General features: G+C 37.8%; 14 protein-coding genes across 32 annotated transcripts; 5 read left to right on the top strand and 9 right to left on the bottom strand.

The window, feature by feature from the left end:
* Nucleotides 1-29,855: 29,855 nt before the first annotated feature.
* On the bottom strand, nt 29,856-35,354 carry LOC124215470 (sperm-tail PG-rich repeat-containing protein 2). The gene is made up of 8 exons (XM_046618901.2): nt 35,204-35,354; nt 34,900-35,124; nt 34,651-34,767; nt 34,281-34,425; nt 33,977-34,215; nt 30,720-30,873; nt 30,194-30,315; nt 29,856-30,058 (listed from the first exon to the last, which is right to left on the bottom strand). Exons 1-8 carry the CDS (start codon nt 35,330-35,332, stop codon nt 29,864-29,866), a joined length of 1,326 nt encoding a protein of 441 aa, XP_046474857.1. The 5' UTR covers nt 35,333-35,354; the 3' UTR covers nt 29,856-29,863.
* A 5,080-nt stretch (nt 35,355-40,434) lies between these two features.
* On the top strand, nt 40,435-49,233 carry LOC124211974 (serine-rich adhesin for platelets-like). 3 transcript variants are annotated; one of them, XM_046611594.1, is made up of 18 exons: nt 40,435-40,575; nt 41,717-41,970; nt 42,070-42,129; nt 42,215-42,529; nt 42,759-42,893; nt 43,076-43,172; nt 43,439-43,554; nt 43,630-43,798; nt 43,941-44,141; nt 44,212-44,541; nt 44,628-44,924; nt 45,105-45,454; nt 45,826-46,292; nt 46,374-46,568; nt 46,664-46,741; nt 47,277-47,324; nt 47,758-47,913; nt 48,981-49,233. In XM_046611594.1, the coding sequence occupies exons 1-18, from the start codon at nt 40,503-40,505 to the stop codon at nt 49,057-49,059; spliced, it is 3,420 nt and encodes a 1,139-aa protein (XP_046467550.1). In that variant the 5' UTR covers nt 40,435-40,502; the 3' UTR covers nt 49,060-49,233. The 3 variants fall into 3 exon arrangements, with proteins under 3 accessions (XP_046467550.1, XP_046467560.1, XP_046467569.1); XM_046611604.1 differs by lacking the exon at nt 47,758-47,913; XM_046611613.1 differs by lacking the exons at nt 47,277-47,324; nt 47,758-47,913.
* A 1,970-nt stretch (nt 49,234-51,203) lies between these two features.
* On the top strand, nt 51,204-57,425 carry LOC124212001 (uncharacterized). Of its 2 annotated transcripts, none has more exons than XM_046611671.2 (5): nt 51,204-51,441; nt 52,998-53,336; nt 54,125-54,688; nt 55,557-55,881; nt 56,109-57,425. In XM_046611671.2, exons 2-5 carry the CDS (start codon nt 53,136-53,138, stop codon nt 56,231-56,233), a joined length of 1,215 nt encoding a protein of 404 aa, XP_046467627.1. In that variant the 5' UTR covers nt 51,204-51,441; nt 52,998-53,135; the 3' UTR covers nt 56,234-57,425. The 2 variants fall into 2 exon arrangements, with proteins under 2 accessions (XP_046467627.1, XP_046467617.1); XM_046611661.2 differs by having other exon boundaries at nt 51,204-51,578.
* Nucleotides 57,426-57,662: 237 nt separating this feature from the next.
* LOC124211985 (bone morphogenetic protein receptor type-1B-like) lies at nt 57,663-60,688 on the bottom strand. The gene is made up of 4 exons (XM_046611627.2): nt 60,553-60,688; nt 59,117-60,122; nt 58,213-58,537; nt 57,663-58,048 (listed from the first exon to the last, which is right to left on the bottom strand). The coding sequence occupies exons 1-4, from the start codon at nt 60,593-60,595 to the stop codon at nt 57,914-57,916; spliced, it is 1,509 nt and encodes a 502-aa protein (XP_046467583.1). The 5' UTR covers nt 60,596-60,688; the 3' UTR covers nt 57,663-57,913.
* Nucleotides 60,689-63,672: 2,984 nt separating this feature from the next.
* On the bottom strand, nt 63,673-65,879 carry LOC124211991 (uncharacterized). 2 transcript variants are annotated; one of them, XM_046611646.2, is made up of 2 exons: nt 65,597-65,879; nt 63,673-64,939 (listed from the first exon to the last, which is right to left on the bottom strand). In XM_046611646.2, the coding sequence occupies exons 1-2, from the start codon at nt 65,657-65,659 to the stop codon at nt 63,773-63,775; spliced, it is 1,230 nt and encodes a 409-aa protein (XP_046467602.1). In that variant the 5' UTR covers nt 65,660-65,879; the 3' UTR covers nt 63,673-63,772. The 2 variants fall into 2 exon arrangements, with proteins under 2 accessions (XP_046467602.1, XP_046467595.1); XM_046611639.2 differs by having other exon boundaries at nt 63,673-65,017; nt 65,597-65,878.
* A 340-nt stretch (nt 65,880-66,219) lies between these two features.
* Nucleotides 66,220-68,760, bottom strand: LOC124212008 (uncharacterized). The gene is made up of 2 exons (XM_046611684.2): nt 68,204-68,760; nt 66,220-68,118 (listed from the first exon to the last, which is right to left on the bottom strand). Exons 1-2 carry the CDS (start codon nt 68,517-68,519, stop codon nt 67,487-67,489), a joined length of 948 nt encoding a protein of 315 aa, XP_046467640.1. The 5' UTR covers nt 68,520-68,760; the 3' UTR covers nt 66,220-67,486.
* A 3,739-nt stretch (nt 68,761-72,499) lies between these two features.
* On the bottom strand, nt 72,500-74,545 carry LOC124212018 (bone morphogenetic protein receptor type-1B-like). Its single transcript, XM_069138170.1, has 4 exons — nt 74,410-74,545; nt 73,392-73,979; nt 73,180-73,210; nt 72,500-72,779 (listed from the first exon to the last, which is right to left on the bottom strand). The coding sequence occupies exons 1-4, from the start codon at nt 74,450-74,452 to the stop codon at nt 72,500-72,502; spliced, it is 942 nt and encodes a 313-aa protein (XP_068994271.1). The 5' UTR covers nt 74,453-74,545.
* Nucleotides 74,546-77,504: 2,959 nt separating this feature from the next.
* LOC124222005 (uncharacterized) lies at nt 77,505-79,732 on the bottom strand. Its single transcript, XM_046632534.2, has 2 exons — nt 79,454-79,732; nt 77,505-78,874 (listed from the first exon to the last, which is right to left on the bottom strand). Exons 1-2 carry the CDS (start codon nt 79,514-79,516, stop codon nt 77,630-77,632), a joined length of 1,308 nt encoding a protein of 435 aa, XP_046488490.1. The 5' UTR covers nt 79,517-79,732; the 3' UTR covers nt 77,505-77,629.
* Nucleotides 79,733-80,133: 401 nt separating this feature from the next.
* LOC124222238 (uncharacterized) lies at nt 80,134-82,615 on the bottom strand. Its single transcript, XM_046633013.2, has 2 exons — nt 82,061-82,615; nt 80,134-81,975 (listed from the first exon to the last, which is right to left on the bottom strand). The coding sequence occupies exons 1-2, from the start codon at nt 82,374-82,376 to the stop codon at nt 81,344-81,346; spliced, it is 948 nt and encodes a 315-aa protein (XP_046488969.1). The 5' UTR covers nt 82,377-82,615; the 3' UTR covers nt 80,134-81,343.
* Nucleotides 82,616-88,560: 5,945 nt separating this feature from the next.
* On the top strand, nt 88,561-93,324 carry LOC124221400 (DNA repair and recombination protein RAD54-like okr). The gene is made up of 11 exons (XM_046631368.2): nt 88,561-88,684; nt 89,370-89,552; nt 89,705-89,895; nt 90,236-90,438; nt 90,520-90,703; nt 90,911-91,169; nt 91,360-91,621; nt 91,777-91,942; nt 92,035-92,440; nt 92,529-92,692; nt 92,823-93,324. Exons 1-11 carry the CDS (start codon nt 88,682-88,684, stop codon nt 93,022-93,024), a joined length of 2,223 nt encoding a protein of 740 aa, XP_046487324.1. The 5' UTR covers nt 88,561-88,681; the 3' UTR covers nt 93,025-93,324.
* Nucleotides 93,325-105,761: 12,437 nt separating this feature from the next.
* Nucleotides 105,762-111,975, top strand: Caf1-55 (chromatin assembly factor 1 p55 subunit). The gene is made up of 5 exons (XM_046611769.2): nt 105,762-105,900; nt 108,868-109,366; nt 109,444-109,701; nt 110,365-110,692; nt 110,923-111,975. The coding sequence occupies exons 1-5, from the start codon at nt 105,882-105,884 to the stop codon at nt 111,100-111,102; spliced, it is 1,284 nt and encodes a 427-aa protein (XP_046467725.1). The 5' UTR covers nt 105,762-105,881; the 3' UTR covers nt 111,103-111,975.
* On the bottom strand, nt 111,563-125,097 carry Slob (Slowpoke binding protein). Of its 13 annotated transcripts, none has more exons than XM_046610778.2 (10): nt 124,860-125,095; nt 124,329-124,555; nt 120,015-120,379; nt 115,078-115,250; nt 114,728-114,993; nt 113,843-114,137; nt 113,635-113,726; nt 113,351-113,476; nt 113,062-113,135; nt 111,563-112,664 (listed from the first exon to the last, which is right to left on the bottom strand). In XM_046610778.2, exons 2-10 carry the CDS (start codon nt 124,329-124,331, stop codon nt 112,538-112,540), a joined length of 1,521 nt encoding a protein of 506 aa, XP_046466734.1. In that variant the 5' UTR covers nt 124,332-124,555; nt 124,860-125,095; the 3' UTR covers nt 111,563-112,537. The 13 variants fall into 13 exon arrangements, with proteins under 13 accessions (XP_046466734.1, XP_046466564.1, XP_046466649.1 ...); XM_046611207.2 differs by lacking the exon at nt 124,329-124,555 and adding an exon at nt 112,729-112,782 and having other exon boundaries at nt 112,524-112,664; nt 124,860-125,097; XM_046611380.2 differs by lacking the exon at nt 124,329-124,555 and adding an exon at nt 112,729-112,779 and having other exon boundaries at nt 112,524-112,664; nt 124,860-125,097.
* A 980-nt stretch (nt 125,098-126,077) lies between these two features.
* LOC124212103 (non-structural maintenance of chromosomes element 3 homolog) lies at nt 126,078-128,624 on the bottom strand. Of its 3 annotated transcripts, XM_046611973.2 has the most exons (7): nt 128,470-128,612; nt 127,846-127,890; nt 127,386-127,765; nt 127,123-127,291; nt 126,909-127,003; nt 126,541-126,672; nt 126,078-126,364 (listed from the first exon to the last, which is right to left on the bottom strand). In XM_046611973.2, the coding sequence occupies exons 3-7, from the start codon at nt 127,761-127,763 to the stop codon at nt 126,269-126,271; spliced, it is 870 nt and encodes a 289-aa protein (XP_046467929.1). In that variant the 5' UTR covers nt 127,764-127,765; nt 127,846-127,890; nt 128,470-128,612; the 3' UTR covers nt 126,078-126,268. The 3 variants fall into 3 exon arrangements, with proteins under 3 accessions (XP_046467929.1, XP_046467852.1, XP_046468015.1); XM_046611896.2 differs by lacking the exon at nt 127,846-127,890 and having other exon boundaries at nt 128,470-128,624; XM_046612059.2 differs by lacking the exon at nt 127,846-127,890 and having other exon boundaries at nt 126,909-126,958; nt 128,470-128,624.
* A 277-nt stretch (nt 128,625-128,901) lies between these two features.
* On the top strand, nt 128,902-130,923 carry Tpx-3 (thioredoxin peroxidase 3). The gene is made up of 3 exons (XM_046612136.2): nt 128,902-129,279; nt 129,626-129,834; nt 130,040-130,923. The coding sequence occupies exons 1-3, from the start codon at nt 129,232-129,234 to the stop codon at nt 130,494-130,496; spliced, it is 714 nt and encodes a 237-aa protein (XP_046468092.1). The 5' UTR covers nt 128,902-129,231; the 3' UTR covers nt 130,497-130,923.
* Nucleotides 130,924-142,845: the final 11,922 nt, after the last annotated feature.

The following is a 142,845-nucleotide window of genomic DNA, read 5'->3' as shown; positions in this document are numbered from 1 at the left end:
CTCATTAGTCTTCGGGCTTCCAAGGTCTGAAGTAGCCATCAACCTTCGACACGGGTTTTTCATTAAATCGCCAGGACAGTACCCGGGAAGCCGCCTCTCGCCAAAAGCTGTGGAAGAACTGGAGAACCCTTAATCACTGGCTCGAAGTGCTGCTTTATTTTTCATTGCATCCCAGGACTAAGATTAATCGTCCTTATTTCGCGACAAGAATATAAATATATACAACTACTTACGCAGCTCCCTGCACTCTCTGCTTTTGCCGTTGCTGTTGATTTGATTTTAATCAGACGATATTATTCCCTCCCTCTGCTCAAAGCTCAATAATTTATCTCTTCGAAGGCTGGAAAATTTCACAGGACTAAATAAAAAGAACTCGATAATGCGAAAACGTTCGATTCGACATCCATCGGTTTTTAGAAGCAGTAGCAAAATCACAGAACAGTTTTGGTGAGAATTGCCACCTCTGTGTGGTTTTCCGCAACAATTATTCACCAGCACACACTCAGCGAACCAAAGTCTTTTTACGATCCCTTTCGGCGTAAATTAGTGTAAGGCAGGAGTCTTTGTGAACAGCGTTAATTATAACAGAAGCTATAAATTACCCGAAGCAAGCTGCAGTAAACCATAGAAGTCACAGAACAGTTTATGTAGTTACAATATGAAAGTTCTTCGGCGAGCTGCTGCAGTTTTAAGACCGCTTTACACGGGCAATAATTGTCAGGAATTGCATTATATCACGAGACCCTGCACCCACTTACACATTCTCCGCTATTCTGACATAAATTACTAAATTTTTACGCGACTTTAGAACGCGTCGAAAAATTTCGGTTGCACTCGGCAAAAAACGTTGATTCTTCTAACTGTTACAATTACGTATTCAAATGGTGAAAACTGAGGTCAAACTGAGGCAACAGAAACACAGCCAATCACATGAAACTGTCATGATCATGTTTTTCAAATTTGGATTGAACTATGATTGTTGCATTTTATATCCGAAAGACTCGATTATATCATCAGTATTCAAATTCGACTAATTGGAATAATAATGTGGTATCTTTAAAGGGTTAATCGCCCGTATGGTCTAAATAAAATCCCACAGGAGTTCATATCACAATAAATAATGTTTATCAGACCAAATTAAACCAATATTTATACCCGGGGTTTTTTTGGGTCTCTGATTTTATTTCGTAACTTATTTTTTGACTTCACCACCCCCTAAGGGTGAAAATAAGGGTGACTCAGCGTAAGTTTTCAGTTTGAGTATGAGTTTTGTTCTTATATTTAAATTCGAAATTTAATGTACCTGTAGGAGTTTTTGGGATCTTCAATTCCATTGCAACAGTTATTCCTTGATTCTTTCACCCCCTGAGGGTGAAAATTGGGGTGAGTTGGGGTAAATGTTTAGTTTTATTATGAATTTTTCTTGTTACATTCAAGTTTCAAATTTGGTGTACCTATAGGGTTTTCAGGTATTGCCGTCGCCAATTTGAATCCTCCATTTTGCAATCCTTCTATTCTGATAACGGATTCGTCATCAACGACCCCAAAAACCACCGATTGATAAGTTTCAAAAGACTTATTCCACTTCTTGAATTTTTGGTACAAAGGTGTTGAGACCCAAATGTAATTACCGGTATTTGAAGCCGCCATTTTGAATCCCTCATATCAAATGTTTCAATTCTGCTTCCAAATTCGGATTCAGTGACCCCCAAATCGGTAGTGTAACAATTTTCGTCGAAATCCATCGAAAGATAGTAGAGTTATTAAAAAACGTACATACATGCATCATTATCAGTCAACCGGTTGGTGAATAAACCGGCATTTACATTTTTTTATATCAGGCGTCTCATCGCGAACTAACGCCAATTGATGTCAGCCATAGAAAACCGGTGATACAGAGAAGACGTCTAATGCACGTATGTGTCTAACCTGTCCATCGGACCTTGGCCTAACTATTTTGTATTCAGGTTACAACGATAATCGAACGGAAAAACTTCCGAGACAATCGACGGTAAAATTTTTCACTCGCGCATTAATTCGCCCGTTATACCTACGTATAACTTATTTTCCTCCGTCACTTAGGTTAACTAACTCAGATCAGCCGACGTGGAGTAGAGCGGTAAGAGAAGACTCCGATCCATCAGGACCCCGCACACCCGCCGTGTCCTATCAATCAATGCTCGTGCGGACCAACTTTACCATCGGCCGGTCATCTCCCCCTTACAGAGCCGGCTCTCTGCCTCTATCTCTCGAAAAGTTGGATTTCTTTTCCCTCTTCCCGTCTCCCTCCCTCCGATTTTTCTCCTTGTCTCTCTCTCTCTCTCTCTCTCTCTCTGCCCTATCGCCTCTTAATTGATTCCATCCGACTGGTTTACTTTGGGGGGTCCCGCTGTTTTTGTTTTTCGCGTCTCCGTTCCGCCTTTCCATGTAGGTACATACATATATAATACTATATACACTCATACCAAGATGGAAGATTGGAAGTAGCCCGGTGTTAGACGTAGAGGCGAGAAAAAGGCTCGTTAGTTTTCATTTGCCCCCACCGAGAAAGGAATTAATTTCCTTTACCCCTGCAGTCGGTCTTCCCTGCAAGCCGTACATTATATTCTCTCAGACAGGACAGGCTACAAATTTTCAAGTCCGATGAATTGCGTTACATATTTCCTACTCTCATAAGTGATCAAAACAATGTGTAAGACGATGGAAATCCATTACAAAAAACGTTCTACCGAATGTATAACTTGGGAGAAAAATTTCGTTTCACTATCCGGATGACCAAATTTTGTTCAATGTGATAAGAATTAGGTAGAGTGTATTGTTCAGTTCTCAAGACACCAATTTCTACACAACAAAAAGAAAAATACCGAATACTAAAAAATCGTTTTTCGACAATGTCAGTAATATACTGTACCAAACGAATTCTGAAGGTGTGAATTGGAACATTTTGAAAAAAAGTGACGAGTGGGTAGGTTTAATTTAAACGGCAAAGCTCGTCGAATCCCTGACCGCATTGGAATAAGCTTATGACCCCGTAATAGGGGCTCAGATCTATTGTGCCTCGATCCTGGATCCTCGCGGTGTACAGCAAGATCCTGAAGCAGGTCGAAGGAGCGATCCGCGTTAGTATATCTGAATGCAGGATTTCGCTAGGAGAACCAATATCGAATCGGCTTACTGTCCCCGTGTGGAATTGGCGCCCATCTTCGAAACTCCCTTCGCACCCTTTTGCTGCTTGGACGCAACGGCAATATCAGAGGGCGATTGAAATTGTCCAGACGTTGCGAAATATGAGGACTCGGTCGTCTTCGCTTTCATAGAGGGGAAGGACTTTAGAATTGTTGTATAATATTCCTGGAGGTAATCACACTTGTAAGATTTAAAGGGTAGTGAAAAATGGTAGGAGGAAATTGGCCCGCCCTTACATTTCCTGCCTGCAACACGGATTAAGGCTAATTGGCAAACCGAGCAGGACTCGAATAATTCAGACCCTTGTACTCGATAATTCCTTGTGCGGCTCGCATACACTTTTCTATCCCAGAATACTGCAGTAGCAGCGTTGTGCGATCGTTACCTCCGGATCTTGACGTTATTACAGTCATGTTACGTCGCCTCCATAAAGATGCCGGGTGGCTGTCACCGTTGGAAAACGAGGTCCTGGTAGTAGTGTCAATTCTACGAGCCTGCAGCTTCGACGTCACGTGCTGTGAACAAGTGAGGCAAACTCTTGACGTGGGGGGAAATTATTTTCAAAATGACATTTCCTTCGAGCTGCTCGCCGAGGAGACACCAGAAACACCTTTTAATGCTCTCGAGAGGTTTCAACTTCGATGATCTTAACACGGGAAATTCATCGACTGTACATTTGAGAGGAGAATTTGCTTTTTGACGAGTGAATGTTTCTACTTGGACAGATTTGCTTGATTCGATGAATAATTTTTTATTTCGAATGAGACGCACCTAAATTTAGATATATTCATGGAATGTAACGGGCTGTTTAATTGATTTTTATTTTTTCATTTCTACAAACAAGCAAGTATAATCTTAAGAACTATTTTAATAATCAAGGCTCTTTAAGTCTCCAAAATATTCAGTTGATTTGTGTAAATTTTACTAGAATGTTGGCAAATTTACTCAGAACAAGAAAATATTATTCTAATTAAATGAACATTTTGGAAGTTTAAAAACGCTTCATTTCAATATTTGAATAGTCCTTAGACCATATTTACTTGCTGTTAAGATGATGAAAATTGTTTATACATGCAGTTTCAAGTACGGCATATTCAAACCAGATAAATTAATTAGTAGCTGAACCAATTCAGAGCAAACAAGGAAATTTATTAGCTTAAAAAAAGTAAATATTTCTCTGTGTGTAAAATACAATTTTTTCATAACAAAATTCATCTAACATCTTATTGTCCAAATTCGTTATACGATCATGTAGCTTGTACCTTTTTGTCTTTTTGCAGTAAATACTAGAGGGTAGAAAAAAAGTTGAATCGTTCGAGTCTCCAAAGTAATGTGATTAATTTTCGAATTGATTAAAATTTCAAAACAGTTTACAATTGGATCTGTGTGCAATATTTTTCAAGCCGTAAAATTAAAAAATGCAAATCGTTTCACTCTTGTAAAAATTCATCACACCTAACTTGCGTGATCCGTAACAATTGACGAGTATTTTCTTTCCGAACAACTGTTATGTCAAAGGTAAAATCTAAACATTATTCATTTAGATTAGGTTAAGGTATTTTCATGACGAGCTTAATATCGTCAGCACTAGACACTTTCTGATGTAACTTCGTCGTTAAATGCTGGCAGCATAATTATCAAAACTTTTGTCACGTCGTTTACGCATCTAATTGCGAGACTTAGGGATGACACGATTGTTGGCCAAGTAAACTCAGCACCACGTTATATGCTTGAAGCAATACATGCGCAATGCATATACATATGTCGCGTTGTATAAGTGAGTAATAATTTGTGGCGATTAATTTGCGTCGCGCGAAACGCGATTATAAACGCCTCAATCAGAAGTTTGTCCGTCTTGGGAATACCGTCTGGTCTGAGATCCGAGGGGGTTTATTCTTTGATAAGTTTGGGCACTCGGCGAAGTTGGGCATTGCTTCTAATTAGAGTTTGAAACAGGTTTATGGAAACAAGGCTTGATTGTGCCAATATTCGGCAATTGTTGTCTGCTGTTTACGTCAACGAGCCGTTAAACGATTCCCAGAAGATATTTCTCCGCGTCCCGTGAATCGAATTCTCATCGTTATTTTTTTCCTCCGTTTCTTTCCCACCTTTAACGCGATAGCAATCCCCATTATTTTACTTTTTTATGTTTCGTCTTTTTCCTCAAATCGCTTCTTCTCTCAAACCCCTGTAATATTACTGCAAGCGTATAAACAGAGGGGTATAAAAACGTCGTCGTCGAGAAAAACTTTCGGTGAAAACTTTTCGGGCGGTATAAAATCATTACCTCGAGTCGCGTATATATCCGGCTGCACGTTCTCCCGAAAACTCGCTTCGCGCACAGAATCCGCACAATCAATTTGCATATATTTGAAAACACTCGGAATCTCATCATTCGCATAATTTCGAGGTCGAAAACTTTTCACAATGCGTACAACATTATCCTTTTTCTCTGAAAAAAATACATTTCTCATAATTACCAGTACGATCGGTTCCGTTTATTCAATACCGGTTTGAGTATTGTTGAAATTATAAGAAAATAGTGGCAGAAATAACTACACTTAATGTGATCGTAGTTGTCAATATTATATTTTTTAGGAATTCCAACATTAAATCGGTTTCTTTAATTATCTACATTTCTTAACATCGAATCATCGCAACAATTAAATAAAAAATGCCACCGCATACTAGATTTTCTACTTACGGATGCAAAACACATTTTCATTTTGTACACTCAAAGAAAACTTTTTGCTTATTCAAAAAAATCAATTTTTAGATGCATTTTGTCGAAAATTTTCTGTTGCCACACTCTTACAGTCACTTTATACCCTGTATTCTATGCAACTAGCCAGTCCCTTGCATCCTTCCCCCCATACATACACACTGTCAAGTCATCTTTCATTCGGCCAACATCTAAATTCACTTCTCTCCCCTTTTTTCTCCTCCACATCTTCTCAATGCACTCTCCATATCTTTGACAATGAATCAGTTGTATACTCAAACATTCAACTCCTCGATGCAAGTTCCTGTCATTTCCACTTATCTTTCGTACGTGCGCGTGATTCGACGGGTTAGGAACCCGAAATAGTTCGTAATAACACCATGGCTTGAATGCATTAAGTTATCGATATCCGCTCGTCGTGATCTCAATTATCCGCCCCGTAACAGTGGGAAGACAATGTTTTGTTATAAATACTAAAATTAATGAAATAATTATTTCAAATTTGTAAAAAAGTTTTACTGAATAAGATGTATACTTATGTCAAACACGAAGTCTCGACTTTAATTTGATCAGTTTAATGAAAAAATACTTTTTTTATAGTATTATAAATACGCTCTGGTAGATTTAACTAAATAGCTTCGTACAGTTCACTAAACCTAGAATTCGGTGGATGAAGATTAGTAGAGTTTACGAAATCGTGAGAGCTACTAATTGATTACCGCTATCAAATAATATGTTCAAACATCGTAAGTTTATAAAATTTTTCGTTGCAGTGGCAAAATACTCTCTATAACGCATTAAAAATCCTTTCTCGTTAAAGAAGTAAGATGAACAGTTATTAGGAGAGACTACCGATGTTCGGTATAAACAGCAGAACTAAATCATTTGTGATCTAATGCCATTGAATCAACCTATCAGTTTATAACGAAATACTCGTATTTCTTTATCATTGTTGGATGTGGTACTAGATTCATGTAGCAAAAATTATAACCAAACAAATTTTTTTTTTCAGTAACAATAATTAAACAATCATTTTTCAATCCTTACAAAATGATCTACGATCTATGAACAGAATCTTTCGGAATGTGATCCCAAACCTTTTCTTAAACATTAATTAAAACATTTTGTTTTCTGCGGACTATAAAATCAACTAAACTTTTTGATCGTGCGAAAATAACGTTTACTCGGATATATACATATAAACCCTGAAATTTCGTTACTAACACAAAATTTTGGTCATTACAATGACATTTTTTTTCTGAGCATAGGTACCCAAAATTATATTCTTTGGTTATGGTTATAATAAAAAATTTAAATCTATCCTAAGGACTGAGTATACAAGTTACCAGAACTATAAATTTCTGTCACAATCAGTCAGTGTATAAAATTAGATATTAATCCTCCGTAAAACATATCTCGTAGCCTGTAAGACACGTGACGCTCGTCCCACGTCACCCAATTTTTTGCTCCTTCCGAAATTAATTAGCCCCTTAGTATGCTGGAAAGCAATTAATTATGTCTCGTTTGAGCATAATGGAATGGAACTGAACTCAGATCTAGACATAAGACGTACAACACACGCTGAGGCAAGGTGGAGTAGTCGGCTGCTGGCAATGTGCGCGTTGCCCTATCGGCAAGCCAGTCGATCAAACAATTACAACACCCTTAACCGAGGGGTGGGAAACCCCGAACCCGAGTTTCGCAAGCCCCCAGAAGCCGTACGCAGGTTAATGCAACTATTTGATACGTGCGGCGTGATATTTGTGGCGTAAAGCTGTGTTGCGCAGAGCCAACTCGTATCGTGAACACGTCAAAAGCACGGCATCGCGTTTTGAGGAGCCAGACCTGACTCACCCCACAATTTCCATCCTCCCCGAAACCAATAACTACGCAACAAATTCACCGTTGCGTTACTTGAAGCTTATAATGTATGGTTCCGAACCAAAAATTCTAGCTTGTTGAAACTAACAGAGCTTGTGGCATTTTTTTGGTGAAAAATCTATACCTTTTTATTCATTTCATTACGAAATAGTCGTACATTAGGTATAATTGATCGAATTGTTAGATTTACAAGGTGCAAAAATCTCTTCTGAAATGCAGAGTTAAAATTTTATGGAATTATAAATAAAAGGGTGTTTCATTTCGAATCACTTAAAAATTGTTAACAATCTTCTACATTTCTTCAATTTCCCTCCGCGACGGTTCATTTTATTCGGCAGACTGACTTATGCAAGATCACCGACTGTAAAACAAATTTTTCTTTTCTATCAACAATTATCCATTCAATACTGCCAAATGTTGATAATACTCAATATTGGGTGCAATGTTGCAAAAATATATATTCAACGATGTCAACGTGATGTAAAAAAAGTTTCCAGTGAATTTGTAGAAAATATATTTATCTGAATAAAATGAACCGTCGCAAATTGAAGTCGAACGAACAATCTAGATTTTCAATCATTTCAAAGCAGTTGGAAAACAGACATCGATATATGTATAAAAATTTGTTTGTAATTCCAGTATTTTCTTCCTTCGTATCTGTAAGAGATATTCGTAGCTTACGAACATAATAATTTGATAAATACGCCATGTACGATTACCTCGTAATAATATTAATATAAAGTATCGGTTTTCAATCAACCAGCCTCCCCATCCCGAGTGAACCGATTTTAACAATCCTCTATTCTTTCTCTACACGTGATCTCCGACTGATTGTGAGGGAAAATGCATCGAGTTTTCAGTACAGAATACAATAACAGTGTTCTCACTCACAATCAGCTGCAGCCTGCAGTGACGCAAAGCACAGAAGCAAACAAGATATATCGAATCGTGGTATGTTACGTAGGAATTTCATATAATCCCTATTCGCGAGCGTGCGGTTGCCTAAGATTCGATTTATGGTGTAATCAATGTAAACGTCGCTTCGGCATATGGGATTCTGCCAAGCTAGTACCAGAACGTCAAACCAGCCGCAGATACCGAGTGAAAAGTTATTACAGCATGGAAATCAGTTCAACTGAACCATAAAAAGCGTTGTTATCGATGCCGTCGATAAATTGTTCGATTAAAATAAGACTTGCGAAATGCTGGATAATAAATAATGTATAAAAGTTGGAATTGCGAAAGAATTCGGTGATATATTTAAATATAACATAAATCCCAAAATCAAACTGACAATCTGAGAAAGTGGCATTAGAATCGATGAGCAAAGTTTCTCGAATCTCTTCTACATTGACCAATCGTGAACGAAGTCGTAGTGAGTGGATGGACAAAAGTCTTGCGATACGTTCCGCGATTAGAAAACACTAGATAAAAAAATGGGAGGAAAGAAAAACGTCATCTAAGACGACGTGGGTCTTGTCGGAAGGAGCCGAGCAAACAAGGAGCAGAAAGAGGAAAAGAAACTCGGAGAATTCAACTGGCATTTCTAGTTTTGGAAACTTTTTAACAAGTCTTTTCTTTCTCCATTGCAAAACTGCTAAATTTTTCTTAGTTTCTTTCTGTGAACTTGAAGTTTCTGCGACGCAAGCGAATCCTGGCAATCTACTTTATCTGCTGACTAAACCTGACCTCTGGCCCAGCTCCTTGACTTTCTGATAGTCTAGACTTCTCTCGCTGGGCACATCCGACCAGAAAAAGGTGAGAAAATACCGTCCGAATTTTTTTTATCCTTGGATCTTACGGTTCGTCAAAAACGAAATTTTATCGTCAAGCATATAGCGTCGAGGGTACACGGAGAAAAAAATTTCATATTTTATGTCAGGTACTCTAAAAACTTCTATTCGAATGGATAGTACGGTTGCAATTTTGCTGGAATTACAAAACAATCTGACGAAAATAACCATTTAGATTCATTTTAATTGTCAGTGCTACATCTTCTGATCACTGCAACATTAAATATGTTTGTTCAGTTACACCAATGTGAAAATATGCCGTAGTCAACGCAATTCTACATGCAATGTCAAATAAAAATATCCAAAAAGGGTTTTATTTTACGCGCCAGTAATGCCGAGAAGTGTATTCCTGTGATCTAATTACCACGTATCGTAGAAATACATGATCCGGTCTCATTCTTACTCGAATAAAAAAGTTCTTCAGTATTTTTTCATGTAGGCCTTAATGGTATTCAAAACGAGTGAAATTTCACTCGGTCGGTAAAGATGAACGTGTAGCATCCTCTTAAGGAGCTTGCAAGTGCATCTCCCGGGTTTCGGACTGCAGTCAGATCCCGTCTGCGAGACAACGGATCGTGTGAAATGCGACAAGGCGTAGGTAGGTGCGCGTACAAAGAGGATCACAGATCAACGTAATCCTTTGATAGCAGGAGCGGGTATTTGTCGTGCTAATGTGAGAGGGTCGATGGTTGCCGTAACGGAGTTTCGGGCCCGGCCCGGAAAGCAGGGGTCGAAAAGAGGGCCGAGGATATGTCGACCCTTTGTTTGCGCTCTGTCACGTGCGATACATTTTCTGTTCCATGCGAAGGGATGGCAGGGCACCGCTATGATGTACGGACCTTCTACTACGATTCAGCACGAGCAGAACACCGCGAATAACTCTGTGTATAATATGAGAGCTCCAATTGTTCCTCGGGACGCAAACGAGACCCTGGATAGGAGCATCTCGCACTGTTCTACACGCTTCCATAAGCGTTGATGAACACGCTCGTATTAAGAGTCCCTCTCTCCGTGAAGCCCCATCGGAATGGGACACCATATTTCACAGTGAAGTGATTTCGTTCACTGGGTATGGGGCATTCCGTGCCAACTCAACCTGGGTCTGACCCTCAAGTTTTCGGATTTGATCAGCGATTTTTCATACGACTGTTTTGAATCGCGAAAGTACTCGGGTTTTTTTCGAAACTGTCTGAATCGATTTTAGTTATCTACAATTTTTAGAAACTAACATACGGGTCAACACAATTTCCAAATTTGGATTAATTTTGAAAAATCCTGTCTTATATACATACAAAAAATTTCAAGCTCTTGAACTTGATTGGACTGACTTTTCCTTGTAATTTGAATTTCTTTTTAACAACTTGGCAAAAATGAAAAGGGAATTCAGGCTCAAGGTTTGAAAATTTGTATAAACCTATTACACACCATTTTTCACAATTATTTCAGTTCTTCAAATTGTGTCGATCAATGTGTTGGTTGTCAACAATTGTAGATAATTCAAATCGATTCGAAAGAATTCAAAAAAAAAATAAATAAGGCGAATGTCATTGAGGGTCAAAACAATCCTTACAAAAATCGTGAATTAAATCAGAGAAGTCAAGGGTGAGACCCAAGACGAGTTGACGTGGAATATAATTGCTACATTGAACGCTGAATATTGGAAAAAAAGTAAAAATTAAAATTATTAATTGATCAAAAAATTTATAAAAAAATTACCGTTTTACCTGCCCGCTTAGATTTTGATTGGGATATTTTTGATTTTGGCTGCACAATTACCGAAATTTTTTTCATGATTTTCCAAAATGTCGCAATAACTCTCAAAATATTATCATTTGTAGAGCTCTGGGGGCGTCAGGGGGGTTTGAAAAATCTGAAAAAAATTCGTAATGCTTTTTAAATTTGGAACAATTATATAAAAAATAGTAGATCAAATCCTAGGGCCAGAATCTAGTCGAATCGACGTGAAATACCCCATATGTACATACGTACTACCTACATTGGGCCACCGTGACCTTTCACTCCCGTTTGGATGTCCGTTTTTGCAAATTACAATACCGAGGATTGATGCGATAAAGTCTCGCGGTCCGCCGAGAGATTGAACGGCGCTTAACGTTCACCCCGTTTTCGAGTTACTTTTTTTTCTATCGATTTCCTCGCCGTGCCAATTTTTCACCGCCTCTCTCTCTCTCTCTCTCTCTCTCTCTCTCTCTCTCTCTCTCTCTCTCTCTGTTTTTCCTGCTCGGTTTTTGTTTTTATTGTTCCTTTGTTTTTTTATTTGTTTACTTTTTTTCTATTCAACAATCGGTGTAATCCGTTTGCAATTGTGATATTTACGGCCTGGTCACATATCCCTCCTGCAGGCTGACCAGACCCCGATATTTCAAAAGCTGACGATACCGCGACGTGACGTGACGCAATCTCTCTTCCGCAGATTTGCAATTTGCACGGTAAACCAAAAATGCTGTTGTATCAGTTCACATCTGCAGATCGCTCAATTCTGCAGTCTGTTTTACTTTTTGCGCTCAATCCTTGTATTCTGAACCGGGTTCACACAGTTATAAATATTGTAATTTGTTTGCACTTACGCACTGTCTGAATTTTTTTGCTACATATTTCGCATTGGAACTATGGTTAGAAATTCGTTTCTTTTGCTTTGTGTGTGTTTTTTAAAAAATTGGCATCGTTCAAACAAGCAATGTTATTTTCTGCATACGGAATATGGATTTTACATTTTCTCGTACGTGAAGCTTTGTCGAAGCGATTAAATTTGTTGAAAAGTGGTCCAAATCGCATAAAACACTTGGACGTTGAAAGACGGTATAAAAATTGTTTCATACTTGCTTTACAATTGTCAATGCTCGTGAAAATTTATAACTTACATCTATGGTAACGTTTTAGGTTGGGGCGATATTTATTTTCTGTTGAAACATGGTGCAAACGTTATTCGCCGAACCAGAATAAGATCCTGCCGAAATATAAATTGTTTAACTCAAGTCAAATAGGTTCCCATTCAAATAACTCATTCCAGTTTCATCAAAGAATTCTTCAAATTAATCGTGTATTACGAGATTAACAGTCGAAGTGGCATAGTTCTAATATAAATAATAACATACCTCTGTTTTCGTAGACCTTGAAAGGTCTCGTTCAGTTCACTATTTTGGATACGAGGAACAATTGGTCCTGATTTGGCAATGGATGATTTTTGGTTTATCCAACGTGAAAAAAAAAATTATTATCAATTTTTAATATAATTTAACTCTCCACCTAATTATATCCATAAAAATGCACGATTATTTTGAAATATTCTGGGAATAAATTGGAATAAGTATGTTTTTATTAAAAAAAAACTAGCACCTAGACTTTATTCCAGCAAAAAACCATAAAAAATACTACCCTAGTTTGGAATTGATGAATTTTTATACGTCATTTGTATTATCTAAACGTAAAAAGGCAGATGCACCGCGCCTGCGCGAATCTATTCAATCGGTGAAATATCGTTGAAACGGCGCCGCGATTCTGCAGGAATAATGGGAAGTGACCTCGGGTCAATTGTCCTTTAATTTACGAGAACCGTGACCGTGGCGCTCTATCTCTGTCTCTCTGGCTCTCTCTCTCTCTCTCTCTCTCTCTCTCTCTCGTTCCCGTCATCCCATTGTTGTTGTTATCGTCGTTGTTCTCCCGGACGTTGTGCGGGTTTGGGTAAAACCAGTGAAACCAAGCCCCATTGAAGGGCGCTTTGCATAATCGCATAGTGGTAAATCCTAATATTGATTCATGACTTCAGAGGATGATTAACACATCTGATTACCAAATAGAAATTGTAGCTGGTGCGATTTTCCAGCGAATATCTAGGGTCCGCTATCTTGTACAACACGTGCACATTTATAGATCGCACGTACGTATATTGATAAACAAACCTTGTGCTGCAGCGTTGAATCCAAGCTGCTGATTTAACCCGACAACGTATTGAAATTTCAAATGAAACAAGTAGATATTGCGTCTATATAATGATTTATTGTTAATATGAATATCCGTATTTAAGTTAAACGAAATTTTCATTCTTCAGTAACTTGGAAGAATCAACATGCACTACAACTATAAACTAACATTACCTTCAAATGCAGGAAAAGAAGTTTAACTTCGGTAGACAAGACTAATCAATTTCAAGGAATATTCCAATAATGAAGATAACAGTATGAAACTTCAATGATAGAACCGTACAATAATGTTGCTTTTCAAAACTTCATGTACGTTGTACACAATCATACCAATATTTAATTACTTCTGTGAAGTAGGAAAGAGAGTCATAATGATTAAAATCCGGGACTGATTTCTAGTTTATCAGGTGAGATAAAACAGCGCAGGTAGAGTCTCAAACTGGTGTTCCGTTTACGCAGGTCCATTAGACAGGGATGATAATCTCGAAAGTTGGAATCGCTGGGTGATAGATAATCCAATTCGCGGATATAATATGGGCGTAATCTTCTCTTCGAATCGATCGTCGACGATAATAATCCCATCGCAATTAGGGATGTGTGATTCCACAATGACGTGAAATACGCGTAAGGTGTTTGTGCAAGCGAAGAGAGCACGTCGATGCAAACACACGAACAGTATCTTGTAAACGTGCGATATCGAACCCCTAGCTTCGCCGAGGCTTCCTTAATTTAATAGTTGGCGGATCCAGGGCTCCCTCACAACCATCTCGGTACACCCCAACTTCGGAGTTGAGGTTTCGCCCGATCACTTGATAATTTAGATCCCCCTCTGCCAAGTCCACCGAAACTTTCTTGAACTTCATAACCAAACGAAATCGATCGATCGTAGCTTGCGGGAATAAGTTATTGCCGCTCTGTTCTCCTACACTTGTATAGGTGTACTTTGGGGAAACGCGTCAATAATGCACGCGTACAATTTGTCGAGGGTAAGCCTATTGCGTAATTCAAAATTCGTTGGCTGTATTGTAAAAACAAAAACCTAGTACACAGAACTACGATTCATTGAGAAAGGAAATGTTATAGTTGTAGAAGTAGAGATTCTCTATAATTATAGAGAAAATGAAGCTGAAAACTCGCCTCACAATCAGTTAGGAAAGGATAAAAAAAATAATTATGCATTCTACAGAAAAATACATGGATAATTGGTAAGGAGTTGCGCTTCTTTCAAAAGTGAAATTGAACCCAGACCTTTGTTACATCAAATCTTTTTCTTAACTTTCTTATTCATACCACAAATACTAATTAAATTTGAAATCGTACCTGGCAGTTTCGTGGTAATGAATATCCGTATCCCAAAATTCAAAAAACCCGACTTCGTTGGGCGTTTGCGTCGTGATTTCGAAAACGAAAAAAAAAATAATACAAATGACGTCACTGCCACGGTCCTTGAACTACTAACGAAATACATATGCAAAGGATCGGGGATTAGGAATAGAGACCGGCTTGTCGATAGAGATCTTGTATCGATAAGGATCGGTAGGTATACCCATGCAGGAAAATAACTACCGCACGCAATAGACATTGTAAAATCCGTCAAACCCTTCCTGCAATTAAAACGGGACGGTGAGTATGGCTTCGGTGCCATGCGGCGGGGCCCACATGTCATATAAATCAAGGATCAATAAATTAGCAGACAGTTAAGCTCGGGGTGGTTTTATCTACGGGCTAAAATCGCTAGCCACTGGAGAGCGGAAGCCGCCTCGATAAAACACTTGCGTTCGCGCTTACGCTCGTCGTTCGTTCGTTCGTTCGTTCGTTCGTTACGCCTTCCAGTTTCGTACCCCTTTCCCGTTTTCGTCCCGTTCACCCTGTCCGTCCTAATCTGCATTTTAAATGCCCACACACTCCGATAAGAGAACCAATCTACCGCGAAGGGCAACCGTGTGGCCAAATCCAGTGCCGAGAGCGGATGACCCGGGATTTTCAACGATAGAAATTAAACTCACGGCTATCTACCGCGTGGAGAAAATTACACAAAGTGGACGCTAGGGACTGAGTGAATTTTTCGAAAATTTTACAAGACTAGTGCCACTTTTGAAGCAGCGAAATGAACCGGCTCATCGGTTGTCCTTTTTTTCCTTTTTGTGGTAAAGCGATGTTATTTAATATAGAACTTTTATTTTGCTATTTTTTTTTGTAACAGTGTAAATTTTTTAACTGTTTGATATCAGTTATCAAGACTATTCGATTTAATTCGATTATAGTGAATTAGCTTTCTTGGAGTCTATGAAGAGATGTCAGTTTCACACGTTCCTTTCGTTATTATCATTCCGTTCCACACTAACAGACAAATTGCAACAGAAATCTATGATTATTCACTTCTGATTCTCGGAAACACGTGTATTTGTTTAACTTTTACTTAAATAAATCGCAATTACAAATTGAAAATACACGATACATTTTTTACATCGATGCTTTTATCTGATTCGGTAAAGCCACGTTTGGGTAATAATTAAGTTTTCTAAGAACTTTGTTCTTGCCCAGTTTAACCTATGCGATGCACCTCCTGTGTATAACACTGGTATCATATCGGGGTCGCTGGAGACCCCACATCAAATATCACTGCATAGAAACGAAGGTATCGATTCTAATAACTTGAAAAAATTCTCGAATACTCTTGAATTATTTCGTTTCAAGGCAAATTAGTTATTTTAAGCAAAATTAAATTTTGAATATGAAAAAAGAAATCATAAAACATGTGAAAAACAAGAGCGTAAGAGGACGGTAAACATATCGTGGGGTCGTGTTGACCCCGGTGTGCAGCGTAAGGGTTAAAGAATATCCAGTTAGCAGTTAAAAGAATGTATAATCAGGCAACCTTATTTTATTTACTTAATTCAATCAAGCATCATAATCAGTTAAAGTAAAGCTTACTTTGAATATAACAGATTCGTATAAAGATATTAAGTACATTGTAGAAAATTTTATTTTAAACCAAGAAAACTACTGCATAATATGGCATGGAATAAATTTATCTCCCGACTAAACGAACGAATCTCATTGTCGTCGGCATTATTTATTCAGTCAGCAGAGAAAATTGGATCTCCACGCGTTTCGCCGTACCAACATAATTCGTCTCAGTCGGTTAAGCCAAGATTTAAGAATCTCACCCAAGCAAAGGTCAGAAAAATCCTCAACGATTACGGCTAGCAATAAATCCGGTTATAAATCTGACCAAATGAGGATTGCATAGGCGTCGGCAGGTCAACGCAACTTTCCGTGGATATTTTGTTACCGTAATATAATAATTACGTAAATCGTCATGAATGATATGCTTCGAGGGAAATTCACGGCCAAGGATCGTCGCCTCTCTGGCTCTCACCTCGCCCACACGAGAGAGTCGCTCCTCTGGTTACAACTTATGACGGAGACCCGACTCGTTAATGTAAGGCCGGTTCCAGTCGTCCGTTGTCCGATTAATTGTATCCGGTTACAATAGCGATCAGCGCTGTCAATAATTCGAGGCTTATCGAACGCGGACAAGAAGCTGCGTTCTTCGGCGGGTAGAAACCGTCTTTATCGACGGAACGACACGCAACCGATCTCGCAGCGCATGTAACGACGATAAAATATTAAAATCCAGGAGCGCAGGGCTGAACTACTGTTCCATATTTAATGTGACATTTTGCGCGAACAAAGGGAAAAAATGGAACAAGAAAAAAAAAAAAGTACCGCATTCGAGTTCTTCGGCCGTTGATAGTAATTCGAAGAAAAACAGTGGCGCTGATGCCGCTTTTCTCACGCTCCACACGGCACGCATCATAACATAGGTATATATATATAAATACATATATATTTATGATGTAGTGCGAAAGAACCTGGAAATCGCGTGTCAGTGCGCCAAGTTCCTTAAAAGTTTCACGGAACGGTACGAAAGGCCGGCGAAAAAAAGGGAAAGTAAAAAGCGAAATAAAAAAAAAAAAAAGGAATCGCAGGCGCCCTTCCGCAATTACCGCATGTGTGCCTCTGCTTTTCATTTCCCGCGCATTTCGACGCACGTTCTAACCTCTCTTCAGTTTATTTTTACACATTCCGCTCCTGCATGAGCGGTAACGTGTAACGGCCCGATCCCATAACCCCTGACATCCTCGAGAGTCCCGTAGGAGCGTTTCAGCGGATGTTGGGGAGGCCAAAGGTCACGCGGGACGGCAAAGCGTGTTTACAATTACGTGCCCACGGTGGCTTCTAATTAAGATAATTAATGTCTTCGTAATTTTCGCCACACCTTTCGTCCCTAATTTTCCTGTTTCTTCTTTTTTTCTTTTTTTTTTTTGTTCTTTTTTTGTCCCTACTTGCGATGATCCGAAAAAATTGTCCGTGGCTCTGCGACGCTCTACAGTAAGAATAACCAAAAGTAATAAATTTTCAATTAAATCGATTATTTTTTCCCGATTAATCGAACACTTCGATTACTTTTTAAAATCGATCGAACGACCGATTTCATTAATTTTCCTCACAATCAGTTCTTGCTTTTTACCCCTATGAACGATGCAATGCAATATCAATTCATGTGATTAAAGTATGAATTATTATCATTGTCTTACTTACTAAATACCTGTTTGATGTAATAAGTGACAGACAAATGAATATTTTCCCTTGAAATTGAGAAATATTTTGAATAAAACTATAAATTATCAAAAAACTTTTCCGTTATTAAGACGACATACCGAAATTTACGTAATTTTGGGTTCGTGTACACATCGGCTTAAAAAAATACGAAACAATCAATTAATTTTCAACGATTCAATCGATTCGTGTTTAATTTTTTATTTTTTTTTTCTCTTGGACTCGATTAATTGACAAATCGATTATTTTTAGCTTATTGTTAGTGGCCAACGCTACTCTCCAGGCTCAGGTTCCCGCCTAATACCGACGTGGCTCCATTTAGGGATTTCGGGAGGTTAGGCACTTGACATTCTTTTCATTGAGATTGACAGCCGTCACGTATTATATATGCTCCCGGACAGCCGGGATGCCTTCAATTGTCTCTACTTTGTTCTGGTCACGTCCGTTTCAAATGGTATCGCACAAATTACTTAATAAAAATCAATCAGCCTTTCTAAATTAAATTTGCATCGATTAGAACTGTGCGAAGCCTTCATCGCTATAATCGATGCCAAATGATCTCGAAGATTTAAAATCGTCGATTAAATGCACAACTGACTCTCAACCAAAAGTTAAACATTTCATGTCAGTCACGAGATAAAGTTACAGCAACTTTCGACTTCTAGTGCCCAAAATATCCTTCGATCTTTCTGATTTTTTTTTCTTTTTTTTTTTCTTTGTTCACTTATTTTGCGATCAGTTGTCACTAGCAAACCGTTCGCAAATTGCTCATTAAAATCCCGACGTATATTGCTTTCGAATGCGGTTAATTGTAGGTACACGTCTTGAACGCCTGCATTTGTAGCCTGGAGTTCAGGAAAGCAATTAACGTTGTACAAAGAGGTTCTCGGAGCTGACATCTTGCTTCATACCACGTCTACATGTATGCGCAGCCTATAACATATCAGAAGAATTTGCAGGGCTGGTTTTTGGTCTGCAGTTGGGGTCAGCTTCGTGACTCATGTCGCGAGGCTATCGAAATGAATGTAAGACAGTCCTCTTATACGTTTCTCTGTCTCATCCCCGAAGGATAAGATCGGCAATAAATTCGCAACTTCCACTCCAGCTAATGGCAAATATCACAATAAAATTTTTTATTATTTTTTCGTCATATATATATATATACAATTTGTCCAATATAATTCCTCCTAAAGCGGCTGCAATTGCATTACCGTCATCATTTTTATATGAGTAATACTGTGAAGAAAAATCAAAGAGAAACTTGCACGGAAAGAAAGCTAAGCCATTATTTATACCACAAAGCTCTTTCCTCCGGTTTCGCATCGGTTGGGTTTTTCGTTTGTTTTTATTCCCCCTGTTTTCAGAGTGGTGCAACCATTGCAAGACTGAAGCCTCTCTGCACCCACACGACACTGTCAATCAGTAATATTTGGTAATTAAAGAGCATGCAATCGGGGTGAACAGTTACGCAGGGCTCACTGATTGATCGTAAATACAGTAGACCGGTCGTTGCCGATTAAAATTTTCGAACCGAAGGTCTGATCGGTTCCTGTCTAGTTGAACTATCGTCTATATGCAACGTTAACGAGTAGAGATTTATATTTAAACCGTTACGTTACTCCAGCTCGCACGGCTATTCGCGTTAACGAACTCATCGTCAGGGCCCGAATAAACATTACTGAGAACGAGCCTTCTTTCTGCTCTGTAAATCTCGTCCATTCTCGGTACTAACCTGCCTGAAATTTAATTTATTAATGCTCAATGTTCAGTTAGTAACAAGTATAAGAAGGTGAAGAAAAAAGTTACTTTACTCGGTTGGCCCATTAACTCAAGCTAGCAAACTTTTTCCCATGGTACTTGCCGTCGATGTAAACGAAACTTTTTGACGAAAAGATTCGGTACGTCGATCAAGCTCCCAGCCAAAATGGGAAACAGAAGAATTTAATTTATTTTGAAAATTGGAATGCATGTAAACATGAATTTTTGCGGCAGTATCTGAATTCTAGTTGAATCCATTTATGTTGGCCGTAATTGCGTGCCACCACAAACATTTAATCAAAGTTTTTATGACCGAACAAATGAAATCAGTGAAGAATAATTGATCTAACTCTCTTTTCGATCGATTGTGTATCTAGGCTTAAAGTGTATCGCTTACATCAGTTCAAATTATCCCTGCCTTTTCTCACAGTAAAAATGAATAATCAGTTCTCACATCAAACGTATTTTCCGCTTACAAAACCATTTCAATGACTTGCGAGTTCACTTTGCAAGCCTGAGATCCAGTTTCATGAATTTAATGGATTCCTTAACCTATTATTTTCATTATTACCGTACTTCTATGAAAAAGAATCCGAGACTTGAAGAACCTTCCGCGACAAATAAAATACCGAAAGTTGAAAGGAAAGCCAATATACATGTGCATCGGCAGTGGGTCAGAGCGTCATTATTATTGGTGCAATTCTTATTCGAGAACAGGATCCCGAAGTGCAATGGCCGAAGGAGAGTTTACGACGTGACTTTTGTCGAGTCACCACCCCCAGGATCGGATATACCATACGATACTTACACCGGCGTACGATTCCCGGCACGATTCATTAACTTCCTCGCAAACGTCTGGATCTCCGCTGTCGCTCCAGAGAGGGAAGGAAGATTCCTTCGCAAGCCCCTCTCTGCAAACGATCCTGCAGGAGCAGGAGCTGCGGGATGACGTTAAGAAATAGTTGCGGCATTGAATTCAATGGGACAAGAGTTATGGGATCTCGGCTACATGTATACATTCCCCCATATCGTGGCTCGAGACGACTCTTTCTCGGCTGTTCGTCGAGGGGATATCCAAGGTCGCGAATGACTCACGAGCACCGATTTTTACTCAGGATCCATGCGCTCGCCTTAGTGTCTCAACTGGAAAAATTGCAATCCCTCGTCTTGTGTTCGTCCCTCCAGGCAATGTTTTTCAAGTTATTTTGTCTTGTCTAGAATATGTTCTGCATTTTTCCACGATTCTTCGTATATCTAATCAATTGTAGTTCACAAGCGGTTCTGGTATGAACATTTTTTCTTATAAATATTATACCTAGTACCTGATGGATTCTAGTAACTTCGCACCAAGAGATATATTTTAGTTCTATGCAGTTTCTAGAAAACTGAAATGAAATGGAGATTGTTATAATTGTGTGCAAATATTCTTCGAATGACGGCAAATCGTGCGGAACAAATTGTCTGATATAACCAATATCGGGTAGTTTATTAATTCGAGTGTATTTTTTTTCCGACTAGACGAAGTCTGACTATGATTTTATCGTATAACGTCGGGCGAGCAAAATCGTCAGGTTTACTACATTTTCTAGCCACGATTGAAATACTCACTTTTATTCAGTGCTCAACTGTGTTTTTTTTTCTAAAGTAATAAAAGACAAATGGACAAATCGAGAAATATTCAGCAGCCACAACCATCTTAAACTGAAAAATCCTAAACCAAACTACAGTGACTAGTCATTGCTACACGATATCTCAATGCTGCAAAGTAAGACGACAAGACCAAGGATGGTCTTTATCCATTGTCTGCAAGACTGCAATGGAACACAGATCGAGCTGACAGTATGAAGTGTCGTTTACGCACGATGTGCACAAAGCTATGCAGCCGGATTCGATCGCTGGTCGGGACTGGCCGAAATCCAATCGACGATTCAGACAAATCTGTTATATCAACGCGTTAACTTTTATGCGGATAGTCCACACGTGGGTTCTGGTTGTCTCGTGCCTGTAAAGCGGGAGTTTACGAGGTTTGATAACCTCGCGACAGCAGCGACAGTTTCATTGCCTCATAAAAGTCACCGTTGAGTATGTATATAAATGCACATACGTATACACGTATCTACGTATATATAGGAGATCATATGCACACATAGATAGTTTTGCCGAGTGCCGCGCGTCACCGATCCTGCTGCTTACGATGTTCTTGTGCATGTTCATGCGCATGGCTACCGACGTCAACAAAACTGTCAAACTCCTTGCGTACAACTCTATTCGCGCTCGAGGAATAAACCAATCGGTGTCACCAGCTGGCATCATCTCTCATAACGATGTGCGCTTGTGAAGAGTCAAGTTCCGTAAGCATCGGACGGTTATTCGGTGAGAAGAAGCGACAGTATTCGAGCGGTTGCGGAATCACCGCGGCCATTTTGACCGTATCGGAATGACCGCGAAGCGGCGGCTACAGCTCCTCTTAACTTCCTCTCAAGAAACCCGGAGATTCTCAGGGTTTTTTATGTACCTATGGAAAAAGAAAAAGAAGCGAGGAATAAAAAATGAAAAGTAAATGCGCCGCGCTTTGTTTCTCCACGAATGTACCGGGATGCTGTCCTCATCGCTGCGGCTTCTCGACGCCCTAACATTACCACGCAAGAAAGAACTTCCGGTTACTTTGTCGTTACTCTCCCTAGCTCTGAAAGAGCCGAAAGTACGTCCGACTCCCGGTTCCGCTGCTATTTCGTTACGCTTTTCTCTCGCTTTTCGTGCCCCTGACGGACTTATGACGTGCTTGACACCCTGTCTTGCCTAGCATGAAACGCGGAGAGTTTGCAAGTCAGGGACAATGGCGCTGCAGGGTCAAGTAAATCGGGGTCTCTTAACGCGACGAATCTACAGATATGCCGCAACATCTCTCTGAATAAACTGCGACCTTTCCCATGCAGCCTGGATGACGGGGGAGGCGCAAATCGCGATAAGGTTGTGGTACCAATTATGTTCAATGGCAGATTACGTCCTCAGCAACCCTTTTACTGCGAGTGCAGAGCTACTTGAGGTATATCTGTTTTTGTCCCTAATCGCGGGGAGGGGAATTGATCCTGAGGGATCCGGAAGCGCCTTTTGGTGCCAAAAAACTAAACTCCACCGAGTTCTTGGGGTGCAATGAAGGCATTATCGAGATGTTGGAGTAATTTCGTTGATTCTCGGCAATTTACTCGTTACAATAGAACTGTGAAAATAACCAGATAACGCCAGAGCACTTAAACTGGTCCCGGAACAAAGGCGGAAGGGATGTATTTCTCGCTGGTAAACTTGAAATGATAAACCTGGGGCGTTTTCTGAGCTCCGGTACATTGTTCGGGTCTTTAACCGTCGAATTTCAGTCGAACCTTCACCGCGATACTGCACTCTGGCAGACATGTTTGAATCGCGAACAAAGCGAGTACCGAAAGCCCCTTCGGATGGAAAGAGGTATTTCTCAATCAGAAACATTCCTATCGTACCCCCATCCCTGTCTTTCCAGAAGTCTGAGAACCGTCTGCCCGAGCAGGAATTTTACCCCCTACTGATCCTCTCTCTTCACCGGGCACTTTGACCATCGGAAAGGAGTTGTTCTCATGGTTAGTTAACGCCGGTAAAACACGGAGTGTTATCGCTGCTAGGTGAATCGAGGAGACTGCAGAGCAAGAGAAGAGAGAAAGAGAGAGAGAGAGAGAGAGAGAGAGAGAGAGAGAGACGGAGAGAGGACCATTTTCAATTTGTACCGCGTTTCGGAACCCCGTTAAAAGTCGACGCATGGTACGTACAGGAGAACAAACCGGCGCTAGTTCCATCCGTCTGTCTCTCTGTCCAAGGCAGACAATGCCGTGCGTAGGACATCGCGTACTATACGAGCCGAACTGCAGGGGCCGCCCCTTCCATGTACCCATCTCTGATTGATACCCTCGGCCCCTTGGCCCCACGTCGTGCAATTCGCGTTCTGGATACCCCGCTACCGCTATCGCGATCCTGCGAAATATAAACGACAAGCCGGGGAACAAATCTCTTCGGCAAAAACTCATACAATCGAAGACCGATTCGACCCCCTGATGAACATTTGTTTTCACATTCATTCACGCCCGTGTTTCTAAAAGTATACTATATCCAAATATTTGTTCAAACTTTCCACCAGCAGATGAAGATCTGTGGCTACTGACTTCTTCACTTTGCCCTCTTCATTATCACCGAAGACAGTTGTTTGAACTCATCGTGTACCAATTCCTGATCGAATCAATGGTTGTATGGTTCGAAGTCTACATTTTGTGCTTTGATACATCTTGAGTAGTCGAAACTTTGAATGATCAGGAATTGGGTAATTCAACTACTCAGCACTGTTATAACCAGAACGCATAGATCACTTACAAAAATCAGTGCACCTCCACGCTACTTATAATGTCGATCACATTCGTGTCCGCAGCGCATGAATAGGAACAAGCTTCCTTCTAGTTGAGGCAATTCGATTTCAAGTCGGGTTATTTCGCACTCGTGAAATAGCGAGTATTGTAATAGGAAACGGGAAGCCATACGCGAGTCCTGGGAAGTAAGATATAGTGTAGTATCACCTTCAGAATGACGTCGCTTTTTATTAGTTCTGACGACACCGAGGAAGAGACGCGCAAAGGCGATGCTTGAACGAGACAGACATCAGCCAGCCGCAAAGACTCAAACTTCGCTGGCATCCCGGGTTCGCGTATCTCCTGTCCCTTGTACCGCAGATGTCAGCCGCATCAAAGAGACATTCCAGGCTACTCAGGAATCTCAGGAATTGCTCCTTGCATGCATCAGCGCCTCCACCAACCTCCAAATTAGACGCGACGCGGTGGTGACATGGTTCAGGGCGCCTACATGAGATGTACCTCATACGTCGATACAACAAGTATTAACGATAATCAAAGACTAATTACATACATTCTGTCTTATACTCCTCGTGAAACCATTTCAATAACGATACCTTAAATGAAAAAAAGCGCGTAGTTATTTCAAACTGTTGGTGTGAGCAGTTTCAGTGTCTTGTCTCTGGAATGAACTCAGGAAGCAGCTACGGCCTCGAATCAAATGAGCAATGATTGCCAATCGGAGTTCAGAAAAAAGATGAAACCAAAAGAACCGGTTTCGGTTTTGCGGCACTTTTTGCGACAGTTTTCAAACTTTGATCCCTCTTCGAGACTCATCCCAGTCTCTTGGATATAATCGAAAACAAATCATCTTACACGCGATCCTTTTTGGTCTTGAGAGAAAATCTGCGTTCTCTGATTAAGTACTCACAATTTTGAATCACTTTCCGAACAAAGAAGTCAGACTATTTTTTTCATGCTCCATCGATCTGTGGTAACTAAATATTCACTGGCCACGTACGTACAACAGGGTACCTGACCTCACAGTGATCTTACTAATGCCAAGGCGCATCACAGGTACGCGAGGCTTGCCCTCGCAGGTATAATCAGTATGCAAATTGTGGGTTATTGGTTATAACCAACCCTGCGTCGGTCATACCTACGTGGGTATATTGTAAGCCAGTCGACCAGCCAGCCAGCCAACCACCCAACCAACTAGCTGCAGTGCACAGCCCGCAGTTTGCTTCTTTACGAGCGAATACCATACCAGACGTCTGTCGTTGCAACTTCTTCGGGGCGTAGATCATCTCTTCACATTATCCGCTATATCAACAATAGTTCTCTGCCACTAACTCGGTATCAGAGACAATTAACTATTACAACATCTCAATAAACACGCTCGGTACATCTGTCACTGACTGCCCAAGATTCTGTATAGGAAGAAAAAATGCCGGATAGCACTTACAGTCACCATATTCGATCTTGGTATTCAGAAACATGTTAGGGTTACAACTCACAATCTTAATCCCTTGAAACACGATGTATTACTTATAGAGAATGTTATCTCGATTTAATGTTTCTGTCGTTTTTTTTTTTTTTTTTTTAATCCATTTTACGATCTAGGCTTGTAATAATGTAAACTAGATGAATGACATGGGATTCACTATAGAAATCTAATTCATGTACAACAGTTTAGTAATCATAACATTGTCTTCGACATAGTGAGCTGTGTAATTAACGAAGAGTAAAAAAAAATCATGTTCAGGATTTAAACTAATTGTAAACCGAGTGTTTTTAATAGCTGTCTACGTTGAACTGTACGAACTTGACACCAGTGACAATTTTATTCTGAGGGCCTTCGGGTCCCTGATACTGAAACTAAAAAAATAATGTAGTCGTTATTGAACTTGTCATTTCCAATTCGGTCAGTATTCAACGTTCAACCTTGAATTTGAAATTAGCAACTTGAAGAATCCACGTAAAGTAAATTCCTAATTCGCCATGACTGCAGAAAAATGCAAACTGAGTCTCAAAATTGACGATACTTTCAAATAAGGCTCTATACAAACTGAAGCTCAGAAAAATCGTCATCGAGTTAATTGCGCTAATTTATCAATCTGCTTAATAAAATTACAGAGCATTCAATTACTTTTTTCCAGAGAGACGACTCTACCAACCTAAAATTCATCGAATCGCCCTACCGTACAAAAAAACCGAAGCATAGCTAAAGTAACGTAACTAATTTACTACCCTACTTAATCTGGTATGCGAACGTACGCAACTCCGGGTCAAAACTCCCATAGGAACGTGTCCAGGAATGAGAATTCACTTACGACTGCGTTTAGAGCAATTAAGGAAAGGATGTGGAACGATGTATGTACATGGGAATGAACATCTCCGTTTCACCATGAAAACACATTATCGCTAATACATGAACACATATTTTCTGTATACTGTCATCAGATCACATGTTGGTTATCACTTGAACACGACAATTCATGAACATTAGTTTCATGACTTTGCGCAAGGATAAACAGTTTTTCGTTAGGCGTGAGTAAGTTATGATTTATCCATCTTACAGCTCCGTCAAGTCCTCCATTGTGAATCTTAGACTTTAGCATCCTGCGCTAGAATGTAACTATGGCAGTGACGATAATAATAAATCGACAGTGAAGAATGCGAGATAGATTCTTTCATAGATTGAGAGCTGATTAAAATAAAAGATAACGAATCACATAAATCGAACGGAGCAGATAAAGAACCGGCTCATATTTTGGTCTAATAAATAAAGTTCGAAGAATTAATTTATTTTAATTGGGTTCACTGGACTGTGTATTTATCGTTGTTACGGCCCGCCGAAGCTCCACAGTCACGTATTCGATGCTCTGGTTTATAATTAAAGCCAATCGTCGTGTGCGCTGTATTTTTCTATATACCAAATATAGACCCATCCAACTATTCCCAATGACAAATTAGATAATTAGGAATAATACCGGTCGAATAACCTCCGATAGGTTAAATCGCGTGTTTGACCATAAGCAAGCGCCTCGCGCTACGAATAATTAACACTCGCACATATATACAGACACGTTTAATTAGTCTAATTTTGGCCCGACGGCACGTGATAGAGAGACCAATTCGAACATTTGAATAATCGCAAACAATGACGGAGTGATAATGTATAATTTGTCACGCAAGAACGAACTAATTATTCTATTCCGATAATAATGAGACCATGCTCAACACTCTCTGAAAACATATTAAAGCTGATCAGCATTATGTTCTCTCTTCACGTAGTAACGAAATTTCTTGACTATTATCTACCCCGACGATATCCACGCCTACTATCGACTTGTACCTAGAAGTCTCTGCGTGAGACAGTTCTTACTTCACGAGAGGAGGACAGTGTGCAACGAGTTTGAAATACGCCTGCAAGAGTCGAGAGTACCTCGACGAAAGTTATTGCCCACCGTTATTTTTCCAAGTGCAAAAGCAACTGCAGACTAACTATTGGTCAGTCGCCATTCCCGAGGTCAGAATGAGTTCGCAAGACTCGCAGAGATCTCTGCTGCCAGTGGACAATTAATGCCTGTAACCTCACAGTTCCAAGAATAGGAGAGGCAATTGACTATGTGCTGTTTGCCACAAATACCATGCGTCCATCACGTCGCAAGTTATTAAGTTTAGTGACGTCTGTCGAGTGGGACTCAAATATAATAGCCCAACTCTCAGCAGCACGTGCAACGTTTCTGGTAAGGAATGTAAATCTCGTCTGGTTATATTGCAATGCCAAGCAATATGGCAATCTCCGACGTGGAGAAACCTATCTGGAGGTTCAGGGCCTGTTGTAAGACTGCTGAACGCCAGGGAGACCAGCGGAACCAAGGAAGATACGAAGCAGAACGCAGATACGACGTATATGAAATCATTGCACGATTCATTACTACTACGGATGAGTGATATGAAATTTCTACGACGTTAACGTCCCCATGATCTGGCTTGTGGTTTCATGCTCGGCTGCACTCTCGTGCTTGAACTGCATTTAATCCTATGGCGGGCTAACCTTGTGCAATAAGGCGCACGAATGCACGAGTCATCCATACTTGTAGAAGACAGATGCTGAACTTTAAACACAAATCAATACCGATAAATCATCTACTGGTATTCTCTGCAATAGTTATGATGCGGGTATGTAATATATTTGGAATTTTTTCAATAACTAATACTCCTTTCTTCTTTTCAACCACGATCACGAATGTTGATGAGTGCAAATTTATAAACACTGATCGACATTGATGCTTTGAGGAAGTAATTACAGCAATCATCCGTCTGCCGCTACGGTATACTTACAATGGTCTGGAATACAAGAGAATGTACGATGCTCATCGGGGGATTCCCTGCGAGATTGCTGCTCGCAATGATTTATTGACCTCTCAGATCATTTCGATGACCTTGATTCCTCCGAATCAAGGAGCAGCACGATGTCGATAAAAACTGATATCCAAAGTAGAGTGGTGCAATACCATATTAGCTGTTTAACCCAATTACCGCCAACTGTCTAAAGCTTGCCTATTCTCGCTCGTTATGACCATCGATATATTGTTATTAGACTTACCAGGAATCTATTAAATTTTGCGGTGTCAGGGTGAAATCACGGCAGTAGGGTTAATCCTCTTTATCCTGTGGACTAGTCCCCCTTTTAATATGTGTAACAAGTATAAGGGCCGCTGGGTCTCCAACGAGCTTTTCTGTTTAATCCTTCCACCTTTCAATAATGACGCCCTCTTTCTCGCCTGAACAAATTTACGTTACATCGTATATCGAGTACACAATCGTCTGGTTGAGAAATACTGAAAAACGTTTTCGGTTAATTGCATGTTTTGTTCAACACTCACCTGTCCTTGATATTCAATATGTATTTCAGCAACGACCAGTGACGCAGCTTCAAGCCTGTGACAACCCTAGTTTAAAGTGCTATACAAAGGACACCGATTTTGATTTCAGTATGAATCGGGTTGCGGGCTAGGGTAAGTGGCAGATACTTCAACTTTTGTCCAGTATTGATCGAGTGCCTTCTTTCTTGAAGAGGCACAATGGGCATCTTCACCCGCAGGGGGGGGGGGATCGCGCCCGTACGCGCTATCACGGGGTGAATCACACCCCATATTGAGTAGCTCCTGACTGACGTTATCAGCCGTTCCTTGTCCCACACTGTCTCGTTCCCTGGTGCGTTTTTTGTTAATTAAATTGCCCCACTCGGGAGGGGGGCCTTTACTGCAGCCATAAAGTAAGAAATTTGGGGCTGTACTCGTTAGGCAATTTTTTTCTCTTTTCACTCTATCCGAAAGTTCGAGTTTTTCAAAAGTTCCGGCAATCTGGATCATCTGGCAATGCATCAAATTTTGATCAAGCGTAACAGTATAATTCTATGTCTGCAATCGATTCAAAATCAAAGTGTAGTTGTAAATTGATTTATTTTATCAACAATTGAATTATACAAATATTTCGTAATGTCATTGTTAAAAAAAGCACTTCGGCGAAAGAAAAATGTAAAAAAAGAAATGATCAAATCGTATGTGTAAAAAAAGGGAGGCACTAATGTCTGTGCGAGTTGCAAAATGCGTGGTTCTTCTCTGCAACGGCTTTGCTGAATGAACGGAGAATTTTTTTCGTCCTCAGTCGACGTACCCAGGGGATTTCGGGTGGTTGTAAATCCTTCAGCACTTTTGGCTTACCAAGAGTGACGTTAAAGTGTCTCTGCAGAATTGAAGACGCCGAATACGGATGAAGCTAAACACAGAAAATGTGGTTGGCATGTGTGGGCGACACGTGTGATGCGCATATTTATCATAACTAGAATTTAATGCGCGCTGATTGAAATAGGATAAGGAAGACAGCGGTGGAACTTTACGAATTTTGACTTACACAGTAATCCTGTGGTCCTGGACCCGTTTCCGTAACCGCCTTCCTGAATCTTCGCCCGTGGGCAATCGAACCACCCTTCACATTCTTGGATATATCTCCCCTCATGTTGGTCAAACCCGGACCTATTACTCGATACATACGGTTAAAATTTGCTCGATATCTCGATACGAGATCGTAAAAGCTACGTCAGTCAAAGGGAATCACCCTCCATCGCGTGAGTATAGATGTTAGATTCCATACAATATTTGATTATTATCAACCACACTTTTTTCATATTCGTCATATAACAGTATTCGCATGAAATTTATGCTGAAAGTGTTATAAATTTCAACCTCTTACTCCTTCTTCCGCAAAGAAAAAAGGAAAATAAGGCAAGTTATTATAATATCCCAAAAATGAAACGTTGGGTTCTCACTAAAAATGAAAAATTCGCATCTGAACGAGTCCAGAAGTTGTGCTGGCTTATTAAGAACAGCCAGATTCACCATCTATTTTTTTTCCTAATATGCGTAGATAAGTTTCTTACCAGGGACGTTTATGTCCATCCAGTTCGGTACATCCGGCATACGAGTTTGCTTCGAATTAAATGGCGCATCATCAGGACATTTCAGAAATTCGCAAGGCTTGTGACACGCATTGTACGCCGTTGCTACATCGTAAGCATTTGGTGCCACTGACTCCTGTTCATTAAAAAGATATTTAAGATATTTAACAATTCTAATTAGTACCCAAATTAAAATTATTCCTTGCAATACTATTGTAATCATGAGTATTTCAATTTTTTTTTTTTTTTTAATTTCTGCAAATAACAACCTGGAAACAGTCGATTGACTTAACACGACAGCATCTCCACGTCTTGGGCAATATACTAAATAGTCAAAGCTTGAAGATAAATATTTTTAAATGTAATCATATACTTCTGAAAAAAATGAATGTTCGGCTGAAGGAACAAGTGAACAAAGAATCTTGGAATTTTGGAACATTATTACTTGTCTCATAATCTTGAATTATATGAACGTTTTCTTTCCATTTTCAAGCTGGGAAATGAACGACGATCGTCTAGTAAAGAGTGAAAATGTGAAAGAGGCTAAGTGCCAATTGCTGGAAATATGAATATCCCCTTTCACAGATCAATTATATCAGCGATGTGACATATGAGGTAACACTTTCATAGGATAACCTAATTTTTATTTTTAAAAATTGGCACTTAGCAACTCTCTTCTCCATTAAATATTTCGGAGCGGCGCAAATATCGGCCAGCAAGTTTTTAAATATATTCTCGTGAACAAAAAATGTTTCAACCAACAAAATATTCGCGCTCACGCAAGAATCGCAGGCAATTAAGGCAAACCTATGTAATTATTATTTCAAATAATTGGCACTTAGCAATTCTCTTTTCCATTAAATATTTTAGAGCTGTGCAAATGTCAGCCAAGTTTTTAGATATACTCTCGTGAGGGAAAAATGTTTCAACCAACGAAATATTCGCGCTCACGCAAGAATCGCAGACAATTAATGCGAACCGACGAAAAGTGGGCACGATTGTTCACCGCCTTCCATTTGGCGGTTAATCGAACGCGGACAACCGCGACGCTCATAACTCAAAGTCCCGGAAATGACATTCTGTGCGTTTTCGGTTCAGCATGTGTGGGTATATATACTGTTCTACGCGCTAAGGTCATTTCCATATTCTAGTGTGAGTTTCACGTCAATATAGGTACGCGTGCAGAGAAATCACTTCCAGTTCACCGATCCGGAAATTCGAGCCAATTCTCTGTGTCGATGTCTCCCTTGCTACTCGTCTATCTCTCTCTCTCTCTCTCTCTCTCTCTCTCTCTCTTTCACTACCCTATATTCCATTCGCTCCACCTCTGTTTTTCTCTGCCTCCCTACATTCGCACGTGATTCGCACGATTCCTGCAGCCGATGGGCGAGATATTTCTCTCTGCATTGCGTATAGCAACCAGTATACTGCAGGTGAGTACCTACAAATAGTCGATCAAATATACGAGTTCAAAAATATTTTTTAAACATCTCAAAGATTTTTTTCTCTCCTAGACCCAAGATCCAACTGTGAAATCTTTACTTTTTAACAACATCGATGATCTGGTATTATTTAGAAAATATGAGTGCTGAGTACCTGAAAACACTACAGCATGGCTATAAAAATCGAAAGGAAGAAATAAAAAACATAAAAATTGGCATTGGAATAAATCGTTCAAAATTCTGACAAACCCAGATGTCACCGTTAGAAAAAGTGCAGAGGAAGCTTTTCCTTGTTTAAGATGTATCAGGTGGACGTGTATATATGTATCGATGTTCGAATACCGCGCCCTGATCCAGACAGCGAAGAAATGCGACACCGTTAATTTAACAAGACACAATTATAGTGGAATAGCCGGTTTATCGATTAGCGCTTATCGGCAGGTTTAGTTGGAACATTTATATGGGCAGGCTAGCCCAGCGATAGCCCATGGACACCGTCCGGACGATCGAATGGAGGGAAAGCCGGTGCGGCGCCCTCTCAATTAACGGCGAAATTGCATCCCGGTATCGGCTACCTCAGATAGATGCATCGCCTGACTTATTACCACTAGACTGACCCTAATTAGTCGAATATTGATGGTCTCCCTCCATGTTACGGTTATAATTATTAATCCTTAGTGAAACTCGAAGATTCGCGGAATTGTGTTGCGATTGCAAGAATTACGCACACGCTCTATACGAAACTAACTCCGGATATGAAAACCAGTCAATCCAACCATAAGACCAATTGCAAGGGACCAAGGAACTTGGTTCCACATTACTATTCAATCAGCCCATAATACAAGGTTTGTAATTGCGAAACATGGTAACATTTTTTCAATTTTTGAAAGTGGCATCTAAGAATCTAAACATAACGCATGATGTTCGGAATTGACGAAGGAGATTAACGTGAATTCAACTTTTTTGTCTTTGAAATAGTGAAGTTGGCTATACTTGGTTTTAATTTGCAAGCCATTCAAGAATATGTCAAAGAATCGACATAAGTACAAAATTTAAAATCAACTTGCAAAAACGTGTAATGCCAATACAAGCATTTCAGGATAGTGAAAATCAAGAATTTCTTCATCCCAAGAAGTTGTAAAATTTTTATAAAATCACACTTCAAGTAAATTGTCGCAATATTGCCAAAACATTGTAAATCGTCTTTGACCAATTAAAGCTGCAAAATTATTTTCAAGGGCATAACTCCGGAAATATCCCAAACTAACTGATTCCAAGCTACAACCCTTTACCGTGTAGCCGCAGAATTATTTCCGACAACATCAATTCATGTACGTGCTAAGACATATTATAAAATTCGCAAAGCATGCAGTTCTACCTCCATACCCAGCAATTAAATTGTAATTATACGTAAGTTATAAAGAGGTTTCAGCTGGTACACGTTAAGCACCCTCGCTCAGTTGGACTGTCCAAAACTTCGGTTAACTACACTCTCTTTGACTCGTGTAATTAGGGGCGCCTCGAGAGCTACTCGTGACATAGTAATTATGCACCTGTTTTTCATTTGCGCTTCCGTTTCAAAGACTACCAGACACCTGGCTTGGCTCCACGAGAACTTCTTTCCATTTTCTCGCAAGTTCTGATAAGCTACCGAGAGTCGATAACCTCGGTCTCCTCCACAAATTTATCACTCAACGCTTACTTACTGGCGATACACACTCCGTGGGAAACCAATCCCAGCATGGTAAGTTATTCAAAGTAATTTAATATGTACTAGACTCCACCTGTTTTACTGACTTTTTGTATACACTTGAACCGTTTCGTGGTTGACTTGAATACCGAGTGATGTACCGACTTTCGAGGTACTTTTCTGTCCATATCCGTTGGGTACTTGTCCGGTCCGGGACCATCCGAACCGACGAGAGCTGAGGTCCTGCTAACCGACGAGTTAAAACCCACCTTGACGTAGTTTCTCCGGCACTTTTTGCACGCTTCATAAGCCAGACCATCGTTTGGTGAAAAATATTCTCCTGGCCCTGATAAACATGAATGAAAATTTATTTCAAGAGCTAGAGAATCGCTAAAGAAACACGACTTTTACCTGGCGATAATGTGCCGTCAGCTGACTTGAAACGCGATGCCAGGGATCCAAATGGCGCGGATATTATCGAACCAGGACAGCATTTTCTTTTCATTGGATTGTACGAACCAGGGGCTGGATTCTCGTCGGTAACGTTCACGAACCTCTGCAAATGCAACGATGAGTAATTCAAGAAATTGTTTTAGATGTACGACCAGAGGATACGTGATACCAGAAGAATGACAATTGGTGATTATTCCAAGAGTGGTAGTGATTTATTGCGACAAGACTCCACCATGAACATATTCTCTTTCGCAAAACACCTCCGATTTTTAAAAACCAACCCGTTTAACGGGAAAATTTATGTTTCAGCAACTTGACTTAGGCAAACCTTGGCGCCTTGTCCAAACGGAGGTGGCTTAAAAATGTACTCTTGGCACTCGCAGGAGATTTCTTGAGTATCGAACGGGCTTTTCGGGACGGCGTATGCATTGGGTGCTGGGTAGCCCTACGGTTCAAGATGGATGAAGGTGAGTCGGTAAGTTGCCAATCTAAGGATATTCGATGTCTGATGACCTGGAAATCGATCACAGAATGATGAGATAACAATTCTAAACCAGAAGTGAAACCAATCTTTGACCTCGCGCAAGTTTTTCGTGAACACAGCTTCGATGTATCGCGTTTGTTTGCAAGTCTTCCTCCTCGACTCCCTCAGCTTTTCCGCCAGTAGTTTTCCAGGGTTTTCAGGCTTCTGCAAATCGTATGTTCCAGGTCCCGCACCACAAGAGAGTCTGGAGTTATCATCCCTACCGGTCATACGGCTCCAAAAGTTTCCCTTGTATGTCCGGGTGGTGAAATTAGGTTCCTAAATCAAACAGTATTTTACTCAAGATTCATTCATGATTAATACGACATACTGTCGACCATGAATCTCAGTCGCGTACCTCTCTGGGAATGTCGTAAAAGAGCGAAGGCTCGTTTTCATCCGGTAAATTTTTCACCAAACAACCAAAGCTGTTTACATCGTATCCGTTCGCGTCTCGATGCGTTGGTACAGACACTGCGCTTGCCATGATTGATCGTGGTGGTGGTCCCAAGTACAGCTTAAACCAGCGAAAGAACACTGAAAAACTAGTACAGGCTCCGTTTTTACCGTCCCAAGATAACTGAAATTGGTATTCACCGCTCCAGGAGCACCCCGCCATGTTCCTGGATGAGTCCGCTGCTTGGGAGGCGATCGTTTGAACACATCATCCGGCAGTCTATAGTTGCCAGGCCCAGGGCCATCCTGGGCTTGATCCTTCGACCGACTGTCGGTAAAGTCGATACTACAACCACCCTAAAGTAAGCATGGCAAATACTTTTTGTTGTCATCCCAAGTAAATTTTACAAGTAAATTTCGTTTCATGTGCCGAAGATTCGAATTGATAAACTGTTCTGTGTCCAAGCAGGATTAGATTGTATCAAATAAACGAGATATTGCGATATTATCGGATGATTTAATTGCGACGGGAATAATCTGAAAGTTAATGACGATGCACACTGAGATAAATATGTCATCAAATCGGACAAACCGTCAACCATCTCCTGACCTATCGAATATTCATTTTACAAGAATAAATACAAGGTAGAGCAATTTAGAAATACATGCTGAAATCGACCTCAGATTATTTGCTCTAGCTGAATCTACGTGAATCAGTATCACAAATATCTTGTTTGTAACGGAGCAGGTACTGATTTATTAGAATCAATGAATATTTTTCTCTCGACGCAAGATTCAGGAGAATTTAGAATTTGATCAACGTACTGGTACATGCTTCTGAAATTCTTTTACGTTATAAGCTCCTGGCCCAGGGAAGCAAATTGCGTCTTTGGTCACAGATAACGTATTTCTCGTTGCACTTGACAGAAACGCATAGATGCCTTCTGTGAAGAATCAGGTGACCTGTTCTGAAAACTTTTTATAGATTGCATGGATTGATCATTTCTACGACTAAACAAAAGCCTTGAAATCGAAACTACGGATGATTTTTGGATCCAACAACCACAGAAACACAGACTCTGGTTTCAATGTTCGGATCAAATTTCGTAATTTGCGCGTACCTGGGTCTCTCGATTTTTTGAAAAGCTCAAGAGGCTCATAAGTTCCTGGTCCAACAACGGGGGACGTTTGTCCTACAGAACTCAGGAATCTTGCACTTCTGTTGAAAGCCATTTCAGTAAAATTTAAACTGCAGAGTCGAACCTAGTCACATAACCTACAATCTCAAATTGTTATTTTAAAAATCAGCGCAATAATTGAAGTCTGCGCTGAAGTCGTGTAACGAAGTAGCGCTGGATTTCACTGAAACGTTTGACTCGGCGAGTCAATTGATCACTGAAAAAATATGTGATGATTTTTATCCAGAACATGTCAGACATTCGTAAAATATGTTAAATAGTATCTTACAATTCTTACTCTTTTTGGGAGTTGAAATCTCTTAAAACTTTTGCTTGTGATAAAGCTTATGATTGTGCTTGTAGGTTGGCTCGATAAAGTGCGAATAATTGATGAAAACACTGAACATACAACAAAATCTCACTTGCTTTAACGCGTTATTGGACGAATATTCCCAACCAAAATTGAATCTCGGTGAGAATATTGAACACAATCCCCGAAAATTCCAAAAAAATGCATAATCATTCAGAAAAATCAATGAATTCATTTTATGTGAAATAAAAAAAATTACACTAGAGATTTTTTAAACAAATTTTTGTTTAAACAATTAACTAACAACTTTTTGGCCATGTTATTATTCAAATCGAATTATCTTATCAACTGGGTTATGATTGATTTTTTTCAGATTGTTATCTCATCGCAAAGTGTTCAATATTCTCACCGCGGCTCACTTTTGGTTGGGAATATCCGTCCAATAAGATCTTAAGGTTGCAATACGCTACTAACACTTGAGTCGGATGTTGTTCGTATCTTTACATCAATTTTCGAACTTTTTTTGAGCAAATCCGCAAACACAACTGCCAATACTATTATTTCTCAAAGTTTGAACCGATTTCATTTTACTAAAGATAAATGAAGTGTAAAATACGAATTGAGCACTCCGATCCCCCCTTCACGAAACTTTGCGTTTCCGGCAATCATTTTTTTCTGATATACATTACACATTATTCTAAGTACTAAACATCATTTATTAAAGCTATCGATGCAAATCGGGCAATACTCTATTGTTGTTCTGCACATTTAAACGTCCCGAGAAATATCGAGACGGATCACCGTGTGTTAGTTAACTTGCACCGAACTTCAATCAAGAATTATCAACTCATACTCCACCTGAAATTCCAGTCTATTGAAAGTGGGGCTTTATTAATTCACCAGTCATCTGAGTTTGTAATACTGTGAATTGTTTAGTTTGAATATTAAAGCTGAAGATGAAACGATGAGCTTCGCGAAGAGCTTCACGTACAATTTTGTAACATATTCACTTCTCCTCATTGATTATTCCAAACAAAGACTGCGTTTAACTACGTTCAAAGCCTCGCGACCGTATCATAACATTCTGCAATAATAAATTCAGTTTGAAGTCTCAAGCAAGTGCTGACAACGTGGATTAGCCCGCGATCGATTATATTCTTCTCACTTACAATTAGCACTCGATGATTTAATGCATCTTATTGTAACAATACGTCTGTAGCGTCACGGCGATGTATAAATTGTCCCAATATTCTACACGTGTACAAACCCGAAAGTGAACTTCTAACTGATTCTACGCGTGAACAACCATGAAATAGCGAATCATCGCATCAATCACATGCGTGATTAATATCCGTTATTGACTGCAGATGCAAAGGATATCCATTAGAAATTAATCTATCTGTTGGAAATAAATTTATTCTCCGATAGTATATTCCAGTGGTTATCTGTAACATATTTTGCAGTGCAGACAGTTGTACGTGATATCCTTCAATTACAATATATTACGTTAAAACGCATGAGATATTCGATAGAACGTCCGTGTCTTACAATTAGCTAACGCCTTGCATGGCGTATCCTTTTTGGCCCCTTGCTTATATCAACGGTTTATTACGGTCTCGCAGACTAGCTCCAACATGCAATCTCATGCTGCAATTTGAAGAGCCCAAGAGTATAACCATACCACAAAATTCGTCTACACGTATTGTAAGTCGACTTATCGCTGTATAACAAAGAAAGTAGATACCGAACATTTGACATGTATTATACGTCACATTGATTATCCAGAATTCTGGCAGATCAATTCCCCATCTTTAAATACATCATTCATGTCGGTAGATAAAAGTCTGAATAACCTTCTTCACAATTTGACAAATTATCATTCAGACAGCAGAAAAACGAAGACACCGTTAAGTTCATATCAAGAAACCGAATATTATACAGATTGGGCTAAGTTAACTTAGAACGAGGATGATCTATGTGGGCTTGACAGTCTACGAGATAAGCTTTCTGTACAATAATCCTTACTCCTAATCTCCTCGCCACCGATGAGGCGATGCTTAGTAGGAATTTTACGACTAGCTAACTATATCCAAAAAACCATACAATAATATTTTGGCCCTTTACATTGTTGGATAATGGAATCACGACACGATAATCGAATTTTTAGTTAGACGAATGATCCCTTTTATAAAAAAGTCATGAATCCTCAAAACTTGAGGTCAGAGTGTAATTGTTGAAGCACTTTAAAAGCCACAGTGATTGACTCGTGCCGTGATCGTGAGATAAAGTACCAATGTCGTTTTTGAAGCATTGTAAAAACGTGATCGTTGGTTGTATTGGCAGAGCTGTCAGTCGTTCTGTCAGTATTCGGTGTAATCTGTTGGTAGAATATCTTTCAGCTGTCCAACGAAGCTGCACCTCTAAGAATGCACATTTCAACTTTGAACTGTGAAAATACTAAATTGAATATTGTTTGAGCTGCAAAACGAAACTGGATCTCTAATACCGTGAAGGTGAGTTAATCAACGTCAGATAAATTCCAGGCGAACATATGGTTTGCCTTCATTTACGATAATTAATTCACGTCCGTTTTATTGGTATTCTATTATTAATTTAGTGAAGAGATAGTGCACGAAGATAACGGCTAATCCACTAAAATTTGACGAAGTAATCTCGTAATCACTCACAACTCTGCTGATTCGACGGTTAAATCTATCACAGTATTTGAAACCGCAGTCGCTGTCTTCGGTGCAGTGTGGTTGTATTGCGTGACGTAATGGTAGGGTGAAAAATAAAAGTTACCTCATTTTTTAAATCATTTCAACAAAAAAAACATTAACGAATGGTTTCTATATGTCCATGATAAATAGCTTTCGTCCCTTTAATGTTCAATATAGTTTGGATAAAGATATCATGAGAATGGGAGGTTGTAAATTTGCAAAATCGCCGATACCGTTACGTTGTGAAATACGAATTATTATATATTGCAAATTATGTTGAAGAATTTATTACGTAAACATAAAGATCATCGAGTATTTATAAATGAGAACAAAAATGCAAAACTCGAAAAACATGCTGAAATGAAATTTGATAACAAGGAAAATCGAAAGCAATTGGTATTAAAAAGAAAGATAGAAAGGGGACAACAAATTATTTTGTCGAAAATATTTCTTTCAAGTATGTGTCAATTAACATTTTTGAACGTCGAAAAGTTCAACGTACAACGTACTCTCGAAGCAGCAATATAAAAGTTAAGAAAATTCAAAAAAGGTAGGACTATGTCACGAATGAAAAAATTAAACATAGTTCAAAATCAATTTGCTTCGTAACGAAAGTTCATTTTTATTCGTTATAATCGTCTCATTAATAATCCGAATAAAATTGACAAAAAATTGGAAACTGAAACACGAAAATTAGAATCTTGATACCTTCAAAGTATCGTACATAGACAGGATAAGCATATCTGTTATTACCCACCCATTAAAGTGAGATGGAAAAGCACTTAATAAAATTAAATCCGGGACAACATTAGGCGGTGTAAAAATTAGTCTATATATGTATACACACAGAGTCAATGTTACTCTACCGATTATCGAGTCTAATTTTTATCGCCCGTGACAAAGACCTTATCACTATCGATGCTTAGATACGGAGATGGCTGTTTGTGGTCAGCTCTCAGTGTATCAGTCTAATCGTTACACTTCGACAAAGCAAACCGACGACGACGGTTTTCTTACAATACTATAGTGACAGTTTTACGTCAAAGAAGCGCGATGAGTATCCTTCATCGGATATCCGTCATTGCGATATGTGCCAGTTTCATCTGCGCGGCTAATGGACAGGCCAGTAAGCAAAATATGTCTTGTGCAATTTTGTTAATCGTAGTCAACTATACTTCGTGTAATCAGTCTTACAGTGGGGAGGAATTTTTATAAGAATGCTATTATTATCAGTTCTATCAAATTACGGTGCATTTTGTTGCATCCCTGTCTGAAACTCTTGGTGGAGTATAACGTGAGGATATAAAAGGATGCAACCAAGCAACTAACAATAAGTAGAACGAGACAGTTCTTCATCTACTTGTTCCTTACTAGTTATATCCGTAGCCTACAATATTTTGTGATGTAAATATGTATATCGAGGGATCACGTCAACGGATTAGACCTTCGGACTGTCAATCCTGATGACAAAGCAAGCTACAGTGTTGGATAAAATATTACACCTATTAATGAACGTGTATACCGATTATACGGATTATCCAAACTTACTCGCAACGAACTCTACTTCGTAAATCGGAAAAAATACAACTCGACATCATATTTTAAATCACGAGTTTATTTTCAGCAGTTTCAGAATACAGTTGCTTATCAAGTTAACAAATGATTAGATAAGATTTAATAAACTCATAACGGAAGTATGAGTAAAATTTAGATTCATTGTTATCGTCTACAATTTTTTTCTCACGCACCTGAGTCAGTACCCTCTGATGCCAGCAAATTCTGAAAATCGAAATTCATGTGGGTTACTATATGTAACACCCTAAATACTTCCTATAATTACCACAGTTTCACTTATCTCATACGGAACAAATTTGAATCACAGTCGTAGATTAAATCAAAGTTGGAATTTTAAAAGTTCTTCATGCGAGAGAGTTAGATATTTTCATCGATTAATAAATATAAGGAATTCAAATGTGAGACATATAAGTTTTGTGAAATTTAAATCGAAATAAAGCCTTTTAGGGTATACTTTTATTTTTGTTAATCCGTTTAAATGGATATGCATGCTTGAAAATTGCTGATACGACGATTCGTCGATAATTTATCCCTACGCATTTCGACCAGATGAAGTCACACTTAATTATAAACTAACGCGTCATGTGCTCACGAAAGCACACTTGAAAAATAATTCAGTCTGTTTTCGTTATTTGATTTAAATCTTTCAGACTCATAAAAGTTATTGAGACGATCACCCGATACTATTTCAGCTTGTGCGCTGTCATATGAAAATGGAACGGAACTGTCGGATACGTATTGGAGTTTTGGATTCGTTCTGGACACTATAGATGACACGTCTGAATCAGGAACGGTTCTGCTTAATATGACGGCTTCTTCGATTACAAGTATTAGCACTATTGTGGCTGATAGTGACAGTGGGTACTTCTACATGCAGCCGGTTCTGGAAGACGGACAATTCATCGTAACCCTGACCGACTACTTTTCACAATACGAAGAGCTCGAGGTAGCAGTCAATCCTCAAATTTGAGAACAACATAGCATTACAATATAATTCATATCCGTCCGTCTTGCCAATCTTTTTTATTTATTCTCAATGTTTTAGTCCACAACGACGATGCTCGTCACTATAACATTCGTATGTTCAGTCAACACCCGATCACTAGTAAGTCTGATGATGCGGTATCCGATTTTCTATCAACGGCACACTTTGAAACTCGTTAACAAATCTCTTCTCGAATTGCCGTCAGGAAATCTATCAACCGATAACGGACACAAACAACAACTATCCCGAGTTCCAGGATGCTCCTTATACTTACGAGCTTCCAATGCCTTTCCCATCAGGATTCTCTGTACAACTATTCGGCACAATTTCTGCTAAGGACATCGATCTCACGAATACGAATATCAGTTTCACTTTAAACTCTTCTGATCCCAATGCTAATGGGTTTTCTGCATCGTGGTTATCTCAAGATACATCAGATACCAAACTACATTATGCTCAGCTATTGACTACGGCTCTTCTAAATATCGAAGAAGATGTAACGTTCAAGATTTACGCAACGGTAATCCACTAAAAAAATCTAGCATTCATTAGCCCTTTGTTATGTTACGCAAGAATGAGAAACATTGCAGCGGTCGAAATTTCCCAGGCCAAGGAATGCACGCTGCTCCTCGATTCCGTTTAGTATCAGATGGAAAAGACTTATACTTGTTAATATTTTAATTTGGATTGTTCACATGTGGCGCACTCAAACAGCTCGACGTGTTTTACATGAATTCGATTCATTGCAGGATACCGGTACACCTGCTTTGACTTCTGAAACGAACATTACTATCAGCGTGGATGAAGAAAACAGTACTCCCTCTAGTCCAATATTCACGTATCCGATTTACATCTCGGATCTCTCCGGTCTCACTTTCGAAGAGGTACTGGAAACACCGGATTGTTCATTCATGTTCTCGTTCACTATTGCACTCACGCTATTACATTCACATTCAAAATATTATTTTGATCAAAGACTCTGAGGTTTTTTCTCAACCGTTGATCAATTGAATCGCATTATTTGTTCACGTGTACTTCCAATCGTTACTTATCTTAAAATTTTCAGGCAAATGGCACAACGGTGGTCTTCAATCAAGGCGACATCACCTTGAGTCAAGGAGCCAGTAATACAACGTCGTTCACAATCGTTGACAATATAGGGAGTAAGTTGAATCAAAAAAAAATTAACCATGTAGATTATGGATAAGTTATCTTCCAAATGAAGAAAGAAAGTCTCCGACCTTATCGAATCTGGATCATAAACACATCGGGATCCAGCACTCAATGTGGATTCGTCATACTCATTACTCTGAAATATGCTATGCGCATTGCGGGACCGATAATTTGATTAACGCCATGAATAAATTAACATCAACGTCACCAGTTGAAGATAGCAATCTGATAAAGCTAATACAGCGTACAATCGCAGGTTACGAAGACAATTTCCTGATCACCGTTAGTGAAGACTACACCACCATTAGCATAACTCTGCAGAATGTGACTGATGAATTTCTTGCTGAATACTACGTCATCCTAACTCTAACTGTGAGTATAGAGTAACGTTATTCCGTAAGTTGAAAAGTCTCACTTATTTGAAATTTAAAACATATATATTTCCAGGCAGCAAGAACTGGCGCCACAGATACAGGAATAACCATTTTGCACATTGCTTTACCCGGAATTGTTTCTACGGAATGCAGTTCAACTACAACAGGAGAAAGTACGACCATTATCACTTCAACGGTGGGATCCACAGCAACTATTTCAGCAGTGACAAGTGAAACAGAATGTAAGAATTCCAATTACTCACAGACGAATTTTATTGTCATTTAAAAATATCCGAGTCTCATACCTATATGATGATAGTACTACCGATTTTTTGAGAACATAATGAACGATGAGGTTACGCAGTAAATTCCTACTTTATTCAGCAACGACAGCAACTACCACAATCACTGAATGCCCGACGATCACCACGGACGAATGTGTCTGCGATTCTTCCACGACAGTTACGTCTGCATACGAAAACACCTATACGATGACTACTGACGGAAGTGAAAATTCAACAACGACCAGTACCGGTGATGGCGTAACTGATACTACAGAAAGTGTTGCAACGGCCGCGACTACAGGTAATGAAAGAACATACTGAACATCGTTACGTTAACATCGGGATGGTATCATTCCATTTGCGGTTTTCAGTCGAAACGACCGAATGCCCGGTTGTAACTGTTACTCAAGAATGTGACTGCACTGAATCAACGGTGACTACATCCTACTCGGCTACAACTAACACAGAAGCAACTGATAGCTTAACCACAACCCTATCACCGGAAAATGAAACCACAACTTTGTCTACCGAAGATGGTACTACGGTTACGACAACCGCGACTGTTACTCCTGGCTTGAGTTTCTCGAGTAGTACCTACAGATTTGACAAGGACTCTACCTTCACTGGGGTTCTTATGACGCAAACAGCAGTGGCCACTAATGCTGAAGGAACCATTATGTATTCTGTGTCTATTAACGATGGTAACGTCTTCTCAACTTTGCAGACCACTTCCAAACAACTTTTGCAATCACACTCGTGAATCATTAACAGAACTTTTATATTCCAGACGATCTTTCCTCCAGGGTCATTATAGACAGCGACACTGCTGCATTAGAAGTTACAGCGGCAATCAGCCCGGGAGTTTACACATTCCAAATTTTAGCGACTATCGATGATTTGAGCCTAAGTACATCGGCAACCGTAATTCTTGTAATCAGCACGCTAACCGAGTGCAGTGGTGACATCGTATTTGGTTATGCTCTCCAGATTATCGAACTTGAAGAAGAGTCAGCCCATGAAAATATACTCCCACTCGATGATAATGGGTGCAACTATACTATTTATTCACAAACACCTAGCCAAGGTATTACTTCAATCATATCATTTTTATTACGATTCATTCTATGCCGTGAACTTTCACTCGGTTATATATTTTATCATTACTAATGAATCTTGCATTAAAAAAAAACGATGTTGACCTCTATTAACCTGGGCATACCTTTTGGCATTTCCTACCAAATACTCTGACAATCTCCCGTTCCAGACTTATTTACTATTACCGGCAACTACCTCAACACGGTCGCCATTGACAGAGAGGCTTCATACTTCAGTAACATGACAGTGGCTCAAGTTCGTGTGATCATCGATGCGAGCTGTCCGAACGATACAGACGCTACGAACAACACGACGACTACCAGATCAAAACGAGACACGGAATATGAAGTCTTAACCGAGAACATCGCATATGAGCGCACCAGAACTATTTTGGTTGTCATTATCACAGACATAAACGACAATGCTCCTGTTTGGAATTCAAACACACCAACCTACATAGGGTTCCCTGGATACGAGCTGGCGCAACTTATTCTCGTTCCCTACGTCTATCAACTTGGGGTAAGTCTGAGTGGTCAACGTTTTCTTGACATTACCCCGTCTAGCTTTCAATGGTCTAATTTTTTCATTGTACACGCATTCCAAGATATTAAGAGAAGGTAGGATGTTAGTATGGCTTCTGAATAGTTACTTATTTAATAAGAATTCTACTGCAGAAAGGATCACACTTCTTCCCATCGGTGAAGCTAACTGGCCATAACACCTTTTGACATCCAGTTGAACTTGATCACTTTTCAAGCACACTGACAATAATATTGAGAAAACAGATGTGTAATCGAAAATCAGCATTTGACTGTCATTCACAAACAATCTTTAATAATTATTCTTTTAATGAGAAATTTCTTAATTATTCTATAATATCCGTATTTCAGGCAACTGACGCCGACATTGATGATAATGCAATGGTTACGTACACTCTAGGAAGTGGTTCCGACGATGTATTCTACATCCACAACACGGATGGAACACTCTACATACAGCAGGGAGTCTACACCGAAGACGGTTACCAATTCACGGTCACCGCGACCGACGGCACCTTCGAAACATCAACAGATCTGACAGTTAGAACACTCGCGAGTAGCAATGTAGCTGTTCTATTCATCAGCGGTGGCCTTTTAGAAGATGTTGATTACATCGTAGAGGAGCTGAGCACGAGTACAGGATATTGGGTTCAAGCGCTCACTTCGGCTGTAATATCCGAAAGCGATGCTGCAAATTTCACCTCCTTAAAGTCACTCTCCAGCTGGACAAAAAGAGCAACCGATACCAATACCCTTCTTCGACTTGTCCTCTACGGACTGAATATCACCGAGCCTGTGGCCAGCGAAATTCTAGTCTCGTATGCATCGCGATCGTATTTGACTATATGCCGATTGCATAACGTTGTTCACATACTTAGACATTTCTTCTACTTTTACAGAACCGTCGAAAGTACTAACTTCACTTGGGGAATCAGCGACTTGGTGACATTGGAATCCATTCTAGCTGACAGTTCGGAATCCGGCATGTTGGCAGAATTCGATACTCGCGGTTATTGGGCGGCGATCATTGTACTATCAGTGCTTTTGTTATTACTCATAATTACCGCTGGTGTTGTATACTTCTTGTTCTGCAGGTATGTTTTGAATTTACAACCACAGCTAAAAACATCAGCTAACTTCGAACCGAACCTGCTCTTACTCATTGTGAATACATTCATCACATTTTTAGACCCAACAAATCCACGTCAGTGGAATCCGATGTCTCGTACGAGAACTTTGAGAATCGTCAATCAAACCAAAGTAACGGGTAAGTTACTGAGTATTGTTTTTCCTGCATTTTTCAAATGAATACGTGCAGTATGGCCTCAACGGTAGTTATGACTAGAAACAAAACCTTACAATTATACGTGTAATCCTAGAAAATTGAGCTTTGTAGTAAACCGTTGTTACTATTCTTGACTGATAATAATTGGTGAACAAAGTGATCCATCGTTATTTTGCAATTTATGTTTCTAAGTATTTTTAGAAAAGATGCATCGACTGTTGTATATTTTTAGAAAGTATGCGAAATTAGTTTTCACGTTATTTTGTGAGTGATTCTTTTACAATGAAAAAAAAAATATCTTAAACTCGTGTTCGTACAAGTAGTCAAGGCTAAGCGTGGGAATTATTACGCGCGCTCATATACATAATCACAGTAATTACTATCAATCAGTTATATAAGCAGATTGTACCTTACTGTGAAATCTAGAGTCTACATAAGCCGATACAGTAGTTAGTCCTAGATGAAGCTAGAAAACATTGCCTGTAATCTGATTACATATTGTTTCGTATTCTTGTAGAAGTTACTACGTGAAATCAGTAACCTTGAGCGAGTCACAGGATCATGTGTAAGCAAAACCCTAATATGTACATGTTTATTTTATGTTCCGCTTGTATTTGTTGGTTACAAAAGCTTACAATTCTTCAAGAATGTTCAAAAATCGTTCCAAGTATCAAACTGTTTTCTATTATTAATCAAAAATAGTTCTTGGAGTTGAAATATTTTTGGAACGGCCTTGCAGAGTTCAAAAGTAACTTGATTTTCTATTAAAATATTGATTTTGGCTCAAGCACGTTATTTCAGTTTAAAAAAAATCGCAGTCAACGCTTATATTTCAAGATATATTTCGCAAACACGGGAAGTAGATCCTTTTTTGTTGCTTCAAATAATTTGTTCATATCAAATGTTATACACAAGATCGTATATTTGAATTTGATTAAAATCTTACAATACGGAACAACTGTTCTTTTAATAACTATTCGTTTCAATTCCTGACGAAGATCGGAGTCTACAGACTCAACGAATGCTGAATGGGTTTTGAATCAAACGACAAAACCAGACAAATTATTCTTCGAAAATAACTGCTCATTCAGTACTCTGAAAGGAAGTAATGACGGCGATATTACATTTGTCACACGAAACGAGAGTAGACAAGAGTAAGTTGAAATACTATTGAAATGAAGTATGTCTCGCAAACGTCAAATGGTTTTCATCAATGTCTGTTCCACATCATTCATTTGCCTAAAAATGTTCTTCGTCCGTTTCGCTGTTTTTATAACAAGTGTCGCAGACAATCTCGGTGGCTGGGGGTAGCGTTTGTTTCTATCGTGGTATTATTCAGCCAAATAGAAATAAGGTTTCATACAAATCAACACAACTGATGATTACAGAAATTCTTATAATACTCTCATAATCTTCGTCCATAGTTTCACTCACCTCAATTTGCTTAGTTTTGTACATATGATTATTTTTTACAATTTGATCATTCTGAAACAACGGGAATAATTTACCTGTTTAGCTAAACTTTGCTTGGAATAGGACAAAACCAAAGATTTTATTCTGACACTTATATTAACTACTGCAAATTAATATTCAATTAACGGTATTAACTGATATGTTCAGTACAAGTCCATCCGCTGAATATACGAATTTTTTATACTCAAGGCAAATAAACTTGCAGTTTAGTCGGATGCACATATTTTAGTGCAATTTTCTATCAACAATAGAATAATATAGTTGGCTTTAAAAACTTGTTCAACATTACACAGCGAACATGCAATGTTTCCGCGATGTAAATCAACACAAACCTTCGATTCTTCGAAAATATTCAAGTAACCACAATCGTAATTCTAATTTACTAAATAAGGAACAACACAGTACAATCCTTGTTTTTCATATACTAACTGTTTCCATATTCTTTCTTTTATGTTATTTATCAAGAACCAATGACGTCTACGTTATATGTATCTGAAGTTTCGATCGAAAACTCAAATTATCACTGATACTGAGTTTCAGTAAGCAGTTCTGTATAGGTCGCTGAAACCTGGTAAGCATGAAATGATGTACTTAAAGCTGGTAACTGATTTGTTGATTATTGGAACTCGGTATTGGTGATTGTTGAAGATTTTGTTCAAGCATGAGCGATCGAAATTTCAGGTACATTTCGTTACGGCATTTTGAATTATTCCAGTTACTCATTTATTTTTTATACCTCACATTTCAGTACCTCACCTAATCTTACGAAAAGAAAATCAGTGGCATTCAGCAGCACCGTTGAAGAAATCGAAGTTGCCAGACTTTGATTGACTACCCCAAAGATATTATGCATAATCAAAATCATTTTGATGCGTTAAGTTAGTATATAAGAATAGATATGATAATTTTATTACCTAGTCTATACATTCGAATACTTGTAATATACTCATAATTAACGTTATAGTTATAGATACGCTATCAAAAACATAGTATTATGACTATTACTATATTCATTTCTTCCATTTCTATAAAGTTAATTAAGGATTTCATGCTTAATCGGGAAGTATCGACTGCACACACCAAAGTGTGAACATAATCTGAAATACGGCTTTATCGCGATGGGGAATCTGCCAGGTACTAATTATCACTCATAGCTCACTTCTGCATTAGCAGCTTAGCAACTGCCTCGAACGCAATAGAATCGGCAGTGTTCATAGAATGCAAGACGATTACATTACGACGCATTTAAATCAACTCTTCAATTCATTGTCAATGCAGTATGAGTGCTCTGCATTCCTGGATGTTGATTGAATGAAAAACTACTCTACACCTTATGAGAAGTTGGTTAGGTTCCACCTTCGAAAGCTCAACATATGCAAGGGTGATACCGCGTTACACGGCATGCCTCATCCCCATGTGCCGTCAATTTTAATCTTCACAGATTGCATTGTCCTTCACGTGTCTCCACGTGGATACGATCTGCCGGAACGCGCCGTTTTTGCAAGTTTGATGGACAGCGATGTATGCTTCCAGGTGTCAATCAAATTCGGTCACGAATCGTCACATTATTTTCCCTGCTTCAATAAAATAAAAAAACTTTTAATGTCAAACTATGAGACTTCGGGAAGAAGAATTATCACATTTTTGGTGAAATTGAATGTGTGATTTTTAACGGCGTATTCTAAAACGTCAGAACTTGGGCCGTTGGGAATATGTTTTACACCGAAGTCTAGAAGAGCTTAAGATGGTGTTAGTTGACCTTGCCCTTTTTTCCTGCGGGAGTCTTACATCCGTTTATTACACGTTGATATGTTTTTTACTCCAACAACGACGCTTCAACGACGCGGTCAGTTAATTAACTGGAGCGATGCGCCCGAAATTTGCTCCAGCCTCGTAACGTATAATATTCGGTAGGAGGAATGAAATTTTTACACACCACGAGAAGCAGTGCCTTGAACAAAAACACCTCAGGGGCACAGCATCCGAAATACAGCCTTTGTTACACGTTTCAAAAGTTTTTGAAGCAGCTGCTGTTCGAGGGGCTCGTAGAAGAGTCGGGTGGCCTGTCCACGTGACCAGAAATAAAATAGTGCAATCTGCACGAAGTATAAGAATCTGAGAAATGAATTGGTATTGTACGTACAATATGGTGCGATAGCAAAAGTTTATTTATAATTATAATAATGACATGCGCACAATTTATGAAGAATGCAATCGATATCGGAAGCATAAAACAAAAGTAATCACGTATTCTAAACGATGAGCGAACGATGATCACTATGGAATGCTCAATGGCAAGGATCTTCGACTTTATCAAGTATAAAGTTAATAATGTTGAGTGTATTAATGCATTCATACTCAAGATCACAGAACCATATCTATGACAACTATGATCACAATTGTACCAATATGAATAATTAATTAATCGTATGTATATCGATGAAGTTGTGGTGTACAGCAAATTCTTTACACGGCGTATAATTTGATAAGTTAACGAAACTCCGTCAAATTAATTTCACACAATTTTAATACACAGTAGATGAACTACTCTTAGCTCTGCACCACAAAATGTGCCATACCCATCCAATTATCTGTAATAATTGTAGACTGACAGGTTTTTGGCCCACCTAACAACAGATTGCCGTCCTTGAAAATACGATTGACCAACCGCGTACAGGAACCGGAAGTTAGACTCGGATCATGTAACGCAAATCAGTTCAAAACACTTTATTATGTGAGAGGAATCAGTCGAGAACATTGTTGAAAACCGAATTTTTTTTTATACAAACTTGTGAAATGGTAAGTCATAGAATGATTTAACGACATTTTTTTCTCACAAGCACGGAGCACAGACCACGCTTTCATTTCGTTCGAAACAATTAAGGTCACCCGGTACATGACATCGTGCTCAACTGAAAACAAGCTGTAAGGCGAAGCTGTTCAGTCTGGGCTCCAGTGCGCGCGCGCAGATCGTCGGCAATGTGTGGCAGCCGTCATTCGTTATAAGTTCTGCCCACGTTCCAAACGCATTGCATACCTTGCCCGTGATCGTAGCGGCAACAACGAGTCAATTGCTCTAATCCCGGCTGAAAACTTAGTGATTGTTATTACGTGTCTCCGGCTAGTGATGAAAATTACTGTGAAATTATGTGAAATACGAAAGAAGGAAATAATATCAAATCTTGTTTTGAAAACGCGCCGAATGTACGGTAACGGAAAAGTTTGAAACATGTTTTGTAAACGTATAATAAGAATATCGCCGCTTCGATGTCTTTCGTGTTGATAACAATCTACGCTTCGAGTCGTTATCTTTAGGCACGGACTACAGTCGCTTTTCCATCTACAGGTGAATGGAATTTGAATTCTTACGGAGATAACATTCAAGTGTGAAACAGCGCGGTTAATTTACTTTGTTATATTTATGATACCGTCAGTGTTACGTGCAGGTTTTCTGCACCCAAGTTGCTAAAGGATCACGAGCTATTAGACGTCGTATGGAGAATTAATTGGGTGTGTCGTAGATAATTAGTTTCTACATCATGATGTAATTACTTGCCTAACTCACTAGGCACTTTAAGAATACATGCATGAAGTTGAATATACTCGCCGACTACTTCACTTTTTTTTTTCTTATATTCAGCAGTGTAGAAATGGCAATGAACAATTTCTAATTCCTATGATTGGAACTAACTTAGAAAATTGACAGGCTTGGCACCCGCGTGTTATGAATAGAACTGTGAGAGTTTTATAACCGCAAAATCTATTCGGCTGAAATGCGTTACCTCGTTCTGATATTGATACTATTATCCGGAATACGTGCTGCTATGCCAAAGTCTTATTATACTTCTATTTGCTCGATACAAACACGTGCGACCATGTATAAATAATTCTCGATTCTGCGCAGTATAGGGAAATATGTCTCTGCTCCAACACGAATATTTTAAAAACTAACCATCTTCAGTGTCAGTGTTACAATGACTACTCGATCTGTTTAATTCGATACTTCGGATCCGATACAATCGATCAGTTTTACTTTGCACTCTTCTGACCAAACGTCCGCTGACCAAATACTAAATAAAAGAATGTCAGGTGTGATCTTTCGACTCGGTAACCACTGATCATACTGCAAAACCGGATTGATCGCTACTCTTTCTAATGCAACAGATTCAAGTGAGATGACAGGAGTCTGAAACTCGGCGGAATGTGCTATAGAACAAAAGCTAAATAAAAGACTTCGAATCGGTAAAGCGTCTTTTAGGTATTGCGCAACTATAGTTTAAACAGATGTGCTCGCACGATGATTTGTCCAGCCGTTTTTTGGCTCGTTAAAATACAATCCATAAACTTTGCTGGACACCTCTTATCGAAGTCAAGCGTTTGTTCCAGTAATATTGTGCCGAGACCGCATGTTTCTGTTGCTTTAGAATTTTGACAGATCTTTATCACTGTGTGGTTTATTCCTTTTGCGGTAAAATGCTGTAACGGATAACAAACTTTGACTTTTTGCCAAGATAAGAGTCGGTAATTTGTGCGCCGATATGGTCCTGGCCTACGTACGTGACCAAATTAGCAATTATTCATTGAATCTTAACGAAGCACTTAACGCTCTTATGCAATTACAACACTCAACGACAAAATCGTACAACATTACATACGTACAACTCGAGACGTAAATGGGCAAATGTGACTATGGAAATCAATTTCGTTGTGAAAGCTTGCGGAAATCTACACTGCCTTATGGTTACACTGATAAATGTTCTTTTAGATTCACATTACTCAAAGGGATTTCTTGATGCAGTGAAGTTATGATCCGCATCGTCGTATAGTGACGATGTAAGTTATTGATCTACGCTGAGCAGCAGTGACGATTGTTCAAAATCAAAGTCAACAACGAGTTATCAAAATGGCTATAGCTCGGATTAAATCCTTCATTGACAGTGGCTTGAAGAGCAGCTCGCTGAATCGAACGACCAATCTAGAACCGGAAGTGGGAATAAAAATTGTCCATTCCCCGGCGGCGAAGGCTTTATACGTGACTGTTATAGGCGCAAGACACTTACCTCAGAACTTTGGCTTTACCAGAGTGAACAGTTATGTTGTTAAGGTGAGAACTTTGTATGTTGAACTTTTCCTTTATCGACATATGTACATCCGGGTATTTGATATTTAAAAAATTTTCAATTTTTCGATAGGCGCATGCTTTCTTCCGGTCTAAAAAAAGCCTCCAAAAGATTGAGCACTGTAGCTCCAGGTTTGGGGAGTACAAAATCAATTTTTCTAAAAAAAAGTGAAGAATCGAAATTAGCACCCCCTTAACATGTATTATTTCTTTTATATTTTACCAAAAAATGCATTATGGCCCAAAAAGATTACCTAGAGGGCATTACTACAGAGAAGTGTTAATATAGAAAGGTCAAAAAAAATTTTTGTATATTTAATTATGAGATTTTTTGTGATCCTAAAAATCGTTTTCGTACATCCTAAAACTGGGTCTACAGTGCTCAGTTTCTTAGAGGTTTCCTTTTAGACCAAATGCAAGCATTTGTTAAATGTGAAATACCCTAACATACATATGTATTTATTTTTTGTTCACTTAAAATGCGATAAGCGAGATACGTGGGAGTAATTTTTCAAATATTGCAAGTAATGCTACCTAAATAGGTGATTAAGCAAACTTGAAGTGGCTATTCTGATTGCAAGCACAAGTATGTATCGACCCAACGTTGACATGGTTACAGTTCATAATCAAAAAGGGATAGGCTAGTGGTACTCGAGAGTTACACGTAATCGATATAAGTATAATTACCCGCACGCAGAGTGTTTTAATGCTCAAGAAATGGGCTTAGGCTCGTTGTGATCAGAGTCATTTTAACAATCCCGTTAATCACTCAGGTGAAACTTCTGCCAGGGAAGGAAAAGTTCGAAACAACCCCAAAGAACGAGTCCTGGCCGAGTTGGAACGAGGAGTTCACCTTTCCGCTGACGAAAGAGACGAAATCAAAATTCGGGAAGACTAAAGTAACCGAAGAGGAAATTAGTGGGTCGAAATTCGTCGTGGCCACAGTCTACGCTGTTCTAGAGGACAAGCCACTGATAGCCACCGAAAAAAAGGAATCGGAGAATGACAAAGCCAAAGGTGAATCTTCCAAGAAAGGAAAGAAGGATAGTTCAGCCTTCAAGAGTATGGCCTCGACCTCGGATTCATCCAAGGCCAATGTGCTAACCCAATTCTTTGGCAAACAAAGTGATAAGGAAAAGACAAGCGTACCTCAGAGGAGCGCCAGGGACCGGATCTTCGATAAGAGACGAACCCTGGGAGCCGCTACTGTTAAATTGGACCCAGGAGTCTTCGTTACAAAACCCGCCAAACCAAAGCATGCGAGCGACGTTTCCACCGGAGAAACTTGGTGGCCACTGAAACCGATCAGCAGCGGAATCTCCGGAGCCGATGAAAGGGTGAGCAATCTATCGACCAATCCACCAATTTTCGGCTAGCTGATCATGGTGCAATTTTCGATTTCGATACAATTTGGATGTGTTACAATGCACACGAAGAAGCGAAAATTCTCCAATTTTTAGAGCTCATCGTTTACAGGAATACGTTGAACAAATTTATCATGTTTTTTAATTGAACCTTTGTTTCCGAACTTTTAGCACTTCCTGACGTCGACAAAAATACTATTTTTTTGATAAATACGACATCCATTTTTAGGTAGATCTTCGGGACTTCACCCCAAAATGAAGCACTTTTTCACATTGTCAGTTCTCTACATGCAAAGGCCCAAGAAATAAATCGTTTTTATTCGTTTGTATTAAAAAGTAGACATTCTGTAGTTTATCCTGAAGTTTTTATAATGAGATGAAAACTGGATCATAATTAAATCGTTATAAATATTCCAGAGGCACGGAATATGTTCAGAAAAGTCGAGATCTCTGGAATATTTGTAACAATTCACCGTGAATATGATCCCATTTTCGACCCACTCTAAAAATTTCAAAATACAATCCAAAATTTCTTCACTTAGTTTTTTCCGTCGTTTTCGTAAATATATTAAGAAATTTCGAGGTTCCTAAAATATTTAAACCAAATGTTTCCCAAAAAGGATAAGGCCTAAGGGCGTGAAAATCGAAAGTATTACATATCTTATTGTTAGTATACACTTCAACATATCCGAATTGCGGTTCCGAAGATAAGAATTTGTACGTTAAAAAGCTGGTTGCAAGTTGGTGAATAAGTTAATATACGTAATTAAAACATGTCGTGAATTCTATTCCTTTCAAAGTCAAACAATTTCAACAACAATAAAAATTTGATTTCTTACAGCGGGAGAGCAAGAAAGGCCAGGTGGAGATATCATTATGCCAGGAGAAGGGGGACAAGGACGGAGAAAGTGTAGGCAACTTGATATTGTCATTGAGCAAGCTGAGATGCTCCTTACATACGATGCACGAACACGAGGCTCTGAAGGGACAACTGTATATAAAGATGTCCGTAGTTGACAACGGCATAGTCACGCATTTTTGGAAAAGCGATAGATTCACGCCGACTATCTCGACCAGCTTTTCACCTGACAATGCAAGGGTTATCGCAAAGAATCCCCAGGGCGATGTCAGTTTTGTGGTGAAATTTGTCTCCAAAAATAAAATGGGTAATGAATCTTTTCTTACGATCAAACCTGTTGAAATAGTTTTGTTCCGCCCCAAAATTCAATTGTATAAAGTGAAGAACATTTATTTATAGATATAGTTAAACTGAACTAAAATGCTTGTCAAAACTTTTAACGAAATCGATTGTTTTCTCTTTATTCCCATACTCTGATTGTACAAACTAATCTTTACAAAAACAGTTCAACATCCATTTGACTCTTTATCACAGGTAAGAAAACCGCAATTGGACATTTCGTGATAGGACCGGATGGAGGAGGAACCTATGGTGAACAGTGGAAACAAGCGTTGGCTAAACCTGGCCAGCAAATCACCAAATGGCAACCATTCGAGTGATAAAACTAATGCAAAGTTCTTCACAATACACACAGTATTGTGTATCTACAATTGAAGTTCGATTCATTTCGCCTATTTTAATACTCGTGTCTCTGTGGTAACTAAATCGCAATTTTTATACTTGTATCATACATAACATTCTTTATCGTCGAAACTGTGAATATACTATCGGTCAATGTGTTGTGAAAATTTACTCGCTTCGGTCCGCTATACTATTTTATTAATTCTACACGTCTCTCCGTAAAATCAAGCAATTACGTCTGTCATAAAGTATTATCAAAGGTTTTACGTCGTGAGATACGCTAAGCATGAAATTTGAAAAACTGTGTAGGCAAATTTTGCTTAGCCCTACGTTATAAGAGAAGTACAATTATTTTAATATGATCCAATTGGTGTAATAGACTCGATTAGACATTGGTGTAAGAATTTTTTCATTTCAATATGAGAAAATGCGTACGCAAGTATTTATTCGTGAAGCAATCGATTTATTACATTATTCGCTATTTTATACATTTGTACATATTTATTATACCACAAATTTGACTGCGCCTTATTTTATCTATAAACTAATATTATACATTCACTGCACAAGGTAATATCGTTTTTGAAACCTATATGTAAAAGTATTTCTCATTTATGGTGTCCAAACCGTTTGTTATTCGTCTATTACCATATTTAAAAAAATAATGCTAACCATGTTAACTTATGTTATCCTTCAATTCTAAAACTGCACATAGTTCATACTGTACAATAATTGGGGCAGCAATAACTGATTTCGATCCAATTAAGGCGTAACTATTCTAAAGTGTAGGTCAAGCTCTAAGGACATTAGCGCGGAACTGCATTTGTTAATTGATAATGAACTAAACCATCTCATGAGTTATTAAATTACCAAGTAATCCGTCCAATAACGACAGTGCCATTTTAACGTGATGTAACTAGACTAGGATGACGAAAGATTCTTGGTTCGTTGAACAATTTCTGTGGTAAATACTGCAAATGCAGACAGCCTTTCAACTTTACCGTTTTTGGCAACTAAATTTTTAAAGGAACACTTTTCCACAGAAAGCCTTCAATTCGCAAGAAACGTTGTGTATTTTCACTATTTTCTATATTCCAGTCAATTAATTATATGTAATTTTTGTATAAAACTATGAGTATTAATAAAACTACGACTTATATTACATTCAAATATATTGTGTGTATACATACATATATATATATATATATATATATATATGTCGATGTGTAATAATTAATAGTAATTTATTGACAGTTATTATTGTATAATATGTATAAATTTTCTTAAATTCAGTACTTCAATTACTGTACCGAACTCTAATTTATATCAAATCAATAGTTACAAGAGACGTATTGATCTCGTCAAAAAATGTTTCTTTTTACAAGTCCTATCTTTTTCGAGCAATCGTTTACTTTGACCGATATATTTTCTCCATAAGCTAATCATAAATTCTACTCGCACACAACACAGTTTTGTGGTACTGAACAATGAAGAATAACGTGAAAAGAATTTCTTGACACTCTTTGTACTGAAAATTGTTCATCTCAGTTGGAATCATAAAATTTGAGCTTGGTGATATGAAAATATATATATCATTTAACAAGAGTTCTATGCAACAAAAGATAATAATATCAAAAATTCGATATTTTACTAAGGTCTTAAACTAAATCGTCTTTAATCATGATATTGCTACGCAGCATTGCAAGAGTTTTTTTAACTCTGAGCGCCGTCAGCCTTACAGCCGGATTTTCGTGCCAACATTCAGCCATAACCTTGCTGAGGGGTGCCAAAATCTGTGAGAAAAAATCGATGTGTTTGATATATGTTTTATATGTAATCCAGATAATCCTCTTTCAGTTTCAGATCCATTTATGCTACTAGACAATTGATCAAGCGTAAGAACATCAAAAGTGAGCATTATTTTTATTCTAAATACATAGTCTACAGTAATACATACCGAATCACTTTTCCACCTCGATGGTATTTGTGGGCGCAATTTTTTCACGCATATCGCAAGCCTCATGTCTTCGAAGGAAGGATCTCCGGGTACAACATCGTGATACGGCAGAGCATACGCTTCTGCCGATTGCGAAGAAGAGACATCTTCAGGAGTGCCATATCGTCTGCAGACTTCCCAGAAAACCAAACCGACGGAGTACATATCAGCCATTTTGAACGACTCGAACAAATTCGTGCTTACACGTTCCTCGAGAATCTCAGGAGCCATGTACCTCTTTGTACCAACTCTGGTGTTCGGTGGAATTTCGACGGTGCCCTTATCGCTATAGGAATTGAAAACAAAAGGCACATTTATCGGTATTCACCAAGATTTTCCTGAATGAAAATGTAATGAACACCTTACATCGTTTCTTTCGCCTCAAAACTGATGAACGTTATTATCATTCTACAAAAAAACTTGTTTTTGTTTTCAAAAGAACAATCTTCACCAATATAAGCAAAACTAAACCGGCTGCTGGCGATCGTTTCCTAGGAAGACATTTATTTACTGTAAAACAGGTTTAAGCCGTACAAAATTACCGTCTATAAAAGTGCACGTTACATATTCCTTGCGGTCTATTTTGACAAATTGCCTCGAAATCAGCCATCTTATGTTGATAGTTGAAAGTGTACAGTATTTTTCTTTTGCTTGACTTGCTTTTCGTTTCACGGCAATTAACTAACAATAAGTTACCTTTACGTATCAACGTAATATCTGCGTTCAGATCACAAAAACAAATTTCAGGCAAAGTCTGGATACCCTATCTTTTTCTGTACGTGAAACATCAGCAAGCTAACATTCGTAACCCAGGCACTAAACCAAATTTCTAATTTTTTAACCGAGGTAATCGACGGTTACTCACCTCATAAATCGTACGGCCATTCCAAAGTCAGCAAGAACACACTCTCCGTTCAACTTGACGAGGATGTTCCTGCTCTTGACGTCGCGATGTGCAATGGCCGGCTTTCCTCTAGTACCAAAAATTTCCATGTGAAGATGGGACATCCCGGAGGCAATTGAGAAGCAGATAGTCAGCAGGGCCGAGTGGTCGAGAACCGTGGTCTGCAAGTAATCATGGAGTGAACCCCGTTCGTGGTAATCGGTAATCAACAGCATCTGAGTCCATGTCCCGGTGCCCTTGATATCGGCCGCGATGAATCCGAGGATGTTCTCGTGTCTCATGAGGACCGTCTGATAGATCTCGGTCTCCCGAAACCAGGAGGCTTCCTCCAGAGTGAAAAATACCTTGACGGCGACTCTCTCGCCTCGCCAAGTAGCAAGCCAGACCTCGCCGTATCTTCCTTTTCCAACGCATCTGGATAACGACAGCTGCCTAGCTATCGTCCTCTGGACCAGTAAGGGAAGACCGGATCCTGACCCGCTGCTTTTGTCTATGAGTTCCTCCAGATTGCTTCGAAATGACTTCTGTATGATGGACCTTCGGCGTTTCGATTTACGGAGACGCTGCAAGACGATGAAGCCGGCGACGATAACGATCATCAGGATTATCGACGCCGAGGCTGAAGCCGCCATTGTGACGATCGTTTCTGCTGAGGGAAATGAATCGGGTTGCCTTGAGGTCCACGGCTTGTATACCGGGAGGGACATCTTGTTGCACAAGTCCCTGTCGTTGCAGCACGTTATACTCCTCTGATTCAAAAGTGGCGCTAGATCTCCTTTGCACTGCATCAGGCTCTGCTCAACGGGGGGGAGACACCCGAATGACCACTCAGGAATGTATTCTTTTATTTTTGGGTCCCAGACGTCCTCGACCGCGCTGAAGCAGTAACCCCCGACCTGCTCTTCGCAAGTCCCGTTCTCTCTGCCATCGGGGCAGTAGCTTTCGCAATAACAAGTGATTCCCACTACTGAAATACAATTTTTCGAGTTTTGCAAAATTTTCAAAAATCACCTACGCTTATGTGACATCAGTGAGTATCGAACTGTATGAAACAGAGAATCAAACGTTAAACGGACAATATTCGGTAGAATATTCTGACATTTCATCCACAAGTTAATAGCGATTTGCCGTATGACTGGCAGTTGAGAACCGTCAAAATTTACGGACCCTTTCAACTCAGATAATTGAATTTTGTAACTGTTATGCGACAACCATCGCAGTATCTACAACATGAATAGTGTTTACATTATACAGATCAAAATCAAACGTATTCGGCTCGTTTGTTATGAGAATGAATTAGTTAGATTTATAATCGAAATTTATCAACGTATTCATCACTTTTAAAGAAATTCTGACAAAGTCGAGCTAAACTCGGAATGAATTTTTTATATAATTACCACTTGTTGTTGTAGCAATAACCACCACAAATACAATCCACATCTTATATTCCTTACGAAAACGTCCGAACAGACCAGATCCTCGAGAGACAGTGAGACGTTGGGTCGTTAGAACGGTTCAGGTCAGTGGTGGGTGAGCACGAAGTGTTGATGTGTTGAAGTCGGTACTGCCAGAAGTGGGGACTAATTACGATTAGGGTGCAACGATGGGCTCTTAACTGGAAACGATTATTTTTGTAGGCTACTACGAGGATTCGTTAATAGTGGTCACGGAACGATGAGGTTCTTGGAAGTAAGCCTGTAATTTTCTAAACCTTGCTAACGTGAATTTACACATCCCGAGACAACATCTCTTTAATGAGATTCAAAATACGCTTGCTTACCTTCAAGTCCCAGTTCTTATATTATTAACTTTGATTTTATTACCAAATGAATAAAGCAATTGTAACGAATTAAATGACTCCACTAAGGTTTGTTGTTTTTTTAATTTTAAAAATTGTGCCTCACCAGACACATATTCTAATTAACAATAACAATTTTACTCACTGATTACGCCCATAGCGATGTTTCACTCATTTCTTTGTGATTGTTAGCTTGCGTTTAATGAAGCGCACTTGGCAAACAGGCATGTTTAAGCAATTTTTGTGTCAAATACAATTTTTGAAATTTATATTATCAAAAGTTATATGGTGTATTGATCCATATTTACTGTCAGTTTGGAACATGTAAAAAAGCAATCAAGGAAGGGAATAAGAACAACTGCAACGGACATGATTTCATCATTAAAAGTAAGAACAGATTCATACATGCGGTTTGTGTATTTTTTGTTATATTTGTACTGTGAACTCTTCATTTATAATTCAGTAACTTTCATTAAAATAACAGAATAATTTATTACACAAGATCTACTGTGACTTTACAATACTGTCCTTGACTGATCAGCCAAAGTTTTTGGTATTGAAGACGATGAAATCTAAAAGAAACCATTTTGTATCATGAATTTTCACTTCACGTGAGCTCTGAAAATTAGAGAATACAGTAGTAAGATATGAAATTATGGACAAGCTGATTTGGCTCACAACGGATCTCGCAAAATGTTAGTCCGTGTTTGTTAAATCATATTAATAATTGTGAGTTTTACCTCAAATTATTCTTCTTATTGACGAATTGATAAAATGGTAAGAATAATAATAGCAAAAATGATAATAATATGATGATAACAATAATAATCACTGCATTACACACGGCAGAAATGAAAAAGAGAACAGCTAAATTATGTAATTTTTAGAAAATTATGTTAGGACTATACGATGATATTAAATTTAAATTAGCTTTTGGATGGCAGAGGTTGACTTCCAGCTATTTCATCCTCATGCTTCTTAAGTAATATTACAAATAAACACGAAGACATTTAGATATTTTTTCAGCAGACTATCATTTGAGACAGCACCATGCTTTTGCAAAGAAACTGCCAAGCACACGGTGCAAAATATGTGCCCACATCGAGTAACCATGCGCTCACGCTTGGCAGTCGATGCTTCGAAGTAGATGGGGCAGGGTTGCCAGATGGCCGTTGCGAAAATATCGTACCAGGCTGCATAAATTTATCGTACACTTATCGTACGATGGTAAAAAAAATTATCGTCCTAATTATCGTCTATTATTATAAATTATCGTACTAAATTAAGGTATACACCTTTCTGTTAGGAGAAAAGCATTGAGTTGATAAATCGATTCTTACTCCTGACAGTCCTGACGAGGAGGTTAAGCGGAATACCGACTGCTGGTAAAAAGACAGAATAATAGAGGATGAAATTTTCGAAAATAAAATTGCTACGCTGTACTTATTCATTTTCCTCGATGTTTGGGCCTAAGCTTGACGCTCCGGCATGACGTTCTGACGTATCGACTAAGGAGCAAACAAAAATATCGGACAATCTCACATAATATGGTACAATTATCGTACAAATTAGTACGATAATCGTGTATCGTACGGACGGTAAATATATCGTACATGTACTATAGTTATCGTACGTATGGTAACCCTGAGATAGGGCAACTAATCAGTTCTGTTACACCGCTTAATGAGTCCATGAGGCAGGGTAAACCCAGGTCAGTAGCAGGTTAAAATGTCGCTAGGAGCCTAATTATGTCCGAATATAACCTCTTCCGAGTTCGCAAGGGAGGCGCGAAGTTTTGGTAAAGTATTTTGTTAATAATGATTTCCGGATTACAATAATAAATTGACCGTCAAAGGAATCCTACGATTCGATTGACATGATTAACGTGTGTCTCATTTATTTTAATTTGGATTAGCTGTGCATCGACCAACTGTTTGTCGTAAAACAACACCGACAGCAGTTGCCCACAGGTAACGGTGGGCTTCTAGGGACATTTTCTGACAGTTGCGATTGGTATTGCCTCGGCTGCACAATCAGGTGGTAACTGTCAGCCAATAAAATTCGAACGGCTTAACGCACGCGCATAAGGTGCGCACTTTTCTCATGAATGCACGGTATATTATGCACAGCAAACCGTCAAATAATTTAATGATACAAGCGATCTTCACTAAATAGCGCTGTTGAAGTGTCAAATTATCAAATATATTCCTAAGATAAGTATTTAATTATGTTAAGTCCATATTTAAGTGATAATCGGAATGAAAATACCGGCTTCAACACGAATGGCAAATGAAAAAAGCAATGGCAAATCAAGCATGCCGTAAAATAAACTCACTTAACCGAAGAATGAAACATATTACAAGAAATATTTGACGTCAATTATCGCAGTACAAAAGGATAAAACTGATGTGTTGAAGCACGAGTGAAGGGTTTCTACCGATGAAATTGAGTACGCGTTATACTTACGTTATTAAATAAAAGCACTGTTCATATTTTTACTTTTGAATCAAATGACTCCCGTCCAACGAGAGAATAGACTTACTTCGCTCATCGGAGGGTGAAGTGGCGATAGAGAGCGGGAAATGCGTAGCGCGCTCCCCAGTAACGTATACGTGCAGTTTGGGCCTCGTGCATTATTTTTATGTAGGAAATAAGATAGATGGAATAATTTGAGCACAATATAATACGCAATCTTAATGCTTGTAATTTTATATAAAATTTGTTTATTAGTATTCAAATTTTGAGGTCATTTACAGGATAAATAATATGTACAAATAATCACACCAAAGAAGGAAAACATTGGCAAGTAATGCATGGTATTAATCGCTACCTTCGGTCCAGAAATCTGTTTCAGCGTTCACGTTAGTTGAGAATAGTGGGATTTTATCATGGACTCTGTCTGCGATGTCGTCTATCTCCCATAATTTGTTTTCTTCATTTATTGCGTGTTTAACAAAATTGTTCCAGTGTTGGGCCGTTATTTGAGCAACTCCTTGTTCGAGAAATGCCTTCATGTCTTTAAATATGACGGAGGTATCAACGGTTTTTACGTATACTTTCATCATCGACCATGCCATTTGCATCGGATTGAGCTCACAGTGATACGGCGGAAGTCTGAGCACAGTTTTATTAGCTTTATTTGCCAGTTCTTCAATCGCGTATCTATTGAATTTTTCCTTTCCGAGTCCGACGATATGCAGGAGTTCAGCCTTCGCCATCGTATAGTCTACTACTGCCCCTTTATTTTGTAACCACCCTATGATGGCTTCTTTCGTCCACAAAGTGTCTGGTAGCAACTCTTGTTTCATGCAATGCGGTGGATCATTGTCCATAACAATCACACAGTTTTCGTCAAGCAACGGTAAAACACGTTTAAACCAATTCAGGAACGTAAATTCGTACAATTCGCGGTAGTAATCTGGATATTTCTTCGATTCGGTGCATAATAGCGCACCAGGTACAAAACCCGCTGCACTGCCGATATGTTGAAGAATTACGCTTGTTGTATCGTTAAACGCAAACTTGTTTTGAACATCACCTACTTTGACCAACATTTCGTCCAGATAATAAATCGACCGACCCTCCATCCGGTACTGTGTAATTGTTCTTAGATAGTTTCTTCGCCACACGATGAGGTCTTCATTCTCTATCAGGACGCTACTGCCACGTCGTTTGATACTATAAAAATTCAATTTCTGCAATAACTTGCAGAAGCCCGGCTGCTTGAATTCCTGAAGGTCTTTGTCGTCATTCACGGCGTCTAGAACTTTATCCACTGTTGGCATTTCGTTATTTCGATAGAAATCATGAATCATTCGCCGTATCGCATTTTTATCGCACTCGTTGGTCTTATCTTCTATCCAACCGGCACGTTCTTTGAAATTTGGTTTTAACACTCGACCAGTTCTGATGTACTCTATTACAATCCGCCTGGTGCTTCTTCTTCCGAATCCCGTCATTCGGCTTAATTTCTGTATCTTCTGTTCCTGCGACATATGTGGATAGTCTTGCTTTAATGTTTTGTAAACATTCATTAGAATAACTTTCTGATTTTCATGGATTAGCTGAAACCATAACAACGAAAAACAAAAGCATTAAATGATAGTAAAGAGTATGTATGTAGAGATGACAATAGAAATTGGATTGTTGACGTGGGACCCGCGGATTATTGATGACTGACTGTAGCGAGGAAGCGGGATTATAATTAAAAATATATTCTGTTCAACTATCAATAGAGGATACTTTATTGTTTGATGAGGATACGAAAGTAATACGATATATACCGCGAGTGAACAGAACGACAACTGAGGTGTTACAAGGTGAGAATACACATAGATGATACACAGACATGATTTTGCAACAGTAGATAATAGGACATAAGATACAGCGCTGATTTGTTTTGAGTCGCAACACGGGAAAGCGGCTAAATTTGAGGTAGAAACGGACAGGTAAATAATGCGCGCGAGAGTGAGTACATACGTGAGGATGATTTCAAACAGCGAGTGAAATGAGAACGTGATGAAGGCGAAATACTTTTGTTTAAACTTATGCATAGCTACTTTGCCGAAACAGAGTAGATAATGAAATTAAACGGTAGCAAACAGTAGGTAGTGAAATACTACTCTTTGTTTATCTGTATTTACCTGACCGTTTTTATTTTTCTTCACGGGAGATAACGGTCTTTCTTCGTATCGAGCTTCTGCCATTCTATCTATCACTAATCACTTTTTATTTCCAATACGAATCACTTTTTAAATAACTATCGTTTGAGCTTAACTCTGGACTATTAACAGTAACCGTTACGTTTCAAATGCCGGGGCTCCGCTGCCGCTCCTGGTTGAACGTCGGATCCGATTCCGGTGTGGAGGGGATAGATGACTATTCTGTGGGCGGAGACCTGACCGAAACGGACGAATTTTCGCTCAATTCTTAGGCTGTTCTCTCGTTGAACGGAGAACCGTTCCCGGTATCGCTGTTTGAGACAACGGTAGTCAGTTGAGCACCTATTTCAAAATCTAGTTTAATGTTCCGCTATCAACTTTGCGAATATTTGGTACATCTTATGAATGATTGAATGTTTAAATTATCCTATTTTATTTCGTATAACTTAGTCTACTCGCGTCATTGATTTTCGGATTTTCATTCCATTTGAAAAATTGGGTATATTGGTCTATTTTTTAAGGTAAGTTTTAGGGTAAGTTCATACTTTAAATAAAAACAAAGATCACGGTTGATATTGACTTCAAAGATGGAATGCATATAATATTGTTGAATAAATAAAATGTATAAGAAATACAATCTATGTAATCTAAGAGATATTTGTGTGATAATAAAAACAATTTAGATCCAGTAGGTATTAAAAATAAGGGAATATACAGAAAAGATACATAATAGTCTTTTTTAAGCATATATCAGTACAAATCATTTTGTTATCAACAACAATGGATAATATTATCATAAATATCAAGGACATGTACGTGGATATCGTAAGTTTAAAAAAATGTTGGTCATAATTTATCATAACTTAATACGAATAACAAATTCTTCTGTCGTGAGTTATACGTATTCAAACAAAAATTTAGTCTGATCTAAAAATCACTATCCGTTACACAGCTATTATTGAATTTAGTACCTAGAGTAGTCTGGTGATATTTAATTATATTACGTCGTATTTCATAGGTTAAAATTTTTAGAAATATATATACTGATAATGAGAGGTGCATTAATCTAGATGTACTTAATATGTAATCCAATATTCTAATCTTTAATTTCAACCTGACATTTACTGATCATGCCGTTTAACCTGACTGCATAAGGTAATTCACAAACATGATATAAACGTTTCCGGTCACACATTAAAACACCACAATGGTAAACCTCGTTTGATAGACTATATTATACATAAATTTCTACTATCATTTTCATGAGTAATTAAATCAATACAGCGACAATACAAAAGTTACACAAATAACCATTTGACAAATTGCTGCGCAAAAACAAATAAAATTATAACATGCTTTCATTAACATTTATAAGTAAAAATTAAATTTGGTAATTCAAATTGAACAAAGATGCAATAAACATTTTAAATTTTGAGGCTTAAATTGCTTCATATTTCAGGTCGCATTTTGAAAATGCAGAGGCCTGAAGTCTGTTATCGAATTTAGCACCCAGATTAGTCTAGTGATATTCAATTATATTACATCGTATTTCATATGTTAAATATTTTAGAAATATGCATTCTGCTAATTAGAGTTGCATTAATCTACGTGTACCTAATATGTAAATCAAAATTTAAATCTCTCATATCACTCTGTCATTTACTAATCATGCCGTTTAACCTGACGGCATGAAGTAAGTCACAGAAATGTTAAAAAGGTACCCGGTCGTATATTAAAACACTACAATAGTAAACCTCGTTTGATGAACTCTATTATATATAAATTTCTACTATCATTTTCATGAGTAAATAAAAATTAAATTTGGTAATTCAAATTAAACAACGATCCAGTAAATATTTTCAACTTTGAGGATTAAATTACTTCGTATTTGCGGTCACATTTTGGACATTTCAGAGGTCTTTGACTCGTCAAGCATCTCTGGCAAAAAGCATGTCCGCAGGGCATCAACCCCGATTTGTTTATTTTCTTAATCTGAACTTGACAATACAAACATTTCTTAACACCTGACTCGCAAGTCTTGTGTTGAATATTGGTTGTCTTTTTTTGCGAATTAGGTAACTGAGACTGTTTGGTAAGAGTCGACCTTGTTTGCCTTTCGAGTTGGCCTTTCGGCAACATTTTACCGGCTGTCGCCAAACGCTTACTTTCATTCCTATTCGCTGTTTGACGAATATTCTCTCTTCCCACGCTATAAATGTCCGCATTTTTCTGGCAATGAGACAATGAATTACCAAAGTTCTCCATCTTCCTCGTTCTCTTGTTATCCGTTGGCTTTGGAGGAAAACAAACGTTCTCTCTCAGCTTAGTGGTAGAAGAAGTGCGAAGGCCTGATGTTGACGGCGTATTAACACAAGCCCGCAGACATTGACACCTACAATCTTTTTTTGGCAGTTTGACTGCCGGCCCTAGCAAATGGCGATTAACATGTGCCGATGTGTGGTACGATGGATTGGCTCGAAGCAGATCATCACGAGGAGTCCAAGCTATGGATCAAACGATTGCAATTAAACTATGAAAAATGAATTCTCACAAACTTGACATTTTATAATATGTTGCAATTATAGTGACCTTTGGCTTGTGCAGCTTCACTTCGAGGACTAAGAACGTCTCCCAGAACCTTAGCAACCTGCATCCCCTGACCAATGACCTGCCAGGCTCCGGCGATGTGATGTTCAATTTTGTCGCAATCGTGCAGCTGTTGGTTTTGTTTGTTCGACGATGTTGCATTTGTCGAAAACCAATTTGCAGGGGGTATCGGCAATCCGCCAACACGTAGCACGTCTAAGGCCTTCGATGCATCTTCCGGTATCGGAATCCCACCGACTGCAGCCTGGATTCCGGATCCTACAAGACTGCCGATGATGCCGGAGAACAGCCCGGTCATTTTTTTAAATTTATGTAGAGGTTGAGTTACTATTGACGACAAAATTTACTATCACGATCTCGTCAAAATTAAATAATTGTTGCACCTTTCGATGATAATTATCAGATACTGTAATCAGTCGTATTAATAATCGTTTAATAATTGGTGTAAGAAGCCAACGTCTGACTGTGCGATCAACGGAAAGCAAACTGACAAACGTTCCTTACAGAAATCAGGCTTGTAGAGATATTATGCTGATGTGTACATACATGAACTTAACGAAAACTTGAGATCTGTCAAGTGTGCCTGCGAATAATAACGGTATGGTTTCGTGCTGCGAATTTACATGTTGATACGTAGCTAATTATATACATGTAACTCACACATCGTCACATCCCCAATATCCTCTGCTATTGTATATTAGGTACATTCTAAATTGTTTCATACATTTTCTTTATATCATGCAATTTTGTTTTATTTTCTTCAACCGCTGGCATGGTTTATCCTTGTTCTTCCTTCATTATAAAACAAAGTAATCTGAACAGTAATCTAGGTAAGCCACCTGCCATGCACGCGTGCGCCACAGGGATACTTTAAATATTTACTAAAGATTGAATAAGTGCGTCAAAAATACTGGTAGGTATTCTTTTTTTTCTATCGAGCAGTTCAGTTCTTCAAAGTTCTCGCGTTTAGTGTCTCATAACAATATAATATCTCTCTGTACTCAGATTTGAATGATATATTTGATAATAAATTATTTCAATCGCAAGTGTCAATAAGCGAACAACAGACAAATTTAATTAATTGTGCGGTAAGCTAGAAACTGGAAATGCTCACCTAGTTTCTGATATCTGTAATGTATTCTGATAATGAAGGAGGGGATCCACGAGGCATGTGGATTAAGAGTGTAACAATAAAAAATTATTCTTTATTTCACTAGTTTGATTGGTACACGTTATATCTTATTTGTATGTGTACGGAACGAAGTGAGATTTATATGTCTAATACAATAATAATAAAACTACAAAGTTCCTTATTGTTTTACAGTGTGACTCTAAAATTTTGATCTGTTTAAAATGCCACAAGATTATAAGTTATACACTTGTCCGCGTTAAAAATAAATTTTCCGCAAATCGCCAATTTCTTCACGACAAACGGGGCACAAAGGTTCCAGCCCTTTTGCCTCATCACTCGCGCATATATCCTCGATACAACACTTGCAAAATATATGTCCGCACTCTGTCACCATTTTTATGTTGCAGCATTTCACGGACGACAAGTTCTCGAGACAGACAGGACAGCTGAGTTTCACTCCAATGCTGCTACGACGTGAACATCCGTGATTTTCTCGACGCTCTGATTGTGGACTTCCATTCTTTTCCGCAGTTCTAGGCTTGGCCATTTCGAAATCTCGCAGTATTGCTCGCTGCTCTTCCAAGAAGTCAGGAGAAGAGCACAAATCTTTAAAAGAAAAAATCGAAAAAATTATATTATTCACCACATTTATGCCGACAGTATTAGGCTAAGTCAAAGTTACAGATTCTAACAAAACCAAACCACGTTTAAGACCTAGATTACTACTTTTAAATAATTTTTATGTTTCAATGCAATAATATTTGTGATTTATAGATCAGTTGAGTGAATAATTATCGATATACCTTGTAAGCACACGAATTCATCTGCGCTACTCGCTGATTTAGAACCGGTATCGTTCTGGAGGAGCTCAATATCCGCAGATATGTTCTGTAAAAGTTCCGACATTCTTCTGAAATTGTCCGATTGTTCGTTCACAAAATTAATTACTCTTCTCTCTTGTCTTCTCGTAGTTTGGCTCATACTTGATCGCGATTTGCCCCTTGCAGATATTTCAGGTGTCCGAAAACTCTGATAATTAATTATACGAGACACAGATATTCATTGAAGTGCAAAAATACTATAAGTTTAATTTGAGACAAAATTTACACTCGACACTGTAACTTGACTTGTCAAAGTTAACTGTTCTAGTATTGCGATTGTTCTGACGCTTCAAAGTCGCATGACACGTTAATATGTACACACGAGCGGCTGTGAAAATTGGCTGCGTTCAATTCTCTCGTACTGACGAATTCCCTGGAGTCCAAATTTGACGCATGTAAATTGAGTGGTAATATTATCCATCACGAATGGGTTGGTTTTTGTATTATCTTTCTAGAAAACCGTTTTGTTATTATGTAGGTTATTTTATACTGAAAACTGTTGCAGATGTCCTTCCATGAGGACAAAACGGGATACTTTGAAAGAAGGTACGTGTAGAAGTGAACTCTGTTACGTAGAATTCGATACAGAAATTAATAAAACTAGCTCTTCACTTGTTCCTTGATTATCGTTTATAGTAATCTAAGATTCTCACTAAAATCGACCTTCACCCATCCGTTTAACTAATGAAAGATATTTTCTATCAAATATAATATATGCATACAACACCGGTTTGACAAGTATAAACAGGTCAGTTGGAATTATCAATTTACACTCATCTATTACCTCATTGAAATATATATCAAAATAAAGATAATTTTATTGCGAACACGGTAGTATTAAGTTGACTCAGCAAAATTGATCCAGACTCGCGGTTGACACGTTTTAAAGTTTAAATATTTGAGTAAGCAAGCGAAGTGCAACAGAGAAGCACTGAACGTATTACTCTATCCAGTAGAGGAAGCAGCTACCGAGTGAGAGTACGCATGCTCTTTTCCGTCTACGATTAAAAAGACAACTCTACTGTCAAGAATATTTTTCGAAGTAAATGATAAAATATCAATTAATAATATAAAAATGCATAACAAAATAATAATATATGTATAAATAATATTACATTATCTTTCGAATTTCTTTTATCTCATAAATAAAAACGAGTGAATAAATCTCTCTATCTAATAAAAAAGTTTCAAACAAATGAACGTAGAAAAAGATTATAATAACAATAGTAAAAAAAAGATCATAATAACTTTAGTATACGCATGAAGTTGGCGGTGGGGTGAGATCCCGAAAACAAAACAAAAAGCATCTAGCAAACCCTTTGACAGCTGTCATCGGCTGTTTATGACAGTCTTTGACAAATATCTTTATAGGTATCTGTTTCTGACGCGCAAAAAATGAACATGCAAACGAAAATTATCAAGATGATTCCCGACGGGAATTGTCTTTTTCGCGCGTTGGCGTATTGTGTAAACGGCACTCAAGATCGACACGCAGAGGTGAGACTGAGTATCGTTCCAAATATAGTGGATAATTGGTCTACATTTGCGGGTTTTATTACAGGTAATGAGTCAAACGGTGCTGTGATTAGGTCACCTGGTGATTACAAATCACATATGAATAAAAATGGAATATACGGGGGAGAAGCAGAATTAGTTGCAGCTGCGGACATTTTTAAGATATGTTTAATCGTGTATCGCGAAGAAAAAATTCATCCACACCGGATCGGATCACAAGATGAAACACAATTCTCGCTACTCTTCACCGGCGACGGAGACAGTGGACACTTTGATGTCTTGCAGAACCAAAATAAAATTCAGATAGTGAGTAATAAGTATGAAAAGTAAAACTCAAATAATAGTAAATCTAAATATATCACCAAACAGTCAAAAGGACAGCCAGGATTTACGATGACAGTGGAGAAAGGAGGAGTTTCAAGCAGCAGACAAGGCGATGAAGATGGTGGATGGTCGGAAGTATCACAAAAGAAAGAGGAAAATAAAATTGTAAGTGCGAAGAACCAAATAAGCCATAGAATAATATCCAACAAATATTCGTATAACCAGGTAAGAGGACGACCAGGATCGATGTTGACCACAAGAGAAAGAGGTGTTTTGCGGAATGAACAGCAACGCAAATATAGAGAAAAAAATAATATAAAGAAGGTGATTTTGGAGAATAACCGGCAGAGCGGTAGTAAAAATAATTCAACGAAGGGTGTCGAAAAATTAGAAGAATCGATTGTGATTATTGATTTGGAAAATAAATCAAGAGGACGACCAACCAATGTGATGGACATAGAAGAGCGAAAAATTAGACGACGAGAAAATTAGAGCATACGCTTCTGCCGATTGCGAAGAAGAGACATCTTCAGGAGTGCCACATCGTCTGCAGACTTCCCGGAGAACCAAACCGACGGAGTACATATCAGCCATTTTGAACGACTCGAACAAATTCGTGCTTACACGTTCCTCGAGAATCTCAGGAGCCATGTACCTCTTTGTACCAACTCTGGTGTTCGGCGGAATTTCGACGGTGCCCTTATCGCTATGGAAATTGAAAACAAAAGGCACATTTATCGGTATTCACCAAGATTTTCCTGAATGAAAATGTAATGAACACCTTACATCGTTTCTTTCGCCTCAAAACTGATGAACGTTATTATCATTCTACAAAAAAACTTGTTTTTGTTTTCAAAAGAGCAATCTTCACCAATATAAGCAAAATTAAACCGGCTGCTGGCGATCGTTTCCTAGGAAGACATTTATTCACTGTAAAACAGGTTTAAGCCGTACAAAATTACCGTCTATAAAAGTGCACGTTACATATTCCTTGCGGTCTATTTTGACAAATTGCCTCGAAATCAGCCATCTTATGTTGATAGTTGAAAGTGTACAGTATTTTTCTTTTTCTTGACTTGCTTTTCGTTTCACGGCAATTAACTAACAATAAGTTACCTTTACGTATCAACGTAATATCTGCGTTCAGATCACAAAAACAAATTTCAGGCAAAGTCTGGATACCCCATCTTTTTTCTGTACGTGAAACATCAGCAAGCTAACATTCGTAACCCAGGCACTAAACCAAATTTCTAATTTTTTAACCGAGGTAATCGACGGTTACTCACCTCATAAATCGTACGGCCATTCCAAAGTCAGCAAGAACACACTCCGTATCTTCCTTTTCCAACGCATCTGGATAACGACAGCTGCCTAGCTATCGTCCTCTGGACCAGTAAGGGAAGACCGGATCCTGACCCGCTGCTTTTGTCTATGAGTTCCTCCAGATTGCTTCGAAATGACTTCTGTATGATGGACCTTCGGCGTTTCGATTTACGGAGACGCTGCAAGACGATGAAGCCGGCGACGATAACGATCATCAGGATTATCGACGCCGAGGCTGAAGCCGCCATTGTGACGATCGTTTCTGCTGAGGGAAATGAATCGGGTTGCCTTGAGGTCCACGGCTTGTATACCGGGAGGGACATCTTGTTGCACAAGTCCCTGTCGTTGCAGCACGTTATACTCCTCTGATTCAAAAGTGGCGCTAGATCTCCTTTGCACTGCATCAGGCTCTGCTCAACGGGGGGGAGACACCCGAATGACCACTCAGGAATGTATTCTTTTATTTTTGGGTCCCAGACGTCCTCGACCGCGCTGAAGCAGTAACCCCCGACCTGCTCTTCGCAAGTCCCGTTCTCTCTGCCATCGGGGCAGTAGCTTTCGCAATAACAAGTGATTCCCACTACTGAAATACAATTTTTCGAGTTTTGCAAAATTTTCAAAAATCACCTACGCTTATGTGACATCAGTGAGTATCGAACTGTATGAAACAGAGAATCAAACGTTAAACGGACAATATTCGGTAGAATATTCTGACATTTCATCCACAAGTTAATAGCGATTTGCCGTATGACTGGCAGTTGAGAACCGTCAAAATTTACGGACCCTTTCAACTCAGATAATTGAATTTTGTAACTGTTATGCGACAACCATCGCAGTATCTACAACATGAATAGTGTTTACATTATACAGATCAAAATCAAACGTATTCGGCTCGTTTGTTATGAGAATGAATTAGTTAGATTTATAATCGAAATTTATCAACGTATTCATCACTTTTAAAGAAATTCTGACAAAGTCGAGCTAAACTCGGAATGAATTTTTTATATAATTACCACTTGTTGTTGTAGCAATAACCACCACAAATACAATCCACATCTTATATTCCTTACGAAAACGTCCGAACAGACCAGATCCTCGAGAGACAGTGAGACGTTGGGTCGTTAGAACGGTTCAGGTCAGTGGTGGGTGAGCACGAAGTGTTGATGTGTTGAAGTCGGTACTGCCAGAAGTGGGGACTAATTACGATTAGGGTGCAACGATGGGCTCTTAACTGGAAACGATTATTTTTGTAGGCTACTACGAGGATTCGTTAATAGTGGTCACGGAACGATGAGGTTCTTGGAAGTAAGCCTGTAATTTTCTAAACCTTGCTAACGTGAATTTACACATCCCGAGACAACATCTCTTTAATGAGATTCAAAATACGCTTGCTTACCTTCAAGTCCCAGTTCTTATATTATTAACTTTGATTTTATTACCAAATGAATAAAGCAATTGTAACGAATTAAATGACTCCACTAAGGTTTGTTGTTTTTTTAATTTTAAAAATTGTGCCTCACCAGACACATATTCTAATTAACAATAACAATTTTACTCACTGATTACGCCCATAGCGATGTTTCACTCATTTCTTTGTGATTGTTAGCTTGCGTTTAATGAAGCGCACTTGGCAAACAGGCATGTTTAAGCAATTTTTGTGTCAAATACAATTTTTGAAATTTATATTATCAAAAGTTATATGGTGTATTGATCCATATTTACTGTCAGTTTGGAACATGTAAAAAAGCAATCAAGGAAGGGAATAAGAACAACTGCAACGGACATGATTTCATCATTAAAAGTAAGAACAGATTCATACATGCGGTTTGTGTATTTTTTGTTATATTTGTACTGTGAACTCTTCATTTATAATTCAGTAACTTTCATTAAAATAACAGAATAATTTATTACACAAGATCTACTGTGACTTTACAATACTGTCCTTGACTGATCAGCCAAAGTTTTTGGTATTGAAGACGATGAAATCTAAAAGAAACCATTTTGTATCATGAATTTTCACTTCACGTGAGCTCTGAAAATTAGAGAATACAGTAGTAAGATATGAAATTATGGACAAGCTGATTTGGCTCACAACGGATCTCGCAAAATGTTAGTCCGTGTTTGTTAAATCATATTAATAATTGTGAGTTTTACCTCAAATTATTCTTCTTATTGACGAATTGATAAAATGGTAAGAATAATAATAGCAAAAATGATAATAATATGATGATAACAATAATAATCACTGCATTACACACGGCAGAAATGAAAAAGAGAACAGCTAAATTATGTAATTTTTAGAAAATTATGTTAGGACTATACGATGATATTAAATTTAAATTAGCTTTTGGATGGCAGAGGTTGACTTCCAGCTATTTCATCCTCATGCTTCTTAAGTAATATTACAAATAAACACGAAGACATTTAGATATTTTTTCAGCAGACTATCATTTGAGACAGCACCATGCTTTTGCAAAGAAACTGCCAAGCACACGGTGCAAAATATGTGCCCACATCGAGTAACCATGCGCTCACGCTTGGCAGTCGATGCTTCGAAGTAGATGGGGCAGGGTTGCCAGATGGCCGTTGCGAAAATATCGTACCAGGCTGCATAAATTTATCGTACACTTATCGTACGATGGTAAAAAAAATTATCGTCCTAATTATCGTCTATTATTATAAATTATCGTACTAAATTAAGGTATACACCTTTCTGTTAGGAGAAAAGCATTGAGTTGATAAATCGATTCTTACTCCTGACAGTCCTGACGAGGAGGTTAAGCGGAATACCGACTGCTGGTAAAAAGACAGAATAATAGAGGATGAAATTTTCGAAAATAAAATTGCTACGCTGTACTTATTCATTTTCCTCGATGTTTGGGCCTAAGCTTGACGCTCCGGCATGACGTTCTGACGTATCGACTAAGGAGCAAACAAAAATATCGGACAATCTCACATAATATGGTACAATTATCGTACAAATTAGTACGATAATCGTGTATCGTACGGACGGTAAATATATCGTACATGTACTATAGTTATCGTACGTATGGTAACCCTGAGATAGGGCAACTAATCAGTTCTGTTACACCGCTTAATGAGTCCATGAGGCAGGGTAAACCCAGGTCAGTAGCAGGTTAAAATGTCGCTAGGAGCCTAATTATGTCCGAATATAACCTCTTCCGAGTTCGCAAGGGAGGCGCGAAGTTTTGGTAAAGTATTTTGTTAATAATGATTTCCGGATTACAATAATAAATTGACCGTCAAAGGAATCCTACGATTCGATTGACATGATTAACGTGTGTCTCATTTATTTTAATTTGGATTAGCTGTGCATCGACCAACTGTTTGTCGTAAAACAACACCGACAGCAGTTGCCCACAGGTAACGGTGGGCTTCTAGGGACATTTTCTGACAGTTGCGATTGGTATTGCCTCGGCTGCACAATCAGGTGGTAACTGTCAGCCAATAAAATTCGAACGGCTTAACGCACGCGCATAAGGTGCGCACTTTTCTCATGAATGCACGGTATATTATGCACAGCAAACCGTCAAATAATTTAATGATACAAGCGATCTTCACTAAATAACGCTGTTGAAGTGTCAAATTATCAAATATATTCCTAAGATAAGTATTTAATTATGTTAAGTCCATATTTAAGTGATAATCGGAATGAAAATACCGGCTTCAACACGAATGGCAAATGAAAAAAGCAATGGCAAATCAAGCATGCCGTAAAATAAACTCACTTAACCGAAGAATGAAACATATTACAAGAAATATTTGACGTCAATTATCGCAGTACAAAAGGATAAAACTGGTGTGTTGAAGCACGAGTGAAGGGTTTCTACCGATGAAATTGAGTACGCGTTATACTTACGTTATTAAATAAAAGCACTGTTCATATTTTTACTTTTGAATCAAATGACTCCCGTCCAACGAGAGAATAGACTTACTTCGCTCATCGGCGGGTGAAGTGGAGATAGAGAGCGGGAAATGCGTAGCGCGCTCCCCAGTAACGTATACGTGCAGTTTGGGCCTCGTGCATTATTTTTATGTAGGAAATAAGATAGATGGAATAATTTGAGCACAATATAATACGCAATCTTAATGCTTGTAATGTTATATAAAATTTGTTCATTAGTATTCAAATTTTGAGGTCATTTACAGGATAAATAATATGTACAAATAATTACACCAAAAAAGGAAAACATTGGCAAGTAATGCATGGTATTAAGCGCTACCTTCGGTCCAGAAATCTGTTTCAGCGTTCACGTTAGTTGAGAACAGTGGAATTTTATCATGGACTCTGTCTGCGATGTCGTCTATCTCCCATAATTTGTTTTCTTCATTTATTGCTTGTTTAACAAAATTGTTCCAGTGTTGGGCCGTTATTTGAGCAACTCCGTGTTCGAGAAATGCCTTCATGTCTTTAAATATGACGGAGGTATCAACGGTTTTTACGTATACATTCATCATCGACCATGCCATTTGGATCGGATTGAGCTCACAGTGATACGGCGGAAGTCTGAGCACAGTTTTATTAGCTTTATTTGCCAGTTCTTCAATCGCGTATCTATTGAATTTTTCCTTTCTGAGTCCGACGATATGCAGGAGTTCAGCCTTCGCCATTGTATAGTCTACTACTGCCCCTTTACTTTTTAACCACCCTATGATGGCTTCTTTCGTCCACAAAGTGTCTGGTAGCAACTCTTGTTTCATGCAATGCGGTGGATCATTGTCCATAACAATCACACAGTTTTCGTCAAGCAACGGTAAAACACGTTTAAACCAATTCAGGAACGTAAATTCGTACAATTCGCGGTAGTAATCTGGATATTTCTTCGATTCGGTGCATAATAGCGCACCAGGTACAAAACCCGCTGTACTGCCGATATGTTGAAGAATTACGCTTGTTGTATCGTTAAACGCAAACTTGTTTTGAACATCACCTACTTTGACCAACATTTCGTCCAGATAATAAATCGACCGACCCTCCATCCGGTACTGTGTAATTGTTCTTAGATAGTTTCTTCGCCACACGATGAGGTCTTCATTCTCTATCAGGACGCTACTGCCACGTCGTTTGATACTATAAAAATTCAATTTCTGCAATAACTTGCAGAAGCCCGGCTGCCTGAATTCCTGAAGGTCTTTGTCGTCATTCACGGCGTCTAGAACTTTATCCACTGTTGGCATTTCGTTATTTCGATAGAAATCATGAATCATTCGCCGTATCGCATTTTTATCGCACTCGTTGGTCTTATCTTCTATCCAACGGGCACGTTCTTTGAAATTTGATTTTAACACTCGACCAGTTCTGATGTACTCTACTACAATCTGCCTGATGCTACTTTTTCCGAATCCCGTCATTCGGCTTAGTTTCTCTATCTTCTGTTCCAGCGACGTATGTGGATAGTCTTGGTTTAATGTTTTGTAAACATTCATTAGAATAACTTTCTGATTTTCATGGATTAGCTGAAACCATAACAACGAAAAACAAAAGCATTAAATGATAGTAAAGAGTATGTATGTAGAGATGACAATAGAAATTGGATTGTTGACGTGGGACCCGCGGATTATTGATGACTGACTGTAGCGAGGAAGCGGGATTATAATTAAAAATATATTCTGTTCAACTATCAATAGAGGATACTTTATTGTTTGATGAGGATACGAAAGTAATACGATATATACCGCGAGTGAACAGAACGACAACTGAGGTGTTACAAGGTGAGAATACACATAGATGATACACAGACATGATTTTGCAACAGTAGATAATAGGACATAAGATACAGCGCTGATTTGTTTTGAGTCGCAACACGGGAAAGCGGCTAAATTTGAGGTAGAAACGGACAGGTAAATAATGCGCGCGAGAGTGAGTACATACGTGAGGATGATTTCAAACAGCGAGTGAAATGAGAACGTGATGAAGGCGAAATACTTTTGTTTAAACTTATGCATAGCTACTTTGCCGAAACAGAGTAGATAATGAAATTAAACGGTAGCAAACAGTAGGTAGTGAAATACTACTCTTTGTTTATCTGTATTTACCTGACCGTTTTTATTTTTCTTCACGGGAGATAACGGTCTTTCTTCGTATCGAGCTTCTGCCATTCTATCTATCACTAATCACTTTTTATTTCCAATACGAATCACTTTTTAAATAACTATCGTTTGAGCTTAACTCTGGACTATTAACAGTAACCGTTACGTTTCAAATGCCGGGGCTCCGCTGCCGCTCCTGGTTGAACGTCGGATCCGATTCCGGTGTGGAGGGGATAGATGACTATTCTGTGGGCGGAGACCTGACCGAAACGGACGAATTTTCGCTCAATTCTTAGGCTGTTCTCTCGTTGAACGGAGAACCGTTCCCGGTATCGCTGTTTGAGACAACGGTAGTCAGTTGAGCACCTATTTCAAAATCTAGTTTAATGTTCCGCTATCAACTTTGCGAATATTTGGTACATCTTATGAATGATTGAATGTTTAAATTATCCTATTTTATTTCGTATAACTTAGTCTACTCGCGTCATTGATTTTCGGATTTTCATTCCATTTGAAAAATTGGGTATATTGGTCTATTTTTTAAGGTAAGTTTTAGGGTAAGTTCATACTTTAAATAAAAACAAAGATCACGGTTGATATTGACTTCAAAGATGGAATGCATATAATATTGTTGAATAAATAGAATGTATAAGAAATACAATCTATGTAATCTAAGAGATATTTGTGTGAAAATAAAAACAATTTAGATCCAGTAGGTATTAAAAATAAGGGAATATACAGAAAAGATACATAATAGTCTTTTTTAAGCATATATCAGTACAAATCATTTTGTTATCAACAACAATGGATATTGTTATTATAAATATCAAGGACATGTACGTGGATATCGTAAGTTTAAAAAAATGTTGGTCATAATTTATCATAACTTAATACGAATAACAAATTCTTCTGTCGTGAGTTATACGTATTCAAACAAAAATTTAGTCTGATCTAAAAATCACTATCCGTTACACAGCTATTATTGAATTTAGTACCTAGAGTAGTCTGGTGATATTTAATTATATTACGTCGTATTTCATAGGTTAAAATTTTTAGAAATATATATACTGATAATGAGAGGTGCATTAATCTAGATGTACTTAATATGTAATCCAATATTCTAATCTTTAATTTCAACCTGACATTTACTGATCATGCCGTTTAACCTGACTGCATAAGGTAATTCACAAACATGATATAAACGTTTCCGGTCACACATTAAAACACCACAATGGTAAACCTCGTTTGATAGACTATATTATACATAAATTTCTACTATCATTTTCATGAGTAATTAAATCAATACAGCGACAATACAAAAGTTACACAAATAACCATTTGAAAAATTGCTGCGCAAAAACAAATAAAATTATAACATGCTTTCATTAACATTTATAAGTAAAAATTAAATTTGGTAATTCAAATTGAACAAAGATCCAATAAATATTTTAAATTTTGAGGCTTAAACTGCTTCATATTTCAGGTTGCATTTTGAACATGCAGAGGCCTGAAGTCTGTTATCGAATTTAGTACCCAGATTAGTCTAGTGATATTCAATTATATTACATCGTATTTCATATGTTAAATATTTTATAAATATGCATTCTGCTAATTAAAGTTGCATTAATCTACGTGTACCTAATATGTAAATCAAAATTTAAATCTCTCATATCACTCTGTCATTTACTAATCATGCCGTGTAACCTGACGGCATGAAGTAAGTCACAGAAATGTTAAAAAGGTACCCGGTCGTATATTAAAACACTACAATAGTAAACCTCGTTTGATGAACTCTATTATATATAAATTTCTATTATCATTTTCATGAGTAAATAAAAATTAAATTTGGTAATTCAAATTAAACAACGATCCTGTAAATATTTTCAACTTTGAGGATTAAATTACTTCGTATTTGCGGTCACATTTTGGACATTTCAGAGGTCTTTGACTCGTCAAGCATCTCTGGCAAAAAGCATGTCCGCAGGGCATCAACCCCGATTTGTTTATTTTCTTTATCTGAACTTGACAATACAAACATTTCTTAACACCTGACTCGCAAGTCTTGTGTTGAATATTGGTTGTCTTTTTTTGCGAATTAGGTAACTGAGACTGTTTGGTAAGAGTCGACCTTGTTTGCCTTTCGAGTTGGCCTTTCGGCAACATTTTACCGGCTGTCGCCAAACGCTTACTTTCATTCCTATTCGCTGTTTGACGAATATTCTCTCTTCCCGCGCTATAAATGTCCGCATTTTTCTGGCAATGAGACAATGAATTACCAAGGTTCTCTACCTTCCTCGTTCTCTTGTTATCCGTTGGCTTTGGAGGAAAACAAACGTTCTCTCTCAGCTTAGTGGTAGAAGAAGTGCGAAGGCCTGATGTTGACGGCGTATTAACACAAGCCCACAGACATTGACACCCACAATCTTTTTTTGGCAGTTTGACTGCCGGCCCTAGCAAATGGTGATTAACATGTGCCGATGTGTGGAACGATGGATTGGCTCGAAGCAGATCATCACGAGGAGTCCAAGCTATGGATCAAACGAATGCAATTAAACTATGAAAAATGAATTCTCACAAACTTGACATTTTATAATATGTTGCAATTATAGTGACCTTTGGCTTGTGCAGCTTCACTTCGAGGACTAAGAACGTCTCCCAGAACCTTAGCAACCTGCATCCCCTGACCAATGACCTGCCAGGCTCCGGCGATGTGATGTTCAATTTTGTCGCAATCGTGCAGCTGTTGGTTTTGTTTGTTCGACGATGTTGCATTTGTCGAAAACCAATTTTCAGGGGGTATCGGCAATCCGCCAACACGTAGCACGTCTAAGGCCTTCGATGCATCTTCCGGTATCGGAATCCCACCGACTGCAGCCTGGATTCCGGATCCTACAAGACTGCCGATGATGCCGGAGAACAGCCCGGTCATTTTTTTGAATTTATGTAGAGGTTGAGTTACTATTGACGACAAAATTTACTATCACGATCTCGTCAAAATTAAATAATTGTTGCACCTTTCGATGATAATTATCAGATACTGTAATCAGTCGTATTAATAATCGTTTAATAATTGGTGTAAGAAGCCAACGTCTGACTGTGCGATCAACGGAAAGCAAACTGACAAACGTTCCTTACAGAAATCAGGCTTGTAGAGATATTATGCTGATGTGTACATACATGAACTTAACGAAAACTTGAGATCTGTCAAGTGTGCCTGCGAATAATAACGGTATGGTTTCGTGCTGCGAATTTACATGTTGATACGTAGCTAATTATATACATGTAACTCACACATCGTCACATCCCCAATATCCTCTGCTATTGTATATTAGGTACATTCTAAATTGTTTCATACATTTTCTTTATATCATGCAATTTTGTTTTATTTTCTTCAACCGCTGGCATGGTTTATCCTTGTTCTTCCTTCATTATAAAACAAAGTAATCTGAACAGTAATCTAGGTAAGCCACCTGCCATGCACGCGTGCGCCACAGGGATACTTTAAATATTTACTAAAGATTGAATAAGTGCGTCAAAAATACTGGTAGGTATTCTTTTTTTTCTATCGAGCAGTTCAGTTCTTCAAAGTTCTCGCGTTTAGTGTCTCATAACAATATAATATCTCTCTGTACTCAGATTTGAATGATATATTTGATAATAAATTATTTCAATCGCAAGTGTCAATAAGCGAACAACAGACAAATTTAATTAATTGTGCGGTAAGCTAGAAACTGGAAATGCTCACCTAGTTTCTGATATCTGTAATGTATTCTGATAATGAAGGAGGGGATCCACGAGGCATGTGGATTAAGAGTGTAACAATAAAAAATTATTCTTTATTTCACTAGTTTGATTGGTACACGTTATATCTTATTTGTATGTGTACGGAACGAAGTGAGATTTATATGTTTAATACAATAATAATAAAACTACAAAGTTCCTTATTGTTTTACAGTGTGACTCTAAAATTTTGATCTGTTTAAAATGCCACAAGATTATAAGTTATACACTTGTCCGCGTTAAAAATAAATTTTCCGCAAATCGCCAATTTCTTCACGACAAACGGGGCACAAAGGTTCCAGCCCTTTTGCCTCATCACTCGCGCATATATCCTCGATACAACACTTGCAAAATATATGTCCGCACTCTGTCACCATTTTTATGTTGCAGCATTTCACGGACGACAAGTTCTCGAGACAGACAGGACAGCTGAGTTTCACTCCAATGCTGCTACGACGTGAACATCCGTGATTTTCTCGACGCTCTGATTGTGGACTTCCATTCTTTTCCGCAGTTCTAGGCTTGGCCATTTCGAAATCTCGCAGTATTGCTCGCTGCTCTTCCAAGAAGTCAGGAGAAGAGCACAAATCTTTAAAAGAAAAAATCGAAAAAATTATATTATTCACCACATTTATGCCGACAGTATTAGGCTAAGTCAAAGTTACAGATTCTAACAAAACCAAACCACGTTTAAGACCTAGATTACTACTTTTAAATAATTTTTATGTTTCAATGCAATAATATTTGTGATTTATAGATCAGTTGAGTGAATAATTATCGATATACCTTGTAAGCACACGAATTCATCTGCGCTACTCGCTGATTTAGAACCGGTATCGTTCTGGAGGAGCTCAATATCCGCAGATATGTTCTGTAAAAGTTCCGACATTCTTCTGAAATTGTCCGATTGTTCGTTCACAAAATTAATTACTCTTCTCTCTTGTCTTCTCGTAGTTTGGCTCATACTTGATCGCGATTTGCCCCTTGCAGATATTTCAGGTGTCCGAAAACTCTGATAATTAATTATACGAGACACAGATATTCATTGAAGTGCAAAAATACTATAAGTTTAATTTGAGACAAAATTTACACTCGACACTGTAACTTGACTTGTCAAAGTTAACTGTTCTAGTATTGCGATTGTTCTGACGCTTCAAAGTCGCATGACACGTTAATATGTACACACGAGCGGCTGTGAAAATTGGCTGCGTTCAATTCTCTCGTACTGACGAATTCCCTGGAGTCCAAATTTGACGCATGTAAATTGAGTGGTAATATTATCCATCACGAATGGGTTGGTTTTTGTATTATCTTTCTAGAAAACCGTTTTGTTATTATGTAGGTTATTTTATACTGAAAACTGTTGCAGATGTCCTTCCATGAGGACAAAACGGGATACTTTGAAAGAAGGTACGTGTAGAAGTGAACTCTGTTACGTAGAATTCGATACAGAAATTAATAAAACTAGCTCTTCACTTGTTCCTTGATTATCGTTTATAGTAATCTAAGATTCTCACTAAAATCGACCTTCACCCATCCGTTTAACTAATGAAAGATATTTTCTATCAAATATAATATATGCATACAACACTGGTTTGACAAGTATAAACAGGTCAGTTGGAATTATCAATTTACACTCATCTATTACCTCATTGAAATATACATCAAAATAAAGATAATTTTATTGCGAACACGGTAGTATTAAGTTGACTCAGCAAAATTGATCCAGACTCGCGGTTGACACGTTTTAAAGTTTGAATATTTGAGTAAGCAAGCGAAGTGCAACAGAGAAGCACTGAACGTATTACTCTATCCAATAGAGGAAGCAGCTACCGAGTGAGAGTACGCATGCTCTTTTCCGTCTACGATTAAAAAGACAGCTCTACTGTCAAGAATATTTTTCGAAGTAAATGATAAAATATCAATTAATGATATAAAAATGCATAACAAAATAATAATATATGTATAAATAATATTACATTATCTTTCGAATTTCTTTTATCTCATAAATAAAAACGAGTGAATAAATAGAAAAATAAATAAATACTCTAGAAAAGGATATAAAATGAATAACGAATGTATTGTCATGAAAAAAAAAAAATATATTATAGTAAAACTCGAAAGTTATTTTACAACTACAAAAAGTTATTCAGCATCAGATTATCAAATTCTCAAGGATTGTCATCATTGTTATTACATTTTGTTACGTGTCATCAACCTGCTAAAGGGCGTTCGGTCCCCAACAAATCCTGTAGGCTTCAAATAGGCATATATGAACAAACCGTAATTTTCAGCATATAGTTTGACACAAGGATCAGTACCAAGCCACGTAGAATTTACATACTGTAATAAACTTGTGTTCACACCCCTTATACACCCTGGCACGGCTGATACCGATTTAATATCCTAGTATCAAATTTTTAATCAGTTGTCTACAAATGTACGATTACTCGGCCGACAATTATTAATATGACAAACAGTCAGTCTCCAGATTTTAAGAGGAGCACTTCGATTTAACATATATGCTGTTCTTCACATATTATTCTTTGCTGTAAGATTTCTTCGACTCGGCATTTGCTCGTTACGCACAAAGAACTCATTCATTCCTTTAGACACAGTCCTATATTGCCCTTAATTATAATATATTATGCGTAAAATTTTTGGTTTCAGCGATTTCCAACATGGTGGAATCATGTTGAGTCAAAGCTATTCAACCTATTTCGTCAATTGTTCGCTGTCTTTCTTGAGACGATATTTTTGATAAATGTGATATCTACCATCGAAAATCCAAAGTTTCACTATTTTTTTCGTGCAAAACTCTTTTTGTTCCAAAACCGATTTGCAGAACCATGTCCGGACTAATTAGACCCCCAGGAACGCAGAAAAAACATGAAAAAGAGCATAGAACCAACACCAGAGAATTTACGAAGATCTTTCATTTTTCGGCAGTAAGTTTTGATCGGTTGCTCCGAACGTAATCGATCTGTACGGAATCAATTCCTCTCATAAAATTACGTCGATGTAGTGCATCAAAGTATTGATTTCAGCATTATTTAAAATCGTCACAATTATCAAGAAAAATCCAAAGCATTTGCCTTTTTTACCGACCGTAGTAGTTCAGGTGTTAGCACCACTCTTGCATTATTTTACGTTTAGTAAAAGTTTACTGTTTTTTTTTTTCATATGATATTGATATATTGTATCGAGAATTCGTAATAATAAAATTAGGAAAAATAAAAGTCGATTTGAGTCAATAAATGGAAAGCACGAAGTAAGAGGGAAAAGCACCCATCAGAGTTCAACGTGGTTTAGTAGGACTAAGATATCGCGGTGGGATAACATTTTTGCTTCGACGGTGCAACGCATGCGCAGTACCTAATAGAAAGAGATAGGCTGGTACATTTAAGTACATTTGAGCTATCTCTCTCGGCTGAACCCCCACCACCGCATCAAGCCTTCCAGTTATAGAGTTCACTAGGCTCCATGGTTCAGTGGTTAGCACTGGTGGTTAGCATTCGTGACTGCGGGGCGGGAGGAGACTCGAGTTCAAATCCTCTGCCCGTTAATTCGGTCCTGCACGGCAACTTGCAAAAATGTAGGACGGGTCACGCCGTTCAGGTGCTGCATTGCTGGTAAGTGCTTTGGATTCGGGTCCGGCTAGTAGTAGCTAGTAGTAGCTAGTGTAGCTAGTAGTAGCTAGTGCTGCTGCTGCTGCTGCTGCTGTTGGTGTTGTTATTTCTTTCATCTTGGGGTAAAAAACATTTTCCTTTAAATCGATTCTAATGACCCACCAATTAAACCCCGAGCATACCAAAAAAAAGGAGATCAGAGATCGTAACACAAACAGCTCAGAAGATACGGAGAAAATACGAAAGAATCAATTTGTTCATTGATTTATTTCAATAATGGTTACATCAGATAATAACAATATAATATTGTACTATAGGTATCGCTTCCTGCAGTGGGCCATTGCACGTGCATGCAGGCCAGAGCTTATAAACCCCATTACGACGTACAATAATAACTATCTAATATAACATATTTCATATTCGGCCTAAGGTTATGTATATAGCACTTCGTCTTTATGCTTTTGGCAGATTTTGCAACCAATCATCTACTTTTTTTGACACGTATATCAACGCCTAATGCCGCGTGTCTGTACTTTTTGGGCTAACACGCCTTTCACTTAACAATAATAAAAATCTATGATGCGCACTTGTAACGCTAAATATTCCAAAAAAATATTTTCATATGATAAGGATGATTATGGTTTGTGGCACAGTGATCTGCATGTTTAATTATAAATACGCGCATGGAAATTCTCGAGTTATCTTCTTGCTACACTATCTTCGATTACCGTTTTCGGTACTCTTTTTATTGTAGATAGCTACAAATCACGTATCTCTTTTCGAACAACCTCTTCAACATTTTCAACTCCACCTTTCGGAAACGTAACAATAATATTGTCAATGCTCACTTTTCAAAATTAAATGAATGTGTAACGGTGCAAGGTCTAACTATACATGCTTCAACTTCCTTTGATGCGGAATAACAGTAGATTATAACTATAAGTATCTTTTGATAAAGGCCGTAGTACGTAAAGTAATGTCCATTGATGCATGCACCGTGGCTAACTTTATTTTTTCGACTTTTGTTTCCTTTCTACTCGTATTTTATGTACCCATAGCCGGCGAAGCAGTCGACAGGAGAAGCTGAGAAACCACGACGACAGCCTCTCGTCGCTATCATTCGTATAACCTCTAACAATAAGATCTCGTGCTCTCGCTCTGGTTCACGGTCGTGTATACAGGTCTGGGCACTCCCATATATTTCGTATACCCCACAGTGTGCCTCTATCTGAGACACATGTTTCCGACATTAGCCGCAAAAGTGCGGAGCGCTGCAATCTCGGGGGCACGTGTGTGATTAGCGGGGCTGTAGTGCGCGCATGCCCCTCCGTCACTATCGACGTGGCGAAATTTGGAAATATCGGCCTCAGTTAGAGGCACAGGTTTTTGGACGGAGTTCCCAGACCTGTATACACGACCATGCCTAGACCTGTATACACGACATCGGTATTACCGGTAAGATTACCTGCTCATCGAAGTTTTTGAGAGTTCATAACTCGGTGTAAAGTGTGTGTCAAACTGTCTCAAAACTATCGGTATATATCTATATGTATCATACCCCGGGCCAATGGCGCCCCTAGCGGATAGATAGGAAACAAGACCGCGTGCCTCACTAACGGTGACACCCCCTACCACTCAAAAGTGCCGGAGTTACTAAACCTGTGTGTAAGACCGTGGTTGATGTTCATAAGTTTGTGTTTATGGTCGCGCCAATTTGTAGAATTTCAAATATAAATACATATTCGAATTGTTGCTGTCCTATAATTGTAATTGTATTTCTGATTGGTACTTTACAATGCTCGAGTGATATAAAAAATCAAGAAAAATGGTGAGTGACAGCAATAATCTTATAATAAGTTTTTCAGAAGAAAGACGGTTTTTCACTTTGGTAAACATACGATAATTTGCTTTCCAAAAATCTAACCTCAATTTTTTTCATGTTAATCTTTGAACATTTCCAAATTAAAGTTTATGAATGTAAAAATTTGTCTGCATGTTCACAACTCTGGTTACATATAATCGACAGATGCAAGTGTATAAGGTCAAAAATAAATTGCCAATTCTCACAGGTTGTTAGAAAAAAATCTCATCAAGTCTAGGCTGTTTTCAACTTCTCATGAAAGAAATGAAATGAAAAATAAAATTCTTTTTTATACATTAGAAGAAACTCGTAGAATACTCACGAGTATGTTCTATAAGCTCTGAAAATTTTGTTGTGGGTATGCTGTCGCTTTCTCAACAAGATTGAACAAAATTCAAATGTGATGTGTTAGGTGTATAAAGTGGAAAATTGTAAACATTTTTTTCCTAGTTGAAGATGTCAATGCCAAAATTTCTACGATTATATAATATGGATTTGCTTATTTTGTATCTGTGACTCCAGACATTCAACAATCATGCAATTTATGTTTACCATTTTCTATTTGCAAATAATTAGTATCTTGTATGATTGAGTTATTCTCTATCACTATGTTCAAAGATATAGTGAATTAAATGTAGGATTTATATTAAAGATGAGATCAAGCGCTCCAAGCCAAAAAGGCAAACGACCTGGAGAGTTTTCTCCTCTCCAGCCACGCTCCACCATACCACAAAGAGAGAAACGGTTGAAGACCGAGTTGAAAGAAATTAAAATCTCACGTAAGCCACTCGTACAACTGCCAATTGCCGTTACTCCAGAATCATTATCCGAACATGTAAGCTAAATTCATTTAAGTTTTGGAATGAAACCTATTTCAATCTATAAATTTTCCCGCATTGAAGTTACCTTAATCAAAATTATGATTGTTACATGGAATTTATAATGCTTGTGTTAAGAGCGACGGACCAAATATATTTGTATTTACAGGAGGAGAGAATACGAAAGTTATTGAACCGGCCGTTTAAAATTCCAATTCCTGGTTATCAACTCTCTAACAGATCTCTTGGTATGCGTATGTTGGGACCTCGAACACCGCTCCACGATCCTGATGAGGCTAATGCATTGGTTGTTTACACACCACCTGAATTATCTGAACACGACAAACTGAAACTAGACACGTATGCAATTTGTTTTGCATTTATACCACCTCAATTGGTACATTTATTAAATAACTCAGGTTGAGAAGTATTGTTTAATTCAAATTATGTCTGGTTTTTAAAACTGAAGTTATATTGTCATATCTTTGGACCATCTAAACAAATACTAGTTGATGTATTACATCAAGTCAGTAATTAGCGTGACAAGCAAATTAATGTGTGAGTTCATTTGAACATACTCTGTTTTATTTTTATATGGATGATTGTTAGTATACTACTCCATACACATACTTCTTGGAAATAACTACCATATTCGAGTTGAATTAATAAAACGTAGTCAATTTTCTGTTTTGCCATGCAGGACCAAACAACTTGTTCACGTAGTAGTTGACCCAGCTCTGTGTAATATATTGCGACCTCATCAAAGAGAAGGTGTTAAATTTATGTATGAGTGTGTAACCGGGAAACGGATCGAAAATGCTTATGGCTGTATAATGGCTGATGAAATGGGTCTTGGTAAGACTCTGCAGTGTATTACATTGTTGTGGACTTTGCTGAAACAAGGTATAACAATATCAGTTAGAAAATTACCACTTTGGTACATGTAAGCACCATGAACTGCACAAAGTATTTATATTTTTGAAGGACCAGAAGCTAAACCACTTATTGAAAAAGCTGTGATAGTGGCGCCTAGTTCTCTAGTAAAAAATTGGTATAACGAAATACATAAGTGGCTTGGCAGACGAGTGAATCCCTTGGCCATTGATGGTGGGAGTAAAACAGACATTGACAACAAATTAAAAGGATTTATGAAGACCTATGGACGTAGGTATGCTTATACAAACTTTTCTTTTATTTAAAAAACGCCCTCAAATTATTAAATCAAGTTCGTATTGTAATTGTTAAAAGTATTTTTGTCCTTCACTCAATGCTAACACATTTTAATTTTGTGATTGGTCAAAGAACTACTTCGAAACTTGTGACAAATTTTTTTTTATGAATATCTAAAATGAAAATTTGAACTCATTCTATACAGATGTGCAAACCCAATTTTGATAATCAGCTATGAAACGTTTCGTTTGCACGCTCACGTTTTACATCAGGATGACGTTGGTTTAGTATTGTGTGATGAAGGTCATCGTTTGAAAAACAGTGAAAATCAAACTTATCAGGCACTTATGGGTTTAAAAGCAAAAAGACGTGTATTACTCAGTGGAACACCCATTCAAAATGACCTACTCGAGTACTTCTCACTGGTTCATTTTGTGAATCAAGGACTTCTTGGAACTGCCCAGGTACACTGATACATTTTACTATCTTCACATCAAACACGTCAGTTTTACTTTTAGTTGGTAAACTCAAGAGCTAATTTGTTAAAACTTAGCACAGGCATAATATATTTCTTATAATGAGTATGAATTGAAGACCCAATAGACTTGGCAAAAAATGTTATTTCTTTACTAGGTTACATGAATTTTTATTTAGGAATTCCGTCGGAAATTTGAAATCCCGATCCTGAAAGGTCAAGATGCTGGAGCAACTGACTCGGAGCGCCAAAGAGCGCAAGAATGTCTTCAAGAGCTGGTAACAATAGTAAACAAATGCTTGATAAGACGTACAAGTGCGCTATTGTCAAAGTATTTACCTGTGAAACATGAAATGGTCATTTGCGTTAAACTTAACAAATTGCAAACTCAGTTGTATCAAAATTTCATCAAAAGCGACAGTATCAGAAAATCTATGCAAGGCAAGTAGAAGGTGCAAATCATTATATCTGCTGTCAGCCACTTCTGTATGTTTTATGTTCGTTTAATTGTTCAGCAACCTGTTTCGTGCTAATTACACTGAATAATATTGTTTCTTTTTTCTAAGTCTCTTTACTATCAAAATTTTATTACTTAGGTGATGAATTTGGCACTGGCAAGAAAGGTAGTCTTTCAGCATTGTCCGCTATTACACTACTCAAAAAACTTTGTAATCATCCTGATCTGGTGTACGAAAAAATTCTGGAAAAGTCTGAAGGATTCGAAAATGCTGCAGAACTTCTACCTCCAAACTATAGTTTAAAGTAAATACAGTAGTGTTTTGTAAAATGTTTGTTAATTATTACTTGCGGCTATCTTGTATGCTTGTGCATTACCATTTTTATTTAACTTTCAGAGATGTCTTGCCAGAGCTGTCTGGTAAATTGATGGTCTTGGATTGTTTACTGGCTTTGGTAAAGTCAACTACAACGGATAAGGTTGTGTTGGTATCAAATTATACACAGACCTTGGACTTATTTGAAAAGTTATGTCGAAAGCGTACATATCGTTATGTTAGGCTTGATGGATCGATGACTATAAAAAAGAGATCCAAAGTCGTAGATAGTTTCAATGATCCAAACAGCGGCGATTTTATATTCATGCTGAGTTCTAAGGCAGGCGGATGTGGGCTTAATTTGATTGGCGCAAACCGACTAGTTATGTTTGATCCTGACTGGAATCCCGCCAACGATGACCAAGCTATGGCCAGAGTTTGGAGAGACGGACAAAAAAAGCCTTGCTTCATTTATCGCTTGCTTTGTGTAAATAATAATACATTCTCACAGTGATGGAATATTAGCCTTTTTAGTCTTAATTATTTGCAAACAAATACAATATTTGAATTTTCAGACTGGTACAATAGAAGAAAAGATATTCCAAAGACAGGCCCACAAGAAAGCATTAAGTTCGACTGTAGTTGACCAAGAAGATGATGTGGCGAGGCACTTTACTTTAAGCGACTTGCGCGATCTATTCACGTTGGAAGAAAACACCACATCTGATACCCATTCAAAGTTCGTATTAAACTTTCACCATTATCAACGTTATCATTGACCATGCTCGATTTCTTATAATCCCAAAGTATAAAGACAAGCACTGTTGTCACGATATTATGATTTATATTCATTTTTATTGTTTATGTAGATTCAAGTGCAAGAGGTGCGTAAATGGAGTGGAGGTTCGCGGCCCACCCGAAGGAACAGACTGCAATTCTGACTTGTCGGATTGGAGACATGCCAACAATCCTCGTCATTTACCCGATCTGCCACTTCGGCAGTGCTGGGCTAGTGGCATATCCTTTGTATTCCATCATCGGTCACACGAACTCGTTAAAGCCGAAGAATGAAATGTATACAGACTATAGTAGAACGTCATTTTAATAATTGAAGCGTACTTTAAGAGGAGTACGAAAATAATTGCAATCAGCTTTGTATCTAGTTGCAACTAGTTCCTGTTAAATTCGTTAATATGATGTCTGTCATTCCTGTCTCTTATTTTTTCCATTCATCGATTTTGTAATGGCATAAAACAGATCCCTAAAGGCGGTCACGAAAACATCAATTTGTTTTATAAAATACTTTTTTTCGTTTATAAACAGTTTTCACTCAGCGAAAGATAATAATAATAATAATAATAATAATAATAATGATTCGAAGTTCAGTTTGTAGAAATGTTTCGTATTCTTTGATATTCGATAACAAAAGTAATTGTGATGTATTATAATATAAGTTTAGAATAATGTGGAGCTCAGGTGTGAATAATTCTCCGAAATGATTTTTATAGTAAAATCGTCATTCCGTGACAACAAAGAATGAGAATAGTATTAAAAATTAAATAAACTGTTTCATAAAATGTCGTATAAGTTCTTAGTTATACAAATGGATAGCTTTCATGTTTCAATTAATTTATATGTACATTTTTATTGTATACTAGGGGCTTCGCCCCTGCGCGCTTCGCGCCTCACTATTTCCTTATACATTGTCTATTGGACAGGTGAATTCATTTATGCTGATTTGTACTGGTTTTGTCCACTGTCTCCGTCGCCGGTGAAGAGTGGCGAGAATTGTCTTTCATCTTGGGATCCGATTTGGTGTGGATTAATTTGTTTTCCGCGATACACGATTAAACATGTCTTAAAAATGTCCGCAGCTGCAGCTAATTCTGCTTCTCCCCCGTAAATTCCATTTTTATTCATGTGTGATTTGTGACCAGGTGACATAATCACGGCACCGTTTGAGTCATTACCTGTAATAAAACCCGCAAATGTAGACCAATCATCAACTGTATTTGAAACGATACTCTGTCTCACCTCTGCGTGTCGATTTTGAGTGCCGTGTACACAATACGCCAGCGCGCGAAAACGACAATTCCCGTCGGGAATCATCTTAATAATTCTCATTTGCATATTTATTTTTTGTGAGTCAGAAACAGATAACTATAAAGATATTTGTGAAAGACTGTCATAAACAGCCGATGACAGCTGTCAATCACTTGACACTAACTTCATAGCAACAGCAACTTTATTATTAAATGAGTTTATTTGAAAATACTCCACGTTCGACTTCTCAGCGCACATCTTGTTATGAAAATAGGAAGTTTTGTTTTCTAGATGCTTTTTGTTTTCGGCATCTTACCCCACCGCCAACTTCATGCGTATACTATTGTTATTATAATCTTTTTTACCTGTTGCTATTAAAATCTTCTTTTTCATTTGTTCACGCGGAACAGGACTTTTTTATTAGATAGAGAGACTACAGTGGAAAAATTAATAAAATACAACAAAATGAAGTACATGTCAATTATTGTTATTTAAAAATGGTCCACTATCATTGTTTGCACTTATGTTGCAAATGACGAATAATCAGTTTTGAGCATAGGGAGTCTCAGCTTCAATGCAAATCAAATTCGATTTTGGCGATGCCTCGTATTCCCGAATTTTTATTAATTCGACAACGTCTTCATACGAATTTCGAATACTGTTTGATGACTTCCAAAATTTAGCATTCTATTAATTTATCCCACTGATAATATGCTCTGAAAATTACTTATGTGATAAAACATTAACATAACAATTTTCAAATTGATCCGCTGGCTTACGATTTCACTAGTGCTTTGTACAGGTAAGTGACGGGAATTGCTCAGGGCATGTTATTGTTGTCGTTGACTGAAGAATATATAGACGAATACCCCTGGGTAAATTTTTGTGACCAGTTTTCGACGGGCACATGTGCCCAGGTGGGCATGGGTGCGTAAGAGGGTTCTACTCTATCGACTGTACCGATCGGGCTCGCACCGACATTCGTAGCGGCCAAAGTAGTGTCGGTATGGAAGCTTGAGGTTAAGTCGGTACAAAGTACTTAAAACTACTTGTCGACCGCGACTTAGAAATGTCGATCAGCTCGATCATTCCCCTGAGAAGACGCCTAACAAAGCCGTCCGCCAACCGCCACCAACGACCGCCGCGTCCACCGCCGACCACGCCAACTACCGCCGAGCACCGCCGTCCACCTCGACAGCCTCGTCTCCCTCCTGCTCCTCCGCGCCGCCGACGTCTTCGGTGACCACGTCTTCCTCAACCTGCACCGATCACCGCCACGCACCGCCAAACACCTCCTACGTTGACTGAAGAATATAAAGACGGTTGCCCCAATCGGCTTTGGTGTGACAAGCGAATATCGTCGTGCGCTTGCGCTCCCTGAGATCTACCAATGGTGGAGTTGAGAACTTATTACAGAGCATCAGAGAGTTACCGATTCCGAAATGATGCTGGCTACATTCACCTTCCGAGTACACGGTCTTCGCAATGGTGAGGCGAAGCCAGTACTTGGCCGGTGCGTACTTACCGATTTGTCGGCGATACAAGAAATTGATAATGAGAATAAATTTCTTCCAAATTTCGTAGCAAAACAATGATTCAATTAAAGTATAGGTACCCGAGAGAAGAATTTATACATAGATCGTGAATAATAATAGATCAGATGTAATAATGATGCAGATACCAAGGAGTATTATGCGGTTCACGTACGATATCAATATATATGATCTATTTACGATTAATACGTGATGCATACCACAAATTTTATAATTTTCCAGGTGACAAACTAGATTATCTACAATAATACGCCTATAATATGAAAAAAGAAGAAGTATTCATTTCGATATGAGATTCTATTCGATACGCGCTCGATGTATTCCATAACATTAGTATTCATATTTATTCCAACAACTTTTCATTTGCTCTCTCGATCTTGAATTTTCGTAGGCATAGAATCGAAACGCTGATTTAGCTAGTCGCAAGTGAAGTATCTACGTTGGGTAGAGAAGCAGAATTGTTTTTCGAACTGTTCGTATGGCAAAAAATTCAGAGTAACTGTAATACATCACGGATATGCTAATTTTGATCGAGATGAAATGGATGCTCCGTATATGAGACAGTATTTAATGCAGTGTAGTGATTTGAAGACCTATAAAGGTGATAGGGAGAGAAAGAACGGATCTTCTTAAAACTTCGAGTGTATTTTAACAAACATTTGAAAGGTACGAGCAAAATTTTTTATCATCCAACTATCGCAGAACATGAGCGTTATTAGCTGACCCGTTAACTGAAGAATGTATCTTTTGTCAACGGCTAACTATCGAAGGGCCTGGCCGCCTGAGTCTGGAATCGGCAGAAAGGATAAAGTGCGTATTTCTTGTACAAAATGTGAAAACTAAAATCATTATACATCATATCATATCATCATACATCATACATCATACATCATACATCATACATCATACATCATACATCATACATCATACATCATACATCATACATCATCATGCATAGTATTAAAGGTCGAAACCAAAGTTTGGATGTCGGATGTTCAGAAAGTGACGTCACCAATCGAAAATCAGCTAGCCGAATTCCTCAGTCTGGAAACAACCGCGCAGTAGAGCGGACGGATGAGAGTCGCGCTCCGCAAATTTCGAGTACCGGGTTCTCAACCTCTCGGATCCCGCGCTTCGGGTCCGCTACGTATTTCGAGTATCGGGTTCTCAACCTCCCGGATCCCGCGCTTCGGGACCGCTACGCGGTGAAACTCGACTTCCAGGATAAGCGCTCCGTGGTTCCTGGTTCACGTTGACAATAAATTATTTCAATTCGTTTTTCGCGCAACCCCAAATTCAGTAGCTGTCACTGCGCTAATAAAATTTCTCGACTTCCAGGATAAGCGCTCCGTGGTTCCTGGTTCACGTTTACAATAAATTATTCCAATTCGTTTTTCGCGCAACCCCAAATTCGGTAGCTGTCACTGCGCTAATAAAATTTCTCGACTTCCAGGATAAGCGCTCCGTGGTTCTTGGTTCACGTTTACAATAAATTATTTCAATTCGTTTTTCGCGCAACCCCAAATTCAGTAGCTGTCATTGCGCTAATAAAATTTCTCGACTTCCAGGATAAGCGCTCCGTGGTTCCTGGTTCACGTTTACAATAAATTATTTCAATTCGTTTTTCGCGCAACCCCAAATTCAGTAGCTGTCATTGCGCTAATAAAATTTCTCGACTTCCAGGATAAGCGCTCCGTGGTTCCTGGTTCACGTTTACAATAAATTATTTCAATTCGTTTTTCGCGCAACCCCAAATTCAGTAGCTGTCACTGCGCTAATAAAATTTCTCGACTTCCAGGATAAGCGCTCCGTGGTTCCTGGTTCACGTTTACAATAAATTATTTCAATTCGTTTTTCGCGCAACCCCAAATTCAGTAGCTGTCATTGCGCTAATAAAATTTCTCGACTTCCAGGATAAGCGCTCCGTGGTTCCTGGTTCACGTTTACAATAAATTATTTCAATTCGTTTTTCGCGCAACCCCAAATTCAGTAGCTGTCATTGCGCTAATAAAATTTCTCGACTTCCAGGATAAGCGCTCCGTGGTTCCTGGTTCACGTTTACAATAAATTATTTCAATTCGTTTTTCGCGCAACCCCAAATTCAGTAGCTGTCATTGCGCTAATAAAATTTCTCGACTTCCAGGATAAGCGCTCCGTGGTTCCTGGTTCACGTTTACAATAAATTATTTCAATTCGTTTTTCGCGCAACCCCAAATTCAGTAGCTGTCACTGCGCTAATAAAATTTCTCGACTTCCAGGATAAGCGCTCCGTGGTTCTTGGTTCACGTTTACAATAAATTATTTCAATTCGTTTTTCGCGCAACCCCAAATTCAGTAGCTGTCATTGCGCTAATAAAATTTTTCGACTTCCAGGATAAGCGCTCCGTGGTTCCTGGTTCACGTTTACAATAAATTATTTCAATTCGTTTTTCGCGCAACCCCAAATTCAGTAGCTGTCATTGCGCTAATAAAATTTCTTGACTTCAAGGATAAGCGCTCCGTGGTTCCTGGTTCACGTTTACAATAAATTATTTCAATTCGTTTTTCGCGCAAGCCGAAATTCACTAGCTGTCAGTACGCTAATAAAATTTCTACAACTTTATAATCTTCTCATAATCTTTTTGGTAAAATATGTCGATAAAAAAATTATATTAAACCTTACACATTATCTTTGATTTGTTCTCATGCTGAAAATATTTATTAGTATTCGAGGTATAACTCGAGGTGGTTGGCGGTGGTCTTTGGGGGTGGTTAGGGGTGGTTGCGGGTAATCAAGGTGATTCCGGAGAAGGGGAACGAGGATTTGTGCTCGGTGAGTTTAACGTTTTTATAATATTCGATGGCAATTGTAATTATATTTCATCTAATCTTTTTCAAACTTGTCATCTTTACGATAAATTATTTCAATTCATTCTTCGCGCAAGCACAAATTCAGTAGCTATGAATGCGCTAGTGAAATTTATTCTACTATCAATTAATTAATTAATTATATTATTTCTTACACAATATTTTTGATGTGTTCTTATACTGACAATCTTTATTATTATGGCAGGTATACCCGTGGTGGTTATCGGTGGTTGTTGGAGGTGATTGGCGGTGGTTGAAGGTGTTCGGAGTTGGACGAGGAGGAGGACGAGGAAGACAAGGAGGTGAAGGTGGACGAGGATTTGTGCTCGGTGAGTGAAACACTTTTATAATATTTGATGGCAATTGTAATTATATTTTATCTAAAATGTTTCAAACTAGTCATGTTTACATTAAATTATTTCAATTCATTTTTCACGCAAGCGCATATTCAGTAGCTATGAATAAGCTTGTACAATTTATTATATTATTAATTAATCAATCAATATTCTTATAATATTTAATGGCAATTGTAATTATATTTCATCTGAAATATTACAAACTTGTCATGTTTACATTAAATTATTTCAATTCATTTTTCGCGCAAGCACATATTCAGTAGCTATGAATGAGCTTATACAATTTATTATATTATTGAATAATTATTTAATTATATTAATCCTTATACAATATTTTTGATGTGTTCCTATACTGAAAATATTTACATTAAATTATTTCAATTCATTTTTCGCGCAAGCACATATTCAGTAGCTATGAATAAGCTTATACAATTTATTATATTATTGAATAATTAATTAATTATATTAATCCTTATACAATATCTTTGATGTGTTCCTTTACTGAAAATATTGACATTAAATTATTTCAATTCATTTTTCGCGCAAGCACATATTCAGTAGCTATGATGAGCTTATGCAATTTATTATATTATTAAGTCATTAATAAATTATATTAATCATTACACAATATTTTTGATGTGTTCTCATACTGAAAATATTTATTACTATTCCAGGTATAACCTGAGGTGGTTGGCGGTGGTTGGAGGTGGTCGGAGGTGGACGAGGTGGACCAGGAGGAGGACGAGGTGGACGAGGAGGAGGCGGGGTGGGTCGTGGGGGAAAAGGGGCGGGGGAGGTGGACGGAAGGGGCAGAGGTGGGCGGGGAAGGGGGTGAGGTGGACAGGGAGGGGAAGGGAAGGGGCGGGGAAGGGGCCGGGAAGCGGAGGGGGAGGGGGAGGGGAAGGGGAAGGGGGGAGGGGTGAGGGAGAGGGAGGGAGGGTGGGTGGGAGGGGGGGAGGGAGGGAAGGGCGGGCGTGTGGGGGGACGGATCTGCTCTATTAACTCCAACGGGCTCGCACTGACATCCGTCCTCCACTACCCCCTCCCCGCCCTTCCCTCCCACCCTCCCACCCTCCCCCCTCCCACTCACCCTCCCTCCCTGCCCCTACCCCCCTCCCCCTCCCCCTCCCCCTCCCCCTCCCCCTCCGCTTCCCGGCCCCTTCCCCGCCCCTTCCCTTTCCCACCCTGTCCACCTCTCCCCCTTCCCCGCCCACCTCTGCCCCTTCCGTCCACCTCCCCCGCCCCTCCTCTCCCACGACCCACCCCGCCTCCTTCTCGTCCACCTCGTCCTCCTCCTGGTCCTCCTGGTCCACCTCGTCCACCTCGTCCACCTCCGACCACCTCCAACCACCGCCAACCACCTCGGGTTATACCTGGAATAGTAATAAATATTTTCAGTATGAGAACACATCGAAAATATTGTGTAATGATTAATATAATTAATTAATGATTTAATAATATAATAAATTGCATAAGCTTATTCATAGCTACTGAATATGTGCTTGCGCGAAAAATGAATTGAAATAATTTAATGTAAATATTTTCAGTATAGGAACACATCAAAAATATTGTATAAGGACTAATATAATTAAATAATTATTCAATAATATAATAAATTGTATAAGCTCATTCATAGCTACTGAATATGTGCTTGCGCGAAAGATGAATTGAAATCATTCAATGTAAATATTTTCAGTATAGGAACACATTAAAAATATTGTATAAGGATTAATATAATTAATTAATTATTCAATAATATAATAAATTGTACAAGCTTATTCATAGCTACTGAATATGTGCTTGCGCGAAAAATGAATTGAAACAATTTAATGTAAACATGACTAGTTTGAAACATTTTAGATAAAATATAATTACAATTGCCATCAAATATTATAAAAGTGTTTTACTCACCGAGCACAAATCCTCGTCCACCTTCACCTCCTTGTCTTCCTCGTCCTCCTCCTCGTCCAACTCCGAACACCTTCAACCACTGCCAATCACCTCCAACAACCACCGATAACCACCACGGGTATACCTGCCATAATAATAAAGATTTTCAGTATAAGAACACATCAAAAATATTGTGTAAGAATTAATATAATCAATTAATTAATTCATAGTAGAATAAATTTCACTAGCGCATTGATAGCTACTGAATTTGTGCTTGCGCAAAGAATGAATTGAAATAATTTATTGTAAAGATGACAAGTTTGAAAAAGATTAGATGAAATATAATTACAATTGCCATCGAATATTATAAAAACGTTAAACTCACCGAGCACAAATCCTCGTTCCCCTTCTCCGGAATCACCTTGATTACCCGCAACCACCCCTAACCACCCCCAACGACCACCGCCAACCACCTCGAGTTATACCTCGAATACTAATAAATATTTTCAGCATGAGAACAAATCAAAGATAATGTGTAAGGTTTAATATAATTTTTTTATCGACAGATTTTACCAAAAAGATTATGAGAAGATTATAAAGTTGTAGAAATTTTGTTAGCGTACTGACAGCTAGTGAATTTCGGCTTGCGCGAAAAACGAATTGAAATAATTTATTGTAAACGTGAACCAGGAACCACGGAGCGCTCATCCTGGAAGTCGAGAAATTTTATTAGCGCAATGACAGCTACTGAATTTGGGGTTGCGCGAAAAACGAATTGAAATAATTTATTGTAAACGTGAACCAGGAACCACGGAGCGCTTATCCTGGAAGTCGAGAAATTTTATTAGCGCAGTGACAGCTACTGAATTTGGGGTTGCGCGAAAAACGAATTGAAATAATTTATTGTAAACGTGAACCAGGAACCACGGAGCGCTTATCCTGGAAGTCGAGAAATTTTATTAGCGCAATGACAGCTAGTGAATTTGGGGTTGCGCGAAAAACGAATCGAAATAATTTATTGTAAACGTGAACCAGGAACCACGGAGCGCTTATCCTGGAAGTCGAGAAATTTTATTAGCGCAATGACAGCTCCTGAATTTGGGGTTGCGCGAAAAACGAATTGAAATAATTTATTGTAAACGTGAACCAGGAACCACGGAGCGCTTATCCTGGAAGTCGAGAAATTTTATTAGCGCAGTGACAGCTACTGAATTTGGGGTTGCGCGAAAAACGAATTGAAATAATTTATTGTAAACGTGAACCAGGAACCACGGAGCGCTTATCCTGGAAGTCGAGAAATTTTATTAGCGCAGTGACAGCTACTGAATTTGGGGTTGCGCGAAAAACGAATTGAAATAATTTATTGTAAACGTGAACCAGGAACCACGGAGCGCTTATCCTGGAAGTCGAGAAATTTTATTAGCGCAGTGACAGCTACTGAATTTGGGGTTGCGCGAAAAACGAATTGAAATAATTTATTGTAAACGTGAACCAGGAACCACGGAGCGCTTATCCTGGAAGTCGAGAAATTTTATTAGCGCAATGACAGCTACTGAATTTGGGGTTGCGCGAAAAACGAATTGAAATAATTTATTGTCAACGTGAACCAGGAACCACGGAGCGCTTATCCTGGAAGTCGAGTTTCACCGCGTAGCGGACTCGAAGCGCGGGATCCGGGAGGTTGAGAACCCGGTACTCGAAATACGTAGCGGACCCGAAGCGCGGGATCCGAGAGGTTGAGAACCCGGTACTCGAAATTTGCGGAGCGCGACTCTCATCCGTCCGCTCTACTGCGCGGTTGTTTCCAGACTGAGGAATTCGGCTAGCTGATTTTCGATTGGTGACGTCACTTTCTGAACATCCGACATCCAAACTTTGGTTTCGACCTTTAATACTATGCATGATGATGTATGATGTATGATGTATGATGTATGATGTATGATGTATGATGTATGATGTATGATGTATGATGATATGATATGATGTATAATGATTTTAGTTTTCACATTTTGTACAAGAAATACGCACTTTATCCTTTCTGCCGATTCCAGACTCAGGCGGCCAGGCCCTTCGATAGTTAGCCGTTGACAAAAGATACATTCTTCAGTTAACGGGTCAGCTAATAACGCTCATGTTCTGCGATAGTTGGATGATAAAAAATTTTGCTCGTACCTTTCAAATGTTTGTTAAAATACACTCGAAGTTTTAAGAAGATCCGTTCTTTCTCTCCCTATCACCTTTATAGGTCTTCAAATCACTACACTGCATTAAATACTGTCTCATATACGGAGCATCCATTTCATCTCGATCAAAATTAGCATATCCGTGATGTATTACAGTTACTCTGAATTTTTTGCCATACGAACAGTTCGAAAAACAATTCTGCTTCTCTACCCAACGTAGATACTTCACTTGCGACTAGCTAAATCAGCGTTTCGATTCTATGCCTACGAAAATTCAAGATCGAGAGAGCAAATGAAAAGTTGTTGGAATAAATATGAATACTAATGTTATGGAATACATCGAGCGCGTATCGAATAGAATCTCATATCGAAATGAATACTTCTTCTTTTTTCATATTATAGGCGTATTATTGTAGATAATCTAGTTTGTCACCTGGAAAATTATAAAATTTGTGGTATGCATCACGTATTAATCGTAAATAGATCATATATATTGATATCGTACGTGAACCGCATAATACTCCTTGGTATCTGCATCATTATTACATCTGATCTATTATTATTCACGATCTATGTATAAATTCTTCTCTCGGGTACCTATACTTTAATTGAATCATTGTTTTGCTACGAAATTTGGAAGAAATTTATTCTCATTATCAATTTCTTGTATCGCCGACAAATCGGTAAGTACACACAAGCTAAGTACTGGCTTGGGCTTACCATTGTGAAGACTGTGTTAGGGGTTATTCATTAATTACGTAAGGACGATTTTGGCAATGTTTGACCCCCCCTACCCTCATGTAAGGGCACATAAGATTTCTCGAACTCTCCCCCCCCCCCCGCCCTCCGTCTTACGTAAGATTCTATCTAGTTTTTCAGAATAATCAAAATAATATCAATAAACGGGAAGAATGTGTTATAATTTTCATTTACAAGATTGAAAATGGATAAAAATGAACACATTTCAGAATTTAAAATTTTATTAAGCACTAAAAATTTTTAAAATAAGGTGTAAATCCAATTGTATATCATAGAAGGAAAAAAGGCCAGTCGGCATCGAAATGGAAGTAGATTTCTGATGATTAATTCCGACATATAAAATATTACGTAAGAATAAGTTTCATCCCCTCCCCTAAGATATGGACATGTAGAGATTTTTTTAACCCCCCCTGCCCCTCGGGACCTTTACGTAATTAATGAATGGCCCCTTACTCGGAATGTGAATGCACCCAGTATCATGTCGCAATCGGTAACTCTCTGATGTTCTGCAATAAGTTCTTAACTCTACCGTTGGAACATCTCAAGAAGCGCAAGCGCACGGCGATTTTCGGTTGTCACACCAAAGCCCATTAACGGCAACTGTCTTTATATACTTTAGTCAACGATTCTTCGTTTATTCTTCGGTTCTTTCCAACAACGCATCGCAAGGAAGCGTGAAGCGTCCGACAGATCCATTATATTAGCTTCAACCTACCATAAATACGATCAAAAATAAATTTCCAGTGGGTACAATTATTGGTTTACAGTCTGGAATGTTATAATGCGATACCAATGTAAGGTTGAAATTATTTATAACTGAATTATAAGCTACTTACTTCGTAACTTCAGAAATAATATTATTGCCGATAAACAAACTTCTGATTTTAATGGTACATTTGTAATTTGATTATGAATAAATGGAATGAGATGAAATATACAACCTCGTTTAATTATTCATTTAATAACAACCATATTACAACTTTTATATTCGAAACAAAAGATAATTCAAATTATCGGTTTTTTGTCGTATACGATTTGCAGTATTGCACGGTCTTACGCAGTCGATAAACAGTGGACGATAATTATCGTACACGATTACCTAACGGAAGCTCACGAATACAGCTACATAATATCGAATTCGATATTTCTATAGACTTTATAAGTCTATGGACATTTCAGACCATGGAGAGTAAAGAAGGGAGTAAAGGAAACCTCCGTGAAGTTGGCCCCCCGAAGTTGTTATTTTTAAATCTAATTAATGCAATTCGTTTGAGAATCGTTTGAGAGGGTTTCAGAGTAAAGAAAAATCGTTTGAGAGTTAATAGTTTTTCCGGAAAATTGATCCTAATTTTGGGTGTGAAGTTGGCCCCCATATTTTCTATCTCCTCAAAAAATAGACTTAGACGTTTAATTTTTTTTTTAATCGTTTGAGAATCGTTTGAGAGGATTTGAGAGTAGAAAAAAACTGTTAGATAGTTAATATTTTAAATGATATACCTCCGTGAAGTTGGCCCCCCGAAGTTATTATTTTTAAATCTAATTAATGCACCAACTTCACACCCAAAATTAAAATCAATTTTCCGGAAAAACTATTAACTCTCAAACGATTTTTCTTTACTCTCAAACCCTCTCAAACGATTCTCAAACGAATTGCATTAATTAGATTTAAAAATAACAACTTCGGGGGGCCAACTTCACGGAGGTCGGAATACACCCTCAGACAGCCCCCTGACACATGCTGCTAAAAGTGGTTCGCAAAATGTCCCTCGATTCTGCCGCCAAGTTCCACCACTAGTGGCGCTAGTAGTTACCTGACGAGCTTGCGCGCGGTCAGCGAGGGCAGCAAGCGTGTCGGAAGTCTACCCGGAGTCTACTAGCGCCACGTAGAGGAATTAAAAAACGGGGACAAGACGCGTACAATTTTTTAGTATACGAGCAGTGGTGAGTGTCAGGGGGCTGCCCTCATACATCTCGCATACGATATCTAGGGTCTTCAACTCGAGAATAGAGCCCCTATACGATAGTTTCTAGTGTATAGCATTCAAGAAATTTCGTGGAGTGTTGTTCAACGTCACAGCAGCCAGCAGAAAACACTATGAAATTTGTCGTTTTATCTAACACTCTAGAGGTGCTTCTAATTTATAGTGAGTACATCATCTATGTCCTTAACGATGTATGGCTGAGGCCTTTGACGGTTCCCGGTTTCGGAGCATTCGCGTCTTTTTGGCGGGCGCAGTGTTTGGAGGTAGCCTAAAACTAGCTGGTTGTACAGAATATCTATTTCAAACCAAACACAAATGGGAGACAAAGACGGAGGTGAGCGTGCTGAGCGATACTTTAAGCCATAATCAAGCATTATTTCTTCTATCTCTACGCACTTAAGCAATTTAAAGTTGTTATTGATACATCCCAAATCCCTTGTGAAAGACTTGTATTTTTACTAGCTTACGCGCTTCACATTCCGAATCGCATTCACAGCTCGCGTAATAAATTTATTCCTGTATATACACCGCGGATTTGCAAGATTATAATTTCGCAGCTCCTAGGTAATCGCGATTCTACGCATCTCTCAAATATTTCAGAACATACACAGCATCTACTTTTGCACAAAGTCGAGCGCAACGTTCGAGTCCCTCTTCGACTAGTTATTTGTAGAGGCCGGTAATTTTTTACTGCAATATAACAGTATAAGATAATATTTTTGAGCATACATACATTTTTATGCCAACTTTGAGCGATTTGATAATAGCACTGAGTTCGAGCCATTATGAATTCTATTTGCTCATTTTTCATTGTTCGCATCTTCTGTTTGAATGGATGAGGTTATCAGCTGATTTGAAACATGAAGTAAACTACTGAATTATTTTAATGTAACCCAATGCAACAAGTACCCTATAGAAATTCATACATTACATCCACTTTAGACAAAGCAATTGCTTCATGTTTATAGATACTGAACAATCTTTAATCGAGTTTCCGAAGATGCAGCCTCACCCAACGAAACATGATCATAGTCATATGGTCTGGGAATGTTGTAATAGTGAGGAAACCTTTAAAAATTTCAAAGTCATTATATCGAAATGAAATTACACGTTTAAAACCCTTTGCTCGCTAATTGTGATAAATATACTCGTTACTAGTCGTTGGCATCTAGTTGCTAGAGAGAACTGAGCATTAGAACCCCATAGAATTCTATTTGCCACAAGAAAAGTTAGGAAAAGCTGGAAATATATATATTTTTTCGAATTGAGAGAATTACAAATTTGCATTCAAACCTGTAGTTTGTAGTTTATTATATTAAACATTGGAAACATTGGAAATGCTCATGCGGATTTGAAAATAGAAAGTAGGGAAAGGGCTGATCCTAAAAGTCTTACATACACTCATTTAAATTAAGATGAAATGGATGTATATTTCGTTTATAATATTCTTGAGAAGATCAATTAACATGAAAAATGGTTTATAACACAGACAAAATACATGTAAAGCAATTAAAAATAATTCCTTAACGTGGGAAAACATTATTTTATATTTTACACACGTGCATTATTTTTCATTAACTTTCAATTTTTTCTGGTCCAGTAGTTTTGCATACATACTATTCTGAAACATTTCAGTTATACATTATATCATTTTTGTATATGTCTTTTTCACCTATGTGTTATTTATTCTGGTCCCTAGCACCATTTCTCTATATCAACGACAATTACATTGAATTGACAATCACCTAGATTTTCAAATAAACATCATCAGTATAATTGTTAAAGCTTTCCGTACTATGTATGCAACCAATTTGCAATGAATAATTACTGCATAAAGTTTATTACTTGTCTCGCATCCTATATTTATTCAATGGTATCGGTTCAGTTTACTGTAAATAATATGATAAAACCCCAACTCCGAAGCCATTTAAAATCATAAATTCAAGTAAAACGCATTAAATAAGAAATCATGGATTTTCATTTTAACATTATTCTCACTTATAGATCATAATTTTCATACTGTTTAAAAAACGTCTAAATAAAGTTTTATTGTGTTTATTCTCTTACTCAACATTATAATGTGATTTACAATAATGTCACTATGAGGCTAAAGAATTAGTTGGAAGAATTGTTCATAATATTTGATCAGGTTTGATTTATTGAAACCTGTTGATTTGATGTCGAAACTTGAAAAATTCAGATAAAGCATAGGAAATCTAGCAGTATTTTTTGATACAAGAATGTAAAGGTAGCAATACCGCACAGCGAGTGCAAAGGCATAGCACGAGCTCAACATCGCTACCTTTTGATCGTGTATCCCATGCTACTTTTTTATTACATCTGCAACGAAAATCCTGGTTTTATTTTTTTATGCACCGTCCACCCGCATTGAAGAAGTCTTTTAAACCTGGGCACGAGACAATTTTTTTTTTAATCTGCTAGCGGTACAAGAACACTTGCCTGCAACTCTATTGGCCGCTAGCGGTTTGAGAAAGTTTTCTGGCACTGGTGTCTAAAAGACTCCTTCAAGTACCTGTAGATGGTGCATAGAAGAGCGCTTTTGGTACAGGTATTACAAAAAAGAATTTTAAATGTTGCATTTACTAAGACTTTGTACAGTTGTCCAACACCGGACGCTACCCATGGTACGATGTGTAGTTACATTTATATCTTGCCAAAAAATATCAGAGTATTCTATTTCGTTATTTTGTAATCATTGCAAACAAGTTTTTCTATCCATGTTTATTGATTATTAAAAGGTGTTAAATTCATACAGAATAGAAGTTTTTTTGGGTAGTTATTTGTTTTTGCAAATTTTCAGCAGTCATGTTCCGACAATGTTTAAAAAATGTAAATATTGCATAGATTAAACTGGAAAACTTACTTTCACGCACTTCAAATACAAACTGCAGTCAATGAGCAAGAAATCTACCTGTTGTTACACAATCATGCCTGATGCTTATTTCGCGAAATAAACGTTATCGGTGACATGTAGGATGTAGAGTAATGGTCACAAGTTACAAAATAAGGATTCCGCGACGGCAATCGGCATTGAGTTTCGAATAGGAATTAATTTTATTTGGTTGCTGGACAACTTGGTTGTGAACAGTGACATGTTTACACCATCTGTAGTGCTAAATTTACTCCAGAGTAAATATTTGCTCAAAACTTGTATCATCAATGGAAAAATTGCATAATATGAACGTGTAGTCTTCTTGCGAGTCATTCGTGTTGACAATAAAAAATTAATTTCCTCATATTGGTTATGCGATCATTTGACGAATGAAGGAATATTTTTCAGAAACATTTGACGATGCGGTTGAGGAACGTGTCATCAATGAAGAGTACAAAATATGGAAGAAAAATACTCCCTTTCTGTACGATCTTGTAATGACTCATGCCCTGGAGTGGCCCTCCCTTACAGCTCAATGGTTGCCTGATGTTACAAGACCAGAAGGGAAAGATTATTCTGTGCACCGTCTTATTTTGGGTACTCATACTTCCGATGAACAAAACCACTTGCTAATTGCCAGCGTACAGTTACCCAATGAGGATGCACAGTTCGATGCTTCTCATTACGACAATGAGAAAGGAGAGTTTGGAGGATTTGGATCTGTCAGTGGAAAAATTGAAATCGAGATAAAAATCAATCACGAAGGTGAAGTCAACAGGGCACGTTACATGCCGCAAAATCCATGCGTCATTGCTACAAAAACTCCCTCCAGTGACGTACTAGTATTTGACTATACCAAGCATCCCAGCAAACCCGATCCAAACGGTGAATGCCATCCAGATCTCAGGTAAAAAATATGAATAATTATTACGTTCATTGTCAAATTCCTTGCATAACAATATTATATGCATCACACTTTCGTAGGTTGCGTGGACATCAAAAAGAAGGATACGGCTTGTCGTGGAATCCAAACCTGAACGGCTACTTGTTGAGCGCATCTGACGATCACACTATATGCTTGTGGGACATCAATGCAACACCTAAAGAGCATAGAGTAATCGATGCCAAGACTATATTTACTGGTCACACAGCTGTGGTGGAAGATGTCGCTTGGCATTTGCTCCACGAGTCCTTGTTTGGATCAGTAGCTGATGACCAAAAACTTATGATTTGGGATACAAGGTATAATGCTGTGTTACGAATCCAACTTTTTTCATGCTTTAATTCATTTCTCATACTAAAGGCTTTAGGCCATTTGAATATGTAAGCAAATTATCTTTCATTTTACTAGCATGGTAATTCGAGTATATACCGGCGTTCTATAAAGTTACCCACCGACCATAGTAGCTCAGGTGCTAGCACTCATGGCTGAGGAGCAGGAGGACTCTGGTTCAAATACCTGGCTTGTCAATTTGGTCCTGAACGGCAATTTGCAAAAATGGAAGATGCTCACGCCGTTCAGGTGCCGGATTACTGGTCGATGGTTTGGACTTGGGTCCAGCTACACCTGAACAAGCTTTTCGGCAGTTTCCCTTGTCCCTTGTGCAAATGCGGGTGTTTCTACTACAACTGCCACAAATCCCTGCTATACTCCTTACTTCCTCCCATCGATTGCAAATATAATTGTGATTAAAAAATAATAATTATTATTATTGTTAAAGATATTTGGACCACTGATTTTTTTAAAATAGTTACTGAGACAATTTTCAATTACAAATATTACTAATTACCACTTATTTCTTTCTGATTATTAGCTATTACAAACATTTCACTAACACTGAACTAGTTCAAATAATATATTGAATAACCGGAGTTTTTCTAATGTGTTTTTATGCTTGCGGACAGATGTAATAACACAAGTAAGCCGAGCCATACTGTGGATGCTCATACAGCAGAAGTAAACTGTCTGAGTTTCAACCCTTACTCGGAATTTATATTAGCCACAGGCAGTGCTGACAAGACGGTAGCTCTGTGGGATCTGAGAAATTTGAAGTTGAAGCTTCACTCATTCGAGTCCCATAAAGACGAAATTTTCCAAGTACAATGGTCACCGCACAATGAGACAATTTTGGCTAGCAGCGGAACCGACAGACGCTTACATGTTTGGGATCTGAGTAAGATCGGAGAAGAACAGTCCACTGAAGATGCTGAAGATGGACCACCCGAATTACTGGTAATATTCACTGAATTCTACAGTTTGCAGCCAATTTTGACTCGTTTCGTTGTTGTTCTGTATGTTAGGTACTATTATAACACTGGTAAAAGAAGAATCACTTTTATTGTTTTTATTTCCTTATTGTATTTTGTGGTTAGAGAGAGTGAACAACAGATGTAGAAACTTGGGTTTGTAAAAAGTAATTTTTTTTATTACCATTGGAAAATCACGTAATATTTTTGTTTTAGTTCATTCATGGTGGACATACAGCCAAAATAAGTGACTTCTCTTGGAACCCCAATGAGCCATGGGTTATTTGTTCTGTGTCAGAAGACAACATAATGCAAGTTTGGCAAATGGCTGAGAACATTTACAATGACGAAGAACCAGATACGCCTGCAAGTGAGCTTGAGGGTGGAGCGTCATAATTTGTTGCAAGTAATTTATTACTAATGGTTTATACCTAATCTTCTTGTACCAAATAATAATGGTTCATCGTCATATTTCACAAGTTTTATTGCATAAGGTGTTTATCATTTGGTTGAACGTTACTTACGAGATTTCGGAAAAATCACTTTGAGCTGAACAAGCAGGGTATTTGTAGATATCCTTGTTAAAGTCAGGTTATTCCACGTTTATCTTTACTTTTGTACAGCGTACTGTGGATCACGCGAGTTGATCCCTTGGACACATGAGGCTGACTGCAGTTAACAATCATTTTATTTCGGGCACATACAGAGAATTTATTAGTATGTCATTAGTGAGATGAAAATTTCTCTTGCTGAAGTTCATTTATGTTGATCGTTAAATTGTCTTCGTATACCTAAAAATCTCTTTGTAATATTGTAATACATATACCCAAATTTCTCACGTTTTTTTTTTTTCGACATAGAGCAGAGAGTTTTAGGAGCATACTAAAATGTAATTTTCAACAGTTATGGAATAACAAGAATTTCTATGTGTGCCCACGACATATGTAAGTCAAAAAATTGAAATTGTTGGCTATCGACAAATCCGGATGGATACAAAGATAGTAAGAATAATCACTTCATGCAAATTGTGTGTTCAATGGGTCATCTTACTTAATTATAAATATTATCACTGAGCGAATTGACATTATTACTTTTTCTACGAGTGAAAATATTCTTCTAAGACATTAATTAATGAATAAACATAAATAATTTCACAAAACTCACAATCTATTATATGTACCAGTGTCATGTCATCTGGATCAGAATCTGAATTGAACTGTTTTTTATATCAGATCTACTGTTTGTCTGTTGTCAAAGTTTTACAAGGTATCCTGGCAACAAAAAATGTGTAATGAGTTATGTTATTGTGTTGATTAAAAACTTTGATTACATGATTTATGATTGTTGGTAATTCATCATAATGTACGTAACCGTTGGCGGGAAGTTTAAATTTTTCATCTAGAAAATTTAAAATGAAATAATAACGTAATCATTTTGTGTTTCATTATCTATTCTAATACCGCGATTATATTATATTTGTATTAGGTGTTTGATTTATTCTCATCATAGTCTTTAGTATCTCAGGAATATCATTAGTTCAAAGTACGTTTGCATGAGCATACTCGTACGAGTAGTTTCTCAGCGTTAATTATTGTTTTTGATAGTAAAACAGTGAAAAGTTGATTGGAGTGTTGATTCATTTTCTGTTTATATTTACGAGGTATACGTGGGTATACAGTATCGTATAAGTGACTAACAAAAATCTACAATGGTTGTTTTTTCAAACGCAATAAAGAAACATTGTTTAACGCGATAAAATTAAAATAAACCCTGATAAATACAAAAAAAAAAAAAAAAAATTTACTCAATTAAATCGCTCCTGGTCTGGATTTTAAATAGTTGTAGTCGAAAGCTCGTCGTATATCTCAGCAAGAAGTGAAGACTCCTCAATTTCTTCTCTATGTTCTGGTGCAGGATTGTCAAGCGATACAACGTCCTCACTATCAATACTCTCCAGTCTGTAGGGCAAATCAAATTGTACTGATAGCATTTCAGATTAGCATGTGAATATTCACACATTACCAGTAGATTCTTCTCGCGGCTGGCACATCGCCTGCGGAATGAGATCTGTGTCTGCTAGCATGCAAATGGAATTAAAATAATTCAAAAATCAATACTCAGCATTCCAAAATTGACTACAATTAAAAATAAATTCGCATTTATTCACACCACAATTAGTTTCTTCTATTTTTCAACTTAAATATTCATTCACTTGAATTGAAGTGTTTACCTACAAAACTTGTACTTCTGCTCATCGTGGTCTGAATAAGCAAAACTTAGGCAGGAAGTAACTACTAACTGTAAATCGCGATAAAAATTAGTACAACGGTTACATTTTGAAAATAGCCAGGTTACCTCTTGTTGATATGTTTTCGTTTAATTCCATCTAGTAAGTTAACCACGGGAGGTGATAAAGTTGGACGGAACATCTGTAACAAGTATAGGTTGAGACTGTATTCCGCTCGGTATATTCTAAATCATTTTGCAAGTCTTTTTTACACTTCTAATTAGATCTTTTATAATCTGAATCTCCAGAAATTTTTTAAGATCATAGGCTGAAAAATTTACCGAATTGTGGCCCCACATCCATGTTACAGTTATAGATATCTCTTTGTTTATAAATTATTTTACAGAAAATTTTTACCGTTACCGGCGCACTTCGCATTTCGCGAAGATCAATATTGCGGAATAAATCATGTAACAGCAGCTCCTCCACGCTGGGATAGCGAGCATCTGGCTGTTCAAATATAAGCTCCAAAATTTCAAGAATCTAGATGAATGAGAAATTGAGATTATTCAAATGTCACTATAAATAACTAACATGAATGATGAATCGATTTATATTTTATCGTAGGAAATCGTCGCGAAAAGTTTTAACGCAATATAGTCAATAATTTAAAGAAAATTAATATCGAGTAATCAACAAACCTGAGGGTACTTGTTGATATCGGACAGTTGCGTTTCTGTTGGTTTAAATGAACACAATTCATACCCTGCGCACATCTCGAATAACACATGGCCTGGAAATAAAAGATGAGAATTTTATTCAGATACTGTAAATTTTAAATTGATGTCATTTGGGATGGATGAGTTCTGGTAGAGCAGGAAGATTCGATAAAATTAGCAGACTCCTTACCGAAACATATCGTGTCGATAAAGTTTAAGTGCGACGATCGGGAAGTGACAACGGGATAGATACGGCTTGTGAAACCGAGCAGAGTATTTTCTAAACCTGCTAAACGAGCGACTCCGTTTTGAACAATCACATTGCCAGAATGTAAGTGTGTCACTGTTGGGAAGCCACGCTCTTTCAGAAATAACAATGCTTCTAAAATTTGACGACCTAATCGCTGCACCTGTGGTAGCGGTAGACCCTTGCCACGAGTCACGTATTTTTGACTCCAATCTTCATTCCAACAATTCCTTTCGATCTGAAGAAGAGTTTTTTTTGCTTCATATTCGTACAATCTTTCAAAATGCTTATCCAAGTGTTTAGAAAATCTGTATTATTTTTCCAACCTTTGTAACGTGTATCGTGTGTTTTGTTTAGTCCAGTATTAAGGTTTGGGAAGTTATGTTTCCCGTTAAATAAACTTCAAGATGAATGGCTAACAATAAGAAGGGCAAGTTGTTTGTTTAGAGCGTTCGTAATAAAATGTCACTTCGAAGTTTCTTGGTAAACGCTTTTAAAATAAAATGAAGAATTGTATGAAACAAGTTTTATAAACGGGATATTTTCACCCATCGGGCTGTTACTTTTAAATGTGTACGAAGTTTTTGTGGTAAAATTAGTGTCAGGTTGTCAGCAGAAATTGAAACGTTACAATAATTCAGAGGTCCAAACTTTTCCAGTAAAAAACAGTACCGCTTTTTTTAAGCACGTGTAAATCTACCGTTCGTTAGCAAATTGAATATTCTACCGTCACTGTGGACACAATATATTGTAGATTTTGGTAACTTCGTACGGTAACCCAAATTATGGTCAATTTATTCTTAGTAAATATAGTGATAAGAGCCGTACCCCATATATGAGGTCCTTCAAACTTCCTTGATTGATGGGTTGCACAAGAATCACATAATTCTGCCCTTTGAATTCTTTGAAGTCGAGATCAAGCACAGGGCAAATATATGGGTGTTGCAACGCAAGAAATAAATGATTCAGCGTCTCTCGTATGGACGAACAGATGTTTATTGGGCAGTTTCTGCTCAACGGTGCAAGCGTCAAGAGCCTGTCGGCTTTCAGCGTTGTATCTCTCACCGCAAACCAATGTTTGTCGACGCGAGATCCTGTCGTTGAATTCGAAAATAGTACGCATTGCATGTAACATCGGGTATAATTAGTGACGACTCTCGGAACTCTTTGCAACTTACCAACGTTGTTTAGTTGTTTTGTCAGACTGTACCGTGTTGATCCTTTAAGATGAGATTGGCAAATCGTTAGTGCTTGAATCCTAGATCTTTTCTCCATCTCCATACATTCGCCGACATCCTCACAAGCGGATGGTCCGTAGCAATCCAGAGCAGTGTACTGATGCCGTCCGTTTCTATGACACGTGAATGGGATACGTTATAAAAAAAAAATAAAAAATTTCAAACGCAGACATTCCAACTATGTACCTGCCGAAATTAAAAAGTCTTGTCGCTGCAGAATCGTACTTCTTTGGAAAAGAAATGAATTTGAGAACATGCCGGTATCAGAAGATAATTAAATGTCAATCATTTCAGACAAGATTTCATAATTGCAACGTTCAAAATAACTGAAATTTGGTACTTTCGATCCGATGCTAACGTTTTCGTGTTCATTTTGCTTGCTGATCAGATACGCGAAAAAGGGCTCAACAGCCCCATTCTAAACGCAATTTTGAACAAAACACTCCAATGCATTTTCATTTGACGCATAAATAAATGGATTTTAATATGGATTTTACGAAATCGCAATAGTAAATAATCAATTGATATTCCCACAATTGAATTTGGAAACTTCACTGAAATTTTTCGATAAAAAATTATTGTAACTAATGAAAAAAAAAAAACGAATAAAAGTATTTTTGTATAAAAAAACTCTTGTAATTTTACCTTTTACGTGTAAGTGTAATCATTTTATTGGTCTGAAAACTAGCATATTATTGAAAGTTCACAATACTAATAATAGTGCTATTTTTTCCCCGTAGATGAGGGAAAAGGTATGTGAGAGAACTTTATGCTACTTTTCTCTCATTTGTCAGGTCAAAAAAGTGAACATTATCGTTGACTCGAGAATAAAAACTTTTTTCAAATCGTTGATATCTTGTATTAGCTTGTGTTATTCGAATTTCCTCAGATTTATTTCGATAATAGGAAGAATGTTCGATATCATTATTGCAAATAACATTACTGGAGAATTCTTAAATGGAATTCATGACTCTCTTCCCAAATTTTTATCCAGGTGGTCCCATTTATCGTCAACTATAAAGGGACCGTTTTTAACATAGGTACCTGACTTTAGCAGCTACAACGAAGGATCTTGAATTTGAAGGTTTTGTTTCGAGTCTTGATTGTATTTTTTAATTGAACGATAGATACATGAAGGCATAAAATATGTTGTACCTATGTATATACATTTCGCGATAACATTTATAGGTATAACATGTTAAAATCAATAACAAAAATGTATACTCTTATTTTTATACATCATTCCTTCATACTATTTGTTACTGACATAGCATCAATTCGTTATCTTTTTGGATGGTAATGGAAAATTCGGAGTGTCAACATCTTCTTCGTCCGACCACAGAGCATCGTCGTGATTGTTTGTCAAACCGAGTCTTGTATAATTTATTTATTTTTAATGACAAATAAATAACAGAACTAAAAAACAAAACGACTGTCAAGGAGCGAAAGAACTTAATTTCTGTATTTAGAAATTTAGACTAATTTTATGACCTTGCATGGCGATAATAGCAGGACGAAAATTTTTCGGGTACGTATGAAAAGAAAAATTTTTAAGTTGAGCAGATTTTTGCGTTATAATCCACATCAGAATTTATCCAATTAAATACATATACAGGAGTTCCAATCTGTAACCATTTACTCGTCTGCTTGTTACACGGAATATTAATGTATGCAAATATAGACCAAAGAAATATACCATCATACTTAGACGCGAGATTCGTAATTATAAAGATTTATCTTATTGTTAGTCGATTACACAACTATGCAGCAAATTTATTTTCTCTTTGTCCTGAAATTTAAGTCATGATTTTTCTATTCATTATGCTCCAAAATAAAGGAAAAGTACCCATATTCCATATTAAGTTTGCCTTTGTAACAGTTTTGATAATAATAAATTTTTTCGAGTTATCGTAGAAATATTAAATATTTCTGGTATAATTAAAAATACCGCGAAAAAACAAGTTTGAATAGTTTTAAAGCGGTCGTCCCTGGATTGTTAGGGAACAACAAAGTTAAAAATTACCAACAGCTAGTTGAAAACATGTTAAAATACTTTAAAACCATGGGTTGCAGAGTGTCTCTAAGAGTACATATGCTGCATGCTCATTTAGATAAATTTGAAAACAACATGGGGGCGTACTCAGAAAAACAAGGAGAACGTTTTGAATAATGAACTTCGAACAACGTTATCAGGGCCAATACAACGAAAATATGAAAGGGGACTACATTTCGGATTTAGTGAGAGAAAGTACTTATGAACATGAAAGAAAAAGTAAGAGGGTTCACTTTTAAACTTTTTTCCACTATTTTGTAATTTGATATGATAGTAAAAGTTGGAAAAATTACATATAAATATATTTGTTTCGAGTTATCAATAAATAAAAAGTTTTAACTATGGATTTTCTAAAACACTGTTCAACTATTCTCCTGAATACAAACGCAAACGTATTCGGGGCATATATATTTTTTTCGTCTAACTGTCGATAAATCTATCCAAATTTCATGCCTTCTTATCAAAGTCGAAATTCGTGTTGACCTGTGTTATTGATTGCGGGTCGAATTGTAGCGTATTGCACTTGAGGTGTATGTGGAACGTGTATATGTGTTGCGTAATTCGTACCTGATTTGACCTAAATAATTCGTACGCATGTGTAAACCGCATACATTTCGCCTAATTAAATGATGATCAGGAGATGTGGAACGCGGAGACCAACACCGGACCAACCGCGAGAAGCAAGGATTACATTTCGTTGCCCGAAGATTATCGTCATTATCATTGTTATTATGCCACAATTCCGAACGACTGCAAAGGTTTCATCCAATAAAAACAAACAACAGTCATAATAATATTATTGCAATCTGGTTAACCACCTTATTCTTAGCAGGAATAACGACATTCGAAGGTAAATATTACACAAGTTTCTCTGCATGTACGTATTTTTACCAAACTGAAGAGACATATTCAAAGGCATGCCAGAAAATCGTACCGAAATACGTAATTTTATTCTTATTCCTAAGAGTCGGAACATTGAATTCACTTCAGGAAACGTATCCTCAAAGCCAAGTAAAAATAATTACGCAAATTTGCTCTTTGAAATTATTATCTCGAGCACCGTGGCGATGAAACGTGACGTCGTTAGAATACAAATTATTTCAAAGGCTTTTAAAAGGGTACTCAAATGCTTGCAAATAACATCAGATTTAGCAATTAAATGTGAATTGTAAACTCGGATTTATTGTACCTTTGCGGTCGTCTGGTTCTGGGCCTAATTGCATTCATGTAAAAAAAAAAAAAAAATGTATACTCGCTTTGTTCTCGAGTAAATTCAGGGCGTGAATTTGTATCACGAATCCCTTGAGTTTAAATAACTACTCCGAACTCTTATAACTGCGATAGATCAATACACGATTAAAAAATGATCGATGCGTAAATTCGTCTTTTCGTACATAATACGTCTGGTTTTCACGTTCACTTCACCCGCACTGTGATACGATATACATGTACAGTTTGTTTGTCGTTCAGTTTAGGTTCTTGCGGTTACAGTTGGCGATACTCAAGCTGTAATTCGACGGATGTCAGCAATTACGATTAACCATAACTCACAAATTAGGACATATTGTACAGTGCTCGTGAACTTTGCTCATTTCACCTTCCAGCACCAATTTTGGTGACCGGTACACATGGATTGGATACAGCGTTTTCATTGGTAGTATAATTGGAAGATTTCCTGTTTAGGGAAGACCTAAATTTTTTTTTCCTGGGTTTTGAGCACCGGGTAAAAACCGTTTTGACCTATCTCGAACAAATTCATTATCATTTTGCCATGATTAAAAAAAAAATAATAATAATTTCTTGGGCACGACGGAGCCCCGCCAAAAATTTTACAATCATTTCTTCATCTTAAATAACTCCGCATCCTTTAACTCTACCTGTACTAAAAAAATCATTGATTAATTATCTACCAATATGTATGACAAGAAAAATGTATATTTCGGAGCAAAAGGCCTTTATTTAAAATATTATTCTTAAAAAATATTTAAAACAATTTCTTTTATCTCAAAAGAATGTTGCATACTCTAACTCAATACATATTAAACAAACGTCTAATGATATCTCGATATTAAAAAAAAAATTTGTCAAAATTTCTTGCGAAGTCCGTCGTGCCTCGTTTCCTCAAATTATATTTGTAATTCGACGAAATGAATTATTTTACATGTTCATACGTGACATCGTTATAGGCTTTTCTCATTTATATGTATAGGTATTAGCGTAAAATCAAACTAACATAATTATTCAATTGTTTTAAACTCTTCAGCACGTATTAAACTGATAAAAATTAGAATTATATGTTTGCAATGAATCTTATTGTAAATTAGGTATATTCTTCAGACTGCAACAAGCACTATATTTGCTATATGCAATCTGTTGTCAATGATCATTGCTTATCGCAGAGTAGATATTTTCAACACACTTTTTCCCCTACTACTGTATTTTTTGTGAAAATTGTTTTTTTGATTTTTTTATATCTCTAGTTCATTTCAATCCAAATTTGAACTTCTTTGAATTCTCACTTGAGCAATACTTTCCTTATAAATTTTAGTGCCATCGAGTGGTCCCATCGATTTTTGATTTAACACGATAAAGGGCGAGCTTCTCGCGTCTTTTAAATATTTAGGTACTGCAATGTAAATTCGTGAATATGTTCGATAAATCAAGACAAAATTTATAGCATAAAATTTCTCTATCGCATATTACAATGCTTGATTTTTCTAGCTCTCTTTCGTTTCTCTCGAGCTTATGAAATACTTGAAACGGTGTAAAGAAACAATTCGAACAACAACAAGTGCGAATGAATGAATAGTAAAAAATGACTTACCTAATGTCATTCTGTTCTCTGTTACGCGCTGCTGTAACTCGGTTGAATAAAATCTTGGCAAGACTATCAATTTTGTTAGTCAGCTGGTAGCCTTTTTCTTCTTCACTTTCGTCGTCCTCGATGCTTGCGCTTCGTCCACGCCGATCAAGAACTCCTCTGGCAGAGAGCATAGCCTCAGTGTCCAATTCGATTGCACTTTGGGCCCGTCGAGTTACTTGCCGTCGTTTACGCCGTGACTTTGGCCGTACTTGACAGAAACGATCGTGTCCGGTCATATCCGGTTCACGACGATTTTCACCCTCTTCTCGCCGGTTCATATTTTGATATAAGTTGAACATTTTCACCCGGCGAATTTGGTCCCAAGTCTGTGACATCGGAAAAATATATCTTTGGCGAAGCGTAGTATTAAGTAAAGAATATTGTGTTGCACTCGACAAAAGAACGATACTTGAGTATCTGCACTTAGCTCTTTTTGCTCAGGAGCAATTATAATCAATGGTATTATATCGTTAAGCCTAAACCGAATCTCAGGCAACAATTAATCGTAAACCAAAAATCGTATAAAAAAAGACCAATGTCTCAAAATTATTACAAGTTATAGAGCAATAGAAATCTTTGAGCTTATGTAATCTGTAATTTACTTCGAATGACTAGACTTTCAGTTTAAAAAGTCATTTACAAAAACATAAATTTTTCGATGTCCCTGATATATTTTTTTTGCCCTAATTGTTATCTGGGATACCACCTAGGCTGGACCATAAAAATATCCGCAATAACAGAACAACATGCACCGACATGTAATTTCCTCATAAAGATGATAATTAAAAACCGTACCAGGATATATAAATTGTGACTATGAAGATTTTTTCAAGCGTTGAGCGAAATATTTCTCTGCGTTGAGGTACGAACGTTAAACATACAATCATAAAAAATATGTACTTAATGACAAAATAAACGACAAATAAAGGAATAGATAATTATGTCACTAAGAGAGGTCATAATTACAATTTAAATACCGCGTTCATGCGTGTCAAATCTATTGAGAAGAACAAAATCAGCTGATCATCAGCATTGCTGATACTGTCCGTTTTTTTCCGTGTACGCAGTCTTGTCAAAGCTATTATTCACAGCTATGAATCTAGACCGTACAATCATGTCAATTTTGTCAAGAGATTTCCGAATGACATCTGATCATCAAAAAGCTATACGTGAAATTCCACAAACCATAATTTAACAGTTGATTTTTCATGTTCTCCTATTGACCAACATAAGTTGATATCATTTAACTTTAAACTTTGAAGAGTTAAATTTTTTTTTTAGTTACCCTGCACTCGGGTGATCGAATAAAATATCGAGAACTATCCAGAGAATTTTTATGGTATACCTCGAGACTTCATTTGATATTTGTATACAGTAATGATTCACATGAATATAAAGAAAGGTTACAAGTAAACGTTTTCGGTACATTTTGAGTTTCACTCAAATCGCGCACGGTGTGAAACGATTGTTCAGCTATAAATTTATAAAATTGGTGAATGGAACGCAAGATTTTCTAAACCAGTAGGAAAAGTATTGAGCACAGATGCAGATAGCAAGAATTTGACAGGCATAAAGAAGGTCGAGTTTCCCAATTTAAAATATCCGTGACTGATCTTACTTGGAAAATACCTGCTGCTGGGAAAAAAATTCCTTCACGCTTGTTCAACGTGTATTATTTTCATGCAAGGGTGAGATAACATAAAAATATGTTCATACGTACTGACAGAAAAAAAAAAAAAAAATTACTACAAAGTTGAAAAAATAATTCAAGCATTACGTATACTTATAATTAGTATAAAATTTGTAACAAAAGCGCACGCCAAAGGAATATTATACTTACTTGTTTACTAAAAATGGTAGAAATGATTGACGAGAGATGAAAAAAATTCTACTTTGCAAAGTAACGATTCTCGGCAAAGGTGCAGGTTCGTGATTTATCTGCACTAGCGTTAACTTTCATCGCTGACGCGACTCGGAGCCCTCGAGGACAAATCTTGGCGGGACAAGATGCTCGGAAGTAATGAGCGGAAGGCCGGGAGGGCGGCGGCGGCGGCGGCGGCGGCGGCGGACTGCAAAGCTTGCAGAGCCTGCAGAGCTTGCAGAGCTTGCAGAGCGAGCGCGAGGGATGCACTGACTGTGACATAGATTCACTCGGCGAGGGGCTCGCTGCCCCGGGGGCAGAGGGCAGAGCTGGGCGAGGCTGGGGGTGGAATGGGGGATGAGGGCGGCGCGTTACCAGCCGGTGGTTGCGGCCCGCAGCGCGGTATCCGGGACCAATCTGAATCAAACCGAAAGCTCAAAGCTGTCCGTTGCGGGGACAAGTAGATGGGTTACGAGTGGTGCAGCATGCAGGCTCGTTAAACGACAATTGCAAAGTGGAACAGTGAGCAGCTTGGCGGCACCGGACTAGCGGCTAGCTGTCTCCTTGTCGGGATTAAGGGACTTTCCGAAGCCGTGTTAGGTCCTTTCTGTACGATCCCGCCTGAAAGTAAGGTAACGCTGGCGGCTTAAATACGCGAGGGGCTGCAGACCTTTGACCTCACGCGGTTTAGAGACAAAGAAAATAGCTGGGTGGGGGTTAAAATATAGATAGATCGAGAATTGGAAGGGCCGCGATAGCGAATTTTTCAAGAAGTGAAAATGTTATTCGGTGTAATTTAGAGATATGGAAACTCGTGGTATGGAATAGTGAAAAAATAGAAAGGTCAGAATAAAGAATGTTAAATGTAGAGTCGTCAGAATTCGTTTCGATAATATAGAACCGTATACAGATTTTAGATTCTGCCGTTCCACGTTTTAAACTTTCTATATTTTGTCTTTCTGTGCTTCTCGTTTCTATATTTTCAATTTTCTATACTTGAACTTTCTACATTATGATAATTCTACGAATTAGATTTTCGCGTCTTTGCAAATTCGATATTTTGGTCCGTCTGTCGATCAGCTATTCTGGTTTTTTAACTCCACCCAAATCGTTTACATGCACGTATGAGTACGATCGGTGTAGAGTTGCGTGTACCGGTGTTGAAATTGTTAATTTTTTCAAGTTTCATTACGCGAATGGGTAATTATTTGGTATTCTTGAATAGGATTGTTAATAAGCTCTGGAATCCCTTTCGACAGCTTTTTCGAAAAGTTGTGCGAAGATTTTTAAACTGTACCAAACTTATTTTGAAATTTACATGAAATCCTTTGGTGAATCGTCGCAGGTGGTGATGATGATAATAGTTTTAAAGGAAATTATGCTGCCACAAAGTGCTGAACTGAAGAAGTTTTAGCATGCCATATGCACTGATCGACAAATTTTCCCGTATATGTTTAGGGAGGAATTAAAAAAAAAAAAAAAATTCCTGAGGCAATTTTCCAGTTTCTACCGCAGTTCAATAGTTTGAATGTCTTGCCGCTTGATTGTCGCGAAATTATACAAGTTTGGTTCAACAGTGTTGAATATATCCTTTTGAGAAATGATTAAAAAAAAATGCATTTACGTACTTTAAAGAGAACATGTTTTTTGTTCCAAAGCTACTTGAGAAGAAAAATACCTATAATTTCGGATCTCTTCGGAGAAACTTAATATGTCAAAGTAGATCACACAAGAACAGATTTGAAAATAACGATATATAGTTGCAAAATGCCGTCACTGGGTAATTTTTGAGTTTTCAATAGCGTGTATGTACTAACAAAATGGTATATCCGTTCAGTTTACGTTCATATTTCATTTTTCGAATTTATAACACTCCTCAGGTTCTCATAGCGATTACGGCTCTACGACCGAAACAATTTTCGATTTTTTGATCACTCTGACAATAAGCGGAGAATCCTACGTAAATTTATGCCACAATTAGCTGCTACAGACTTGTGTTGTTTGAACCTGAATGACGTTCATGATACACATCTCTGGAATCGAAAATGAATTCATTATTCATCTACTTCTGACATTCTGGATTAAAAGGACAATAAGTCATCTTGAAGAAGAAACGACATATTTCAAATTAAAATATAAGAATTTCAGACAATCGTGTCAGTTTCTTTTTAGTTCACATGAATTACGTAATAAATCCACTCTAGGTTCCAAATTTGGGTATGTAACAGTAATTTGTGCTGCAGTCAAATAATGCACAGACATTTTTTTCGTGCATCAAGCTTACCTGCGGAATTAAACCTAGAATACCTTATTTCACTCCCATTTTGTTACTGTTGCGAGCTTGCACTTCGATTCGAGTACAGAAGTACACATGTACGTCTGTCTACGACTACCGTAGACTCAATGTTATGTACCATTCACGGCATATGTATGCACAATGTACGTCGGTTGAGACGGGAGATTGGAGTCGACGCATTAATAATATAACTGGGTCATCCGCGTCGTCGTAGACTTCTCTCCTAGTCGTACCCGTTCCGTATGACCTCTGCGTGAAATTTGACCATACTTCTTCGTCCCGTAGGTAATCTCACCTGCATGCACGGATGCCTAATCCCACGGCTTCTGCGAGTCACGTTGTTTTCTTTTCGGAGATACGAAAAAGCTCAAAGGATTATGCCAAAAAAGAAACATCAATTGGGGTGACGAGTATTTTTCGGATCTCTAACGGCTGTTAATTTCTTGCGTTTTTCGATCATTTTCTTAGCACCGTGTTTATCGGACTTCAAATGTAATTATTTCTGTGGTGATTAATGAAACGAACAATTGCATGCACTAACATTTCAATATATATCAAGTATTTTTTCATATAATGTACCTATATGCTGTTTGAAATTAAATTAGTACAGTTTTGTCATAAATATACATAAAAATTTCGAAATACGTACCATAAGAGTCTCCTTCTGAATTCTCAGATTCATTTAATTCCTGTAACTATCCAACGGAAATTGGAATTTGCGATGATATTTGATTTGATATTGACTTCTAGCGAGGTAGCTGGGAATTTTTAATAATATCCTCATCGGTATCAAAGTATTACGAAAGAGCAGCATGTTACATATTCAAGAACTTTGGATGCGATAAAATGTGGTAGGCTTTTTTGTTTGTTACTTCAGTAACACAGGTCTGCAACAAAATCCTCCTTTAAAAAAATATGCCGAATATATATCTGCTTTCTACATTTTGCTGTCACATATATATTTCATATTTTTTTTTTTTTTTTAATTCAGAATTTGTGTTTTGTTTTTGCAATTGCACTACTTTAATCTATTTAAATAGTATCTGTACATACAAAACCAGTTCGGACTGATAGAAAGTGAATTAAAAGAAGTTAGAAAAGAGAAATTAAGAGAAGACGTTCGCTGTGAAACTCCAATCTATGATATAAAAAGAAAGAATACTAAAAAATAACGAGAATTATACTAGAAGATAGATTCTTTGACGATTTTAATGTTTAAACTTTTCAAATTTATAACTTTTGTAAATATTGTTGCTATCATTAGTGTTTGATTATAACGAGTAAGCAAAAATAGCGTTTTACTAAAAAAAAACATTATATGAAAAGTATACGTGGTACATACTTTTTATTACTATATTTCGATGCAAGACCATCGAATCTATTATAATTGCATATAATAATGAGAAAATATTTTTTTGCAGATATAATGAATACGTAGTGTGTTCATCCGTTTCAGCTGCAAACGGATATTTATTTATGGTAAATTATAAAGCTAGTTTTCAAATATTCAGAAACTAATCAACACTGCTTTATACACCAAAAAATGTGCTGTGAAATGTTAAAAATGAGTGGTTAAGTTCTCTAAAACACAAATTTCGTTTCTGTCTCGCGATAAACATTTTAAGGCACAAAGTATTCCATACAAGTATTAGAATTTTATCTCAACCACTTTTTTCTCACGTGTTAGAATCAGCTGCATGTATTCGTCTAAAAACTTTAAATATGTTCTGTTGTCTGAGATTGAGTTCTGAAAGTGAAATACTTTATATTGGAAACATGCATTGGCCGATAATAATTTTCATCTATGTGAATGTTTTACTCAATATTTAAGATTGTGAATATAATGATGCATGAAATTAATGTTACAAAAAGTTTCAATAGATGTTTAATAAAAAAAAAGTCCATAATACATAAAATTTAGCACACTAATGTATGTAGTATAAAATACAGAAATAATTAGACGGACACGGTTAAAAGTCTTGTTACAAAAATAGTACAGTGCTTCATTATTTCCTAATTTTCATGTCAGTTTATTAAACTCTTTGCAATAGGTTCACCTTAGATATCGTCTTCACTCTCTATGCTTTGGCATTCGGACTCATTCAAGGCATTGAATTGTTTAGGCCAGCTTTTGATCGGGCGATCGTTATACATCTAGAAATCGAAATTAAATATGAAATCACCTTCACATTACTAAACGTAGTCTAATGTTAGAATAAATATTTCTAATGTTATATAAATATTAAATATGCATAAAGCTTCAATAGACTTTTTACAAATATTAGAAATAAATCGAGTATATTTTTGTGTTTTGGCGTATTTAAATTTACCTTCGAAACGAATTCCAACAAATGACGTTTCGAAACCTCTTCCTCGGCGCGCACACCCCAATGAAACTCATATGCAGGTGGATCCGATGATCCTATCTTGGGCATTTTTAAATACTGTTGTTTCACAAATTCCTGAATAGAAATAATATTTACATTAGATAAAGAAGAAGAATAAAAGTTAGTTGACGGAAAAAATGTTTAAAATACTATAATCTTTAGATGGAGATAATGTATATCATTACCGCTAATAAGATAAAACTTTCTGAGGATATGCATAAACATATTATACACCTTTCAAATGAATCTTTGGTATTGGTATAAGAAGTTGAATAAAATTTTTTTTCATTATTTTTATTACTTATACTTACCACAGTGATTATTTTGTGTACATCACCAAACATCTGAGTCTTAAAACCGTCTGCAGGAATTATTGTCAATTTTCTTAAAAAGTCCCATAACAATTCTAAAACATCAATTACAGTAAACACACAGATCGCGTATGATTATCACACAGACTGATCCACATTTGACTATATTAAATTGCTCAATGAAAGTAACGTTAACAAGCAAGTAAAAACAAACCTTCCTTGCATATGCCATCCAACATAAAAATATGAGCAAGAACCAAAATCAGCAAAATTCGACAGGGTTTTTCGCTCTCCGGACACGAAAGATGTGGAGGATTCATTGTAATAGCATTTGTCAAAATGTATTTGCCAGTTTCAAATTCTACCAGATTAAAACCAAACACCTAGAAAAATGAGAACAAGAATAAAAAAATGTTCACCAAAACATATCTAAATTCTGTATTGAATTACTTGTTGAATTTTTCTTTCCATTCTTACTTGAGTCAAAGTGGCTTTAACTATGGTCATAATCTTGCGATAATGTTTATTATATGTTCCAAAAACATTTTTAACCAATTGTGGTCTTTGTATGACATGCTTAGTTCTGTCAACTGCTAATAAATATCTTATCACGCTTCCGACTAGCTGATTTTCTTCTTCAGCAGTTAGGTCTTTGCTTTGAGTTGCTTGAGACTGTGTCATGTATTCATCGTCATCATTTTGCTGGGTTCTCTGGCTGGTTGGTGAAGTGTTTTTGGTATTTGTTTTACTGGCTTGCGAGGCGTTTCTAGTAGATCGTTTAATTGATGAGGTATTTCTAGTAGAACTCTGAGTGCTTTGTGCGGTACTGCGTGTATTATGGTTTCTTTGAGACATGGCTAAAAGGTATTGATATTTTTATTCGACATTAGATAAACTAGGAACTAACCCAAATTCTGCTTAATATAATAATAATTACTGCCAGCACCCGCCGATAGGGTATGTCTCCAGGAGGCGCAAATGCCTGTGCGGAGCAAAAGGGGAAACGAATCAGCAACCATTATATTAACATTGCATATTTTTTAATAACATTTTGAGAATAGCTGTATTGTTTAAAAATAGTTGTATAGTATGCGTTAATATACTTTGTGTGAAATACTGAGTTTAAGTATAAAATAAGAGTTTATGAAAGGTAGGGTGAAAATTTGATGACTTCAATCACAAGACGAAGGCAGGCATAATTACATTTTAATACTGATAACTTTTAATCACAAATATCAAACTTATGTTAGTTATAAATTGTTTGCTCCATTTCCTCAATTTTTTAGCTAATGTTGACGTTGGAAACTTTAATACAATGATTTGTAAATCAGACCACAGTTATGGCATTACTCTACATAAATTCCACATTGACAAACAAAATTGTAAAGTTATTTACTGTCTCACTATTTTGTGCAATAAATTAAATCCAGCCCTATGGCATTGCAGCAAATCACCGTCCCGAATGTAAGGTTATAAATTGTTTGGACTATGAACATCAACACTGAATTACTCGGGAACAGTGGGCGAGCATTGTTTTCAAAAAGAAAAATTCTTTACGTACCCTCATAAACGTGAAATACTTAATGGATATAAAAGTCGTGAGCACTTAATAACGATCAATTCCAAACGTAGAGGAATGATTTATTCCTTAAGTTTTGTTGTCTATGTCAGGTTTGTCGTAATGATGTTGGGAAACAATAACATTGATGCTTCTGCAGCGCTACCTTATATTGACGCCAAAAGCATGTACTTACTTAGTTTTTGAAGAAACAGATTTAGGTATTTACCACGGTATTTACACGTCGAATCTTTGATTTACGTAATACCGTCGGTAGCATAGGGAACACTGCTGGGATGTCGATAACAAATAATACAGTGGCTACCCTAGTTTCCTTCCCTATCGACAAACTATAAATTCTTTGGTGACATTGTGATATTCATTGAGTACCGTCCGTCTGGTAAGGCACACCTCTACCAACCATGACTCGGCCGGCGCGGCATTAGAATATGAAACGCAACAAAACCAGATTATAAGTTAAGAATGTAAAAAAGTAGGAGAGATGCCGTGCTCACCATACGAGCAAATTTATGACTAGCTTGTAAGAAATTCAGTCATTTTCTACTGTATGGATAGGACGTCAGCCTAAGGAAGTAAGACCGATCTTAAAATGTGTATGAATTTGGTTACATAACCTCTTCGGTAACCGCTAACTCATTTCGACGGTCGTGCGATCAGTAAAATTAGTCAATCAGCCTATGCGTTACTTTTCAATCTGCCGTGCGGTATCGACGTCGTCGTTAGCGTAAATCAAAGAACAATCTCATGATGTCTGGACTAATCAGAAATCTTTCACTTCAAGCTAAGCACTTGGTAAGAAGGACCATGGCTCAACTATTTATTGTACTACTATTAACACTTGTTTCAAATTTTTTTAATTTTCAAACGTTATTGTTGCTTCAAGCATCTAGAGAGTCCCATCTTATTTTCGAGCCTCAATTTCTTACCGCCAACTAATTTCTGGTAATTGTTGGTCATACTTCAGAGAAATGTTATGTGGATTTGTGCAAATTTGGGAATTTGCACAATATTAACATCCTTCAGTCGCTGTTAAATTGAAAACAATTACCTAGATTTATACTGTTGTATAGTTTAATGATTTTATTCTAAGTCATCAGTGATTAAAAGGTGTCGTCAAAACTAACGTTTTCTCTGGCAGGTAAAACAAGGACTGGCACAATCCGCAGTGAACGCAAATATCCGTAGCTTTACTGTTGGCTCCAGGCTGCTAAATGCGTCGGGACCACAGATCCAGAAGCCAGCCCCATCATTTACTGGCACCGCAGTAATCAATGGAGACTTCAAGGACATAAAACTAGAGGACTATCGAGGAAAATACGTCGTCTTGTTTTTTTACCCATTGGACTTGTAAGTAGTTTATAATTTACAAGTAGGAAGATAATATATTGGCATTTTTGCTAGAATTTAGCTGATATTAATGGCAACTAATTTCCATAATGCGAATATTTGTTACATTGTTTCTCTAGAAATTAGTTTTATCGCGCTGTGCGGTATTTGTATTTACATATAGACAGAATATCTTTTACCTGAAAGTACGACCACAATGTTTCAGCACGTTTGTTTGCCCAACGGAAATAGTTGCGTTCAGCGACCGAATGAGTGAATTTGAAGCGCTCAATACAGAAGTTATCGGAGTGTCAACTGACTCCCACTTTAGTCATTTGGCCTGGATTAATACTCCTAGAAAGCAGGGGGGGCTCGGCGGACTTCGTTATCCGTTGTTGAGCGATTTCAGCAAGCAAATTTCAGCAAAATATAACGTTCTCATCGAAGATGCTGGGGTTGCCCTGCGAGGACTCTTCATCATCGACAAAGAAGGCGTATTGCGTCAACTGAGTATAAATGATTTACCTGTTGGCAGAAGTGTTGATGAAACACTGCGGTTAATAAAAGCATTTCAGTTTGTTGAAAAACACGGAGAAGTTTGCCCTGCCAATTGGCAACCGGATTCGAAAACAATTAAGCCTAATCCTAAAGACAGCAAGCAGTACTTTGAATCCGTTAATTAATCAACTTTGTCATACTTACGCAGACTACAGAAACAGACTAATATGGCAAGAAATACTGCGTAGTGGCTTCGGTTGTTTTTTTCTTTGTCTATTTTTCCCCGAAGGACAGAATTTTTCGTTGTAAGTGATGATCCTACGTTTCAGATAAATTACTGTTTGCAACATGTAAGAATGCAAAACTGATGCATTTACACACAATATGTGTTCTGAGACATTGGAACTGTAAGAAACAATATTTATGTATAAAAAATTAAATTGAAATGAGAATGATGGTAATTGATATAAAATGTAAGAGATACCCCATGTTTAAAATATTTTCAATTTATTTTTCTATATCATTTGGTACTTTAATGGCTGGGTAATCGGAGCTCTGGGTTTTCTTATACTCACTTGTGAAATACGAATAAAGTACAAGCATAGCACAGCATTTCAGTACTCCTTTTTTGTCAACATATTTCCCTTTTTTCTGTTTTCAAGGTTGATGATATTAGTTAGGCAAATTTTGAATGACTTCCACGGCTTCTGTTTAAGTCAAGATAATACTTTCGTGATAAAAAACACGGAACACTTTTTAATCATGTAGGTACCTACCACAAAATTTGCTGTATCCTCAACATTCGCCTATTTTATTTGTGGTTTGATAACAAGTAAGTTAGACCTCATCAACCGTTATTTGAATTTCACGCAAGTATGTTGTTTTGTAATCGTCTTTCGAATTTAAGTTATAAATATTAAGAGATCTACACATACCAGATATTCAATGTTCTCACTTCTGGCATTATTAAGCTCCTCAAACCTTTGAAGCATACATTTTTCCTTGCAGTCAAATTCTTTGAAACTGGGTATATGAGGTTTCTCGTGGTCGCTGATTTAAAAAATGGGGTCAGATCTGGGAAATTTACAAAATTCCGAACGGTGGATCTAAAACGAGCAAATTGGATCAAGTTTTACATTTTCAGTCCTCCATATTACATCCGCTATTTCGAATTTTGTAATTTTAACGTCCGATTCGTTTTTAGCAACCCCAAAAAACCTAGAATACCGCGTTCCACTTTTATAGTCCCCATAGCCTTTCCACAATTAGATTTAGTCTGTAAAAACAGGCGTTTCCAACAATTCGTTAATTTATATATATTATATATTATTAAACCATCAACATTGACGTCTCAGAAGTCCAAGTATGCAAAGAAATGACAGCGATATCTCAAAAATTGAATGTATATCTTGAATAACCGATTCAAAAAAGGTGTCTCATATGTGAGACGCTGTGCCGCAAAGTGTTAAAGAAGGGTTTAATTGTAAGTTGCTTATTGAAAATCAATGTAGAAATTCTTTTATCTAATCGGATCTCAACTCTTATTGGTTTGAATCGCGTTAATCGAATATTTGCGTACAAGAAACGATGAAGTTCGATAGAAATTAGCAAATTCAATGAATTCCACGGGAAATATTTTGGTTTATTGCTAACATGTATGGTTTAAATTGAGCTGCCAAATGTGTTTGGCCAATAATTTTAAAGTTAGTGTATCGCAAAAAAAATTTTCCCGAAAATGGTTCTGTTTTATCTAAATTTGAATGTTTCAAATTTATTTTTAAGACCCCTGGTTTCCCGATTACATTTTATTACATAGAATATGTTCTGAAGTTAACACTAGACAAAGGTTATAGAGAGTATTTTTTCATTTAGTATTAAAAGAAATGGTTGCTGAACGTGAAGGCGCGTCAACTTCTCCCAGTAAGCGGCTCAGTATGAACCGTTATTGTTATCTAACGGATATAAAATGTCGAAAAATAATATCGGAGAATTGAAAGATTGAACTTATTCGAAGATGAAAAGTTATTAAAGCATGTATTGACTGACACAATTCAATGCTTTGGGCATACTCATTGCTATGCAATAAGTGTAAATGGGTATATTCACCAATTATTGACATGATTCTAAGCCAGAATTAAAATTTTCATTTATAAACTATAATATCTTGTAGCGTATACCTACTAACGATAAGATGCAAAAATCCTGCAGGTTTCAGACCTCCAGGTCTTACGGTTCCGGAGAAATGCGCTGATCAATTTTTAAACATCAAACACATTAATGTTTACATAAAATTTTTCATCTTAATCTGATCGCGGATACCAAATGTGGTCTGAGATGTTTTTGATGTCAGAAAAGTCTGACCTTTCCAATTAGAGAGTCCATTTTTGGCTAGATCCTCACGAACCATGAAAAAACATGATTTTCCGCAGAAAAAGCTTGTTTCCGGTGCGATCCAACTTTTATTGCAATTTAACCTCACCATTTGAAAGCTCGTCCTTTTTCCGACGTTAGTAAGAGTGATAACAGAGTTTTAGGTGCTTCGAACGGGATCGCACGGAAGCTGTAATTGGTTTTATAAAGTATCAATTTTTTTCTATTGGTGAAATATCTTCATTTTGTTGACGTAAATTTTATTTGTTATGGTAACTAGAAAAATTCAGTAAAACAGGTTTCGTTAAAAAAAAAACTGTTTAATTATTGTTGGAATGATGAAAAACGAGGTTCAAGTAACCATTTTGCGCTATTGTTGATCTTTTTTTGTTAATTGCAATGCAAAATCAGTTTGTTCGGTTACTCTACTTTTTTAGTTTAACCAAGGCTTTAACATCAATTTATTGTTACACAAGCATTAAATTTTCCCAACAGTTACAAGAAAATATAGCAACAGTGATCATAATGAGAAAGAATAGTAACAGATACTAGACTTTCTGGTAACAACTACAAAAATAATTTTCATTTTGTACCTAGAACTATATTTTTCAATTGTGGTAAAAAATGAAAATAGTTAAGGACTGAGCGGTAACCGGAACTAAAATTTTCTCGCAGTGTGAGCACCTTTCGCCTCTGATACTTTCGAGAATCTCGGCTCTAAAAATTTGTCGTATTTTTCTTTGCCATTTTGAGTGCAATAAACAAAATGCATCTATTTTAAATTACACCTTCACTATTCACATAGATCCGAAGCTTGAAGGATCTGTTGTGTCCCTAACTGAACTCTTGGGGGTGCGATTAAAGATAAGCGGATAGTTAGACGCTTAAGTCTTCAGTTAGGGACACAACAAACCTTGCAACCTCAAGATCTATTCGAATATTGAATGGTATAATTAAAGAAATATACATTGTTGTCCGACCCTCCTTGTATAAGACGCCTTTTTTTGAAGAAACGAATCGAAACGAAAAAACGGTGCTTGACTAGAATAAAAAAAAACGTATGCATGATGAGCGCAAAGTGATTTCACTGGTGTGATCGTTTCAATATGACAGCTCCAATGCAAGAAATTAAATTAGATCTAAATAACACCAAATTTTACCTTGGGGTCAAGTGAATTCGGGCTTGAAACTTTTTGAAAATGTTCTTTTTCTGGATGCCAAACATTTTATTCCTACTTCAGGCATAAAAGCTTTTGGGGTAATTTTTGCATACTCACCCTACTGGACCCTTTAGTCAGATTTTATTTTTATACCCGACTTATAAAAAATAACGTTTTATAATTGTAATTGAAATAATATAAAACGAATGAAGCTTGCTTCGATAAGTCGGCGGATCATCGTTTCTCCAATTGACACTTCAAACGATCGCCGCTCTCCATTAACCAACCGCATATTAGCAGAGATTTGAGTCGCTTAACTTCCCATTACGTCCGGAATCCCCGGGATGTCTGCAGGTCCATACAGAGTGTACAGACCTACGTACGCATGCTTAGCTTAGGGGTTCCGCCGTGTTGGGACCACCTAGCGGGTTTGCGGGGGTGGAAGAAAAAGGGGCAGGGATGAGGGGAAGGATGCGGGGTGGGCGACCCGTTTGGTTCAATCAGGCGCAGGGGGGGGCAAGGGGATGGGGATGGAGGGCGGGGAAGTATGGGTTGAATAGAGAGCAATCTCTCGCCGGTTGATTTGATTCTTTGTGGTGAATGGTGATGGGAGCGATAGAGGATTTAGTCACTGGAGTCCGGACTGGATTATCTGCACTCTTTCCACTTCGTAATTACATGTAACATGTCTATATGATATACGCTACCTGCCGGCCGTATATACAACTTTTTCAAATTGGGGAAAAATTTTTTACTTTGCTGGAACAAGGTCTGAACGTTAATTTTTAACGTACAAAACATACTTCCGAAGCATATTAGGATTTTCAGTTCAAGTGTAAGACATGCATCACAGCATGTAAATTTCTCCTAGTCAAATAACATGTAAATCGGCTTCAGTTCACCATTTTCAAACAACAAAAGATAAAAGTGACTTGATTTTGTTAATATCTAATTTCCGGTAACTCCAATGTAAAAGAAAACTATTTTTCAAGATAAATTAATTACCTACAGGATTATACCTATAAAAAAGGGTAATTAAAACTGGAAGGAGTATATTTTTTCACACGAAATTCATATGGGAAAGAGTCATATATGGTACGAGGCATGTCTTAGACTTGAGTTAAAAATCCCATACTGCGGGAGAATTTTCAATTTGGTAACAAATAACGGTTAGACCTTGTTCCAGTAAGAAAAAAAAATTGCAGTTATCCAAAACCATCTTATGTATACTTATTATCTAACCGTCATTTATTATCTTGATTGTACAGCGCTTGATAAGTTACAAGGACATCAAAAGCTGAAGAAATTCGAAGAGTTTAAACGCCCAGTCTCAATTTAATGTCTCTATCCAGATTTATTTGAACTGCAGTTTCGTCCTTTTCTCGGCTGACGTTGTGCAGCAGCTTCAACAAGACAACGGGTTTGTGAGTCGTCCTATGGATACGATAGATGAATGCACGGATGGATTGGATACATGTACATACGTACGTACTTCCGAGGATTTGGCATTTGCAGGACTTCATTTTTGATGCTTGGCATTTTTTGGCTTCGCAGCATTTGCTAGCCCATTTCTTCACGTACGTCGGCATCGCGTACGCGTGTATGCAGGGTCGATTATTTAACCGAGAGACACGCAGGGCGAGCAAGGTGGTCGTATCTCGCGATTTACTTTGCGTAGGTAGAACAGAATTTATTACTTATGAACATCAGTAATAATTTTAGATTTGATCCATCGACTTCCGAGATGTATATCCTGAACAGTATCTCCCCTTCGAGCGAGATGAACGCCGCAAGAACTTCAAACTAACAAAGACAAATTTTCAAAATTTTCGACATAAGGGACTACTTGCCCGTAAAGTACAACGAATGACCCAATCTTTTATACACCCAGCTACTTTCATACCTTTTATGTGGTCCGAAGGGCGATGATGCTCAGATACGCCAAGCTTTTTTTTACACCGATGCAAATTTACAGCCAACTCCGAACTGTTTATCTTTACCGTTACTGGAACTTATTATTATATGTGCGTCTTCGAAAATTCCATCTGCTATTTATCCTGATAATATTCTGGGCCGTTCCCGTAAATAGAAAGTCCCTTTCTCAAATATTAAATGTGAACTTGAATTGTTTTTATCTGCGTTTCGGATGGTACTTTCCGTTACTTATAGATTTTATTACAATAGTTTTTACTCATTTATTTAAATCGAAATTTGTGCAAGTTTACATAATACCGAGTCTTTGGAGTGACAATGTAACTGTTACACGAACACTTATGAAACACAAAGTCAGTATCGTACTTCATAAATTACCGATTTCAAAGTCGTCCATAGACTAAATAGATTGAGTTTTGTTTCACGGAGTTTTGTATGTGAAAACTAATTATAATTTTACATGATTGTTGTTATTCCTAGGGTAAGATGTATACCACGTGGGGTCGTCTTCAATTCTACGTAAGCGTGAAAAAAAGAAGGATATTGGCTCCAACGTTATTTCAAATTAGTTTGTAGAAGGTGCGCTTTTAATGCTCTCGAGATTTACGTCGAATGGAATTTCGCCTTAAGCTACGTAATAAATTGCCCCACGTCGATACTTTCGCCAAGCTTGCCGAGAATATACAAGCAGTTTCCTGTACTCGAGTTTGACCTTATAGATCTAGAGATATACTGCTGCTCTAGCAAATTGACCGATCGTAATTTAACGTTAAAACAATTTCGCGTCATCGTTGTCGAAATGCGAAGCCTGCATTTCGTGAAATTTTCCAAATTCTGGCTTCATTTCTTCACAAGAAATGGATATAAATTTTATCCTCGCAATATACACGAAGTGTATAAAGTTATCAGCGTTGATTCTGTAACCACAAGATCAATACGACATGTGACTTTCCAGTCATTGCCTGCAGGCGTTGTCACCTACCTATACATACACGAATGAATGTGTAGACAGTTTGGGGCCATACCTTAAACGCGAGATCCGTATAATAAACTTAAAAAACAAAGCCTATATACGGATACACAGGTATACACATCGAAGAAAACGAGGGTAGTTGAAATGGGGTTGGCGGCTTGCTTGAGCTAAATAGAGAGGCGGTTTTCGTTCTCCGGTGGTAGTCTTGGTTTGATGGCCGGGGGATGAGGCGAGGACGGAAAAGCGACACCAGGGATAAACGGCTCATCTTATCCTTATATCCTTATCCTTGTAGCCCCCCTCGCGTCTCAGCTATTTCACGTCTTATTCGACTTTTTACGTGGGGTCGCGAAGATGCGACTTTCTCAGGCGTTCCACGTTCACCCGACCCCAAGATTCACGAAAGTAAAGTAGGAGTATCTACGGTTACTTCCTCCCAGATTCATCCAATCAGCTATAACAATTCGATCACCGCAACGGTGATACTTATAGATCCAGATCCTAACCATTCCAATAGCTATTTGACAATATATTATGTAGACGTATGGATCAATGTTTACCTTTTTTTCGCCGATCTTGAAAACCATTATGGATTACAATCAACGGATGCTTTTGTGATTTTCAAGTGCCGATGGATAGGTTTCAAAACACTGTGTGAGCAGCGAGTAACGTAACCTCCAAAACAGGTGTATGCACGATAGCCCTTGATAACGAGCATATTTAGCATTGTATTCCTTTCATGTTATTCCAGCTAAAAAAACAATGCTTTTTTTCCAAGTCGTATGAGTCGATCACTGAACTTTTACGAAAAGCAGAGCGAACCATTTCGCCGAATTTAGGGGCCATCTGTTTTAGCTGGTACGCGCAGAAAATGCAGTATTTTGCAATGCCGAGTATACTTCTAATGGCCATCGTGCATATGAAGCTTATGTTACTCGCTCCATTAATTCATATAGTGCTTTGAAAAGATAAATGTGACAGCTTGAAAATTACAAAGAAATCGGTAGATGTTCTCATTTAAAATGGTTTTCCAGACCGAGGAAGCAAAGAGCAAGAAATTAGTTTCTACACCTGATAGTATAACGTCTCAACCAACCCATTTTAAATACCACATCAATTGAGAATTTTCGTTAAAAATATTCTACAGTAAAATTTAGTGCTCCACTGAAGTGACCGTCTAATTATTGGCCAGGCGATAGCTCCTTAGACGATAAGGCCACTGACTGATCGAGTTCCCGTTTCCCCTCTCCGAGGGTTGGCGGCGCGTCCTCGACCGATTCTCGAGGTGGTTCATCCTTTGCCGGGGTAGCTGGAAAGCAGCGAAAACGACGTCGTATAATCTACGAGGAGGGACTGACGTGCCGAGAGTGGGGATTCCCGACGATGGGGAAAAGGGGGAAACGGGACGTACCGGAGCTTTGATTACTTGTTTTAATCTTCTGACTGCCGGGCGAGCATCTGTCCCTCAAAATCTGTAATTGCAGGCCACCCCTTCGCAGTCAATGCACCGTTAGTAGTGGTTTCTATTACTTTTCTATTTGCCAGTTTAAACAACCTTGCACAAGTTTAGCCCAGCACTTCACTTATGTGGTACGTGGTATTAACACTTGTTAGCATGCACAATCAAAATCTGATAATGTAGTGCATTAAATTTACGAAATGATGAGCGACGAGATGTTGCCGATATTCTTCTCGGGACAATGTTTAGTAGGATTACATAGATTGAGTGCTAATATTGTCATTTGTTAAGGTTTCTACGTTTTTGGGAGACTAACGTTAAAAGCTGCAAATACCAATTCAGATTGTCACTTTACATTCTATGTCGGGTAAATAATAATTTCTTAGATTCAAATATACAACTACACTTGACTAAATGTTAATATTGACAGATTATGAAGTAACATCTTTAACGGGTTCAAAACATAATCTAGCTGCTTTTTACACGCCTGGAATTTTACTTCGCATGCATGATTATTTTCATAACTTTTGAGCTATCCAGCTATATTGCAGTCCGCCTAAAAAAATCAAGGGTCGGTTGAAAAACTTGTTCCATATCGTTGATTCTCAATTAGTGCTACCATCCAAACAGGATTTATTGCGATGCAAGGCAAGACTGGTAGGAAACACTTGAAAGTTTGACAAAAGTTAAAAATGTTTTCTATTTCGGACGAGAATCGAATGTATAAGTTTCTCTTAATGATTTACGCGCATTGCACATTGCAGTTATTACACTGTTGCAATTTTTTGGGTAATATTACCATTACTTGGAGTGGCGTCAAAAAAGTGACTGCATTACCAAATTTCATGTCTTTTGTATCAAGATAGATGCGAATGACTCCTTCCACCTTTTAGAGAAATGGATATTTTCCATAGCTTACAAATGCTAAATTTATCGGTGAAATTTCACAACAGTTACAAAAATGTTGAAAATGGTCAAAAATGAAAACAGGTATAAGGTCTGTATAGAAACCACAGCAAGAAACTCTTGATGAAGGTTTCACGCTACGTACATTGAGATAAGTTTGTGGAGAGGGATAATTTATTATCTTCCTTTGATCTGCGAGTCTGGCTCGTACTTATACACGTACTCGTTGTTAAGTGTACCCAATAGTTATTCGTCAGAGAAATTAGTGAGAGTGACTATCTATCCTATCGTGTTGTAGTACTTATCTATATCTCTTATGTGAGTACAAATCCACGTCCACGTATACATGCAAGTCACAAATACCTGGAAATTCGTATCTGCACGATGCGTGTATGTGTACACGACAAGCACACCGTCGAGCAGTAAGCCTCTCCACCTCTTCGTAGGGGTGGTAAAACGCGAGTTCGAGTGGACAGAGGTCATTAGATTGATGAGAAGATTCGCGACACGCCATTGTGGGGCTGTAATTCTCAAACGCGGGAGGGCGACGAGGTCAGGGGTAAGAAGAGATGAGCGGAGCGGAGAGAGGAGGAGCGTTAGGCCGTCGTCATGCAATATGCATAATATGTTCATTTGCATCCCCGCGGCGCCCCGAAATGGTTAAATATGTTTGATTTAATGGGGCCGCGACATTTGTGTTTAAAGATGACCCGACGAATCGTCGGGGGGTTGGGAAAGTTTAAATTTCAAACTCGTGCGGTAAAACGTAACGCGTGGATGTATAATAACAGCTACGTGGATATGCTATATTTTTTATGCTCTTTGTAAGAGTCACTCGCTTTTATCTCTTCCATCGATCGTTTTGTATACGGTTACGGTTATCAATGACACCGCGGTGCCCTTAATTACGTTGGATTCCGCTAAAATCCTTAACCTCATTCATTAATTAAATTACATGTAACATGGTCAGCGATTAATTTAACTTCCATTCCTTTCATTCGGGTTATTGTTGAAGGACGAAAAGGGTGAAATGGAAACGTTGATTTTACGCCGTTTCATATTATACAATTTTATTTGTTTAGAAATGTCGGAGAGTTATTAATTTTAGTAGAATAGAGAGAGGCCAAAATAAAAGGAATTACCTTAATAGAGAGCGGCTCAAATGAAGGGATCGTCCGAGGGACGATGTGGCGAATTATGGACCGCGAACTAATGACGAACCAGTCCGTGCTCGCGCGCTGCCGAAACTTATCTGATCTAATCGTATGCGCTCGTCGTTATTAAAAGGTTTCAGACCTGCCCTCTCGCGGCGAGTGCTATAATTAAAAACTAATCAAATAGCGCTTGGCCTTGAAAGCTATAGAGAGCACACCAGGCGCGAACAATGGCACACAGCGTAGTATCAGCATAGAACAATGGCTTACGGTAATTTGACGCATGGAGAAAATTGCACGTAAAGTTAATATTTCGACTCCTTGCTCAATGAAACACAAAAGGTTCGGTTAGGGCTCTGTGGCACACATGAATTATTATTGTAACATGTAAGAAATATATTATGTAGCTTTATTGTGTACTAAAATGATAACACACGGCCAACACCATTGGGTTACAAGTGCGAGAAGTAGGCGATTTCTGACGAGTGTGGAGTTTGGTAATCAACCGAGTCAGATATCGCTCATCCACTCGTGTGAGATACGCTATTTTTCTGCAATACCTGTGAAAGAGAGTTTGATTTGTAAGCTCTATGGTGCCATGCCACTGAGAGCGCTTAAAATCGAGGTTATATAATTTACGCTCAATGACATAGTGCGTAAAATCGAGTTATTCGAAAGTGCAGATGCGCCAAAGAAAGCCCTAGGGTATAAAATATAGCCTTTCAATTATGCGCATGCACCAATGTTGTTTTCCCGCACTGTTCGGACATGGGGCATTTTGCGCACTTTTCACAGGCTTTGAAAATCGAACTTTCCTAGCCGGTGTTGAAAGATACACTACTCTTATTATCAAGGAAAACTCACTGTCAGTGATAAGTGTTTTATTTTGCAAAATTATACATGTGTTGATACTTTAACTGTGTAATTAATAATTGACGAGTTTTTGTTAAACTTATGGTTCAATCAACCTTCATTAGCCTGTACAAAACTTTTGTACATACACTATAATTGTTTTTAACGGTAAACATGACATCACCGGCACTCGGTTTACTCACACCTAATATGTATACCGATTGTCTAATATTTTCTCGCTTTATTCATAAATTCTTGTCTACCGAGAAGAAATACTAAACTTATTGTAAGACGGCCGAGTAACGAAGAACGTACCGCGACACCATTTTGCCAACTTACTCAAAATAAGGTACGAGATGTCGAACTCCCCACCGCGGTCAAGTGGCGAATTGAAATGAAGTTGGTGTGATTCTAATTTCTAGCAGTAGTCAGTTCACCAACAGTCAGTCATCGCTAAATTAACAATAAAAGTTAGCCAAACTTTTTCGAATTACTACGTGAAGTATTTGAGATGTGCTTAACCTAAAACAATTCGCATCACTTACACAACCTCAATAGACCGTGGTTGACAGTTGAAGCTTCAGGTGGTCAGCCTGCGTGAAATGACGACGAAGCTCACGCATGCGCAATCTTCTCAATTGAAGCGTCTCCTCTCGCCGTTGTATGTAAAATTTATAGGCTGTAGTGAGTGGCGGCGATAATGACTCAATGATTGCGCGGTTCACTTGTTTTGACTAGAAACGATTGACAGCGGTTCGGAAACGAGGTCTCAGCGGACGCAAGCGGCGTATGACGACTTTCCTCGGGTGGCCAGGGGATGGGGTGGGGGGACGTAAAGCGAACAAACGAATGGGCGAACAGATGCAGGGGCGTCGGGGGAGTCCGCGAATTGTCTCTAGGGGTTATTTTCGGTCAATTATCATGCCAGGGATTGCAAGGGGAACCCCCCACAGCTTAGGCGGAGTGGGTTTAGAGCGGAGTTCATATGTCTATACGGGCAGGACGCGAGTCTATTAGGAGTCAGTCTGGTGCTCGGCCAAACGTCGCCTGGGTCACACCCTCCATCCCCATCTCGTACTTTTTCGTGGCTTACACAGGCATCAGCATCTACCCGTGTATCTATCAATCACGCTTACGAGTTACGACTCCCCATGGTCCTCCATGCCCGTAGCCTAGGATCGTCTCTCGCGCTTACTTACTCCCTTACCCTCTTCCTCTCAGCTATTTAATTCTCTCTCTCTCTCTCTCTCTCTCTCTCTGTCTCTTTCTCTTTCGGGGTTTTGCAGTCCATTTATTTCCCCCACTGAATGCCGCCACAGTCAAGAGGGGTCTAACCCATTTTTCGAGATTTCGTTTACCGTTCAGTTTGGGCAACAAGTTATTTGATGCATGCAATAGGATTTTGCGGATATTCATCAATCTTGTTTGATATTAATAATTAACCCTTTTAGTTACGTGACTCAAAGGGTCAAGGAAATGAATGTTTCAGATGGTCCCCGATACGAAAGTCATTTCAAAAGTTTCAAAAGCCATTCAAAACCTTGAAATGTTATTTTCTCTTCAATTTGTTCTTAGCAACACCTGTGGCAGCGCCGAGGGATACTACACAGTTCTTAATTATTGACATTTTTTTACGATAATTACAAAACAAAAATTAGTTTTGTAGTTGTTACAAGAAAATCTGGTATTTGTTTCTGTTCTTTTTCTTGTGATTGTATTAAAAATTTG

Source organism: Neodiprion pinetum, chromosome 1, assembly GCF_021155775.2.
Source record: "Neodiprion pinetum isolate iyNeoPine1 chromosome 1, iyNeoPine1.2, whole genome shotgun sequence".
NCBI classification, from domain to species: Eukaryota; Metazoa; Arthropoda; class Insecta; order Hymenoptera; family Diprionidae; genus Neodiprion; species Neodiprion pinetum.
This window is presented reverse-complemented; position numbering and strand designations above follow the sequence as displayed.

Bases quoted from the DNA above. Each gene is read 5' to 3' on its own strand.
- LOC124212001 (XM_046611671.2), top strand. From the start codon at position 53,136: ATGGCTATAGCTCGGATTAAATCCTTCATTGACAGTGGCTTGAAGAGC. The intron at 54,689-55,556 runs GTGAGCAATCTA...GATTTCTTACAG, and splicing joins TCTCCGGAGCCGATGAAAGG to CGGGAGAGCAAGAAAGGCCA. The intron at 55,882-56,108 runs GTAATGAATCTT...TCTTTATCACAG, and splicing joins TGTCTCCAAAAATAAAATGG to GTAAGAAAACCGCAATTGGA.
- LOC124211974 (XM_046611594.1), top strand. From the start codon at position 40,503: ATGAGTATCCTTCATCGGATATCCGTCATTGCGATATGTGCCAGTTTC. The intron at 41,971-42,069 runs GTAGCAGTCAAT...TCAATGTTTTAG, and splicing joins CACAATACGAAGAGCTCGAG to TCCACAACGACGATGCTCGT. The intron at 45,455-45,825 runs GTAAGTCTGAGT...TCCGTATTTCAG, and splicing joins CCTACGTCTATCAACTTGGG to GCAACTGACGCCGACATTGA.
- Slob (XM_046610608.2), bottom strand. From the start codon at position 124,892: ATGAATCTGAGAATTCAGAAGGAGACTCTTATG. The intron at 113,136-113,350 runs GTAAAAATTTTC...TACTTGTTACAG, and splicing joins TGCGAAGTGCGCCGGTAACG to ATGTTCCGTCCAACTTTATC. The intron at 112,665-113,061 runs GTAACCTGGCTA...TTTGCCCTACAG, and splicing joins CGAAAACATATCAACAAGAG to ACTGGAGAGTATTGATAGTG.
- LOC124215470 (XM_046618901.2), bottom strand. From the start codon at position 35,332: ATGGCAAGCGCAGTGTCTGTACCAACGCATCGAGACGCGAACGGATAC. The intron at 34,216-34,280 runs GTAAAAGTCGTG...CATGTTTATCAG, and splicing joins TGACGGCACATTATCGCCAG to GGCCAGGAGAATATTTTTCA. The intron at 30,316-30,719 runs GTAAGAAACTTA...ATCGAGTAATAG, and splicing joins GATGGACATAAACGTCCCTG to GTCCGGGTTTGACCAACATG.
- LOC124222005 (XM_046632534.2), bottom strand. From the start codon at position 79,516: ATGGCAGAAGCTCGATACGAAGAAAGACCGTTATCTCCCGTGAAGAAA. The intron at 78,875-79,453 runs GTAAATACAGAT...TTATGGTTTCAG, and splicing joins AGAAAAATAAAAACGGTCAG to CTAATCCATGAAAATCAGAA.
- LOC124222238 (XM_046633013.2), bottom strand. From the start codon at position 82,376: ATGACCGGGCTGTTCTCCGGCATCATCGGCAGTCTTGTAGGATCCGGA. The intron at 81,976-82,060 runs GTCACTATAATT...TTTGATCCATAG, and splicing joins TGAAGCTGCACAAGCCAAAG to CTTGGACTCCTCGTGATGAT.
- LOC124211991 (XM_046611639.2), bottom strand. From the start codon at position 65,659: ATGGCAGAAGCTCGATACGAAGAAAGACCGTTATCTCCCGTGAAGAAA. The intron at 65,018-65,596 runs GTAAATACAGAT...TTATGGTTTCAG, and splicing joins AGAAAAATAAAAACGGTCAG to CTAATCCATGAAAATCAGAA.
- LOC124212018 (XM_069138170.1), bottom strand. From the start codon at position 74,452: ATGTGGATTGTATTTGTGGTGGTTATTGCTACAACAACAAGTG. The intron at 73,211-73,391 runs GCTGACTTTGGA...ATCTGAACGCAG, and splicing joins AAGATACGGAGTGTGTTCTT to ATATTACGTTGATACGTAAA. The intron at 72,780-73,179 runs GTTAGTTAATTG...CAATTTCCATAG, and splicing joins ATACGTAAAGGTAACTTATT to CGATAAGGGCACCGTCGAAA.
- LOC124221400 (XM_046631368.2), top strand. The intron at 90,439-90,519 runs GTATAACAATAT...ATATTTTTGAAG, and splicing joins GTGGACTTTGCTGAAACAAG to GACCAGAAGCTAAACCACTT. The intron at 92,441-92,528 runs GTAAATAATAAT...TTGAATTTTCAG, and splicing joins TCATTTATCGCTTGCTTTGT to ACTGGTACAATAGAAGAAAA.
- Caf1-55 (XM_046611769.2), top strand. The intron at 109,702-110,364 runs GTATAATGCTGT...GCTTGCGGACAG, and splicing joins CTTATGATTTGGGATACAAG to ATGTAATAACACAAGTAAGC. The intron at 110,693-110,922 runs GTAATATTCACT...TTTTTGTTTTAG, and splicing joins ATGGACCACCCGAATTACTG to TTCATTCATGGTGGACATAC.
- LOC124211985 (XM_046611627.2), bottom strand. From the start codon at position 60,595: ATGTGGATTGTATTTGTGGTGGTTATTGCTACAACAACAAGTG. The intron at 58,538-59,116 runs GTGAGTAACCGT...CAATTCCTATAG, and splicing joins ATGGCCGTACGATTTATGAG to CGATAAGGGCACCGTCGAAA. The intron at 58,049-58,212 runs GTATGTATTACT...TTTTTCTCACAG, and splicing joins CGAGGTGGAAAAGTGATTCG to ATTTTGGCACCCCTCAGCAA.
- Tpx-3 (XM_046612136.2), top strand. From the start codon at position 129,232: ATGATGTCTGGACTAATCAGAAATCTTTCACTTCAAGCTAAGCACTTG. The intron at 129,280-129,625 runs GTAAGAAGGACC...TTTCTCTGGCAG, and splicing joins CACTTCAAGCTAAGCACTTG to GTAAAACAAGGACTGGCACA. The intron at 129,835-130,039 runs GTAAGTAGTTTA...ACAATGTTTCAG, and splicing joins TTTTTTTACCCATTGGACTT to CACGTTTGTTTGCCCAACGG.
- LOC124212103 (XM_046611896.2), bottom strand. From the start codon at position 127,763: ATGTCTCAAAGAAACCATAATACACGCAGTACCGCACAAAGCACTCAG. The intron at 127,292-127,385 runs GTAAGAATGGAA...TCATTTTTCTAG, and splicing joins TTAAAGCCACTTTGACTCAA to GTGTTTGGTTTTAATCTGGT. The intron at 127,004-127,122 runs GTTTGTTTTTAC...TTGATGTTTTAG, and splicing joins GGATGGCATATGCAAGGAAG to AATTGTTATGGGACTTTTTA.
- LOC124212008 (XM_046611684.2), bottom strand. From the start codon at position 68,519: ATGACCGGGCTGTTCTCCGGCATCATCGGCAGTCTTGTAGGATCCGGA. The intron at 68,119-68,203 runs GTCACTATAATT...TTTGATCCATAG, and splicing joins TGAAGCTGCACAAGCCAAAG to CTTGGACTCCTCGTGATGAT.